A 115,747-nucleotide genomic window follows, 5' to 3' on the forward strand; every position below is an offset into this window, starting at 1 on the left:
ATAAGGGAAAAATAATTATTTTCTTTTTTTTGAAGTGTTCCCTTAATCTGAAAACAAACTACTGCATTTAAACGATAAGGGAAAAATAATTATTTATAATTCAATTCAAATATTAAAATTGAATTATCAGCCTTACGTAAATAAATATAACTATTATCCTGTAAAAGAAAATAAAATAAATTAAGATCTAGAACTTGGGTCACACATCTTTCTAATCTACACTAATAATTAAATTATCTACCTAATATGTATCCATATTCAGAAAAATAATAATAATAATAATTAAGTTATGGTTGGAAGAAATAAATTTTGTGTTTCTGTTTTTAATGAATTTTTATTTCATTCACATGTTTAAATTTACTTAATGTAATGATGTGCATGTAATAATAATATCCTTTTACTTACATCGTAAGATAGCATTGTGTTAATGCATAGTTTGATATATAATTCGGCGTCAGGTTGGATTATACATTGGCATTTTCTAGAAAATATGACTGTGTAAATTTTTATGATATCGACATATTTTTCTCCATTCAAAAACATTAAAAAAAATAACATTGTATTTTTCAATAAGTTCAACCTTTTTCTTCAAAAAAAGTTATTTCATTATATCTTCTCCTCTAACCTCTATTAAAATAAAATACATCTTTACAAAATAAATTAGAAAATTCTAATTAATATCTCTTAATGCATACTTAAGCTTCTTATGGTTGTGGAACAACAGTCCAAAGAGAGAGAAATAGAGAAGGAGATATGAAAAAGAAATATATTGTGTTCATATAGTTTACAAGAAGATTGCAAAGGCTCTTATGTATACGCAAGCTTCCATGTGTTCAACTCACATGAGCAATATAAAATTAAGTATAACTTCAACACTTCTTCTCAAGATTGGTTGTAAGTATTAATGACAAATATTTTGGACATCAAGTAAAAAAATTGTATAATTGGCAAAGTTTTAATAAACAAATCTAACAAGCTAATGCTAAAGTCCAACTAGTAGAAGTTTGATCCTTCCTACGTATAGATTACCATAAATGAAATGATAATATATTTCTATGTACTTTGTGCGTTAATGGAAATGATAGGATTTGATGCAATGTGTTTTATAACTTGATTATCACAAATAATATGGGCAAGATTTGATAGGTAGTTTGAAACCAAACTCATAAAGTAATAATGGAATATAAATAATTTTATTAGTTGTTGAAGCTAGTTTTCTATATTTTACCTTAACTAAAGATCTCGAGATAATTGTTTATTTCTGTTACTTTTCATAAAGTATTCAAAGTTACTAGACTTAATTCTTGGCAACAAAAAAATTATTTAATATAAATGATTATTCATATAGGAGACCATGCATGATCAATAAGGAAGATTCCTCATTTTAATTTTTTTTAAATAAACGTATTTCATTAATGTAATCAAAGTAATATCTCATAGGTAAAGGACCAGAACTTTAAAGAAAATAAAGTTATAATTTAAATGCAAAAACGAATAATAGAATTAGGGTTTACATTCCTTACACAATAATTTAGAATGTCCAACAGGGCTATAGGAATGTCCATTCTAAAAGTCAAATGATAATTAAAAAAAATAAATAAATAAGTATTATAAGACAATCTTTACTAGAACTTGAAGAGAGTCTGGGTGGTGAGTTACACTACTTCAGTATAATCACATATACGAGAAACTGAAGATTAGTAAAAATTAAAAAAAATAACTAATGGAACTCTTACTTTAATTAAATACATTTAACATAAAGATGTTTGTTTCTTACATACCGATATGAATTTTTTAAAAATAACTTATGAAAACTTATATTCATACCACTTTTTATTTTCGCACATAAGAGAACAAGTGACGACAATTTTCTTTTCTTAATTGCTTACTAGTACCCCTGGGGGTCCATAGGGATGCCTCCCTACTCTTGAATCAAATATCATATTTTAACAATTAACCAGTCATACCCATACATCATCAGGTAATGGCCACCAAATATTCTATCGCCTCGATACCCAGTTTAGTATGAGGGTGAATAACATCTCTCAAACCTTTTTTGGTATGAGACTTTCCAGTCCCATCCAACTGAGGTAACGTTTAGGTAGGGTTTCCTATATATTGGGCTCGTCCACCCTTTTTCTGAGTACCCAGTAAGTCTTTCACATAAAGATTTTCATCAAACAAAACAACCAATAAACGCATACCAATATCTCATATTATATTTACGGATCAATTATACGACATTTATACCGACGATATAGCTTATCATAACAAAGGATTAAGTAATCAGATAACTGAATAAACCAGATAAATCAATAAGACAATTAAAATTATAAATTAAGAACATGCACAATACGATAACAAGCAAGTAGGACAGTACAGAAAAATAAACAAAAAATCAGGATAATTGTGAACTAACCAGTTCCGACTCCACTAGTGACCTGTAATTATTTTTAAGATTTTTTAAATTTTTATAAAAATATAAAATTATACATTGTTAAGCCTAAATTTACTATAACGGAAAATAGGGTGAAGGATCATTACTCCGAGCAGTGTTTCGAGACGTCGTGCTGTCTACCACGCCTCCTAATGAGTACCAGGTTTCCTGAATTTTTCTTACAAAATCTAAAATATTTATCATGTACCTAAAAATACTCCAAAAATTTAAAATCGATGTCCAAAACACTTTTCAGCTAATTTTGGGGTTCCAGCACGGCGGCGCCGCCATGCTCCAGCGTCAGATTCGCTTCCCACGGTGGCAGTTCGCCTCAGTCTAGCCAGTTTTTGCTGATTTTGGCCGATTTTGGCTAGTTTTATATGTATCTCTGCAGAAAAATACGTTAGGAGCATTGGTTGGCCAAAAACTTACAAAAAAGTCGAACATACCGGTGGGGGGTGTCCGGGTGTGGTGGCTCCGCTGGTCTTCCTCTGCGGCTGAGGTTCCTTCTTCAGCTAACCTGCACAAAAAAAGACAGTGAACACAATGATTAGAAAATTGCGTAAAACAAGAAGCGGGAAGAGGCTCATCATATGGATTTTTAGATTTTGGCATTGGCCGCTTAGCCACGATTTGCTAGCGATTTTTGGCTCACCCGTTGTCCCTCTTGCTTTGATTTGGCCACATGGATGCTCGGAATCAAATTTTGAGTGGGTATGGAGAAATTTTACATTTTCTGGCAGTCGGCGGTGGCTCCGGTGCGACGGCGGTCGACGGTCGGCCTCCTTCTTCGGTGCCTGAATCTTCTTCTCCAGCTGGGGCTCACGGCTGGAGTTTGGCTTCCCCTGTGACGCAAGGTATTTATACTCATTCTGCGTCGATCTGGGCCATTCATCGCGATTGATCTTGTCCGTCTAATCGCGCATAAGTAAGAAACGAATGTAGACCGTTTATCGTGATTGATATTGTCCATCTGATTGCGCATAAGAAAGGAACGAAAATGAGTTGTTCACGTGCGTAGGATTGAACCTGGACCGTCGGATCGTGGGGCACACGAATCACCCATGTGGCCTCCTACATGGTGCCGACGTTAGTGTGTTTTGACACATAGTATGCTTCGGTTCATCGGGACTACTAACTGGGCCATCCCACGTGGCCAAATTTTTTATTTTTGCACTTTGAACCTCTGTTTCTAATTTTTCTTTTAAAAACACCGTTCGAACTTAATTTTTCACCCTTTTTTTCAAAATTATTTTTAATCTCGTCCTTAATTCATTTTTTCTCAAAATCTCAATTAAAAAAATAAAATAAAATAAATAATTATTTTAATAAAATATTTTAATGAGAAAAAATTATTCTGGACCACTTTTCAAGTCCGGATATTACAACTCTTCTCTCCTTAAAAAACTTTAGTCCCTCAAATTGGTCACTCTCTCACTCAGTCGAACAACTAGGGGTACTAGGCCCTGAAGCTAGATTCCAGTTCCCAAGTGGCCTCTTCCTGTGTATGATTTTGCCAAAGCACCTTGACGAAGGAAATTTATCGGTTGTAAAATACTCTAATCTTCCGGTCTACAATGCCTATCGACAACTATTCATAAGATATATCCTCTTTGAATGAAAAAGGGCTTGTGGGACAGGATGTGTGAAGGGTCCGAGTTGTACTTACATAGCATAGATACGTGGAAAACACTATGAATCCTAGATAGCTTTGAATGTAATGCCAATCTGTAGGTGGTCGTACTAATTCGGTCTAAGATCTCAAATGACCCGATGAACCGGAAATTTAATTTTTCCCTCTTGCCAAACATATTGATTTTCTTAAAAGGAGTGACCTTAAGAAATACTCGATCACTTTTTTCAAAGAGTTCGAGTTGTACTTGCATAGCATAGATACGTGGAACACACTATGAATCCTAGATAGCTCTGAATGTAGTGTCAATCTGTAGGTGGTCGTACTAATTCGGTCTAAGATCTCAAATGGCCCGATGAACTGGGAATTTAATTTTTTTCTCTTGCCAAACATATTGATTCTCTTAAAAGGAGTGACCTTAAGAAATACTCGATCACTTTTTTCAAATTTTAAATCCCTCCTTGGGGTGTATGCATAACTCTTTTGCTTGCTCTAATATGTCAGGATATTCTTCTTGATCTTAACTACCTTGACTGTAGTTTCCTCCACAAGATCTAGGTCGAATAATTTTCTATCACCCATCTCTTCCCAACAGATCGGTGACCTGCAGGGGCAACCATACAATACCTCGTACGAAACCATATCAATAATTGCCTGGTAGCTGTTATTGTAGGCGAACTCTATCAAAGGTAGATGATCATCTAATAGCTCCCAAAGTCTAGAACACAAGCTCTGAGCATATCCTCCAGTGTGTGAATTATCTTATCTGATTGTCCATTAGTTTGAGGGTGGAATACGATACTAAGGGACAATTTCATTCTCATGGGTTGCTAAAAACTAGACCAAAATTGAGAAGTAAACATGGGGTCTCTATCGAATACAACTGTCATTGGAACTCCATATAACTTGACTATTTCTCGGATATACATTCTTGCTAACTTGTCCAAGAAGTCGGTCATCTTGTAGTCAATAAGTGAGAAGACTTGGTGAGTTGGTCGATAATTACCCAAATGACATCATGTCCTAAGCTTGTCTTAGGCAACCCTGTCACGAAATCTATTGTGATATGTTTCCACTTCTACTCTAGGATTGGTAATGGCTGAAGTAGCCCGCCTGAGTGTTGATGCTCTGCCTTAACCTGTTGATATACTAGATACTTGGAGACAAAGTCGGCTAATAATTTTTTCATCCTGCTCCACCAAAATTGGGGGTCGCGTATTTTGATACATTTTAGTACTTATAGGATGCATGATGAACTTTTAGCTATGAGCCTCTGTTATGATGTCCATTTTCAGTTCACTGTCATCTAGAATACACACTTTATCCTGAAATCTGAGTAACCCATCGATAGAGACTCAAAATTCTGAATTTACTCTATATTTTGCATCATTCTTGATAGCTGCTGAAATCGGTGGATTGAGCTTCCTTTATTCTCTGTATCAATTCGGGTTAAATAATCAAGTGAGCTAAGTATGTAACTCTCTTCAAGTCTTGAAAATCGTATTTGTTGTGCAGCCCCTATTACTCTGCATTCAGAAACTATTAGGTAAACTAACATATCTGTATTTTTTCTGCTGAGTGCGTTAACTACCAGATTACCCTTACCCAAGTGATATAAAATGTTGCAATCGTAGTCCTTGAAGAGCTCTATCTAACGCTTCTGATGCGTGTTGAGATCCTTATGAGTGAATATGTGTTTCAAGCTCTTATGGTCGGTATAAATCTCAAAATTCTTTCCATACAGCTAATGGCTCTAGGTTTTCAAGATGTGGATAATAACGACAAGTTTTAAGTCGTGAATGAGGTAGTTTTTCTCATGACAAGCTATAAACTGTATATCCACTTGTCCCACGTAGTAAAACCAACACGGGTGCAGTAGTCAACCGCTTCTTAAGTTCTGTAAAACTTCTTTCGCAATACTTATTTCACTTAAACTTAACGTTCTTCTTTGTGAGCGGGGTCAAATGAGTGGTTAAGATAGAAAATATTTCCACAAACCTGTGGTAATAACCTGTCATTCTCAGAAAGCTACGAATCTTCTTGACCGAGGTCAATTTCTCCCAACCAAGCACTGCCTCAACTTTTTAAAAGTTCATTGATACTCCATTCCTTGATATGATGTGCCCTATGAAGGTAGTCTACTCGAGTCAGAACTAAACTTACTCAATTTTGCATACAATATTTTTTTCCTGAGAACCTGCAAAACCTGAGTCAGGTAGCTAGTGTGTTCCTCTCTACTTTTTGAATAAACCAGGATATCATCGATAAACACAATGACAAATTGATTCAGGAATTGTCTGAAAATCATATTCATTAAGTCCATAAAAATAGCTAGTGCATTGATTAGTCCAAATGACATTACCAGGAACTCATAGTGTCCATATCTGGTTCTGAAGGCTATCTTGGGAATGTCCTCTGCCATAATTTTTACCTGATGGTAACCCGAACGCAAGTCTATTTTAGAGAAGACCTAAACACAATGCAACTGGTCGAAAAGGTCATCGATTCTAGGAAGAGGGTACTTGTTCTTAATTGTGAATACATAATCTTAATGTCTCATCTCCTTTCCTTATAAATATGATCCCAACACCTCAAAGGGACACACTATGTCAAATGAAATCACTATCCTGCAATTCATTGATCTGTTTCTTCAGCTCTTCTATCTCGATATGACTCATGCAGTAAGGGGCAACCAAGATAGGCTGGGTGCCAGGCTGAAGATCTATGGTGAACTCAACTTCTCTGTCCACCAGCAGTTTAGGTAGTTCATCATGAAACGCATCCAGAAAGTTTCAGACTAGTGGAATCTCTTGAATGCAAATTTTTTTCTTAGGTTTGCCTAATGTAGAAAAAACAACCGAGTTAAAGTACCTTATAATAAGGAAATTGCCATGAGGGAATAATATTTAAAATTTTTATTAACTTTTAAATGACTCTCCATTAGGAGGGTTGAATACAAGTTTCTTATGGAAATAATCTACAGTGGTGTGATACGCCACTAACCAGTTCATTTTTAGGATTACATCAAAGTCTCTCGTGTCAATCTCTATCAGGTCCACACTCAATTTTCTATATGCTATGTTTATGATACAAGCTTTGTATATAACCTCCCTCAGTAGTGTCCTACTCCCAAGGGTAGATACAAATAATACAGAATCAAGTTTTTCAGGTAATACATTCAAGTTTGGTATAAAGCATATGAGACAAATGAATATGAAGCACCAGTATCAATCAAAACATGTACAAGGTGATTATAGATAGTGTACGTATATTATATCATGTTGAAGTCGGCTTCAGCATCCTACTGAATAAGGTTATAAGCTCTACCCTAGATAAGAAGTTTGACCTGGTTCTGGTTTTGCGGGCACTCTTTCGTGTAGTGTTGGGCACTCCCATATATGTGTCGGGTATTGTTAAGGCGATAGTAGAGTCGGTCCCCATGATCCTTGCTTCAGTGCTAGCAAGTCCTATCATGTCCCGTTACCGGAGCCTAATGAGGAGCCTTAGTCACTGGACTAGGTCTCTTGTTCTGCTGAACCGGTGCAGTGAGTGCTGGTCTGTGGTATAAAATCGGGGGTCTTGGATTCCCCACTGCTAGAGAAAAAATGCAGAGGTTCCTCTCCACTAGTTGTGCCTTGGCTAGAATGACTAAGTACTAAGCTTAAATACGTACAGCTGCTGTCTAATATCAAAACGGGAACACCACTCGAACTTTCTTGCCTTCCTGCATTCATCCATTATACTCTTAGTGGAATACCGGGCCAACTCTAGGAACCTTCGGGCAAACTCCAACACTATAATATCTAGGTCCGAAAAAAAGGCCTAAGATATTTTTTATTATTAAAATTATTTTATTAAAATAAATTATATAATTTTATTTCTTTTTATTTAATTAAAATTTTAAGAAAAAATGAATAAGGATGAGATCGAAAATAATTTTAGGAAAAATGGGTGAAAATTTGAAAGAAAAATTAGAAATAGGAGGTTAAAGTGAAAAAAAAAGTTTAGCCACGTAGTACTGCCCAGTCAAAAGCCTCGACGAACCACAGCACACCGCGTGGCAAGAAATTCTAACGTCGACATCACGCAGGAGGCCACGTGGGTGATCTGGGTGCCTTATGATTGGACGACCTAAGATCAATCTCGCGCGCGTGGACGTCCTAGATTCGTTTCCTCATTAGGTGCGATCAGATAGTCAAGATCAATCACGATGAACGGTCCAGATTTATTTTCTCTTTAGGTACGATTAGACAGACAAGATTGATCCCAATTAACGGCCCAGATCAATACGGGATGAATATAAATACTTCACGCCACACGGGAGCTCAAACCCTATCCACCAACCCTCGCTGGAGAAGAAGAACCAGATGTTGGAGAAGGAGGCTGATCGCCGACCGCTGTTCATCAGCGCACTAGAGCCATCACCGGCCGCCAAAAAAGGTAAAAAAAAGTCCCCCTACCTGCTCGAAATTTGATTCCAAACATCTCTGTGGCCAAATCAGAAGAAGAAAGACAGTGGGTGAGTCAGAAACTGCGGGTAAAGCCTAGCAAAGCTGTACAGCCAAAATTCTAAAATACATTCGATGAGCCCTTTTTCGCTTCCTTTTTTTGTCATTGTGTTCACCGTCCTTTTCTGCGTAGGTTAGCTGAAGGAAGAATCTCAGCTGTGAAGGAGGACCAGTGGAGCCGCTAGATTCGGAGGTTTCCCTCCTCCCGATAGGTTTGAATTTTGTAATTTTTTCGACCAACCGATGCCCCCTCATGTATTTTTCTACAAGGATACATGCAAAACAGACCAAAACTGGTCAGGCCGAGGTGAACCAACTGTCATGGAAGGTAGAGCCGGCATTGGAGCATGGCAGTGGAGCCGTGCCGGAACCCTAAAATTTATCGGAATGAATTTTGAACACTGATTTTAGATTTTTGAGGTATTTTTATGTATGTGACGAATGTTTTTGATTTCACAAAAAAAATTCAGGAAATCCAGTACCAGTTAAGAGGTGTAGTAAATAGCTCGACGTCTCAAAACATTAATTTAGGTAAGAATCCCTAACCTTATCCTTCGTTATGATAAATTAGGACTTAACGATGTATAATTTTGTATTTTTGTGAAAAATTAAAAAATCCTAAAAATAATTGTAGGTTACTAGTGGAGGCAGAACCGGTTAGTTCACAATTATCTCGATTTCTTATTTATTTTTCTGTATTGTCATACTTTCTTGATTTTCATATAGTACATGTTCTTAATTTATAGTTTAATGGTCTTATAAACTTATATGGTTATTTTGGTTATATACCGTCAGCATGAGTGTAGTTTAATTGATATGTGAATGTGATATGAGATATTGATATCCGTTTATTTGTTGTTTGTTGATAAAAATCTGTATGTGAAAGACTTGCTGGTCACCTAGGGAAAAGGCGGACGAGCCCAGTACATAGGGAACTCTATCGTGAACGTTACTTCAGTTGGACAGGACTGAGAAGTCCCTTACAAAAAAGATTTGAGAGATATAGTTCACCTTCATACCGACGAAGTATCGAGGCAATGAAACGTTTGGTGCCTATTACCGAACGGTGTATGGAGATGGTCGGTCAATTGTAAAATTGGATATTGTGTTTATGAATAGGGGGGATATCCCTATAGACCCCCAGGGATACTAGTAAGCAGGTAAGAAAGAAAAGTTATTTCTTCTTATTTTTTTATGCATGAAAGTGAAAAGTGGTATGGATATGGGTCTTTATAGGTTGTTTTGAAAACTTTGTTATAGTTAGTATCAAACAAACATCTTCAAGTTTAAAGGTATTTAAATAAAGCTAGGGCTCAATTAGTTATTTTTCTGATTTTTACCAATCTTCGGATTTTTATATCTATTATTAATGTGATATTCTTACTGTGTTAGTGTAGCTCACCCTTTCATTAACTATTTCAGATCAAGGGGACCAATATGCAGGTCCCGATCAGTAAGAGAGTTATGAGTAGTTCACTATCCAGACTTCCTTTAAGTACTAATAAAAGTTGTCCTAGGATGCTTAATTATTCGCTCTTCGTTTTATTTCTTTAATTACCGTTTGTCTTTTAGAATGAACATTCTTGTATCCTTATTGGGCATTCAAAATTATTGTGTAAGGAATGTAAACTCTAACTCTATTAATCACATCTGTAATTAATTTTATGAATTTATTTTTATTTAAGTTTTAGGCCTTTACAGACACAGTCATATCACCCTGGACTAAGTGTGCAAACTCTATTTCCTTCAAATACTAGAGGTGCTTTGGGAGGTACTCTGCATTAGAGGCCATAAGAAACTATTCTAAAGTTACTGGAACGGGCAATGTGGCCTACTTAAGCTGCCACCAACAACCTGCTTTTCCCACAAGCATGTAGGTGGCAAGTACAATTTTTTGTTCGGGAACCACCTCAAAAGTCGCGAATGCCTCCTCTGTCTCAACTAACTAATACTCGGCCTCTTCAAAAGAGGATGCCCCTGTAAAGGTAAATGAGTTTAATCTTTTGTACCTTTCAATATAGTCTGGATCTATCATGGGTGAAACTAGGTCTTGTGGAAGAGGGACTAGATTGTGTTGGGGAGGAACCGAGTGGTCCTGTGGTGGTGCCGGATGATACGGTGGAGACACCAGATTGTACTGTGGCAGTGCTGGATGATGCGGTGGAGGCACCAGATTATACTATAGCGGTGCCAAATGGTACGGTGGAGGAGCAAGGTTGTACCAAGGTAGCTCTGGATCTTCCCGCTGTAAGGGTGGCTCAAACTGTGGCAGCGGGTCAGAGTCAGACAACTCCATCCTTTCCTCCCGGGCCTGCTGGGCAGAGATGAGTCTCTCTATTATCTCAAAGAAATGGTCAACATTCTCTCGAAGCGAACTATCCCGGGCTATTCGGTTTAGTAAGGGCCTTCCTCTCCTCATATCTTTGTACCTGCATTTCATAAGGAATAGTTGAGTGATAGATCATATTTGGTATTTTTTAAGTCTTTGTGTACGGAATGATTTTAAGAAACACGGCTCTGATACCAATTGTAAAGGCTCAGAACCTTAAAGAAAGTGAAGTTATAATTTAAATGTAGAAGCGAATAATAGAGTTAGGGTTTATATTCCTTACACAATAATTTAAAATATATAATAGGACTACGTGAATGTCCATTCTAAAAGTCAAACTGTAATTAAAAAAAATAAATAAATAAGCATCGTATGACAAACTTCACTAGCACTTGAATGGAGTCTAGGTGATGAACTGCTCAACTTTTTTGTTGATCGGGATCTAGATGCTAGTTTTCTTGATCTGAAATAGTTAATAAAATGGTGAGCAACACTAGTCTAGTAAAAATATCACACTAATTACATATACAGAAAACTGAAGATTGTTAAAAATCAGAAAAATAACTAATAGAGTCATTACTTTAATTAAATACATTCAACATAAAGATGTTTATTTGATACATATTATTACGAGTTTTTCAAAAATAACCTATGAAGACTTATATCCATACCACTTTTTATTTTCACACATAAGAGAATAAGTGACAATAATTTTCCTTTCTTACTTGCTTATGGGTACCCCTAGGGGTCCATAGGTATGTCCCAAACTTGTGAATTTAATATCTAATTTTAACAATTAACTGGCCGTTCCTATACTTTATTCGATAATGGGTGCCAAACATTCCATTGTCTCGATACTCCGTTCGGTATGAGAGTGAACCATATCTCTCAAACCTTTTCGGTATGGGACTTTCCAGCCTCGTCCAACTGAGGTGACGTTTAAGGTATGGTTCTCTATATGTAGGGCCCGTCTGCCCTTTTCCTAGATACCCAGTAAGTCTTTCATATAAAGATTCCCATCAAGGAAAACAACCAAAAAACGCATACCAATATATTATATTATATTTACATATTAATTAAACTATATTTATGCATATTATATAGCTTATCATAACTGGGGATCGAGTAAGTAGATAACCAAGTAAACCAGATAAATCGATAAAACCATTGAGACTATAAATTAAAAATATGCACAATATGATAACAAGTAAGTAGGATAGTACAGGAAAATAAATAGGAAATCAGAACAATTGTGAACTAACGGTTCCGGCTCCACTAGTGACCTATAATTATTGTTAGAGTTTTCTAACTTTTCACAAAACGCAAAATTATACATTGTTAAACCTCAATTTACCGTATCGGAGAATAGAGTGAGAGATCCTTACCCAGATTGGTGTTTTGAGACGTCGCACTGTCTAGTACGCCTCCTAATGGGTACCGGGTTTCCTGAATTTTTTTTTGCAGAATTCAAAATACTCGTCACATACCTAAAAATACTCTAAAAATAAAAAATCAGTGTCTAAAATTCTTTCCGGCCAATTTTAGGATTCTGGCATGGCGCCACCGCCGTGCTTCAGTACTGGCTCCGTCGATCCTCCATCGCGGTCGATTTTAGCTAATTTTACACATATCCTTACGAAACAATACATTAGGGGGCCTTGATTAGCCAAAAAATTATAAAAAACTGAACCTACTTACAGGGGGGTCTCCAGGTGCGGCGGCTCCATCGATCCTTCATCGCGGCTGGGTTCCTTCTTCAACTAACCTACACAAAAAAGGACTGTGAACAAATAATCAAAAAATTGCATGAAACCAGAAGTGGGAAGGGCCTCATCGGAGGAATTTTTGAGTTTTGACAGCGGCAACTCCGTTTGGCTTTGCCCGTAGTTTTTGGCTCACCCACCGTCTCATTTACTCCGATTTGGCTACAATGATGCTCAAAATTGAATTCCGAGCGGGTAAGGGAAAATTTTATCTTTTTTAGCAGTTGGCGGTGGCTCCGGTGCGGCGGCAGTCAGCGGTCGGTGGTCTGCCTCCTTCTCCGGCGGGGGCTAGCAGCTAGGGTTTGAGTTCCCCTGCGACGCGAGGTATTTAACCCATCCTGTGTTTATTTGAGCCGTTTATCGTGATTGATCTCATTCGTCTGATCGCACCTAAAGAGAAAATGAATCTTGATCGTTCATCACGGTTGATCTTGTCCGTCCGATCGCGCCTAAGAAAGGAACAAATCTGAACAGTTCACGCGCGTGGTATCGAACCTGGGTCATCGAATCACCAGACACGTGGATCACCCGCGTGGCCTCCCATGTGGCGCCGACGTCAGCGTGTTTTAACACGTGATGTGCTCTTGTTCATCGGGGTTGCTGATTGAGCCATCCCAAATGGTCAAATTTTTTCTTTTTCCACTTTAACCCCCTGTTTCTGAATTTTCTTTCAAAAGCATCATCCGAACTCAAATTTTCATCCATTTTTTCCAAAATTATTTTTAATCTTGTCTTTAATTCATTTTTTTCTCAAAATCTTAATTAAATAAAAAGAAAATAAATTAAATAATTATTTTAAAAAATAATTTAATAAGAAAAAATTATCCCATACCGTTTTTCGGGTTCGGATATTACATATCATAAGCGGGGATAAGGTCTCCCATACATGAAAACTAAGGTAAGAGCAGACATCTTAGCAATTCGGTGTCTCACTGCGTTTTCTTGTCTTCGATCCAGTTAATGGAAAATGGTTTTAGATTTAAGATCTTCTTGCAATCCTTTATGATAAACTCAAACTCGGATTATTCAGTTCTCGGGAGGTGATAGTGGTTGTTACATTATGGGCGTCTATCTCTAATATATCAAGTTCGGTGATGTTTGATGATATATACACTTTGACATCCCAATAGCTTAGCTAGATACGGTGATCGACAACATAGTATCCTCCTAGATAGAACCTTTGTTATCGTCTCTTTTGAGTCACAAAAAACAGACTCGTAGCTTGCCTTTGAGTCAGAGTCATAGATTGACTCATCCATATTATATTTTCAGGTGCCAGCTTCTAGAGCTTGCCACCTTGCAGAGCTGGTTTACAATTGGTTGTAACTTACATTGCATCTAACTTTGACCTCTTTCACCTGTCTCTGGTTATTTAAAAACTTTTTCATTAAGCAGATGGACAACTAATCGGCAAATAGTTTTCCGTTCTAAGTGAATTTATTACGCTCCAGCCAAATGCGCCATAAGTCGCATAAGATCTCTTATATCACCTACTTTGGTTGGTTTTTGGCTTGAAACTCCAACTATTTGGCCGAATCACAAGTCTAATTGGTTTGCAATTCGATACATAATTGATTTTCTTTAGATAATTTATGATTTCATTTATGTGGATATATGGTATGTTAAATTTGACACTCTATTTTTTTTTATTTTAAGTATAGTGAAAGAGAAAAATCAAATGTAAGAGGTTGGAATTATGCCAACTTCAATGCTTAAGTGAATGAAAGAAAAAAAAATCAAATAAAGTTAAATATACGCTACATGCTTAAATGCATATATGGATTAAGAGTAGTGTTCTCTTCAAAAATTTATAATACATATTGAAGAAACACATAAAATTAAGTAACGAATCTTCAAATATAATTGAACTTTAGTAGTTTTCCTATTTTAATGTGAAATAAACATAAAAGATAAATTTTAATTAAAATTTTAAATTATGTGTCAGACTTAATTATCTCTAATTTAAAGAGATAAGTCCAACAAGAAAAATCCAATTAAACTTAATCCAAAAAGCAGAAATCTTCACCCGAGGTGGATATAACAAAATGACAAAATTTAAACCGAAGTAATTAAGACAACCGCAATGTTTTGCATAATTAAAAAACTATATATAGCCTTGATTAATGGGTTAAAGAAAGAGAGGCTATGGTGGATATGATTGGCGATAATTCTCAGGTTAATTATAAGATTGTGAGTTGACTCCCAAATGTACAACAGTCAGCAAGTTAAGAGAGAAGAAAGAACTTTTATGGCAAGGATAAATTAATTATATATATGTGTGTGTGTGTGTGTGTGTGTGTGTGTATAATAATATGAATGAATGAGAGAAAATCCAAAATTCATTCACAAGATGAAGATACCATCCACAATTCCACATGGGTCTATCCACATCGCTTTTTGTTATGAGTTTGGACCCTTTGATCCATTTCCATCAAGTTTGCAGACAACTCAGAATCTAGTAATGCCAACAAAAGAAACCTTGATAAAATAACAAAAGAGAAGTAACAAAAATGGCAACTTTGACCCAGAATCTTCAAACCAAACCCCAATTCATAATCGTAATTAATTAAAAATTCACATGTAATTGCATAGGAAACTATTAATTAATGGGAATAAATTAATTAACCCTGGTCGTCAATGGTGTTGTCCCTGCTGCTGTTGCTGTAGTAGCTGCAAAGCACCTTGCACTTGACCAGGTTGCCATAGACGTAGAACCCAGGTGCCACCATGATCCGAACCACGGTTGGGACCAGCTTTCTGGCTCTGTCTCCGCCCATATCCTCCATGTAAACTGAATCAAATCTCACCCCCTTATCTACCCTGAATATTGACAGGCCAGGGTGCAGGGAGTTAGCCAAAAGGTGAACCAACCAGACACTTTTTGAAGCACCAAAAAATGCTTGTAACAATGGCTCGGGCCAAGCTCTGTTCCATCCCAACATGTTCACAATCTCACTCATTTTCCTATCGCAAAACTTACTGAACTCCTCGCTAAAATGCCTTGTCCCCTTATTCAAAACCTCCTCCCATGTCAGCCCCTGCAACTCCAAGAACGATGCATAGTTTCCTTCACAGCGTTCCACGGGATTCAGTATCTGGTTTGCGGAATTCTTTTGGAACCCGATTGACTCAAAATCTTCAAAAAAAGCTTTATTCAACAGAGCCTCCAGATACAAAAGTAAGCTTTTTGGGTGCTTCGTGAAAGAAATCTTCACATCATAAGGTTGAAGAAGAAGAGATATTCTCTCAAACACTTTCCCACCCAAGTTTCTTAACTGCATAGTTAATGACTTGCTTAACATCCTTATTGAGGATCTAGCTTCTGATACGCAAACCAAGAATACTTCGATCACCTTTTCGTTAAACGCACCGTTTTGGACTTTCATCCCGTATGATCTATAGGGAGAGTTACTGCTACATTCCTCGAGTCCAGACTTGAGACTATGACAATAAATTTCAAGCTTGTTAAGCTTCTTCTCAAGTTCGGCCATGGAGTATTTTAGCCTTGAAGCTTCCAGCAAAGCCTCGTCTCTCTTTCTTGTCGCCTGAATAAGCTTCTGGGAAAGCTCAGCAACGGCAATCTTCCATTGCTCCTCTCTGGGTGCTAATTCGTTTGTCGCTTTAGGGCTTCTCCTTGTTAAAGAATGGAAGATGGAGCGGAAGATGCCGTTGGGGCTAGAAATGAAGGAGGTTTTGCCGACAGCGCCGTTGTCAAGAGGGACAACAGAGATTTTGTCGCGATGAGAGTTCGGTCTGCACTTGTTGCAAGACACAGAGCCGCCGTCGACAAAACTATTGTCGTCGCAGGATTCATGGCGTTTCTTGCTGTTGGGTTTACCTTTTTTCTCGTGGAGAGGGGTTAAACGGTGCGTTGGAGTCACTCCCATATCCAAACTCCCGGGGGTTGTTCTGCTTTTACTCCATTCTTCACTGCAACCATCTCCTTCTCTTTCACATTCTTGAATCTAGATTCAAATTAACCAATAACCCACTAGAAATTAATCAAATTAAACCTTATTTTTTCATTAAAAAAAATGAAAAATGCACAAGCAGAGAGATTATAAATGGTTGAGAGAATAGAAATTATACTCACTGGGGTGAAACGGGGAGATTGGTGGGCGGGATGAGGGAGAGATTTGGAGGAGGAAGGAGAAGACGAAGATGCAGGTGGCATGGTTGTTGACGAGTCTGCTATAACATTTATGTCGAGAGGTGGTTTTTACTCGTATACATATACATATAATCTTGTTGGGAGGTGGTTTTTGAATTTACTTCGACTGATGGCAGATACATTTACACATATACTTATACACATATACATATATAGACACATATAATATATGTATACGTGGGCGTTTTTCAGTTTTGTTATCCTCTGAGAGTGTGTAGTGTGGAGTTTCAATCAGTTATCTTTTCTAAGGTTGTATTCTCGTCGTCTTGTAATTATGGCGGTAAAGAGAGGATCAGAGGCTCGGTAAATTAAAAAAAAAAAAAAAGGGTTTACACGCGCTGTGAGGCGAAAAGAACGGACAGCGCGTTTGACGGCTAGATATTTGTGCATGAAATTTTAATTAAAAATTTTTACGGTTACAAAATTTTATCTTCAATTCAGTAATTAATTATTTTTCCAGATTGTATATTATAATTTTAGAATCTTACTGTAATTACTTTAATTTATATTCGTATTATAAATCACTTTATTAGGAAAAAAAAAATGACTGATGTGAGTATATTTAATATTTTTTTAATAAATATATTACTTATTAAAATTATTTAATATGTAAAAATCATAATTAAATCGAGTTTTATTGTAATTTTAAGTTTATAATTATAAATTTATATTTACACCTATCAATAAAAGTATCATAAAATACCTAAAAATAAAAATAAATTAAATATGAAATCAACTTAAATTTATAATATCATTTTATATTAATTTATTTCACAATTACACACTTAATTTTAAGTTATAGAAATAGACCTCAACATTATGATAGTTTTGCCACAATTTTTTCTATATTCAGATTAAATTATTTTCTAATTCAATAGAAAAAATCATCCACCCCAAAATTAATAAGAGATTTGGGAAGCAATTTATTTATAATCCCTATCCTAAATTTTACCCATTTAATTATTTTAACCTAATATTCCACCAAATAGTAAATATTTATTTATACAACTCCAATAATAAATTAAGTAAATTCTTGTCAACCGTACCAATGTATGACCACATTTTGCACATCGTATAACATGCAAATTAGTACCAATTTCGAAAAGGAAAGCAAATTTTACAAAAGCATAAATAAATTTACTGGCAAATAAAATTGTTACTCCACTATTTGATAGAATTAAAAATATATAAGATTTTATAAGTTCTTAGAAAATAATTAAATAATATGTTTGATTAAGATGTAGTAAGGCAAACAAATTCAAGGTTTTGGTATAATTACAAATGAGCCCCGAGCTATATAAAAAAAATAAAAAATATTTGCTAATTAAGTCTAAGTTCGTAATTAGCATTAAATAATATTTTAATATGTATTAGCTGATAGTTATGTGATATCAAAAATACAGAATAACAAAAAAAAAAAAAAAAACAAAGAAAGACTCTACATGAGAAAGGACAAGAAATTAAAATTATGGTTTTGAACTAATATGATAAATTACAAAAATACAGTAAGGATATAAGTACAATACAATATACGCAGAAAAACATTGTGTTTCTTAAAACCAAAAAAAAAAAAAATTACAGTGGTAAAATGAAGACATAACTAAGTCAAACACAAACATATATATATGTGTGTGTTTGACTTATAAGCTTCATATGTATTGTAAATAATTAGTAAATATGCTGAATTATAAATTTGAAAAAATGATAAATTAAATCTAGAAGAAAATTTAAAAAATAATAAAATAGACTTTATATCTATTATACGATATCGATAGTTAAAACTTTTACATTCTACTTAAATATTATAAATTTATTATTTAATGAGTATATTATGAACTGTCAGTGATGACTAATTTATAATGTTTACTTTATTAGAACTAATAATTTAATTTGCTGATACGTCAATGAAATTATGTTGATAAAATCAAACGAATTTATTATCTTTTAGTATAATTAGATTTTTTTAATTAAAATATTAAACTAAAAAAATACGATAACTTAAAAAAAAAAAAAAAAAAAAAAAGACACGTGAAACAAGAATTTTATAATGGTTACCATTTACATGTTAAATATAAAAAAATGAAAACATAATTACATTAATTTTCATTTAAATTAAATTAATTCACTTGTACACAATATTACCCCGAAGTTTTTACCAAGAATTAAAAGAATGAAACTTGGTATAAATTGGGTAGGCATTTAATTACGTAAAGGAGGTGGGTGATGCAGAATCAAGTTGTATTTACCATCATATACTAATTATAGAGGTAAACTAACGAAGCAATTATTTCCAAACCAGAGATATCATCATTTATACGATACAGCGTCGGATGCAATCTTTTCACCTATAAATAAATCAATGCGCAGTAAGTTTCACTTCATTAAGGAAAATTAAAATACTTACTTACATATATATATGTGTGTGTGTGTAGTTTGCGAGTGCCATGCGTATATGAGTTTCTTAGCAAAACCCACAAAATGTTGATTAAGCATCTAATGTCATAAAAGGACGGATTGCCAAAATCAATTTTTCCTATTCTGAAAATTTGTGGTTTACATATTAAAGATATAAAATAATATTGAATTGTACTTGGGTTTATATATATACATATTTTGGGTTATGGACAATAAGGATATATGTATACGTAGTTTACCAGCAGCTGAGTTTTTCATTTACGTCCACCATTTTATGACGTTTCATTTTCATATTAAAACTAGGCAGCTACTATGAGAAAATATCATCTTTCATTTCATGTGGCATGACCGATTAATAATATCGTTATCAATAAAACGTTGAAGTTATAAATTTTGAATCTAATTTGTGAAAGAGTTATTTCATTTAATAAAATTTATAGATTGGCTGTCGGGTGGGACAAAATACGAGAATATTTTTCTACTCCCTCTGAGTAAAAGGTGAGCATAAAGGAGAGTGTCGAAAAAATAATAATAATTCTTTTTTCTATTGTTATCTCATTCTTTTTTCTATTGTAGCACCCGGAAAGGAGGGAAAAAAAAAAAAAAAAAAAAAAAAGGGAAGGCCACGTCAGCAGCCACGTCAGCAAGCCCGGTCAGCACCCGGCCAACCAGGGCCTGCCACGTGGCAAGACCGCGTCACTCCAAAAGGAGCCACGTTGGCGATCTGCGTGGGTGCGATCCGACGGCCCAGATCAATCACGCGATCGGACGGCCCAGATTCAATCGCACGGACGGCCCAGATTCAATCAAAAACGAACGGCCCAGATTAAAACAAAATGAACGGCTGTGATCAAAAGGCAAGGGGTTATAAATAGAACCCCCACACCAGACCACAAACCCTAGCCGCCAGCCGCTCGTCGGAGAAGACGAACCAGAGGCCGACCGCCGCCACCCGCCGCCACTCGCCGCCGCACCGGGGAAATTTTCGACCGCCGATCGAGGTAAATTTCATACCCCCGACTCGTTTTTCCCCACTGATTCCTCCTATGGCCAAATCGAAGCCGAAATCCCGGCCAAACGGCCGGAATACGCGGCCGAAGCCCAGCGGCGCCGCCGCGCCCCCTCTCGGTTTTTGCCTCCGACGAGGCCCTTCCCGGCCTCCGTTCGATGCAATTTTTATATCACCGTGATCACCATTCTTTTCTCTACAGGTTGACCGGAGCCGAATCACCAAAACACGAACCTCGCCGGAGAGCCGCTGCACCCGAGAGCGCCACCGCCGGTAAGCTCCGTTTTTCCGTGATTTTTTGGCCCCCCGAGGGCCCTAGGGTTGTTTTCTGACAAGGACCAATGCGAGCGTGGCCGAAAACGGCCGAAAACAGCCAACCCGAGGCGACTCGCCGCCGCCAGCGGCGGCGCCGTCGCCGGAGCACGGCGGAGCCGCCGTGCCGGAGTTGCGATTTGGGCCGAAGGAGGCCCTGGGCCTAATTTGGATTTTTTTTGGAACACGTGCAGGTACTGTTAGTGTGTTTCAGTTTCCTGGGAAAAATTCAGGGAAAATTAGGGACAGCCTGCAGGCGCACTGTGAATCGTATTCGGATCCCGAAAACAAGTAAGGACCCCTCACCTTATTTCCTATCACGGTATTAAAGTTCAAAATGATAAAACGGTATTTCTTGAATTAACGCATGTGTGAAATTGCTTAAGGTTGCTAATGGAGCCCGAGTCCAGTGTGATTTATGATTTACTGTTATTTGGCCTGTTTTACAGCATTAAATGCATTATGAGGCTTGATGTGTTCATTTTATAGTTTCGAGTGCATATATTACTGTTTTATTTATTTATGGGTTGAAAGACTGAAGAACTGATACTGTATGTTGTCTGTTTGGCATGAATTACGATTTGCTTTCTTAAATGTGAATTGATGATGCTTATTGAGGAAAAGGAAAATGAAAGATTGTGTAGACTGATAATTGGATTATGGGGTTAGCCTGACTAGATATCCTGGGAGATGGTGGACGGACCGGGTCCGTAGGGAACCCTACCGGGATTGTGGTCTCACATGCCGGACGGGGTATGGAGATCTTATGGTTTTGGCGCCCATACCGGACGGGGTATGGGGACGGCCCGTTTCACCCTCATACCGGACGGGGTATTGAGGTTCAGGGTTTTGGCGCCCATACCGGACGGGGTATGGGGACGGCCCGTTTCACCCTCATACCGGACGGGGTATTGAGGTTCATGGTTTTGGCGCCCATACCGGACGGGGTATGGGGACGGCCCGTTTCACCCTCATACCGGACGGGGTATTGAGGTTCATGGTTTTGGCGCCCATACCGGACGGGGTATGGGGACGGCCCTGGAAACTGATTATGAATGTTAAAGGTTAACGGGTAGCGGAACCCCTATGGACCCCCACGGATACTAGTAGGCTGGTAAAAGTTTTATCATAAATAAAAAGGATATGTTGTACAATGATTGAATTACAAGAGGCGTGATAAGTGTTATGTTTTACAGCTTATATTATCCCATGATTATGATAATGTTATTATTTTTCTTATATTGTTTTCATAAATTCCACCGAGGTAAGTGGATGGTAAAGGTTTTCATGTTAATAAACGAGTTTATTGTAAATTATGCTCCATTGGTCTTTTTGTGTTTTCTACCCACCTTTACCTCCGTGACGGTGAGATATCGTGATGTTCTTACTGGGCTAGTGTAGCTCACTCCTTATTTAACCATTTCAGATCAGGAAGACATGGTTCCCGAGCCCGTTCCGCAGGAAGACGACGAAGGGGATGCCTAGAGACTCTGTAGTCATACTCATAGTTTTATTTTCGAGTTTCTCTCTTAGTTAGTTTAATCTTTTATATTTTAAGTACGTTTTTAGTTTTTCGTGTAAGGGATGTTAACTGAAATTTTGATCTCGCTTCCGCATTCGATATATTTAAATACTCATTTCTTTCTAATATTTCCGGGGCCGTTACAGTTGGTATCAGAGCCGCATTTCCTCGGACCCATCCCTTACACAATAATGCCTTAGAGTAATACTCACCGATATATCGTTACTCAATCATTCCTTGTGAAAACGAGTACACGGGAATGAGGAGAGGAAGGCCCCCACTAAACCAAGCGGCCCAAGATAATTCGCTTCGGGAGGATTTAGACAGACTATTTGAGATGGTGGAGGCTCTCGTAGCTGCCCAGCAAAGGCAAGAGGAGAGAAGGGAGTTACCCGGACCTCCTCCGCTAGCGCAGGTTGAGCCCCCGCTACAGCAGGCTGATCCCGAGCCACCCCGGCAGGAGCCTGTTCCTCCACAGTACCACCCGGCGCCACAGCCGCGGTACGACCCTGTACCACAGCCACGGTACCAGCAGGCGCCGCCACAGCATATTCCAGTGCCCCCACCCCATCAGCAGGCGCCACCACAGGGTCCCCCAGTTCACCCTCAGCCGGCCCCAGTTCCTTTACCTCGGGACCCCGCTCCCTCCTTGATCGACCCCGGCTTCATAGAGAGGTTGTCTACAGGGCATGTGCCGTGGAGATAGCAGATAGAAAATTGAGGGTAGACCTGATAGGGTTAGACACAGGGGATTTTGATGTAATCCTAGGAATGGATTGGCTGGCGGCGTATCACGCCACCATAGACTGCTTTAATAAAAAGATTGTATTTAATCCTCCCAACGAGGAGCCATTTACAAGTTAATAAAATTATTCGGTACTGATTCTCCCTAATGACAAACTCTTTTCTTCTTAATTCCCAGTGCGTTGATATTGTATTTTCCCTAACTAGGTAAACCCAAGAAGGAAGTTTGTATCCAAGAGATTCCAGTAGTCCGAGACTTTCCAGACGTATTTCCGGATGAACTGCCCGGTCTACCAGGGGACAGAGAGGTCGAGTTCACCATAGACTTACAGCCAGGAACCCAACCCATCTCGGTAGCTCCTTACCGAATGAGCCGCATCGAAATGGAAGAGCTAAGGAAACAAGTCACTGAGCTACAAAACAGTGGCTTCATTAGACACAGCATTTCCCCATGGGGTGCCGGGGTTACTTTTGCAAAGAAAGGAGATGGAACGTTGAGACTGTGTATTGATTATAGAAGGATAAACAAGGTAACAATTAAAAACAAGTACCCTCTCCCCCGGATTGATGACCTTTTCGATCAGTTGCAGGGTGCACAGGTCTTTTCTAAAATAGATCTACGATCAGGTTACCATCAGGTGAAAGTGAGAGCTGAAGACATCCCCAAGACGGCATTCCGAACCAGGTACGGACACTATGAGTTCCTGGTTATGCCGTTTGGGCTAACCAACGCCCCGGCCATCTTTATGGATCTAATGAACAGAATCTTCAGAGAGTTTCTGGATAAATTTGTCATCGTGTTCATCGATGATATCTTAGTCTACTCAAAAAGTAGAGAAGAACATGCTCATCATCTTGCCCAAGTCCTCCAGGTACTCAGGGAAAAGAAGTTGTATGCAAAGTTGAGCAAGTGTGGATTTTGGCTCGAGCAAACCGCCTTCCTAGGACATGTTATATCGAAGGAAGGGGTGTCGGTGAACCCCGAAAAGGTTGAAGCGGTACTTGGTTGGGAAAGGCTGACAACAGTTAAGGAAATTCGCAGTTTCCTAGGGATGGCGGGTTATTACCGCCGGTTTGTCGAAGGGTTCTCCAGTCTAGCGGCCCCTCTAACCCGACTCACAAAGAAGAATGCAAAGTTTGATTGGAATGAGAACTGCGAAAGGAGTTTTTTTTCGAATTGAAGAAGCGACTGACTACTGCACCCGTGCTGACTCTACCGAGTGGATCAGGAGGGTATACAGTTTATAGTGATGCCTCCTATCTGGGCCTGGGTTGTGTCCTGATGCAGCATGGAAAGGTTATAGCATATGGGTCTAGACAGCTAAAGAATCATGAGAAGAACTATCCTACCCATGACTTGGAGCTTGCCGCAATCATACACGCCTTAAAAAAAAAAAAAAAAAAAAAAAAAAAAAAAAATCTGGCGCCATTATTTGTATGGAGAGACCTTTCAGATCTACACCGATCATAAGAGTTTGAAGCACATCTTCACTCAGAAGGATCTCAACATGCGTCAGAGAAGGTGGATGGAACTCCTCAAGGACTATGATTGTGACATCCTATACCATCCAGGTAAGGGCAACGTAGTAGCCGATGCCCTCAGTAGGAAGAGTGCAGGCACCCTAGCCCATCTGATGGTTTCGGAATGCAGGTCCATTGGGGCACGCAGCAGGTTCGACTGCAAGATCTGAAGAGGGCCACATGTTTGAGCCACCTAGCAGTCCAACCCGAGTTAATCCAAAGAATAAAGGAAGCCCAGTCAATCGACCCCGCCCTAGTAAACCGCAAGAAGGATGCAGAACAGGGAGTGAACTCAGAATTTCAGATTTCTGCCGACGGATTGATTCGTTTCAAGGACAGAATGTGTGTCCCAGACGACAATGAATTAAAAAGAGACATCATGACAGAGTCCCATAGTTCAAGATTCGCCATGCATCCAGGAAGTACAAAAATGTACCAAACTATGCGACCCCGATTCTGGTGGAATGGGATGAAGAGAGATATAGCCGACTTCGTATCTAAGTGCTTGGTATGTCAGCAGGTCAAAGCAGAACATCAACGCCCAGGGGGGTTGCTTCAGCCTTTACCGATTCCAGAATGGAAGTGGGAACACATCACCATGGACTTCGTATCGGGACTACCCAAGGCACGATCGGGACACGATGCCATATGGGTAATTGTTGACCGACTCACTAAGTCTTCCCACTTCCTGGCCATCAGAATGACTGATTCGTTGGACAAGTTGGCAAGAATGTATGTCCGGGAAATAGTCAGACTGCATGGGGTCCCAGTAACAGTGGTATCCGACAGGGATCCCAGATTCACTTCTCGGTTTTGGAATAGTTTCCAGCAAGCTATGGGAACAAAGCTGTCCCTCAGTACTGCCTTCCACCCCCAAACCGATGGACAATCAGAGAGGACAATCCGTACGCTGGAGGATATGCTCCGAGCTTGTGTCCTTGACTCCGGAGGCCATTGGGACGACCACCTACCCCTGATAGAGTTTGCCTACAACAACAGTTACCAAGCAAGCATCGGCATGGCCCCATACGAGGCGCTATACGGGCGTCCGTGCAGGTCACCGATTTGTTGGGAGGAAGTGGGCGATAGAAGATTGTTTGGCCCGGATTTGGTGGAAGAAACCACGTCCAAGATAGTTAAGATCAAGAAGAACATCCAGACAGCTCAGAGTAGGCAAAAGAGCTATGCTGATACCCGGAGGAGAGACCTGGCCTTTGAGAAAGGTGACCGTGTGTTTCTTAAAGTCACCCCCTTCAAGGGAATTAGTAGGTTCGACAGAAAGGGAAAATTAAACCCCAGATACATTGGACCCTTTGAAATCTTAGACAAGATTGGTACCACTGCCTACAGACTTGCACTGCCCCCTGAGCTCTCCCGGGTTCACAATGTGTTTCATGTATCTATGCTGCGCAAGTACAATCCGGACCCTTCTCATGTCGTGGCTCATGAACCGCTTTCACTCCGAGAGGACTTGTCTTATGAAGAAGAACCGGTCAGTATCACGGACCGAGAAAGCAGAATACTCCGTAACCGGGAAATATCATTTGTAAAAGTCTTGTGGCAGAACCACACGCCTAGGGAGGCGACTTGGGAGCTGGAATCAGAATTTAGGGCCCAATATCCTCATCTATTTGATCAAGAGTAATGAGGCAAATTTGGGGACCAAATTTCTTTATGGGAGGGAGAGTTGTAGCACCCGGAAAGGAGGGAAAAAAAAAAAAAAAAAAAAAGGAAGGCCACGTCAGCAGCCACATCAGCAAGCCCGGTCAGCACCCGGCCAACCAGGGCCTGCCACGTGGCAAGACCGCGTCACTCCAAAAGGAGCCACGTTGGCGATCCGCGTGGGTGCGATCCGACGGCCCAGATCAATCACGCGATCGGACGGCCCAGATTCAATCGCACGGACGGCCCAGATTCAATCAAAAACGAACGGCCCAGATTAAAACAAAATGAACGGCTGTGATCAAAAGGCAAGGGGTTATAAATAGAACCCCCACACCAGACCACAAACCCTAGCCGCCAGCCGCTCGCCGGAGAAGACGAACCAGAGGCCGACCGCCGCCACCCGCCGCCACTCGCCGCCGCACCGGGGAAATTTTCGACCGCCGATCGAGGTAAATTTCATACCCCCGACTCGTTTTTCCCCACTGATTCCTCCTATGGCCAAATCGAAGCCGAAATCCTGGCCAAACGGCCGGAATACGCGGCCGAAGCCCAGCGGCGCCGCCGCGCCCCCTCTCGGTTTTTGCCTCCGACGAGGCCCTTCCCGGCCTCCGTTCGATGCAATTTTTATATCACCGTGATCACCATTCTTTTCTCTACAGGTTGACCGGAGCCGAATCACCAAAACACGAACCTCGCCGGAGAGCCGCTGCACCCGAGAGCGCCGCCGCCGGTAAGCTCCGTTTTTCCGTGATTTTTTGGCCCCCCGAGGGCCCTAGGGTTGTTTTCTGACAAGGACCAATGCGAGCGTGGCCGAATTCGGCCGAAAACAGCCAACCCGAGGCGACTCGCCGCCGCCAGCGGCGGCGCCGTCGCCGAAGCACGGCGGAGCCGCCGTGCCGGAGTTGCGATTTGGGCCGAAGGAGGCCCTGGGCCTAATTTGGATTTTTTTTTGGAACACGTGCAGGTACTGTTAGTGTGTTTCAGTTTCCTGGGAAAAATTCAGGAAAAATTAGGGACAGCCTGCAGGCGCACTGTGAATCGTATTCGGATCCCGAAAACAAGTAAGGACCCCTCACCTTATTTCCTATCACGGTATTAAAGTTCAAAATGATAAAACGGTATTTCTTGAATTAACGCATGTGTGAAATTGCTTAAGGTTGCTAATGGAGCCCGAGTCCAGTGTGATTTATGATTTACTGTTATTTGGCCTGTTTTACAGCATTAAATGCATTATGAGGCTTGATGTGTTCATTTTATAGTTTCGAGTGCATATATTACTGTTTTATTTATTTATGGGTTGAAAGACTGAAGAACTGATACTGTATGTTGTCTGTTTGGCATGAATTACGATTTGCTTTCTTAAATGTGAATTGATGATGCTTATTGAGGAAAAGGAAAATGAAAGATTGTGTAGACTGATAATTGGATTATGGGGTTAGCCTGACTAGATATCCTGGGAGATGGTGGACGGACCGGGTCCGTAGGGAACCCTACCGGGATTGTGGTCTCACATGCCGGACGGGGTATGGAGATCTTATGGTTTTGGCGCCCATACCGGACGGGGTATGGGGACGGCCCGTTTCACCCTCATACCGGACGGGGTATTGAGGTTCAGGGTTTTGGCGCCCATACCGGACGGGGTATGGGGACGGCCCGTTTCACCCTCATACCGGACGGGGTATTGAGGTTCATGGTTTTGGCGCCCATACCGGACGGGGTATGGGGACGGCCCGTTTCACCCTCATACCGGACGGGGTATTGAGGTTCATGGTTTTGGCGCCCATACCGGACGGGGTATGGGGACGGCCCTGGAAACTGATTATGAATGTTAAAGGTTAACGGGTAGCGGAACCCCTATGGACCCCCACGGATACTAGTAGGCTGGTAAAAGTTTTATCATAAATAAAAAGGATATGTTGTACAATGATTGAATTACAAGAGGCGTGATAAGTGTTATGTTTTACAGCTTATATTATCCCATGATTATGATAATGTTATTATTTTTCTTATATTGTTTTCATAAATTCCACCGAGGTAAGTGGATGGTAAAGGTTTTCATGTTAATAAACGAGTTTATTGTAAATTATGCTCCATTGGTCTTTTTGTGTTTTCTACCCACCTTTACCTCCGTGACGGTGAGATATCGTGATGTTCTTACTGGGCTAGTGTAGCTCACTCCTTATTTAACCATTTCAGATCAGGAAGACATGGTTCCCGAGCCCGTTCCGCAGGAGGACGACGAAGGGGATGCCTAGAGACTCTGTAGTCATACTCATAGTTTTATTTTCGAGTTTCTCTCTTAGTTAGTTTAATCTTTTATATTTTAAGTACGTTTTTAGTTTTTCGTGTAAGGGATGTTAACTGAAATTTTGATCTCGCTTCCGCATTCGATATATTTAAATACTCATTTCTTTCTAATATTTCCGGGGCCGTTACAATATATACATATTTTGGGTTATGGACAATAAGGATATATGTATACGTAGTTTACCAGCAGCTGAGTTTTTCATTTACGTCCACCATTTTATGACGTTTCATTTTCATATTAAAACTAGGCAGCTACTATGAGAAAATATCATCTTTCATTTCATGTGGCATGACCGATTAATAATATCGTTATCAATAAAACGTTGAAGTTATAAATTTTGAATCTAATTTGTGAAAGAGTTATTTCATTTAATAAAATTTATAGATTGGCTGTCGGGTGGGACAAAATACGAGAATATTTTTCTACTCCCTCTGAGTAAAAGGTGAGCATAAAGGAGAGTGTCGAAAAAATAATAATAATTCTTTTTTCTATTGTTATCTCATTATCATATTTAATTATAATATTTCAGTTACAGTTAATAATAACTGCAAAGTGAGTATGTATTACGTATTTTGTTTTTTGTAAGGAAAATATTTATATCTATACATACTTAATATGAAGAAGAAGTTTATTATTTTTAATTATACTATTGTCAGTAACAATTAGTTATGCTTGCAAAGTGAGTATCGGATGAGTTTGCACGTTTATATACTTGTCCTGAAAATAAAACATTTCGATTTGTACATGCCTGATATTTAGAATGAGTTTAAATCTAATTAAGTGTGAAAATAATTATTCATATAATCTAACAAAATTGAAATAAATAATTAATAAAAATAAATAAATTAGTACTTATATAATATAACTTGATTAAATGTAACCATTTATATTGTTTGATATAATATGTTGTAGTAACTGAAAAAAAAAAAAAAAAAAAAAAAAGGTGGGGGAAACTACGTCGTTTTGAGGAAGCAAGTGAGATATAAATAGGGGACGAGAAAGAAAAGAAAGAAGGAAGAGAAGAAAAAAAAAAGAAAGAAAAGAGAAAAACAGAGAAGGAAGAGAGCGAGAAGGAGAAAAGAAGAGAGAAAAGAAGGTTCGAGAAAGAAAGAGAGGGGAGTCGGAGCGGAGAGGAGCGAGAAGGGAGAGAGAAGAAGACCGAGGACGGTGACAGTGCGATCGGCGAGAGGAAGGAAGATGGAAATGGGAGGTACGGTAAGGTTTAAGTTTCATGTGTGGAGTTGAGATTTGAATGCTGATGAGAAATCTGGTTTTGTTAGAGATATAGTGTATATTTGTGAGTGCATATGGAGGTGGCGGTATACGGAGGAGGTCGTGGAGGGAGTGAGTGTGCAGTGTGAGTGAGGTTTGTGAGAGAGAACAAGTTCGTGTGAGCACCGCGGGAGGAGAGAGAAGGAGGAAGGCGGTGTGAGTGAGGTCCGAGCAAGAGGGAGGGATGCGTTGTGAGCAAAGTCCGTGATAGAGAAGGATTGCAGTGTGAGTGAGGTTCGTGAGGGAGAGGAGTGTGATTGTTGGGGCATTATGAGAGATAGTAGATTTGGGTGAGCACCGAAGAGGAGAGAGAAGGAGTAGGTGGGTTGAGTGAAGTCTGTGATATAGTGAGTGTGCGGTGTGAGTGAAGTCTATGATGGAGAGGGAATGCGGTGTGAGTGAGGTCCGTGAGGGAGAGAAGTGTGGTTGTTGAGATTTGTGAGAGAGAGCAGATTTGTGTGAGTATGCCTGGAGGAGACTAAGGAAGGAGAGAGAAGGAGGAACGCAGTGTGAGTAGGAACACTTAGAGTATGTCGCAGGAAAAGGAGAACGAGGAGCTGTGGGAAAATGGAATTAGTGTAAGAAGAAGAAAGGAAAACGTGGTTGGGAGTAGAGGTATGCTGGAAAATTAGAGAGTAGGAAAGGAAGACTTGTAGAGTGTGTATGGTGGGAATTACATATAGGTTGCTGTAAATTAGTAGTTGACAAGGGGAATTTGCGGTTGTGTACTTGTTAAGTGTTACTGAGTACCCTATAGGGGGACGCTGATATTGGTGGTCACGACTGGAGGGAGTAGGTTGGTCACCGATAGTGGTGTTAGTCAGGAGATCCCGACGGACAGGGGGCTGGATCGCCGATATTGATGACGGGAGAGAATGATAACTGTGTGTGTGTATGGCCCGTTAGGGGTCGAGAGGTAGATAATGGTCGTCGATGTTGGTGACGGGAGAGAATGATAACTGTGGGTGTGTGTGGCCCATTGGGGATCGAGAGGTAGATGATGGTCGCCGATGTTGGTGACGAGAGAGAATGATAATGGTGTGCGTGTGTGGCCTGTTAGGGGTCAAGAGGTGGATGATGGTCGCCAATTTTGGTGATGGGTGACAATGTTGGTACGCTTGGGGTGGCGTTAGGGGACGATCACCCTTGATAGGTATGATCGTTAAGATACCGGGATAAGCTTTAGTTCTGAGTAGCCTCATGGTGATAGTAAGATAGGGCTTAGGTTGAGTAATGAAGTACTTGTAGAAATATGAGGTTTTATATTGTTGCATCTCATACCTGTAACTTAATTTTTACTGTACTGAATTATATGAACTCATTTTTTATTATTCACAGATGATGTAGGAACGGAGTTCAGATCGAAGTTGCTGGTGTCCGAACCTAGTGTATAGAGCGACAGGATAAAAATTTTCTTTTTCTTTTGGCAGAATTGAGTGTGTAAAAATTGATAGTAGTGTAGATAGTGTATACGGTTGTACGTTATGCGATGTCTCATGTATGATTGTAGGTTTATCTTGGCTTTAGAATAAAAGATCGTGATAATATTTTTATGTGCATGACTGATTTGATCATGAAATTATTTTGTTTTAACTACTCCATTAGAAAAAAAAAAACAACGGAGCGTTACATATGTTAAATGTAATTTTTTCATACAAATATTTTTTTTACCCATACCTACCTTGTAGTCTTTTGTTCTTTACTTATTTATCCACATCTAATGGAATGGATAAGTACGAATTAGGGAGTAACCCATCTTATTGGCAAATTCCTAATAATCATATTTTTATTAACTTTGAAATTTTGTTTTTACGATGACAAAAATTGTTAAAAAATTATGCGTTTGAAGTATAAATTTGCTTTGAAAAAACTATTAGAATTAACAGATTTTTTATACAAAATGTAAACCTGATATAAGTTAAAAATAACTTATTAAACACACACCTTAATAAAGGTGATGTTACATTTTTAATTAATAATTTATTAGAAATTTAAATTAACGTGTTATATCTGTTAGAAAATATGATAAAATAATATCTCTAATAGTCGTATTAATTATTTAATTATGAAAATGATTTTATCTCATAATTACTTGATGCAATGGAACAGTCGAATTTTCTAGCTAAATAATGCAACACCATGGAAAGTATTTGGTCCCATGAAGACTCTTGAGAAAATAATAAATTTGCTGCAACCTACCAAGTCCAATCACACATTCTCCATCAATCAAACGAAAATCTCTTTGTCTAACTAGCTTGCACGCTTAATGTATACATACATATATATATACACACACACACATGTATCGACCATGTTGAATACGTTTCATGTTTATCAGAATTTTCTTTGTCGTATTAATTATGGATTACTTATGGGTCTTTCTAGACTTGATACGTAATTATAATGGGAAATAAGTGTGCTCAATTCTTTATCCAATTGAAGTGGAAAGCAAGTAGTGAAAATTGATATAAAAGAGAATGAATCAAACTGATATATATATATATATATATATATATGAGTGTTGGAAAGAAGCAAAGCCACATTAACTGGCAATTCCAATTTCTCACTGAGTGAAAGAAACAGGCAACGACCACATTTATTCCATTAGAGTTACAGATAAAAAAATTGGTTATGATAAATCTTGACCCACCACCACCCAACTCAGTATCCAAACAGAGGACTTGCAGGCGACCGAGATAGAAGAATTGTTAGCATGTGAAGTTAATAAATGCGACAATTAATATGGGCGCTGTTTGGTACAGAGTGGTCCTTTATCCTCCTCTTGTTTTATTTATTTATTCTGGTTTTTCAAATCGCTGACTTGTGTTTTGTGGGGTTAATGTGATTCTGGGATCATGTGCGGTTGTCGTGTCTGCACAGTTGATCTGCCAGGTTCTGGAAAGAAGAAAGAGAAGAAGACGATGACATTGAAGCAGCATAGGCGGTCATGCTGATGCGCGTGCTCGTTTCTTGCTCACTCTTTCTGTCCTCTCTACATTCACAATCATTTCCTCAAGTCAATACAATCAGCTATAAAACATTTCATGTTTGTTTATATTTGATTCAAAATATTTAAAACATTTCATGTTTGTTTATATCTGTCATCTTAACAGATAAACCAAAATTTATCGTCAGTCATGGTAAATTGCATATGAATTTCATTTGTTTCTTGAACATTGATATTTTTTCATAAATTGAATTTTAAATTTATTTTATGAAATTATACGTACATAAAAGATTATCAAATTAATTAAACTCGACTAGAAGTGATCTGACACATTTAATGATATATTAAGTCTTAATGCATTAAATTAAAATGTGAATTTTTTTTATATGTAGAAACTAAATTTATAATTTTAAATTTTATAATTGGTCAAATTAGAAATATAAAAAATTTACAGATAATGTTTGTATATAAGTAAACGATTATGATCCCCAAATTACACGTAAAAATTTTTCTATTATGATATCTCATCATTAGAAATAGAAAGAGTGTGAGAATTCAAAAGGTTACGCACTAATAATAGAGTTTAGGGTTTTTATTCTTTACACAAGAATTTAGAATGCTCAATAAAACTACGAGAATATCCATTCTAAAAGAACGAACAAAAATTAAAGAAATAAATAAAAAGGTAAATAACTGAATATTTTAGAATGACCTTCACTACCTTTTGAAGGGAGTGCAAGTAGTGAATATTCACAACTTTCTTGTTGATCGAGATATGAATATTGTTCCTCTTGATATAAAATAATTAATAAAATGGTGAGCTACATTAGCTCAGCAAGAATATCACACTACTCATAATACAGAAATTGAATCTTGGTAAAAATTATTAAAAACAACTAATGTAATTCTTGATTTAAGTAACTTTATTTATCATAAATAAAACTATTTATTGCATATATTTACCGTTGCAAGATTTTTAAAATTAACTTATAGAGACAATAATTCAAATAACATTTCAATCTCATTTTCAAGTGAGTAATAATAATTATTTTTCCTTTTTATTTGTCTGCTGGTATCTCTAGGGTCCCATAAGGATGTCATACTACGCGTGAATTAATATCTAACATTGTCAACTAATCAGCTGTTCTCATACCCTGTCCGATTTGAGCGCAAAAAATATCATCATTCAATATTCCGTTTGGTATGAAAGTGAATCAGATCGTTCTCATATCCCGTCTGATATGAAAGTGAATCAGACTGTTCTCATATCACGTCCGGTATGAGTACCAAAAATATCATTTCTCGATAACCCGTCCGGTATGAGGCAACGTTCACGATATGATTTTCTATGTACCCGGTCCGTCCACATTCTTTTAGAATATCAAATAAGGCTACCATTCATTAATTCACATGACCAAACAATTTTTCGTTGCATATTAATCTCCAATTTTATAAATCAACTGTAAATCACGCAAGACATGCAATATATATATATATATATATATATATCAAGGAAGCACAATTGAATCAATTAACTATTCTACTATATCATCATGTATTTAAAGTTGTAAATTCAATAACCAGTTATGCAAGACAATAAACAAATGATTAATCGGTTTCGCCTCCATTAGTAACCTATAATTATTCTCAAAGTTTTCTAAATTATACAAAATACAATTTTGTCGATTATTAAGCTTCAATTTCATAATAGAGAATAAGGTAATGGATTCTTACCCGAATTAGTGTACGAAATACCAAACTTTCTACTGCGCCTACCGGTGGTCCCCAGGTTTCTTGAATTTTTCTGTGGAGATTAAAACACACTTTAGATACCTAAAAATACCCCCCAAAATCTAAAATTGATGTTAAAAAACCTTTTTCGGCCAATTTCAGAATTCTGACACGGCGGCACCGCCATGCTCTGGCGACGCACCACTGGCGCAGCGGCAGTTTGCCTCAGCCTGGCCATTTTCGGTGAATTTTGGCCAATTTAATACCCTTCCCTATAAGAAAATACGTTAAGGGGTCTCGGTTGGCCAAAAAAGTTAAAAAATGGAAACCTACTGGTGGTGAAATTTTTGGTGCGACGGCTTTGCTGACTCACTTTCGTGGCTGGGTATTTTTCTTCGGTCAACCTGTAGAAAACAGAATAGTGAATACAATAGTAAAAAAATCGCACGAAACAGGAAGCGAGAAGAGACTCATGGGAGACGGTTACGAGTTTTGCATGCAACGGTGCCGCCGAATTTTGCTCGTAAATTTCAGCTCATCCACTATTCTTTTTACTCTGATTTGGCCATAGGGGTGCTCAGAATCAAATTCCCAGTTGATAGAATTTTTTTTACCTTTTTTAGCAATCGGAGGTGGCTTTGGCGCAGTGGCTAGCATTGGTCGACTCTCTTTTTCGGTGACTGATTCTTTTTCTCTGGCGAAAAACTAGTGGCTAGGGTTTGGATTCGATGTGATGTAAAATATTCATATCTATCTCGCGTTAATCTGGCTACTCATTGTGATTTGATCTCGACCATCCGATCGCGTTTAAAAAGAGAACGAATCTGGACAATTCATCGCGTTTAATTGCGATTGTCCGATCATACCTGAGGATGGAATGGATCCGGACCGTTCACGCACATAGAAATGCTTAACATGCTATTATTAAAAAAATTAGAAAAATAAATTTCTTATCTTCCAAATTTATGCATTGACCAAATTCAGTAAGATTCGACCTACCATCACGATTTTAACTGGAGTGACATCTGGGAATGACTTAGATTTAGGCCTAGACTCCACTGGATTTAGATTCGAGGGCATGGCGGCCTAAGTAAACGTGGGCCGACAGAATATGCAAGTAGGAATATGGGTAAAAGAATTCATGTCCCCTTTGGTTCTCAGCAAAGAAATCTTTTACCCATTTCATCAAAATCCAAAATCCGAACTGGAAAGCATACACAGAAAATTCCTGGTAAATTACACACACGCCTATAAATCATACTTTTCGTCTTACTTGTCGTTGCTTAATTTCCTCTTGTTCCGTTTCCTTGTCTACTAGAGCGCAGATCCGGAGCTGTGAATGGCGTGGAACGTTTTCAAATTCTGCACGGCGCTTCGTGCCTTGGGCTCGATTATGATCGTCTTTGTGATTGGCATAATTGGACTCACGTATTATGCTGTTGTGGTAGCCAATTACTGTCCCCTTCTGTTGCATGGAGGTCTTGATTCTTTCGTTGCTCTTTCGGTCTTGTTCTTTTTCCATTTTCTGGTACTCTTCTTTGGAACTCTTCATTTTTTTCTTCGAGAATTCATTTTGGTTATGTTTATTTGCACCCATTTCACTCGAGAGAGAAAAAATATCACAAAAAAGAGAAAGATGCAAATGAGTCTTTAGGGTTATGGGGACATAATATCACGAGTTCAGCTGTTGCTTGGTCTTGCACTAAAAGAAAGAGGAGGTCATGCTGCACTTATTCTAAAAATCGTACAACTAAGGAGTTTTATAATTGAAAATTTTGTTCTAATTACGGGAATTTTAGGAGTAAGTTAATATTATCAGTCTCGTCCTTGCTTTGGATGTCGGGAGACCCGCATGGTTCTTCCTGAACTTCAAAGTTTTCCGGCACTCATTTACTCAGGGAGATGATGAACAAGTTGATTACTCCATATTAATCTAAATGAAGGAATGAAGTTTACTTTAATTTTCCAATGAACTAGCTTTAGAGTGGGTTTCTTTGTTTTCTTGCTTATTTTTTGTTGAGACATTGCGTATAATGAATTAGCTAGTTCAAAGTTGGAATACATATGTTCTTTTAAACTTAAACAGAAAAGCAAGGGGATGGTAGTAATTCTGACAGATTATGGAAATGCATTGATGTTGAATTTCAATAGGTTGACTTGATTTTGTAGTTGGTGATGCTACTATGGAGCTACTTTTCTGTTGTTGTAACGGATCCTGGTGGTGTTCCACCAAATTGGAAGCCTGAATTGGACAGTGAGAAAGGTGACACAGATCAATTAGTGAGTGCAGGATATGGTGACACGGATGGAAGTCCAAATCAAAATGCACGATTCTGTCGGAAGTGCAACGTGTTCAGACCACCTAGATGCCATCACTGCTCTATTTGTGGGTTTCTCATGCATACATTTTTTTTAAATCTTTTTCTTGGAAGTAAAATCTTTATTGGAAATTATATTCAAATTAAATCAGCATTGTTGTGCTCCTTCAGGTGGAAGATGCATATTGAAAATGGACCATCACTGCGTGTGGGTTGTCAACTGTGTTGGTGCATTGAACTACAAGTTTTTTCTCCTGTTCTTGGTACATACCCATATGTTAAATCTTGCAGCATGCATGCGCATATTCAATCCCACCTGGATCAGAGATGATCCACTATCGTAAGAATAGAGGTTGATTGTTTTATAATATGAATTTATGACTTTACTTCCTAAAAATTTGTTAACTTTTTAATTGGCTTTATGTTGAAATCTATGATGTTGCATTTTATCTAAGGCCAATAAGCTATTTGCTACCAGGATATTTATGTTATGTAGGGGGAGAGGATTAGAAATCTTACACTGTACGCCCTTCAGAATAATTATTCTGAGTTAATTGTTTGGGTGATCAATTCTATTGATGTGTGAAAATATAACTTCTAATTTTATTCTTCTTAGCATAGTGCACCCAGTCACATGCTAGCAAGATGTTAGCTTTAGCACATATACAAGATCATAAACAGATGCACTTGCTATACATTAATGGACAGACTTTGCCTAGGGGCCTAATTACGAGCAACAGACAGGCGAATAATAAGTAAGGGTTGAAGCACCTAGAGATTAAATTGACGGCCACATGGTCTGATACCATATGGTGTTAATTGGTTAAGCAACTATTGTTCTAGAAGGTTAAGATTACAGGAAATAATCAAAATCTTTTACTAGTGCGTTGTTTATTTTCACTTGATTAGTTTGTTAGTGGTGTTGTTTCTCATCATTAAGCATTAATTCTAAACCTAAGCTGTTGAGAGTTTTCATTGTTTATTATTTAACTTGGACTATTTGTTGTTATGTAACTGGGGAATTTTCATTGTTCATCACTGGAATAGTTTGTTTACAGTGGTGTATTTCATCATTACGGATTCATTTTTAACCTTCATTGAGGAGAGTTTTCAATGTTTATTTCTAAAATCTGAACCTTAGGTAGTTTTTTATTATTTCATTGGAGGGTTTTCATGGTTTATTACTAGAATAATTTGTTCCTAATGGTGTTTCTCATCATTAAGCATTCATTTTAAACCTAGGCCCTTGAGGGTTTCATTGTTTATTATTTAAATTCTGAACCTTGGATATGATAAATTTCATCTTTGGGCAATGCATTTGACTAGGAGCTGTGAATTCTTCCTTCATAGTTGAGGTATTGCTGTCCTTTGCCTGATGTATTTGTCATTACATGAAAATGAAGCTAGTTTTATGAGGATTGGCTGATACAATTAAAGCACTGGAGTTGTAGATAATGTGACCAAGGAGATTCATTCTGATTAACTATAGAGAAGATACACCTTTTAAGGTGGAGCTTTTTGTTGATTAGATTCTTTACCTAACTTGGATGGAATTTCCTATTTAGCAATCATAAATGAAAAGAGAAGCGGACATAAAATTCAGGAAGTTCTAGACTATTTAGCCTACCTTATGCTGTTAGCACATGTTTGAAACCCGTACTACTTGACCAGTTAGAAGGAATAGATTCTCTGCACTAAAAGACCAAATCATATCATAAATGTGCCGAATATTTTATTCTTCATCAATTTCTTTGCAAGTACTTCCCATTACAGTACTATTAATATGACCATATTCTATGAATTGGTTGAAATAATTATGTCACTCACCTTCCATATCTAATGATTATTATCTATGTGCTTTATCTAGAAACTTATATGCCCCTAGGCAGAGCTTCTTCTTTCCTTGTGATTCTTATGTTTCTCCAGGTAGATTGAACTACTAAAATAATTATCATTTTGGTTGCATGTTTTCTAACAATTGCATCTATTTCTTAACCTCATTAAAACTGAATAAAAGTGAATGACATGGCTGGGTTGTTGGATCTTTTGTAAGAGAAGAACTGAGTAATTTTGCTTCTCAACTTCCATGCAGTTTTACACATTTCTAGAGACAACTCTCGTCACTTTATCTCTACTGCCCGTTTTTGCTCCTTTTTTCTCTGATGGCGAGATAACTGGAAGTATAGGGGCCCTTATAACCACTTTTATAACTTTTGGTAAGTTGTAGAAATATGTATCTGCATGCGTACACATTTTTATATCTACATTCTGAATCTGGTCTTTTTTCTTCCTACTATTTTTAAACTCATAACTTTGTTCTGCTGATCTAGTTCAGTTTTGAACTTAGCATTTGCGTTGAGTGTTTTGGGATTTCTGATTATGCATATGGTATTGGTGGCAGCCAACACAACAACTATTGAGGTAATTGTCTTTTGCTATTTACTGTTCCTCTTGATGCTTCTCCAACAGTTTTTTTTATTGCTGATTTTTCTTGTTTTCAGACATATGAAAAGAAAACAACTCCTAAATGGCGTTATGACATTGGTAGGAAGAAAAATTTTGAGCAGGTTATTTCCTCCATTCCCTCTTTAATATCTTCTGCTGTATTATTTCTGGGTGATTTGAGATAAGTAATTTCTGTTACAGTTTTCCTTGCCATGCAAACTAAAATTTCATAGAACAAAAAGCAATAAAGAGTTAAAACACATCTCTGCCATTTGGCGTGGAGGAGGTCATGATTTAGAAACACATTCACTTTTTTGAAAACCAGGTTTGGCTTTGCCAAAGATCATGTTGGTATTGTTTGGTCAACTTGAGGTCCTAAACCTGATATCTAGGTGATTTTTTTTGCTGATCTTCAAATTGCTTTTCCAGCATGATTAAGTTTATTAAGACTTCCTACTTTCAGTTTTGACTTTAACAAGGGATATTTGTTGATCATGTCCTTTGGTGAAATTCCAACCAACTTAGGAAATGAATCGTATTTCTTTAATTAACCTGCATGAAAGCTTTTAGTATGAAACTGGGTTGAGATGATGAGATGGCCGGCCGGGCTGCAGTTGCTCCTAGTAAAATGAAGTTCATTCTTTCAATTTGTACGCCGCACATGCTTAGACCCTCTTGAATCCTGATCCAACAACTATACATTCAGGGAAACTTAACCTCAGGTCATGCAAAAAATGGTACATGAATTATCATGTACCATGCTACTACAATAAACTATCCATATACATTAACTGATGCCGGATCTTTTTGCGTATTCAACTATGGATATCGAAGACTATATTTCCCTTTTCATCATAATATATGTAGAATTTGTTAGTTCCCATATATGCAGTTACTTTGTTTAGTAATCCTCCATGGACAATGAAAATTTAATGATAGGTTATTATTATTTGGTGGTAATCAGGTGTTGGGGATAGATAAGAGATACTGGTTCATCCCTGCATACTCAGAAGATGATTTGAAGCACATGTCTGTGCTTCAGGGGTTGGAATATCCAACGAGACCAGAGTTGGATCCATTCCAGCAGTTGTAACCACAGATAGAGAAATTAGTATTGGATTACTGTTTGTCCAAATTCAGGAGTTTCATATTTAATGCATGTGAATCCTTGATTAAATGAGGAGCATTAGGGATTTTTTTAGAACAAAATTTAGAAATTTAATGTATTAATGAGGTTTAAATATACTGAAATTGTTTGTGAACTTAGAATTTGATAAATAATATGAACTAATTACTTTGTAAACTAAATTACTGTTAGTTATAACTTTTCAATTCATTAAATTCAAAGTACACTTTGAAAGTAATGTTAATACAAAGGTATCAATTAAATAAATCTAAATTAGCTGCACAACCTGAAGTTAAATAAGTATTTAAAATTTACATTTTACAGTAATCAATTAATTAAATTTGAATTAATTTTACAGCTAATAGAATGTTACTTTTTGAGGAAGCAATCTCCTTTTGAAAAAATAAATACAATTAATAATTTTTTTTTTTTTTTTTTTTGTGTTCTGAATTTCTATTTATCTCATAAAAATATTTTTCTATATAACATCTATATATGCTTTTATTACTCTAGCAAAATATATATATATATATATATATATTTCTGAGAAAGAGCCCAACAAGAGAATTTATTAAAGCCTTATCATCACAAAATAAAAGAAAAGGTATATTATGTTAGTGTAAATAGATTAATGGAAGTCTAATTTCATGCAATTCATAGATATAGCTTAAAGAGGATATGATTAATTGCATAATAAATTATTAATATAACAGGAATGCATCATTAATGTTTTATAGTAAATAAAATTAATAATTATCATAAAATGTTACATAAATATATGACATGAAATCATGGGGTCAGATAATATTTTATTTATTATATTCATTTAATTTTTTTATTTAAAATAATATTTTTATTAAATTTAAATAATAATTTAATATTACCGTTTATTATATTTATATAATATAACGAATATAATTACAATTATGTCTATTATAAAATATTAATTAATTGCGTTCCCTTCATTTTATTATTATGTTTATAATTACATAAATATAATAATAAAATGTATGTTTTAAGTGCAAAATTAAAGGACAAATTTTGTGTTCTTAATATAATATTAAATTATTATATAGGATATTATATTAAACTGTTATAAATAATTTAGCCTAAAAAATTATTATGAATAATTTATGGGATGTTTTATTATTAAAATTTTAAAAGTTTTATAGAGAAACTAATTTGCCAGAATAAAGAGGAAACTATGTCTAGATGATTCAATCAACCGACTAGACGGTTAATTACAAGTTATAACAAACGGACTTCTTGTTTAAGACAATGAAAATGAACTGACGTTTCCGAAACTGTTACAAAAAAGACCCAGTGATGTGGTGACACGTGTGAGAAAGTGGTTGGGCCACGTTTCCATGGCGTCCTTTATATACTTCTGAAATCCCCATAATGAGCCTTTCATGCTCTTCTTTTTCTCTTTCTTTTAACTCCGCGTTCAAATTAGAGAGCTCTTTTGCGGGTTGCAGTAAGGGTTTGTGATCTTTTCAGATCATTCAGTTTTATCAAATTTCAGAGGTGCTATCTCTCGCTCTATCTATGTGCTTTTGTTTGATGACGTCTATTTTTTATTTTTTTCCCTCAAGATTTTCCGTTGATCGATGAATTGGTTCTATCTATGTGCTTTTGTTTGATGACGTCTATTTTTCATTTTCTTCCCCTCAAGATTTTCCTTTGATCGATGAATTGGCTCTATCTATGTGCTTTGTTTGATGACGTCTATTTTTCATTTTTTCCCCTCAAGATTTTCCGTTGATCGATGAATTGGCTCTATCTATGTGCTTTTGTTTGATGGCGTCTATATTTCATCTTTCCCCCTCAAGATTTTCCGTTGATCAATGAATTGAAGAAAGATCTAGATTATCGTTTTTAAGCTTGTAAACCATGGATCTTTAAGTTGATAAGTAGGGTTTGTCTTCGAACGAGCTGTTTGTATGATGATGTATATCGTGATTATTAATCCTTTGCATGATTAAATCATTTAATTTTTTTTAAAAAAAAGCCGAGAAAATTGTATATAGTTCCCGTAGTTCACGGTGTTCTTTTTTTTTTTCCGTATAGTTATCTTCTCTTTTTTTTTTAATGTTTAGGAAATTCTCGCTTCAAATTTTTATTTTTCTTTCAAGGTGGAGACAAGATTCTATCTTGATTATGTAATCCTGCAGGGGGCAGTTTTAGAATTTTTAATATCACGTGGATTAATGTTTTAGTTGATTTAATATTCTTATGTAATTCCATCTACTTCAGATTGCAATAATTGCAGTTGTATTGATGCTTTTATTGGTTGATGAGAAACGTGAGATATGGGATCTGCCCTTCGTTCTCCTTTCTTGCTCCCAAGACTTGAACTTTCTTGTTTCAGATTATAGAACTTGATTTATCTATCTTTTGGAGTGACATCTATAGCATAATGGCAGCATTCCTGATTTTTTATAGCCAATTTAGATTCTAGAGACAGAGAAGTTAAAAAAATTCATGCATTACCCTGTTGTTCTTTATCAAATTAGGGGATTTTTCCTTTTATCAATAGGTGAATGTTAGATAATTTTCTTCTGATTCATCTAAAGTTCAAATGAATCTTTTCCTCAAGAATCTGAAATAACTTTGTGTATCTCTGTGCGATTATTATTCCCTTTTTCTTTGAGATCTTGGTGTGATTGATCGTGGTAGGATTTGAGTGGCGGTCTTTTATTACACTGCTTTATCTTCTTTGTGAAGTTATAATATGATTAGTTATAGTAGGTTTTTTTTCTGGATTTTACTGTTGTGCCCTTAACTTCAGATGTCATATTCCTTTTTACATCAATCATTAAATATAACCATTCAACTATATTAACAGGAGCTAGTTGCATTAAATATAATCATTTAACTGTATCTAACAGATCTATTGGTGAATGATATTTCAAAAAAGATCTATTGGTGAATGAATATTTGGATGCTGTGCTCTCATGGATATGTCAGGAGCCTTAGACATAAAACCTGACTCGAGTGTGTTGTGTGTTGTGAAGAAGAAAGTAGGGTCGATAGGATGAAGAATAGAGGAAGAATAGAGATGCAGAAGGAGAGAAGAAATGAGAGAATAGGGTGAGGAAATTCACCGATGATTTGAAAATTTCTCATTAGATTTTTGATACATGTTCCTGATATACATACTAGTACATCCTTATTTCTGCCACTAGCTGCTGACGGCTCAGTACAATAATAGATTTCCATAGGGTGAGGAAATTCACCGATGATTCAATAATTTCTCATTAGATTTTTGATAATGGTTCCTGATATACATACTAGTATTTCCTTATTTCTATCACTAGCTGCTGACGGCTCAGTACAATAATAGAAAGGAAATCCATAACAAACTAACAGAACTGCAATGCCAAATGCAATAGTAGAAAGGAAATCCACAACAAACTAACAGGATTGCAATAACCAGAAAGAAAATACTACCAGCTGTGTCAAGTACACCTAACCTGTCAGTCTGTCAATTCAGTTAGCCATTTCAGCCTTAGCTTTCGTTTAGTCAATCAATAGTCGTTTGCTGTTATTTTCCTTTTTTTTTTAATGCACGTCACCTTCACCTTGCCCTAAGTTAGTCCTTACTCCTCCACCCCCCCTTGTGAAACTTCCTTGTCCTCAAGGAAGAACTCAGGAAGTTGATGGGTAGGATATGTCTTATCTTCTCAGGTGGAGTCTTCTGTGGGCATTCCCTTTCAATGGACGAAAACCTACTTAATAGTTCTTTCCTTGTTGAAAATCCTCTCTTGCAGCACCTGAAGTGGTTCAATTATAATTCTCCTTTGCTGATTTGTTTTTGACACCTGGATGATTCCTTTTGAGTTTTAACATGTGAAAGATCGGGTAAATGCGAGTAGCTTTCAGGCAACTTAAGTTTGTATGCTGCAAGGCCAGTTTTCTGTTCAACTGTGGAGGGCCCAAAGAATTTGGCAGCTAGCTTCAAATGCTTGCATTGAGCCACAGAATTCTGCTTATAGGGCTGCTTCAAACTCTCACTTGGTTCTATTCTTATCAGCAAACTGTTTAACCGGGTTATGGGCCTCTAAAGCTATTGCCTTAACAACCTACTCATCATCTGCCGCTCACCCATAAATTACTCCAATTACGTTGACAGTGTGTCTATCTCTAGGGTGTCCATACAATTAGGAGAATGAAAACCTGTAGAGTGAAAAGGACTTATTTCAAGGCTAGGATGGTGGGTGTACTGCCTTTCAGCCAAACTAAGCCATTTTCTTCATTGTTTTGGGTTCCTATGAGTCATGCATCTCAAGTAAGTTTCCTGACATTGATTTACTCTTTCTGTTTGGTCACCCGTTTTTGTATGGTAAGCAGAGCTCAAATGTAGGATGCTCCCCATCAGCTTCATGATCTCTTGTCAAAAAAGACTAGTAAATATTGCCAGTATTGGTTACTGTGATCTTAAGAGTGTGTAATTTGTGCACATTATGCACAAAGACTTGAGCTACCTCGAGGGCGGTATCAATGAAGTGGTCATATTTGCTGAATCTGTCAACCACCACCAAAAAAAGTTTCCTTATTCGCTGACCTCGGTAGTTGCTCAAGAAAGTTAATCAGAATATGCTTTCAAACTTGTTCGGAAAAGGGTAGAGGCTGTAGTAATCCAGGTAGTGGCACTTTTCTGTTTTGCAGCACTGACATGTGTCACGACAACATGTATATCCCACTACATCCTCCTTTGTGCCAGGCCAAAAGAAGTGCTGCTTCATTATCTGGTTTATGTTGCCCTTATTCCCAAATGGCTGCCTAGAACAGAATCATGACAAGCTTGAATGATTTTATGCCACATTTCTGGTTGTCTTCCTACTAAGATTTATGCCCTTGTAATGCAGGATTTCTCTTGTTAACTGATAAGGAAGTTTGATATTTTGTTGATCATCAGTTATTGGACCAATGCTGAGAGTTTTAAATCCCCTTTGTAACTATTTTCCACCTCCAATGACCAAATAGGTTCTACCGTTATCATAACAGTATTGATCTCTCCACCAGCAGCCTGCTCAACTTAATCAGTTCTAGAAATTGCTTTATGTTCTCTTATTGATAATGCATTTCCCAACTTAGTGTCCGCTCCTGTTTTTTATCGGATTGTATAGTCCAACCCAAGTAGCTTCACCTTATCCTGGGCTGTCTGTATGGTTTGATAGACCTCTGTCATAAGGTCCTTGAGGTTTTTGGTGAAAACTGCACGTTGCTTCTTCCAGCTGCTGCAATCATTGGTGGTCAGTCATGGCAGCCTTTCCTGTGGTCCTCACTATCACTATTCGGATGTCACTAGACTATATATCTATTTAATTGTAATATTTGTTGCCTTATTTGTCAATATTATTGCTGTAAATAGTTAGTTTATTTATAGGCATAGGTAGAGCTAAAATAGTTGATTTAGTAAATTAAGCATAATCAACTTAATTAGAGGCATGTATTCAGAAAATCCTTTTCTATTTAATAGAGAAAATACTCCCAAAAAGGGGCATTCAGTGCAAACAACACAGTAGTCAGTGAAGAGGAAGAAAAATAGGGTCGATAAAATGAAGAATAGAGGTGCAGAAGGACAGAACAAATGAGAGACTAGGATGAGATGTACTGATGATTCAGTGGTTTCTCATTAGATTTTCGATAAATTTTATTGATCTGTACTGTAGCTGTACATCCCTATTTTATTGATTCATTCTGTACCATTACATCCCTAATTCTACCACTAGCTACTGATGACTTATTGCAATAACAGAAAGGAAATCCACAACAAACTAATAGAATTGTAATGCCAGCTGGCAGAATAAAAATACTAGTAGCTGTTTCAAATATGTTTCCCCATTTAGCCTTAGCTCTCGTCCAATAAACCAACAGTGGTTTGCTGGTATTTTTCCCATTTTCTTTCTGTGTGCCACCTTGCTCTTGCCCTAACTCAGTCCGTACAGGATACTGTTGATCTGATGGTACTAAATATAATCTTTTAACTGTATTTAACAGAATTATGCTATGAATGAGTATTATGATACCATGTCCTTGGGCGTGCTGTAGTTGAATCTTTTTCTTTTGGTATTTTGTGTTTTCCTTTTAGAAGTGATAACCTTCAATAGATAAATAAATGTATGTATTTTTCCTCTTTGTCTCTCTCTCTCTCAAAAAAAAGGGCAAATATCTGTGCGATGGGGGAACTATGTTTGCAGTTTATATGCATAGAAAATGCTTGATGATGTTTTTTACTTGGAGGGCGCGGATGTTAGGGGTACTAATGTGAGAGTTTCTTTTTCAGTATCTTGCTGCCTTAGTGGTAGGCTACTTCCCTGTGTATGATAAATAAGTTGCACGTTAGCCCATAATGCATATTCACATTCTTCTGGTTGTCCTTATTCATATTTTCTTCCGCATCCATATCTAGTGTTTTTGGTAATATTCTGTTTTATATGGTTAACACAAGTTTATGTTGAGATGGACTTCATTTTTTTTTTCAAAGGTTAGAGATCCCAGAAAATGCAGAGAAGAAGGGGTGGCAGGGATCCATTTTTTTATTTTCATGACCCTTTTGCTGTTTTTGGGGGAATTGGTTGCTTTGTTGGCATTGGGGGCTCTAGGGATCCCAGAGTTTGTTGTCTAGTTTTTTGGGGGGAAGGGATCCATTTGATGACACTTCCTTCAGAAACCTTTTTGGAGACATGCATGAATCAAGCTTCTTCGGTCTAAGTGGTAGTCTTTTGCCGATTGACTTTCTTTTTATCATTATCTTCTTGTTCCTTCTCATCATCAGAGTCAAGTTCTTCAATAATTTGCCCGGTCGATCTTTTTTATGGTAGCTGGCCCTTAGATTGATTTTAGAGTAGATGCATCAAGCAAGTCGTCAATCACGGAAACAGGAAATTTGACTTTGGCTGTAATGGCGTTCAATTTTCTGTAATCAATAGAAAAATGCCACGAGCCATCTTTCTTTTAACCAACAGTACAGGAGATGTGAACAGATCATGGCTTGGCTAAATTATTGAATCGTCTAGTATCTTCTTGACTTGCTGTTCTATCTCCATATTTTGGAAACGAGGGTACTTGTAGGGCCTTAAGTTGATTAGTGAAGTTCCCATTTCCGAAGGAATAGAATGATCAAATGCTCGAGCCGAGGGTAAACCAGTGGGCTTTGCAAATGCATCTTCTAAACAGTCAGAACTCTGGAAATTTCTTTCATCTCCAGTCTGTCAGCTTTCTAGTTCTGATCTTCTGATTTTTTAACCCTTGATGCTAAGTCACTCTCAGCCACCCAGACATAGAAGATCGCTCCAGTGTTGGTGTGTCTAACTTTCACCAATAACTTATTCAATGTCCCTGGTGTTAGTTGTTGCAATTTTTTCCTTTTTCTTAAACTCCTTGCAGAGTCAGCTCTTTTCCTTCTTACTTTAAAATTGACCAGAGAATGCAAAAAGTCAAAAACCATAAGGCTGCATTGCTTCATCTAGTCTATGCCTAAAATAATGTGGTAACAACCTAGCCAATCTTAGTAGCTGTGTCAAATAAGCCTGACCTGTCCTTTCGCTAATTCGGTTGCCCATTTTAGCCTTAGCTCTCCTCCAATAAGCCAACAATGGTTTGCTGGTATTTTTCCCATTTTCTTACTGCGTGCCACCTTGCCCTTGCCCACTCTGTCCTTACAGGATTCTGTAAGTATGATTGGTATTAATACAATCTTTTAACTGTATTTAACAGAATCTTGCGATGAATGAGTATAATGAAACTATGTCTTCAGGGGTACCGTAGTTTGGTATTTTCTATTTTCCTTTTGCAAGTGCTAAATTTCTATAAATAAGTAAATGTATGTATTTTTCCTTTTTCTCTCTCTCAGAAAAAGGGCAAATATCTGTGCATGGGAACTATGTTTGCAATTTATATGCATAGAAAATGCTTGATGATGTTTTTTTACTTGGGCACGCAATGTTAGGGGTACAAATGTGAGAGTGTTTCTTTAAGCATCTTGCTTCCTTAGTGATAGGCTACTTGTGTATGATAAATAAGTTGCACATTGGCCCAGAATACATATTCACATTTTTCTGCTTGAGTTTATTCATATCTTCTTCCATATCCATGTCTAGTGTTTTTGGTAATATTCTGTTTTATATGGTTGACTTTTATGTTGAGATGGACTTCAATGTTTTTCAAAGGTTAGAGATCCCAGAAAATGCAGGGAAGAGGGGGTGGCGGGGATCCTTTCTTTGATTTTCATGACCCTTTTGCTGGTTTTGGGCCCATTGGTGGCTTTGGTGGCGTTGGTGGCGTTGGTGGCTCTAGGGCTCCCAGGAGTTTTTTGTCTAGTTTTTTTGGGGGAAGGGATCCATTTGAAGACACTTTCTTCAGAAACCCTTTTGGAGACATGCATGAGTCAAGCTTCTTCAGTCTAGGCGGTAGTCCTTTTGCCAATATGCACCAGCCTGCATTCATTGAGCATCAGCCTTTAGAGCCAGAAAGATCAAGGGGCCCAATTATTGAAGAATTGAACTCTGATGATGAAAAGGAACAAGAAGGTAGTGATAAAAAAGGAAATCCTAGGAAACATGGTAGATCAAGCAGCAGTCCTTATGTTGAGGATCCAGATGAAGGTAAATCTGCTCTCATCCTTGTACTTCTTTACTTGGCATCTTTTTCACATATTCTTTGGGTCTTACCCATGCATTTTATCTTAAGCTGCCGCGCGGAGGAGTAGACATTTGCAGCATGGAAGTGGCAATAACAGGTTCAATGAGATGCAGTCACATCCTCAAGCCCATAACTTTATTTTTCAGAGCTCCACAATTACTCGTGGGGGTGCTAATGGTGCTTATTATACTTCCTCTAAAATGAGGAGGACTGGGAGTGATGGAGTAAGTGATATTAAAGGGTAAAGGGCACTTGGTTTTTTCTTATGGTGGATCTGTGTCTTATGCTGTCTTTGTCGTGGAATAGATGACATTTGAAGAAAGCAAAGAGGCTGATACCACCACTAGGCAGGCAACTCATAGGATTTCTAAGAGCCTGCATAACAAGGTACATCATAAGTTCCTTTTGTTTAAGTGACATAACATGTTTCGTTCTCTTTATCAGTTATGAATCCATAATTCAGGGGGTCTAGAGAATTCTCCTCATGAGATATATGTTTGTAGGGCCATTCAATTTCGCGCAAGCTCAATTCAGATGGTAGGGTGGACTCAATGCAGACCTTGCACAATTTAAATGAAGGTATGCAGACATTTTACATCTGCTATCCAGTCTTATGATGTTTTAATGATCATTGACTGAGAAGTGTGTTCATGGACGAATTTTTATAGATGAGCTAACTGGTTTTGAAGAAGCTTGGAGTGGAAATGCCAGGAAGCATCTTCCTGGTTGGTCTGGCAGTTTTACTACTCTTGATGGAATGGGTAAGATTCTGCTGCTAGCTGATTTAAGACCTATTAGTGTTTGGTTTGAGATACCAAGTTTGTCTGTCAAGAAATAATCTATTTTTGGTCTAATTAAGGAATGCTTCAAAGAAATCAATATTTTTTTTTTAAATAAAAGAAAAGAAGATGTATTAATGTGAGGTGCTAAGGGAGCACCACCCATTTACAAAACTTCAAAGAAATCAATATTGAACCAACTATGGACGATGATACAACATAGAAACTGAGTAATTGTTTGTTTTCCACCCATTCTCAGGAACTTTGCATGTAGCTTACAAAAATAATACTGGGTGATTATGCTTCACTTCTATTATTTTGAGTTAAAAAAGGGCAACTAAATAAATGACTATCATGAAAGTTCCTTTTTCGCAAAAACTGTTTTTGGGATATTCAATTGCAGCTGGTGCTTTTCCTTTGCTATACAGCTCAAAACCTTCTATTTTATTAGCTGTTATATACATGTGAAGGTTTTTTTTTTTTTTGAAGTAATATATACATGTGAAGGATTGAAGTTGGTATTCTTGTCTACATCACTCTGTAAAGTAACTTCCTCTTGGATTCTATTATTAGTTCCAAAAAAGCATTAAAGAAGGAATTGACTGGACTATCGTCAGTTATTGGTGTCCCTATTGGTATTAATGCAGTTATTAATTATATTTAAGATAATAGGGCGGGGGATAAATTGGGAATTTTGCCTGAAAAGATGCACTATACTCGAAACCTAGTTATAGTGGGAGTACAAAGAAGGGATGGTGCTCACATCATGTCGATATGGTTGATTTGATTATGATATGAAATATATTATTTCAGTACAGCAATATGTGCGATGAGAATTATTTACAAAGAAGGTATTATTTGATTTGATTTTTTCAGGTGTGGGTGGTAGCAGACAGAACGGGCAGGCAAGTGGGGGAGGTTGGGCACTTCCCTTCCCTGGACATTCACAGCAAACAAGGAAGATGAAGCCAGAGAAATGAGGCTTCCTTGCCAAGCTTGGTTATTATCAAGGCACAGCTGGAGATGTGCTAGTTGTAAGGATCTTGTGTTGGAATACCACCTCATTGGTGGCAGTTGATCTGTCTTTACAGAAGTGTACTTGCAGGGTTGTTAGTTACTAGCTGGGTGTAAGCCAAGTGCTTTGACCAATTTTTACTCTAAAATCAACTTATTATGTAAAAATATAGTGGGGATTGGCAAGCCTTTGGGTTGATTTGTTGAATTCCTCTAAATTTATAGTTAGTAACAATAGTTTCTGTGTCTGTTCCGTTCCAGTTGGTTCAAAGGTCTCAGTAATACGGATCACAATTATTTGGGTCTGTCTGACAACTGGATATGCATATTCAATTGAATGAGTCTTAAGGAAGCTCTTCCTTTACCCTAGATGGCCGTTGGAGTTGGCGAATTTTGTGGTGGGGGAGTGTAGTAGTTGCTGTTCTTGGTGGATGCTTGTATGGTGGCCTCGTCGAATCTCGAAATAAGGTACATAATATACTCGTGTACTTGGAAGTTAAAACATAATCAAGTATCAGATACTGTCATTAATGTCATGCATGCCTTTACTGCGTTAGGAATGTGGAATACGCAAGCCACTAGAACATAAACATAAGAGTATAATGGGAAATTTACCATTTTTCTATCATGGTTTCTTACGTTGAGAAACAAATTTCTACTTTCGTAATTATAACACACCTTGTCGTTTACCCCCAAATTTAATATAAAAATCTCACTTTTTGCAGTTTGGTTTAATTAGAGTTGAATTCTTATGTTTTACTTTTTTAATGTGACAGTTCAGTGTTGTGATTTGATGTTTATTGTTTTACTGCGAAGCTTGATTTCAGTCTGCATTTATTATGTAGAGGATGTGATTTGAGAAGAAATTTTTTGGGAGTACTGAAAATAGTATGAATATTACTTTTTTAAATTAGTTTTTTTTTTTTAAATAAAAATAAAAAAAATAAATGTTTTTAATTAATAAAAAATTTAATAAGACAATTAATGTATATTTTTAATCAATTAAAAATTAAATTTTATATTTTATATTTAAAAATTAATAGATTGGAACAGCTAATTGCACATTTCTTTCTTAAATGTCACACAACCAAAATGATAGAGTAGAACATTACTATTTTCTATTGAGAAATGGTTTTCCTATCTAATTGCACAACAAACACAACATACAGATTGGGAACTCTTGTAGAAAAACCTTTAACTGTTTGCATCAGTCACAATTGACGCGCGCTACAATTGGAGAAATAAAACAAGAAATGAGGATCATGTACTCAACATCGATGCGTTCTTTTCTCTTCTGTCATAAGCAATCACCATAGAGCGAAATCTATCCCTTCTGTCCAACATGCGAATCCATGGAAGAATCTCGAAAACAAGGAGATGAGGATGGAAGATTAGCTGTGATGCAGCAACCAAAATAGAAGAAAAACTAGTAGCGGTCATGCTAATAGATCCCCATAGAGTCCTTGTTAGTGCTTAAACAACAAAAATATTAGATTTAATCCCCTTAAAGTGGAGGCCAAAGCACTCCTACTTACAACACATGAATTTTGATTATTTGAAGTTGAGACTTTACATCGATTCTTTTCCTCTCAAGGACCGAAATCTCTAATTGAAGCATTGACAACAACTTTATGGAGATTTAAGCTGAGGGTTTTATACTTTTAATATCTCATTCAATTTGACATGATAAATTCGTTTATTTTTTTTTTAGATCAAATATTTTTATAATTTTGTTGGTTTTTTTTTTTTTTTTTTTGAATTGACTTGTATTTTCAGTAATTTTTAATTTATAGTATCCATTATCTATTTTTTTTTTATAAAAAAATAAATAAATATCTGAAAATAATTACGATTAAGTCAATCTAGGAGAGATAAAACTTAAATTTTCCTTTACTTTTTCAAATGTTTATTTGCAGAATACTTTTACTTTTATTAAAAACGAGTATCTAAAAAGAGTAGAATATGTTTGATTTTATTAAAAATCAAAATATGGATTTCTTTGGGGGGGGGGGGGGGGGAGACATTCCCCCATCTAACCTCTCTCTCATTCACTTTCATCTCAAATCATTGAAAATATTTTCTTCCGTTTCTATTTTCTGGATGATACTTTGCGGTGCACTTAATTTCATTTCAACCTTGAAAGCTATTTTTTAAATTAATTTTTTCGTTCAGCAAGAAGCATATTTGAATCCATTTGAACCTAATTGAATTTTAATTTTAGAAAATGGAGATCGAATTGGGAATTTGGACTCTTTCGAGAAAATGCGTTGAATAAGAAAGTGACACGTGTCAGCTACGGTACTGCCCCTTCTGCTCCTGATTTTCGTTACAGGAGAAATCCAAGGTATAGAGAACAAATTTTAACCCCAAAACGAATTGAAGCCACCAGATTTTTCGTTTTTGTTTCTTTTCTTTTTCCTGTTTAGGGTTCCATCTTTTTAAAAATCCGAAAGGGAAAATGGCGGCAATCAGGACCACCACAAACATGATTCTCAAAGAAATCTTCCATCACCCGCAACTCCTCTCCTCCTCCGCCTCCTCATCAGTATCGGTCCATAACTTGCTACCTTGTTTATCTCGGAACTTCGGATTCGTGCGCCACCATCCGATCAGCTTCAGCTCAATTCGGTGCGCCGCCGCTTCCGATTCTGGCGGCGATAAGAAGGTGTCATCTCGTCTCTCTCAAGTCCAGCAGCTCTTGCAGGAAGCTGAAGAGCGTGCAAGCTTGGCTGGGGATGAGCCTACTCCTAAGATCACCCTAGGTACTGCAAGTTCCTTCGCTTGCTATAAGGTTTACCGAGAGAATGTACCGAACGAGAATAGGGAAACAAGTGATTTCAATTATTTATCTTCTTTACTTGCGTTATTCTGGTGCCTGTACGTAGTTTTTTTATAAAAAAAAAAAAAAAAATTAAATTAAATTAAATGCAGCTGCCTAGTGCATGACAAAGTGTTCCTAGTGCAACATCTTATTAACACTTTCTTGGACGGTTACTGTTTGATTAGTGGGAAATGTCAGGGGAGTAAGGAAATCAAGAGCGTAGCTTGCCTTCTGGATAACTAATCACCAAGAGAAATATGGATTTTCTTAAAAGAAGAAATAAAAGGCATTTGCCAGTCTACTAGATAATAGTGCTAAACTTTTGTCAATACCATATCTTTGTTTCTGGTATGGCACCGGAACAGTGATTAACCCTTCTTGAGCTATTGGTGATATGGAGGCAAACCAGTGGACAACTTAGATCTTTGTTCCTGTTGTTTTGCTGTAAAGAAATTGGTTAATTGAGGTCCTATGATTTGAGTTTATCAGGTTCGGCTGCAAGTCAGAAACTTATCACTGAGTTTTAACTCCGAAGTCTCTATTGAATGAACATAAACAGCATAAAAAGCCATATGCTATTGAAATTTGAGGAGTAAAAGAAAAGTTCATATTTCATTCTCTTACAAAGTCCTTAGGTTACACCATATTAATAACTTAATCCATCTTCCTACATGTGTAGGTTACGAGCTTGGGTTTTTAAGAAAAATTATGAAATAAAATAATTTCAATTCTTGCCATTTGATTTAATTTCAATCAATTACTATTTTCTGTTCTTTTTCTTAGTTACTAGCATATCCTTAACATAAAGAATGAGGTTATGAGTTCTATGTTTGAATCAGTTCTCTAGTTTTAGTCTTAATTAATTAGAGATCTGTCTAAAAGGCATTCAAGCTAGGAGATTTAAAAATCCATCTTCAAAGTTCAAGTTGGTAGTGGGAACAAGAATTCATCTCCAAGAAATTCAATCTAGGAATGAAGTAATATAAGCATGAATTATGATCTGAGTCTGCGCATGTCAAGGCTATGCTATTAATTAACCGGAATAGTAGGACGTGAATTGAATGAGAATTGAACCAAACAAATTTATTAAAGAGAAAAGGATGAGACAAGAGGGTAAAGGACATGTTACCCGGACCTGTTTATCAGTTTAATTTGGGGTGGGTGAGCATATCATAGTTCCCAAGATAGCTCAACCTCCTGATTGTACCAAATTTTTTGAATTGGTTTTTTGTACTAGTTTTTTCGGGTTCATTTGATTCTAAATCCAAATCTCTAAAATTAGGGACCAAAATCAGGAAGAGTAGTTATAGGGTTAAGTTGGTAGAGTAGGATTCGAAAGATAGTGAGAAGAAAAATGCAGGAAATAAGGAGCAAAAAATTTACATTTTAACAAGCTTGTTTCAAAATTGAGATTAGTTATAGGTAAAATGAAAGGGCTAGGTGTCCAAGTGAAGAGCATGGGTCCACAACAAAATTTTCTTTCTTGGAACTTAAAAGACATTGATTATCTCCTCTAAACACCTGTTATTACATTCACTCAGTTCTTTAGGAATTTGTAATAAGAGTCTTGATATTCTTATTTTAGCTGTAAAAATGATTTGAATCCTAAATCTCTTCTCATAGAAAAAGAACAAGAACCAATAAAACAAAATGGATCCCTGAACAACTTATTATCCAAGCTATGAACCTGATGGTGGATTTATTCAGACTTTAAATCAAAGTACGTATCAATTAAGCCCACCACCTTTGGACCTAAATTTAGCATCTACTATATTTCGTACCTGTACCTCCTACCACATTCCTAATGTACTGCATTTTCTGTATCTATGGAGCATCCTAAGGAAGTTGGGGTAGACCTCTTCTTCTTATCTGTACAGTGAAATATTTTCCTGGGTATAGTTTTGTATATCTCTGGAATGTAATGCATGCATCTTCAATGATATATAGAATGTTATCGTGGAAAAGACATTAAAATTTTAAATTATCCTATGGATTTGGTTACATCCAGATCATGTTACTTTGAACTTTGCAAGAAGTGGTGGGCCTGGAGGTCAAAACGTCAACAAAGGTATGCTCTCATCTTCGTTTTTTATTGGTGACGCTCTTTCATACACCCATTTCTTATACCCTCGTCCCTGACTCCTATAACTTATTATGGATTATATCTCTAATTGATTTACAGTAAACACTAAAGTGGATATGCGCTTCAATGTCAAAAATGCATTTTGGCTAAGTGACAGGATCAGAGAGAGGATTATGCAAATGGTTTGTTATTATCTTTTCCCGTTCATATATTAAAAAGGAATTTGTTGCAATTTAGATTGTTATTTCAGAAGACAGATCAGGTTTTTAGTGTCACAATCTAAATACAATCAACTGGATTTACTGCAAAATATTTAGGAATCCCAAGATTAACAAAGGATTTGGCTTCTTTATATAATGATAAACATGTGTGTTTGATAACTCTCAGAAAACTAGAGATTGTTGCACAGAATGTGAATAAGGTTACAATGAAATGCAAGTCATATTGGATGAAAGTTACTCTGAACTGATATTAATGGATGTACCACAGGATAGTTGTAAGCTTGACATCTTATCCTCTCTTCCTACATGTTATTAGAATTTGGTTGGAAGTTTTGATGCTACTTTGTAGAATTGGTTGTAAGCACGTAAGAATCTGAACAAGAGAGTCTTGCAATGTTAGATTAAAGAATAATATCTGCTCTATATATTGTGAGATCTCATATATAAAATCTTAAAGCAGTTGATGTCTGTTTATTAACAGGAAAAGAATCGAATCAACAAGGATGGTGAGCTTGTGATTTCTTCAACAAAAACTAGGACACAGAAGTTAGTTTCTACCTCTTTTATCCTTGGCGATTTGTTTGTATGTTTGCAATGCAATTAATTAGATTATAACGTTCTTCCTTAGGGGCAACATCGAAGATGCTCTTGGAAAATTACAGGTATTGGCAGTAGACTGATTGAATCTGAAACCATTCACAACCCTTTGGTCTAATTTATCCATCAGATAGTGAAGTAATTAAAACTTTCAAGCTCTTCGATTATGTAACATGATTTAACATTTCCTTTTCAAGGCGACTATAAACTGAGATCATAAATATATTTTCTTCATTCTAAATAAACTGAACAGGCAATTATTGATGCTGCTGCGTATGTCCCACCTCCTCCTTCGGAAGAGCAGAAAAAGAAAATTGCCAAAATGTAAGAACTTTTTAGTGTCTGCATTTGTCGACAGAAAACAAAAATTCCATCATCTCTTGATGCCTAGTGCTCTTCATTTGGTTTTTTATTCTTGCAGTTTAGCTGAAGTTTATTATTTTTGTTGTTGATACTTCTTGTACTTAAGTCTTCAAGGATTGTAAAAGTATGTGGATTGACGGTTAGAGTTGTTTCCATGTCGAAGGGCTGCTATCGGAGAGCAAAAGCGCCTTAAAAGCAAAAAGGCTTTGTCAGATAAAAAGGCATTTAGGAGAAGTCGGGACAGTTGGGACTAGTTTACTACTATATCCTAAGGTTCATATTTTTGGAGATAATCACTCAAGTAATTGTACTGAAACTTATTATTTACTCATGTTCTGCTGATTTTCTCCCTTTTTTGTAGGAAGTAACGAAAGCAAATGGTTCAGATATTATGAACACAAAGTCACCTGTACTGATGGTCCTAAAAACCTGGAGGGGGAGTAGAAATGGCAGGAACTCAAGGGCACTTTACCTGTCTTCCCCACTGAGATTTAATGAAATATCAGACAGAAGTTGATGTGTAAATTCATTATCAAATGTTGTAACTCATATAAATTATATGCAAGATTAAAGTTTTGATATGTAACTCCCCTTATCAAACTTAGATCCACTTTTAACCTGCTTGCAAATCATTTTTGTTGATATTGTCTTGTGTGTCGCAGTCATATGGCGTGATGAATTAGTCCTCGAAAAGCCAGCACCCAGATTGTGAGGTTATTTTACCTTTTTCACTAACATGTTTTATTGGATGAAGTGATTGAATTGATTAGATGACCAACGGATATTAAGGGTTTCATTCGACTATTGAACCGCAAAAAATGCCTTCTGATTGATTGACCAACCAACCAGGTAAATACATAATTCTAATACATCAATTTTGTCTGTAAATTTATGTACAATTCTGATTCATCTAGAAGAAAAATAAAATAATTTAGTTATCCAAGCTATTAGCCAAAAAAAAAAAAACTTCTACAAGAAATAATTTCCTCCGATACCGTAAAAAGGATTTACTTTCTGATAACATGTTCTTCTCCAGATCGTTGATCAACATGCTTGATCCATCGCCTCTCACCATTTCGTGAGCTCGGATTTGGGCCACCGGTTGCTACATGAGCGATGTCCAGTCCCTTTCCTACAGGAAGATATACAGACCGGACAAGCCGGCGTGATCCAACCATATCATCATCATCATCATCATCAATAATGCTTCTCCATCTGAAACCAGCTCCACTTTTAATAAGATTTGCGTTCTTGCAGACAAGGACTGCACCTCTGTTGCTGAGTTTTGCCAGCCTCAACACCCTGGAGAAGTCCCTTCGTGCGCAATCCACCACCAAGAAATCTATCCCTGTAATCCCCTCCATTACTTGTTCAGCCTCCCCAACAACCACCTCCGGCGAGATTCCAGCAGTCTCTGTCATTGCCTGAATGTATTCAGACCGTGATCGTTCATCAGGAACTATACACACATGTCTCCCTTCTGTGTGACGGCTGGCAACCTCCAGGCCTACGCTGGTTGCTATAACTCCGCCCTGTGACCATGCCTCGACTATGAACTTAGCGTTCCAGCCTGCAGCCATGGCTGAGACTAGCTCTGCGACACCAGATTCTTGGTAAAGCTGACACTGCAGGTATCAAGAAAGTAATAATCTTTTCATTAGAGCTGAAAACGTATGAAAGAAATAGGAAAAGGGCATGTGGGATTGGGAGCTTACCGATTTAACAGTGTCAATATAAGCCTTTGATGCAGTCTCTGGAGACCAAACAAGCTTCATTTTTTTTTTTTTTTTCTCTTGATGTTTTTTCTGTTCGAATTGGTTTTGTAGTTGTGGTGGAGAAGCAAAAAGTGCTGGTACGCAAAGAGCAAAATGGGGTTTTTATTAGAGACAGAGACAAAAAAGTGGGCGCCCTATAAACAATCTTTGTTGAACCGTTGACATTGCAATATCCAACGTGGATCAGTGGATTTGGATTACGAATCAATGGATTGGTGAAGTAGTATTCTGGTTCTTACAGGTAATTGACGTGTACAGAATCTATTCTTCTCTCTCTTTCTTTTTTTTGGTTTCTAATCTCTTAAATGCCGATATATATAGGTTATTATTATATAAAAGTAATAATTTCTCTATTAAAATACCAATATTAACCAAACCGTCCTTAATTCCTTTTATTTCTCGTGCTTAATTGATTAGGCTGGTTGACTTACTGGGTAAGATATTGGGTTAAGATAGGAACATCGACACAGCTACACCTTAAAAAAAAACCCCAATAAAGAAAAACTATTAACAGGCTGGTTCATAAGAATATTGCATTGAATATTCATTCACACATTTTGCCTTTCACTTGGCAAAAGCAAATAAATATAACAAAACTTGAACAACAAGTTGGTATGGTCAAAGTATATAATCCATTTTAGGGTGTGAAAGGGAATGTTTGGTATTTTTAAGTATTTCATCTTTAACTCATTAAGACACCCCCCCCCCCCCCCCCCCCCCCCAAAAAAAAAGGTGAATAAGTTTTAGTATTGGTTAATTTGTTTTACACAAAATCATGATTCTTCATCACTTGAGTTATTATTGGTTAGAATATAATACATAATATTGACTGTCTTTTAATCAACAGTAAAAATTAATTACCTAATGTTGTGATTTCACATAATCATATTATTACACTACATTTAATAATTCAGAATTACCAACTAACCATATACGCGGTTGATTTCCTTTTTATATGCTCAGTGATTACCATCTATAATGATTATTTCCAGACCCGAAATATTAAACAGATGCTTTGTATGTGCGTATATAATAATAATATACATATGTATGTATATGTGTAACGAAAGTGGAAATATTAATGATGATAGGCAGGTTATGGGTAGAGTGGGGAGGATATGGTGCCAACATTTTTCAAGTGTTTGAAGTTGAAGCGGAACTTTTCTGATTTTTCTAGAAAGCATTGACTTATTCAAAGATTTGTAAAATACCTTTTTCTCAGGTTTCTGCAATTCAATCATGATCTACAACACTCCTTTTCACCTTTCAAGTTAACCGAACACTCTTCCATCTTTAATCTGCTGCAAGTTAAAGAGAAAAGAAAGAAAACTTTAACACAACTGTATGCATGTGATTTTTATTACTTTTAATTCTTATAAGTTAAAATCTCCATGAGATTTTTATTTAAGGAAAAAAAAAAAAAAACCAAACAAGAGTAATAAAGCTAAGATCATGATTTAATTTTTTTTTCATTTAATTTATACAATTTTAATTTTTATGTTAGTATTTATTCATAATTTAAAATGTTTAAATTATTGCTAAGAACATGCAGTTGAATAATATACTGCTTCTAAAATAGCATTTATTAATAACTTAAAATCAAGTCTCATCATCCATCTTATACAAAAGAAAAAAAGAGAAGTTTTAAAAGTTATTATCATCACTACTTTAAAATTAAATTTTTTTTTAAAAAAAAAAATTGATTCTCTCTTTTCAAGGTAGAGATTGAATTTTTATTGTTGGTAAATTTAAAATTGAATTGTCTTTACTTACATAAATAAATATTATCTCAGTTAAAATAATCAATAATATATATTTTATAAATTAATTTTTTTATTTTTTATTTAAAGATTACAAACTCAAATTTTATTGTTTATAAATTTACTAATTTACTATTTATATTAAAGAGAAAAAAAAAACATCATATTTACTATTTTTTATGTAATGAAAGTATATTTAATTTTTATTTAATACAAAATATATATATTATGTTGACAAAAGAATTGTATCTTTGTAATAAAAAAATTTAAGGCTTATCAATTTAATTTATAGTTTCGAAACAAATTATGGCCAATCAAAATGGAAAAAATGAAACAGAGAATTCCCCAAGGTCAAACTTCTTTAAAGTCACGCGGTCCGTATGAAGGTACGAATCGAAAGCAACAGGCAGTCGATTTTTCAGCGGTCGCCTACAATCTGATGTCAGCATTATCTCCCCTTCAATCCCATTGGCTGATTTGGTTGCCACGTCTTTCGCTGACTATTCTTCTGCTGACGTGGACATAGCTTGTGCGGACAGATCACCGACTTTGCCCCTCTTAACTTTAACTTTTTCGTTTTTTCCTTTTTTTTTTTTTTTTTTTTTTGTTTTTTGGTCATGCAATTGTTTTATTTATTTTATTTTTAAGAATAAATTGGTTTTATATTTGGACGGGAGATGGTCAAAATAATATTATATTCCACCAAGTTTATGTTTGCAATTATATAATATGTATTTTTTAAATATTAAATTCTTAAATGTCTGTTTGTTAATTTTTTAACCATAATTTTAAAACTTCATTATCACACAACCATCTATGTGTTAATTAAATTTAAATTGTTATTAATCTATTTTAAATTAGATCATGCTACAAATTAATACCCACTCTATGAATGGAGCTAATTGAATACTCATAAACTAAGAAAGAAAAAGAAAAGCAAAGTCTTTGTTAGTTGGAATTGGAATTATATGTTTTTAAAATTTTTAAATTGACACACAAATGCATATATTTGGATAAGATTTTTAATTTTCTAGTCTTCTTTTTTTTTTTTTTACAAGTAGTTTGTAATTTATTGTGTTAGTAGTGTTTTCTAAAACGAGATTCTTATAATATGTGATAAATATTTAATATAAATAATTAATTGTTTAATATGATCAGTTAAAATTTTTAATTTAAATTGAAACTGAAAATAATAATTAAATATGATTAATTTCTATAATTGGATTAATTTTTTATTTTGTATCGACGAGCTTAATTTCTATTACCATACATGATCGAGTTTTGGTGTCGATTGACTTGATATAATATGTACATGTATGTATTTATATTCATAATAATTAATTAAGGGTAAGTTCTATAAGCACATCTATAGTTTGACGCCGTGCCAACAAATAATTTATTGGTGGTACGGAATTAGTAGTAGCATCCGGGGAACCCAATACCAAAAACTTTGTGAATATTGCCTTACAATTTCTTATTTTTATAATAAATAAATAAGTCATTTAGTCCTAAATTGATTCCTATTTTAAATTTTGATTAAATTAATCTTTATATTTTTAAATTTTTTTAAATTTAATCAATTATTTTATTTTTTATTAATAATATTAAGATTGATATCACGTATTAAATTTAGTGACACACGACACATTTTTATCCGATATGTATAAGTAAATATTATATTAGATGTCACATGATATCTGATATTATATAGCAAAAAAAATTAATATAGATTGGTACAAATCGATATGCATATTTTAATAAAAAGACCTATGTAGGCCCTAAATTCATCTTCTCGCTTCATGTCTTCTCACTCAGCTTCATTCTTCATCATTCATTTGCCTCCTCCCATCTTTATCTTTTTGGTTGAGTTGTCTCGTCCCCTCACTTCCTCTCACTTATCCGTATGTTGTGAAGCTTTTTTGAGGAGCTCACTACTCCATCTTCGAGCTAATATGATGATGGAGTGGTGAGCTCCTCAAAGAAATTTCACAACATACGGGCAAGTGAGAGGAAATGAAGAGAAGATGCAACTCGATGCAGAAGATAAAAATGAGAGGAGGCAACCAAACGATGAAGAAAGAAGTTAAGTGAAATAAGTTGAGGAGAGAAAATTAATTCAGAGTTTATATAAGATGATTTTTTTTTTATTTTTTTAATACATAAACCGTTTGAATCAGTAAATATTAATTTTGTTCGCATTATATTAAATATTACGTGACATCTGACATATTATTCGCATGCATATAAACGAAAAAGAGTATATCATATATTGTCATATTTGATGGATAATACTATTTTTAATGTTATTAATAGAAAATCAAACGAATGAATTAAATTAAATTTTTTTTAAAGTATAAGGATAAATTTACTCAAAAAATTAAGTAAAGACTAATTTTAAAAAAATATATTAAAAAATCTCTTACCATTTATTATTTTTATAATAAATAAACAAGCCACTTATAAGTTAATAATATAAATATAAAGTTGTCTTGGTTCCTGTCGGCCACCCTATAACTTTTTTTTTTTTTTTTTAATTGGCATGCCATAACATTGACATAAAAATATTTTTTTTTCAAAGTGAGAAATGACAATATAACTTCCTACGTACGTATATTTATAAATTATCTGTTAATGTTAATGTAAGTATACTGAATTTATATTATAAATTTAATAACATTTCAAGTTGGCCGCCAAATTTGTACACAACTCATTACTGTCATGATCTCCACTATAAATCTCGCCTGCCAAATAAAAAGATTAAAAGAAAGAGATATATTTATTAAATGTAAATTTCCCACAGAATTTTTTCAAAAAGCTATTGGGGCTGCGTTTAATGAATGAAATATTGACTTTACAAAATTTAAATCATCCAAGTAACTGCAAATTTTAATTAGAAGAAAGAAAAAAAAAAAAAAAAAAAAAAACATTGCGAGAGTGAGAGAAAGAATCATATCAGATGTGACATTTCGTACGTCATCATTAGCTAATCAAATTAGATTTCAAGGCAAAATAATAATAATAAAAAAAAGAAAAAGAAAATTGTTATTCTATCAAAAACAAAACAAATTCTGTTGTTGAATTAATTAATTATGATGTACGTATGTGTGTGTGTGTGTATATATATATATATATATATATATATGTACTTACATGTCAATTCAATTAATGGAAATTTTGAATTTTAGTTTGAATAACATCTAATTTCTTTTTTCTTGATTGAAAATTTTGTTGGTCAGAAGAGTAATTCCAATAACCCACTTTACCATGAAAGTAGGATGCATGAATTCTCTGTTAGTAATTTTAATATATGTACATAGTCTTACTTCTCTTTTTCTTGAATTCTCTTAAAATATTCATTTTCAGAGTTTGTGAATTTTCCATTTTACTATTTTATTCAAACAAAATTCGTGGTAATTTACCAGAAGCTTTGTATTAACCCACCATAAAATGGTTTGAAGGAACCCACTTCCCTTGGCCCAATTATAATGGCAGCCCATTTCTTCTTGGTCTAATTCCTCTGCTACTAACTGCAATTTCTTTCAAGACCTTCATCCAACGTATTCTAATCTCTCTGATCGACACACACCCTAAATCTTCTGTTCTGACAATGCACGTGGCACCACCAAGTCCCTCCAAATCACACGTGTCATCCGCCCAACTCCTCCTTCCCACCAAACCACCGCCTTCTTCAACCTCAATCACTCCGCAGAGCTCCCAGCCACCAGCATCGACCAAGGGAAAACACACAAAAAATGCACCGTATAAAGCTTTGTAAATACTTTCCAAAACCCATTGCCTACAGCTACCAGACCGTCCACCATCAAACCCATCTCGAAAATGTCGCCTCAATGGCGTCGCTCCTAAAATCTCGCTCGGTGATCCGGTTCAGTGGCCCGGACACGGTCAAATTCCTTCAGGGTCTGTTGACCAACGATGTACGTAGATTTAGTGAACCATTGGGTGGGCAGAACTCCTCTCTGCCCACACCCAACTTGCCCTCTGTGTCTGCTTCTCCCATCTATGCTGCTTTGTTGACTCCTCAAGGTAGGTTTCTGTATGATTTGTTCTTATATAGACCCTCAAGACCCGAGGAGAAGCTTGACCGGACTGGCTCCGGACCCGGACCGGATTCAGGTTTATCTGGGTCTGTTGAATTGTTCGCGGATGTGGATACTTCAGTTTTTGATGAGTTATTGGCGACTTTCAAGAGGTGGGTTTCTTTGTTGAGGTTTAAAGCTTTTATCTTTTGTTTGTTTTGTTGGAAAAAGTACATTCTTTGAAATGTTATTTTCATGTATTGGATTGCGAATTCAGTTGGCAGAGGTACTGCCATAGTTATAATTAGGAGATTCATTCTTACTATGATAGTTGCATGCTACTCTTAGTTTATTCTTTATAAGGTTGTTTTAGTTTTAACTTGTTTATTGGCTTTCTGTTGATTGGTATTTGTTGTTAAATTGTGAAGATGGACCTTAAATGAATATAGATTTCTATTTTAGGTAATTTAGGATATGGTTGCCTTTCCATTATTCATACAATTGCTGACAAGTTGGAATTTGCCCTTTGTACCGCAAGCTCCGCTTTCCAATATGTTAGGATACTGTCTTTTGCTTCATGGTTGTTCCCAAATCCAGGCATTTTGATGGTTGCTAGTAACTCAATTTGCTTATTCTGGCATCTAATATGGCACTTTTGAGCTGAGGTGATTCCATGTTTGCCATCAAAAGTTTCAGTTAGGTTGTTAAGCTTCGAGGAGTCCATGTCTCTGCCAATGCAGGGTAGAAAAATTTCGCTAATGGGCAGTTGTCTTTTGACACCTTCTTGTCCTGGACTTTATCTTATTTCAGTCTTGAAATATTACCTGAACCCAAAACTTTTCTTCAATATTTGTCTGCAGAATCAAGCAGCATCAGAGACATATAATATCCCTATTGGCAATAGGGAATGCTTACAGTTTTTGACACGATGTTTGGAAAATGATAGCTATTATAGTTTGAAAATAATAAAACTCGTTCTCTCAGTGTTTTCTACAAAGTTGTTTCCATTATACTTTTGACTAATAATACGTAGATATCACCATATATGTTTATCTACAAACACATATTAGGAACTGATATAATGGAATAAGTTGCTGGTGGGGATGCTGCTTAAAACTTGTCATGGTAACTCAGTAAGCTATTGGTTAGCTGTTTTGTTCATCGTGTAGAAACTGCATAGCCTTTTCCAAAGTATGATTTAAGGTATTTGTTCAATCTCTTTGTTTGTTCATTGGCTCTCTAATTTTTGTTATGCACTTTATGTACTGAATTGGCCTGCTCTATGTGGCTTGTCTTTTTCATCGTATTTAAGCTTCAACTTTCATCAATTGCCTTTTCCTTCATCTTTCTACTTCAGATATCGCCTGAGGTCCAAGGTTGATATTGAGAATGTTGCAGAAGACTTCTCCTGCTGGCAGCGTTACGGTAAGAATATTTCTGAAAAGTCTTCATTTGTCGAAGAACCAGAGGCCACAGCTGTTGGCTGGGGTGGTGGTGTTGATCATTCTGGTATGGCCACTGCACGAGGTAATAATCATGGATGGCAGTGGTTTAAGGACCCCAGATTGGATTTTCTTGGTTACAGGGGAATTTTTCCGTCTAATACAACTCGTAAGTCATTTGAAGTTTGTTTCCTTCTAAGAAGTATATATTGTTTACAGTTTTAATTCATTTTAATTGTCTTACAAACATGCCATAGGTCATCCTTCCTTATAATAAATAAGCTAAAATTTCTCACTCTTTTCTGTCTGTTGCAGCACCTTTAGTTGAGTCTGACAAAGAAACAGATGAACATAACTTTCTCTTGTGGAGATTGGAGCTAGGAATTGCAGAAGGCTCCAGCGAAATTCCAAAAGGTATATATTGTTGATAACTTAATGTACTTGCTGGTTTTTTTTCATATCTTGTGCATTTTTGTATTTGTGATGAAGAAATAATTCCACCTTTTTCTTTCCAACCATGAAATCACAAACCTTCATTTTCGTATTTTTGTTTTGTTTGTTTGACCTCTTAATTTGAAGTAACAAAATAACAATGCCGTGTAGGTGAGGCGATTCCACTTGAGTACAATCTTGCAGGCCTAAATGCAATAAGCTTTGACAAAGGATGCTATGTGGGTCAAGAGCTTGTAGCTCGCACACACCACAGAGGGGTCATTCGCAAACGTTTACTACCTTTAAGGTTTCTAGGTGGTAATGGAAAAAGTAGTCTTCCCTCAAATCTGCTCCTAATTTGAAGTATTTTCTGAAGGCTAATAAAATTTCTTTTGATGTTCCAGAGGTGGATCAAAAAGTTGCTCCTGGGTCAGAAGTGATTGAATCTGCAACAGGGAAGAAGGCGGGGACTGTGATAACCGCAGTTGGCAGCCGTGGGCTGGGTTTGCTGAGGTTGGAGGAAGCCTTCAAAGGCTCAGGTTCATTGAAGAGCATACAAGGAGAAGAAGATGTGAAGGTGGAGGCCATTAGACCAGCATGGTGGCCTGCTGATTGGTTTCCAGAGTATCAACAGCATACCGTGGTTTTGTAGTGTTATTTTTAGGAGAAAGGGCCCCCCATCAAATCATTTGGTGCCTCGTGGTTCGCACCCTCCTTGCCAGATGCCCTTATTTGAAAATTGTTTACACTCTTCTTAATGAGAAACACTCCTCAATGACTCTTAACACAAAAGAATAAAAAGCTCCTCAACTAAGTTCGATTTCTTTGATTCTGTTTAGTTGGTAGCAAACGAAATATGTGATTGTACTCTTTGGGCTAGCTACGTAAGAAGTGATGCTAGAATTATCAGTTAAGACATAGAAAGGATATATATTATTAGCAAATGAGTTGTCAAAATGCCAAGTTTCTTTTCTTCCGGCCGGAATGACACTGCGCCAGTCTATCAGGGGAAGAGATGTTATTACATGCAAGCTTATCGACCAGCTCCAATTGACAGGAATTCGTGATCTTTCAACATACCTGGTCGGGCCTTGTAAAATTACACGTGCAAACAGTTTCAAATCAAGACATTGCTTTCCAAGGCCATCTCATTGGAAACATACAAGAAAAACGAAATAAATGATGAGCAAGGGTATTAAGAATTGGCACTCATCTCCTGAATCACAGACTCAAATGTTGGCCTATTGCCAGGGAGTTCGTGGGTACAAGCCAGTGCAATTTTTGCCAGCTTAGCTGCTTCCAATTCGGAGAATTCTCCTCTGAGGTTCTCATCAATAAAACCTTCATATCTGCAAGATTCAGCTGCCAATCGCATTGAGTTGCTAAGTATGATCTTTCCATAGATAATTTGGAGAATAATCACTCCAAATGCAAAAATGTCAGTCTTCTCCGTAAATCGACCAGTGGTAATATACTCCGGAGCTAGATATCCCATGGCTGCACTCGTCTTTAGTGCAGAGAAGACAATGTCGTCAGCAAGAAGCTTGTGAATGCCAGAGTCTGCAATCAATGGTCTAAACTGGTGATCAATGAGAATCTTCTCGGTGGATATGTTTCGGTGGACAATGGTTGGTTTATTGGCTTCGCTCCGGTGCAGATATTCCATCCCTGGTAGGGCAAAAACAATGTTATTCATGACATTGACTGTAAAAGTTAAAACCTTTAACTTCCATCATTTAATATTTTATTCAGTAGAAAGCTGTATAGAAATAGATATAGAATAAGAAACCAGACCTTTTGCAACGCCATTTATGATGGATAACCTTTTAGACCAGTCAAGAACCTTGGTGCTTCCATATTCAACGTCAAGATATTTTGAAAGGGTTCCATTAGCAGCAAAGTCATAGAGGAGAAAACATTCACCTCTCCCTCTTGAGCAACAGAAACCCCGCAGCCTAACAAGATTTTCATGTTTGAGTGAGGTTAACAAGTTCAAGCCTTTCACAAACTCAGATTCCTCATTCTTACAGCTGGTTATATTGATACTTCTGATAGCTACAACAGAACCATCTCTTAGAATTCCTTTGTAGACAGATGAGAAATTGCTTCTTCCCAACAAATTAATCTCAGAAAAGCATTGAGTGGCCGATTCAATCTCTTCCAAGCTGAATCTGAACTTATTATGATGCTCCTGAAAGAAACCAGAGTCCCATCCATTAGCATACTCAAGAGATACAAGTGGTGAGGTCCCGCTCCTGCTCAACTCCTTGGCGTGATCAGTACTTAGCTGCCCATCGGAACATTCAGATGTATTTCCAATCTTTTGTTTCTGCAGGCGGTATCGGAAAAAGGCTACCAATCCCGCAATAACTAGTGTGGCAGTCACAGTAATAACCCCAGCAACGACAATAATTCGTGGCAATTTTGATGATTTTGGGCAATGGGTATGGTTGCAGTGTTCCTCAAAATCCGTAGGCTTAGAGATGTCTTTTGGATCAGTTTTGTTTATCTTTGATCTGAAAGGCTCCAGTTGGTTGATATTGAGATCATCATAAGCGGTGCAGGCTCTCAAAGAAGGAAAGTCAATTCCACATAAACCAGGATTGTTTTCGGACAAGAATCCATCATTTAATTTCTTTAAACCTTAATATTATGGAGAAAAAAATCAGTCCCAAGAATAATATGTCGAAAATGAAACTTGTAGAAAACAAACAAGAAGGAGAGTGAGAGAAGTTACCAGAGGGAACAATTCCGGAAAGACTATTATTTCGGACATCCACCACTTCTAGCTGAGGAATGGTTGCTAGTGTAGCAGGAATAATCCCGGATAAACCATTAAAACCCAAGTCAAGCCTTCTTAACATCCCCAAATTCCCTAATCTTTCAGGAATTTTACCAGTTAAACTGTTATGCTGCACAGCAAAGACGCTTAGCTTCTTCAAGGATCCGATTTGCATAGGTATATTTCCTGTTAGCTGGTTACAACACAGCTCCAGAACTACAAGACAGAATCTTCCAATGAGCTGAATCTAAAGTGACATTTCTTCACTCGCGATTTGAAACAAACAAGAACACCTAATTACTCTAAAACAAGAGAAGATAAACTAACCTTGTAAACTAGCCATGTCACCAATCTCAGGAGGAACATTCCCAGACAAATTATTCACATTGAGATAAAGATCAGACAACTCTGATAGCTGCGAAATCTCCTTAGGGATCTCCCCAGACAATGAATTATAATGCAAGTACAAGCCAGACAAGCACTTGAGCTCCGCCACAGCAGGGGACAACTTACCCGAAAGACCCTTTCCCTGCAACGATATGTTAGCAACTTTACGGTGCTCATTGCAGGCAACACCTTCGAATGAGCCACTGCATGGGTCGCCATCACTGCTCCATGACGTGAGGAGCTTGTTTTGCGGGTCTAAAGAACCTTTTAGCTCTATTAAAGCTCTTAACTCGGCATTTCCACAAACAGGTCGTAAGGTGGAAACTGAGAGGAAAAGAAAGATAAAGAGAGAGAAATAAGATATACCCATGTTTGTTCTGGACTGAAAATTCTTCTTCTCTTCTGGGATTTGGCTATATCTTTACTTGATTCTCTGTGTATCTCTCTAAAATTGTTGCTCTTGGCGAGAAAAGCAGGGGAGCGAATAGTGAAAACAAGTCCATGAAATCCTCCGAATAACAACCGTTTGCAAGAGAAACTGAAAGGAGAGAAGACGAGTGTAATGGTTTTTCAAAGTGGAAACCAGAAAAGTAAGAATAACGAAGACTTTTTAGGCGCCCTACAGACTCGTCCACACTTGGTAGCGTGACAACTGGCTGTGATGTCTCTTGTTAATGGAGAGGGAAGTCTTGACCGTTGGATTTGATGGGTGGGTCCAATTTGATATGATTGACTTGTCGATCGGATTCTGATCTACCCATGATCAAGGAAAACAGTCATAAGTTGGTGTTTATGCACCAAAAGTTTTGTTCAAATAAAATTGATTCTTGGTGTTTATGCATTTGGGAGTAATTTGAAAGAGCACTGGAATGCAGTAAATAAAAGATGGATGTGATTGAAATTTGTGTTTATGGTAGACAGTTGGTGGTGGTGAAAAATGGAAACAGCTATTAAAGGTCACATGGCTGGTTGACTTCACAAAGCTCTCATTTCATTTCTCATTTCCTCCTCTTTTTCTACTTTTCTTTCCTTCATAATTCCATTAACTATAAAAGAATGATATTTCTCTCATTGCATAAAATTATACCAATATATATGAGAATGTGATTTTTAATCAACCTGTGAGTTAGAAAGTTATAATATTATTAAATGTGTCTTTATTAGTATGAATGTATTAAATAATTTTTAAAATAATAATATAAAATAACTACATAGAGCATATTGAAAAGAGAAAGCAATTTTGATGGTAGCTCTCTCTCAACTAATTATAGAGAAAATTGAAATTACTTAATGATCAAATTTTAATATAAACATGAGTTTAGTCAATTTTTTTAATATTTATTTTTTAAAAAAAAAAACTAAGTGGGTAAAATTTATAAGACATAATTGAAATTCACAATAATAATAATAAAAAAAAAATGTCTCATCAAACCTCAATTATGGTATAAAAGAAAGTAGTTTGCCAACCTAACATTTTATACCAATAGTTTAAAAGAAACCAAAATTACCAAACTTTATAGCACTAACATATATAGTGCATTAAATTATATTTTTAAAATGGCGAATAAATATTTATTTATTTATTTTTTTGGTAAAAGTAAAAAAGAAAAGATAGTGAGCATAATGAGGATAGAAAATGATGCAGCAAATTTGAAATGTCGCCACCATTCTCGATCGCATATACCAATATGGTTTATTTTAATATTGTTTATATGTAGGTAGAAAATATAGTATTTATGTTATATATAAACCCCTTTTTTATTTATTTATTGTCTATTAAAATTTTGCATGAGAGGGTGGCTTTTTCTTCTCTTTAATTCGTTCTAGAAATGTTATTGTGTTGATAATCAACCATGGGCATCTAGAACCTAACTAGGCAAAATTTGAATGACCCTTCATCTTAAATTTTAAATTAGGACAAAACATTTTATTTTTTAAAAAAAAAAAAATTGAGATAGTTTACAAGAATTTATTTTATTTTTAAAAATTTTAAAAAAATTGAAAACAGCAGAAAATAACTCTTTTATTATTTAAGTTTTTCTCTTTTTTGGTCTTTTTACATTTTCATTTTATTTTATTTTATATTGAATCTTTACATTTTTTGAAATTATTTATAAACAAATACTCTTATTTAATATTATTAAACACTATATATCTTGTCACAAGACGTTAACTTATCATATAAATTTTTTCATATTATAATAAAAAGATTGAGGAAATGTCTCAAACATGAAGGACAATAGTCTAATTAATACACGGGTGGTCCTTTAGTCGTCATAGTACATCCCTACTTCTACAAAAGCGGATATTGGAAGTTTAAATAAATATATATTTTTAAAAAATTATTGTATAATAAGTTATTGTGCCTCACTTTTCCTTCAAACGGAGAAAAGACACCCAAGATTTTTCTTCAGTTCATACTATATTTAGATGAAAGAATACAACATAATTAAATATTTTTTACTAATTTTCATTCGGTTAGATGAAAATTTATATTTTTTTTTAAAGTCAAATATAAATGTTTTAAGTTAAATATTGTAACACTTATTTTGTTTTTTTTTTTTTAATTTCTCAATTTTTAATTACCTAAACTAAAAATTCATTAAATTTAAAAGTCCTGAACTTAAATGAAAATAAATTCATAAAATTAAATGCGAAAGCGATTAATAAAATTATTGTTTATGTTTCTTACACAATAATTTAAAATGCTCAATAGGATTAAGAGAATGTTCATTTTGAAAGACAAACAGTAATTAAAGAATAAAAAATAAATAAATACAAAAGTATTATAAGACAACCTTTACTAGCACTTGAAGGGAGTCCGGTAGTGAACTACTCACAACCCTCTTACTGATCGGAATCTGCATTCAAGTCATCTTAATCTGAAATTATTAATAAAATAGTGAGCTATACTAACTCAGTAAGAATATCACACTAATCACAAATACAGAAAACTAAAAATTAATAAATAAATAAAAATAAATAATGAAGTCCTTACTTTATTTAAATATATTTAAATTTGAAGACATTTGTTTGATACTCACCGTAATGAGTTTTCCAAAAACAATATATGAAAATTCATATCCATACCACTTTTCACTTTTACACATAAGAGGACAAGAGACAATATATTTCCTTTCTTACCTGCTTACTAGTACCATTGGTGTTCTATAGGGATGTCCTCCCTACTCATAAATCTAATATTCAATTTTACAATTAACAAGTCATCCCCATACCCTATTCGGTAATGGATGTCAAATATTTCATTGCTTCAATACCTCGTCCGATATGAGGGTGAACTATATCTATCAAACATTTTCAGTAAGGGACTTTTCAGCCCCGTCACGGTAGAGTTCCCTATGTACCTGGTCCGTCTTCCCTTTCTCTAAGTAACTAGTAAGTATTTCACGTATAAATTTTCGTCAACAAACAACTAATAAACGCATACTAATATCTCATATCATATTCATAGATCAATTAAATTATATTCATACTGATAGTATATAACTAAAATAACCAGATAAGTTAATAAAACCATTAAACTATAAATTAAAAACATGCACTATACGAAAATCAAGTAAGTAGAACAGTATAGAAAAATAAACAGGAAATCAAGACAATTGTAAACTAATTAGTTCCGGCTCCACTATTAACATGTAATTATTTTTAGAGTTTTTTAATTTTACATAAAAATATGAAATTATACATCGTTAAATCTTAATTTACCGTAACAAACAATAAGGTGAGAGATCCTTATCCGGATCGGTATTTTAAGACATCGAGTTGTCTATTACGTCTCCTAACGAGTACCGGGTTCCCTGAAATTTTATACAGAATTCAAAACACTCGTTACGTACCTAAAAATAACCCAAAAATCTAAAATCAGTGTCCAAAATCATTTCCGACCAATTTTGAGGTTTTGACACGGTGGCTGCACCGTGCTTCGATGCTGATTTTTGGCGCCTACGGCGGCGGTTCGCCTTGGCCTATCCGATTTTGTATGTATCTCTGCAGAAAAACATGTTATGAGAATTTGGTTGGCCAAAAAATTACAAAAATTGAACCTACCAGCAGGGAAGGACCTCCGAGTGCGGCGGCTCCGCTGGTCCTCATTCACGATTGAGATTTTTTTTTTTTTTCCGGTTAACATGCACTGAAAAGGACGGTAAACACAATGATCAGAAAATCGCATGAAACGAGAAGCGGGAAGGGGTTCATCAGAAGTATTTTAGGGGTTTGGCCGCGATGGTTTAGTTGGATTTTACTCGCAGTTTTCGACTCACTTGCCATCATTCTTGCTTTGATTTGGCCATATGGGTGCTCAGAATTCGATTCCGAGCAGGTATGGAGAATTTTTAACTTTTTTTGCGACCGGTAGTGGCTTCGGTGCAGCGGCGGTAGGCCTCCTTCTCCGACGTCTGGTTCTTCTTCTCCGATAGGGGATGGCGGCTAGAGTTTGGGCTCCCGTGTGACACGAAGTATTTATACCAATCATGCGTTGATTTGGACTGTCTATCACGGTCAATCTCATCTGTTCGATCGCGTTTAAGGAAGAAACGAATTTGTACTGTTCATCGCGATTGATCTCGACTGTTCGATTGTGCCTAAGGGAGAAACAAATCCGGACTGTCCATGTGCGTGGGATCGATCTTGGGCTGTCCGATTGCAAGACACACAGATCGTTTGTGTAGCCTCGCACATGTCACCGTTATCAGCGTGTCTTGTTATGCGGTGTGCTCTAGTTCGTCAAACTGGTGACTGGGCAGTCTTGTGGCCGAACTTTCTCTTTTTACATTTTGACTCCTTATTTCCATTTTTTTAAAAAAATATTTTTCGAACTCAAATTTTCACATATTTTTCTTAAAATTATTTTCAATCTCAATCCCTAATTCATTTTATCTTAAAATTTTACTTAAATAAAAATAAAATAAAATAATTATTTATTTTAAGTTAATAATTAAATAAATAAAAAATTATTTCAGAAGTATTATATTAAATTTGAAGGCCCTTACATTTAGCTTGCTTGACTTCTCCCTAAACTCCATTTGCAGCATCTATATAAGGCCAGGACTTCTCCACAATCCGGGGTTGCACCAAGTTTTTTCATTATTACACTTGATTAAAAGCTTTTCTTCTTAAAAAACAAAAAGAAGTGAGAAATTATGTTCTGCAAATGGTATACATTAATTAATGGGAAGATAATGTGAGATCAGCAAGTAGCCGCTATATAAAGTAACTTCTCTTGTGGAAAACCTTAATTGACTAGAAACTAGATGATTTCCATATCAAGGAAAAAGAATCAACATGAGAAGATAAAACCCCTTTGACAGTCCAAAAAAGTTCTCCAAGATGATTAATCTCTTCCTAAATAATCCAACTTTCCTTTAAAGCAAAGACACTTCTTACCAACAAGAAAACAGCTTCACAACCAGCCCAATTGCCATGACTTTACCAACTGGCGCAAGCTAGAACTCACCAGCAAAATCATCACCCACAAATATTCTCTGAACCGGTTTGCCATTTCCATAATCAATCTTAAAAGCACAGCAGTAGCCCAAGAAAACATTAGCATTAATAAGGCTGCCCAAGTCAACTTTCAACCTTAATTGGTGCCAAGGGTCAGTATCTGCTAGCAATGTTTCTGGTATAATATCTAAAGAGTTAAGAAAAAAAAAAACAAGCAAAAGAGTGCTTCTTGTTCTGAGCACCATTAATACCCATGAGACTAGATATAACACCTGTAAATATCAAAGAGCATGTGCATAATACCGCTGAAAGATTTTCACACCCCACAAAAGATCCCCATGATTAAATAGTAAATGGAGCATTATTGGAAACCAGAGATCTTAAATCAATAATACCCAAGTTTAACAAGTAGTCTATTCTCAGTGCGCCAAAAACTCTTCCCTGAAACAGCAATTTCATTGAGAAGCTCCGTTGAAGACTACTAGAAAATCTAAAGCCATCACAATATCTAAAGGCTTTTGGCTATGTACCATAAGATCTTCTATTCCTCTTGTCGCTGATTCCATAAGATTAATATAACAATGCTCAAGAGATTAAAGTAATAAATCGATAATTCCACAGCATTCTCTCAATCTGTGCCTGGAAATCATAAAAAAAGCATGAAGATGGATACAATATTTTGAGCATGAAATTAATAATAGAATTAAAGATCTGGGCACCTAATCAGAACAACAATGAATTCAAATCATATTAGTTTCTGTTTAAACTTCTCAGCTGGAACAATAATAATCAGGCAAATACAGCAAGTAGCCTCCATACACTTTACAAACACACAATTACCAGAAGCAACAAACAATAATATAGCATCTCTAATAACAAAAGTTAGCATTACTTCAGCAATACCAAATCCATCACAGCAAAACCCAAACAAGCCCTAACCCCCGATTGCCTCTAAAATATAAAGAGGAAAGGAAAAGAAAACAATCGAACCTGACTTCCAAAGAAGCAAAACCAAAATAATAACAAAAGGACAAATGTTTAACCATCTCATTTGGCGACCATCCTGGCAATGAAATCCTCGTAGCGGATCTTGCCGTCTGGCCCGACATCCACCTCCCGGATCCATTCATCGAACTCCTTGGGCTCCAGCTTCTCGCCGATGCTGGTGAGGATGTGCCGCAGATCGGCGACGGCGACGAAGCCCGTGTTGTCCTTATCGAGGACCTTGAAGGCGTCTCGAAGCTGACGATCAAATGGTTCGGCTTTCATGTGCTTCGCCATTAGATCGAGGAACCGAGGAAAGTCAAACGGCGCCGTGAGCTTCTCATCGGCGACGATAGACTTGAGTTGGGCCTGGGTCGGGTTGCCCCCAAGTGACCGCATTAGGATCCCGAGCTCGGAAGGGGCGATCTTGCCATCATTGTCTGTGTCGAAGAGATTGAATGCCTCTCTCATGGAGGATACTTGATCATCGCTCAGATCCTTTCCCATCTTCTCCGGGTTCGTATTCGAATTCGGGTCTGATATCTGTCGATAAAACCTGCCTTCTCTGGTGGAAATGGGGTGGTTCGCTTTGCCGTGTCTTGGATTTTGATTTTTGAAGGGAGTTCACGTTGAAACGATGTCGTTAAGAGTTTGTGGCTTTTACAACGCAGCGGCTTTTTTTTTTGTGTGGATAATACGGCGTCGTTTGAGGTAGCAAAATTGACATTTGACGATCCATCATTCTGTCCGTGGACCGTGCTGATGTTGGGTCCTTGGAAAGTGGGATTTGAATCAGTGGATAGACTCACTGAGAAGAGAGGCCTGCCATGAGTTTCCTTTTTTATTTTCTTTAAATAAACTTAATTTTGATCAACAAATTTAAACTTTAAAAGCCCAAGTATAAAGCACTTAGTTAAATAAAATCATAAATACTAACTAATTACTCATATTAAAAAGATTGAGCATCTAGTTGAAAAAAATAAAATAAAATAAATATTTCAAATAAAAATTTGAGCATGTAAAATGGAGCAAAAAGAAAAGTTTAAGTATCTTTAAAAACATTGTAAAAAATAAAATAAAATGAAAAAAAAGCAATAACTGTTATTTTTTCATAACATTTTCAATTGAGCCAAAAATATGATAATATTTTCTTGTGAGTTTTATATTAAAATTAATTAGTAAAATTTAGTTTGAATAATTAAAAGGTTTAGGTTTTTAAAAATATAAAGTCTTAATTTGAGACAATAAAAGAAAGTACATGGTATTTTTGTATAATTTACTTATATATACATATATATATATTTATATAACATGAGGGCTTTTTATTTTACTTTCAAATGATTAGGTGTAATAGTATTATACATGTAAATTGTCGTTGACGGGCCCATATTCCATATCCCTTTTTATTTTTTTTAAAGTTCTCTATTTATTCTAATCACTAACAATCACTATTTTTTTCGTCTAAAATTTTTAAATTTTAATGCAATTATTAACACTAATTAATTAAGTACTCAGTTTTATTGAATAAAGTATTATAAATTAACTATATTATAAAATAAAAAATTCTTAATTTTCAGTAATATTGAAATTCTTAAGCATAATTTCTACTTTGGGTCTCCTTCCTTTGGACCGGGTCTGTCTTTGAAGCCCACAGAAGTTTAAGGAATCGAAAATAAGGCCCAAAGCTAACATCTTAAACGCGCCGTTTCACCTGGGAAAACTAGGGTTCTGCAACTGAAACCTCCTCTCTCGTTCCTATATAATCCCCAACCTTAAAATTAGGGTTCTTTCACCGGAAGTTTCCAAAGTAGTGTTGGCACGCACCCGCATCTCCATCGCCAGCCGCCATGGGTCGCATGCACAGTCGAGGGTTAGTCCCTCTCTCGTTCTATGGTTTTCTCGCCTCTCCAACCCTTCTGTTATAACTTGTTAATTTTCTGTTTTCGTTTTTTTTTTCAGCAAGGGTATTTCCGCCTCTGCATTGCCCTACAAGCGAACTCCACCCAGCTGGCTTAAGACATCTGCTCAAGATGTAATTATCTAAAACAATCGGACGACGCTTTTATCTCTCTTTTCGTTCACTATATTTTACATGCATTAAAATCCTTTGGGCTGATTTAGGTGGAAGACAGTATTTGCAAGTTTGCAAAGAAGGGCCTGACCCCATCACAGATCGGTGTCATCCTTCGTGATTCTCACGGTATCGCTCAGGTCAAGAGCGTAACCGGAAGCAAGATCCTCCGCATTCTCAAAGCTCAAGGTACATCTTAATCTGTATATATGCTACATGCATTTATGTCCGCTGTTTTAGAGGTTTAGTTTTTAATTTCGCTAGTAAATTTATTTAACTACATTGGTTATTGAATCACGGTTTTGTTTTTGGTGGCCGGTTATATTCAGGGCTTGCACCGGAGATTCCAGAGGATCTTTACCATTTGATTAAGAAGGCTGTAGCTATTAGGAAGCATTTGGAGAGGAACAGAAAGGACAAAGATTCCAAGTTCAGGTTGATTCTCGTAGAGAGCAGGATTCACCGTCTTGCTCGCTACTACAAGAAGGCTAAGAAGCTTCCTCCTGTCTGGAAATAGTGAGTTTACTTTTCCAATGTTAAGTTAATTTCTAAGAGTTAGATATTGAATGAATTGTCATTTGATGTGGGTTGATAATTAATAGTGGAAGTTCCAGATAATTGCAATTATTGTTTGTTGAATTTGTAAGCAACTATGATTTTGCATTTTTTTGCTTATATGTTTAGGCTTTTGGGAACTAGTTCTTGCTAGGGTACTATGACTATAATTTAGTAATGGAATTTGATGCTTTGATTGCTTTCTTATTAGACTTGAAAGTTTGCTGTGATGTCCTTGTAGAAGAAGCATTTACCAGATGAAATCTTTGTAGTTTTGTCCTGTCAACTGGATGGTGATCATGAGATAGCATCTTTTGCATTTTGTCCCCTGACTTCATAATGAAAAAAATGGAATGATAACCTTAGTTTAGCTATAACTAGGTGTAATCTTTCTAGTTTTGTGCTTTAGCCGAGTGGTAATTTAGGTGTTGATTGTAGTTATATGAATGTGTGTGCTAACGGTTTAGTGTGAATTGTTTCTGGTATTGAAGTCAGGGGATTCGTTTTCAACATTCAGAATAGCTTAATGTTCTTTTTTCCATTATTTTGTACCTCTAAAGGTTTATTTTTCCTCCAGATGTATATCTTTAGATTAGGAGTCGTGGCGAATACCTTTTTGATCTCACTAAAAATGAAACTGAGTCCTTTCCCCAGAGGAAGGAACGAAAATGAGTACATGCTTCTGTTGTTCATTTTTCTAGCATTGCTTTAGTATAGAAAAAGTTCGGTGCAACTCGAGCCAACATGGTTTCCAACCAAGTTGGAAGCAGGGAAGGGCTGAAAGACAGACATTATTCATAGGAGTCCAGAGCTCTTCTTTTACATACTTCATTGAAGCCAAAGTTAAAGTATGAATGCACCAAATTGAAGCCAAGAAAGGAACTTGTGGAGTAACATGACATGGTTGTTGACTAGTGAATCATTATAATGGAATGACGAGAAATAGAGAGTTCTGTATGTCATGTGGAATTTGGTCCACTTACTGTCGTATGTCTGTTGAGTGGTACAAGTTTGCTGGGTTCACGAGCATCTGATGTTGGTATTCCATTTATCAGCATAAAAAGAAAGAAAAGTTTGTCTATTGGTCTCTCTACTGATATGCTTTTATCTGGGTTTTTGTTGAATAATGATACTTGTGAATAAATCATCTAGATTTTCCTTGAAACGCATGAAAAATATACCCTATTTATGGATTAGGAGCGTCTCCTTGTTCATCTAATACTCTCTGCATGCTTGTTTGAATTTCTTACATGTCAGACACACTCTTGTTTGTTCTGTGCATCAGAGGTTGATGTACATTACTGTTGGTTTGGGATTGAGTTGAATTAGTTGTCTAACTAAATTGCTGGTTCCTCCCATGCAGCGAGTCAACAACAGCAAGCACTCTGGTCGCATAGTCAAATTCTCATTACTGGAAGTTTAGGATGCTGCATAATTGTTAGATAACCAAGCGGCTAGTTTTGTGGCATGTGAAGGCTGAGGGAAAAACGTTTTTGTTTCAAGTTACCTTTTTTTTCAATTATTTTTAGGATGCAATTTACTTCTGATTACCTACCTAGCTTTTCTTTAATGTCGCCAGTAACTTATGGGAATGATTTATACGTTACATTGCCATATGATGTTGTGTCCATGCTATGCGCAGTTTGAAATAATTTTTCTTCAGATTTTTTTTTCTTTGGGTGCCATAACCAAGCCACAGAAAAGTAGAAACTAAGAAACAAAAAATTGAGCTAATCAGTGGTGATTATGCTTTGTTCCTTCATGTTTCTCCGAAATTCTTCTCTTTCTTTCTCTCACGCTATGGTTCTTCCTGTTTCACGGAGGTTATGAATTCCCCTCTTTCTTGACCTGAGGAAAGGAATGATTGTTTTATAAATAGCCTTTGGCTTTTTGTTCATCAAATTTTTATCATAATGGGGAACGTAGGGAAAAAAGGTAAATTATTTATGTAAAATTCATGTTTGATAAAAATGTTAAAAGTGGTCTAATCACGTGCATAAAGTTTAGATTTAGGCTAGCCCTTGCATGTGTATGGTTACTGTTCTCTTGCCATTTAGTGGGTTCATCTCTAACAACGCAGTATACAAATGGTATCGGTGGTATGTTTAGCACCTCATCAATACATGATTTGAGTCATCAAATTTTTAGTGGTGTTATTTTTACACGGCAGGCATGAATTATTTTTTATCAAGGTGGAATAGAAATGAGTAATGGAAGGATCTATGTGAAAAAAGATGGAGACATTAATTTTAAAAATCCTTTGCATAATATCTTGGTATAATTCAATGTTGGGGGAAACTACGAGGAATCAAACATGATAATTACGTTCAAAAGTGGCAGACCTACTATTAGATGGGTTATGTTTTCAAGGTTATGACATATATCGATGGCTAAGTGCAGTCATAAATCTGAGCATAATACCATGAAGTAAGCCCTAAATGTTAATAGGACAATACGTATGTTTCGAAATGTGAAGTGTAATTTCAACCTTACCTTTTTAACTATAACACAAACTTCTATTAACTTTAACTAGCATAATTAAACGTTTTTCTTATTTTGTTTGGTTAAGTAAAATAAAATTATATATATATATATAATACCTATTTTGTGGCTTTTATTGTAGTTTAGCTTACAATATCTTAAAGTACCTATGTATAATATAATAGCGTAAAAGAATAATAAATAATATAAGTACGTAATAATTGTTCATCATATAAAATTTGTGAATTTTAAGTTTTTAATATATAAATTTTAACGTCAATTAAGATATTTGTTTGTCTCGTCAATAAAATTTATTAAAATCATAATTATTTAAATATTAAGATCTCGCATACGCACATGTAAAACTAATTTTTTTAAAAAAATTTACAAAGAATGTAAATGATTATAAATACGTTTTAATTAACTAAGATTTGTAATCAGGATTCTCATGAAGAAGAATGAGATATTATAGTAATTAGAGATATACAATAATCGGTTAAAATTAAAATTGAATAAATTAATTTGACTGAAGCAATTTATTAATCAATCAATTGGTTTATTTTGTTTTAATTGGTTTCGAATATGTCACCAATCAATTTTTGTTTGTTGGTTTTATATTTTGAATTTAAAAATTGAATGGAAAAAATTCAGACAATTTATTTTTTTTTAAAAAATTGAATATTAACGTGTATACATTTAGTTTTATATATATTTAATTTTTACTTTAAAATTAAACCGACAGAGTCTAATATATTTAATTTATTTTTTAAACATGGAAAAAAATGTAACTGACAGATCGCAGATCCTTAATAATGATTTTTCCACTATCATTTTTCATTTTTTTTTTAAAAAACTGGTAATTAAGTGGAAAAAATCACATGTTTCACAATTAAAATAATAATTAAACATTATTTCAATTTGTTATTTCTTACAGCCTCGGCAACATCGCATTTCGCATTTAACTTTCGGTGAGTGGTAAAAGAAAAAACTACTACCGTAAAAAATACCAACTTCTCCTGCTCAACCCAATCCCTAGAATTTTTTTGCTTCCTTCTTTTCATCTCCTAAGCCTCCCAACTGCAGGGCTGAATAAAATTTTATTTCCTTCTCTCTGTTATCAGAGCCGGAAGTATCCTCTCTTCACTGCTCATTTCCACACCCGATCTCACCTTCATCTGCTTCCCCAAGGAAAAGCCCTATAAATCCTTCTCCTCCTACCTATCGTCGTCTTCATTCTCTTGTTGTTCAACCGGTAGCCGCTTCACTCTCTCCCCAAACGAGAAAACCGGTATCAGCTCTTACTTTTCCTTCTTATTTCCTCCCTCGCTGCCAACGCCGCTCTCCGTATCACGACGATCTCCTCTTCGTCTCGAGCTTGTCGTCGCTCGCGTTGGATCTAGATTAGGAAGGCTGCTTCGGAGGTAAATACTCAGCTCTTCTTTTCCATGACTGCGAAACCTCTGATTTTGCAAACAAAGAATCACTTCTATTTTTGCCTGTTTCGTTTTTTTTTTTAATTCGTTTTATTATTTCAAATTAATAGATTTTGATAGAATTCGCATTCTAATCTGGTATGTTTTGGGCATATTGGTATCTAAAGCTGACGTGCGGTTGACATAGCGGTTCGGTCACTTCTGTTAACCACGTGTTATTTGGAAAATTAAGAAATGAGAATAAAGAGAATGGAGGTACAGCTTTTGGTTGTCGATAGAAAAGATTGTTGATCATCAATCTTAATCGGATGTGGAAGAATATACATCGGCAATGAAAGGCGTCTTCTCGGCGCCCGGAGATTACATCTACTTCAAGTCTCAGGTCCCTCTCCACAAGATCCCTGTGCGTTTATCTCTTTACCTCCTCTTTTTCTTTGTAAATTCTCTTTATTTATTTTTTATCATGTTTTGTCTGTCTTGGTTCTTTTTCTCTTCCTTAACTATTATATACTTGCAATTTTGCATTTTTTTTTGTTTATTGATGTTGGAGACAGCTCTTTTGCTTTCATAATGTTTTTCGGTGTTTGATATGTTTCGTTATTGGACTTCTGCAAATATTTGATCTGCTTTTGTGTTTTATATTTGACTGATTTTGGACTCTACTCCTTAACTTACTCTCGTTACTGTGTTTTTCTTAGTTTTAGTTAGCATTTCTTTCTATAACAAGAGTTATTTTGTTTTTAAAACTTCTCTAGCTACCTTATGTAGCTGGCTATCATTTGATCCAGTTTGAAATGCGAATACCGTAACGGGAGACTGCCCTTTGCTTTTGGTTATCTTAGGCTTCTGGCCAGGGGTCATCATGGATTTTGTGGGCTCAATTCTCATAGATCATCTTAATGGTGATTAGCTTGAAGTGATGGTGGAAATACTTTCTAGTTTTATTAATTATAGTATCAGATTCTTTATAGACATTCATATTTTCCCTTATCGTTAACTGATTATTTTTTTAACTTTGGACTTTGGAACTGGGTTCATCATGGGCTGCAGCAGCTGCATGTGAATTCTATTTTAGTTTGTCTTTTGAACTTGATTATTGATGTTGATATTATAGATTCTCTTTACCAAGAACTTTTGTCATATCATCTTTTATCTTTCAGTGCCGCCCTAGTCATTGGCAAAATACTCTGTCCAGTAATTGGATTTTTCAGTTCACTTAAATCTCTGCTATAGAATTGTTGAGGAAAGTACACTGCAATTTTTTTTGACAGTTTTAAAAATCAAAAAGCATTATTAGTATAACAGAAAAGGTGTTACCAAAGTTTCCAAAATTTGATGCATCATCAGATCATTAGTATAACAGAGAAGGTGTTATCAAAGTTTCCAAAATTTGTTTTGGTTTATTTCCATTGCTAAGTTGATGCCATTTCTTGAAGCACAAAATTGAACTTCTTTTTACAGAAAAAAAAAATATTATATGGGAAAAGGGGAATGCAAGAAAGGAAGAGTAGATATCCTCCAAAAAGAAAATAAAAAGAAATAGAAAAGGAGAGAAACCAACAAAATTCAATAAAGGATGGGCAAACAATCTCTACGTAAATAGACAAAGAATAATATTTGAAGTGTCCATTGGCCTTGGCTCAGAGAGATACCACAATAGATAACCTACCCCAAGGAAATCAGAAATGGAGAAAATTGATCTATAAAAATCTTGGCATTCCTCTCCAAACTAAATCATCCACAACATAGCAATGGGAGCCCCATCCAACAGATGCTTTCGTGCCAAGACCATGGAGCAGAGTGAAGAAACCCGTTAAAATGAGAAAGAGAAACCCAAGAAACTCCAAAATATTAAATAAACAGATCCAAGTTCTCGAGATTATGAGACTCAATAGCCTTGCGAAACATTGCACACACCCCTGGGACTAGGCATCATTCAACCAACAAGCTTGTAGCAAATAATTAGTGTTTAGCCTACGCAAAATTGGAGTTCAAAGAAAAAAAATACTTAACTTCCGGGGAGAGAGAACTTCCAAAACCAAATGGTAAAAACATCATTGTGCATAGAAGATTTATGAGTTGAGAAGACAAAGAAGGACTTATGGGTAAAAATGGTCAAGGATTCGAAAGACCAAACTCTACTATCAGGACTCAAATAAAATGACAACGCAATTGGGGTGCTGAATGAAAGAAATCATATCAACAGCTTTATGGAAATTGATTAGGACAAGCATAGCATTGATTTCTGGAAAAGAATATATTTCATGAGTAAGTCCAACTGAGTAATAAAAAAAGAGGAGACCAGATGGCTCTAGGACAAATTGTATAATAGGGTAATATTTTATTTGTGGTTTTCTAATTTAAATGAGTTTAAAGCTTTTATTAACTTATGATGAGTCCTCCATGGAACTTAGATGTTTTCCTTCTGTAACAGATTGGCACAAAGCAGTGGAGATACTATGATTTTGGTCCAAAAGTTGTTCCTCCACTCATTTGTCTCCCTGGAACAGCAGGGACAGCAGATGTCTACTACAAGCAGATAATGTCATTGTCCATGAAGGTATAAAGTGGGGTTTGCTTTGGTTTGTTTTATTGATGTATATATTGTGTACATAATACTTATTCTTTATGTTTCTCCTTTTTGGCTTTTAGAAGAAATCATTGGGAAGCTGACATTTTGGCATCAATGTTTTATGGTCGAATCTTTTCTGGGAAGCTGTAGTTGGTTACACATTTGATAAATATGATCTTCATAGTATGGGTTTGATAGGACACCTCTCTTTCTATCTTCATGAATAAAGGAGATTTTTTCTAGGTTATTAATCTGTCCATCTCTGTTCATGCATTTCTTTCCTAAATATTGCTTTGTCGATCATTTCTTTGACAATTCATAGGTACCTCAAGGTGTAGGTATGTTTCCGAAATTTCGGCACCCTATTTTGTGCACAATACAAGCAAAAACTGTGAGCCCAGTTGTTGTTTTGTATAGATATTTTCATATAGAATCAGAACTGGGTCCTAAGTCTTTAAACCCAACTCCAGCTTTAGCACCAAAAACTACAAAGAACAATGTTGCAATTTTTTGGGATTTGGATAACAAGCCTCCAAGTTCATTTTCTCCTTATGATGCTGCTGTTAAGCTCAAAAGAGCTTCATCTTCGTTTGGGGTTGTAAGGCACATGGTTGCCTATGCTAATCCTCAGACTTTTAGTTATGTGCCGCAAGTTGTTAGGGAGCAAAGAAAAGATAGAAGACTATTGAATCAATTGGAAAATAATGGTGTGATTAAGCCAGTTGAACCATACTTGTGTCGCATTTGTGGGAGGAGATTTTATACAAATGAGAAATTTATAAATCATTTTAAGCAAATTCATGAGCGAGAACACCAGAAGAGGATGAATCAAATAGAATCTGCAAGAGGGAAGCGGAGGGTGCAGTTGGTGGCCAAGTATTCAATGAAGATGGAGAAGTATAAGAATGTATCGAGGGACATTCTGACTCCCAAAGTTGGTTATTGTTTAGGGGATGAATTGAAAAGGGCAGGGTTCTGGATTAGAACCGTTTCTGCTAAGCCACAGGCGGCAGATGTTGCATTAAGGGATCACATGGCGGATGTGATGGACAAGAGGAGAGCAGACTGCTTGGTGCTTGTGTCTGATGATTCAGATTTTGTGGGTGTTCTAAAAGAGGCCAAGTTGAGGTGTGTGAAGACAGTTGTTGTGGGGGATGTCAATGATGGGGCTTTAAAAAGGATTGCAGATACTGCATTTTCTTGGAGAGAAATCCTGATGGGAAAGGCTCAGAAGGAGGCAGTTTCAGTTGTTGGGCGCTGGAAGGATCGTGATGTTTTGAAAAGGCTGGAGTGGAAATACAATCCAGAAGTGGAGAAAAAAGTGCATTGTTTAGATAATGAATTTGATGATGATAATGAGGATCAAAATCTTAGTGGTATTTTTAATGGGGCCAATGCTGATCATGGACAAACGGAGGATGTTGGTGCTTGGTGGGAGTTGGATTCTGATGCCTGATTTCACTTCTTCCAATGTTTGAGCTGAGCTGTAAAAGCAGAGTTATTATTCCTACTGGTGAGCAAAAATAGTTTTGACTTCCTGTTGTTTATTTGTGGAGTTGCAATAATCATAATTGAAGAAATCTTTCGTCTTTGTTGAAAGAACTTGCAATTGATCAACATTCTCTTATACATTTTTTATAGAGAAATGATTTGTGGCAATTGACAGAAACAATTAGTGAGTTTACTTGAGGTGGAGCGTTTGGCTATACTATCATATAAATCTATAATTGCATTTTCTAAAGACATGCACATGTAAAACTATTCTTTTCCCTTATAGGATCACGTCCATATTGTGAAGATCATATTTTATGTGTAATATTACTCTTTTCCCTATAGATTCAGGTCCATCCTGTGAAGATCATATTTGTCAAATATTGTTTTGCTTGTGTTACATGCCTTAGAATTCTTATAATTTGTGCATAAATAAATATTTCCTTTTTTATGTTAATATTATAAAGAAGGAAGTTTTTACCTGCTAGGCTAGCATTTTTCACACATCTTTTAACACGAACCAGCCTAAGCATAAAGTTACCGAATGAAACCAACTACGGCATGATAGGAACCCATTTGGCACAAAAATAATCAAAACAATATATTTAAGAATAAGCTGAGAAATTAACTATTTTGAATTAGATTAAGATATTCAAAGGTAATGTACAATTTTAGTTTTGCAGTTTGACCTTATTTCAATTTAAACCTTGTAGTTTTTTAATGACAATTTATTTACTATGATATGGTTTTTTGTTATTTTATATAAAACTGATAGTTTAAAGGATAAGTGCACACATTTGTACTTCTAAACACGAGCATCTAAAAGTTCAAAATTAAAGGAATAAAAAATGGAAGAACAACAGAAAAACAATAAGATAATAGCTTATAAAATTAATTAGTTTATGTAAATGTCAAAAAACCAAACCACCAGTATGAATTTTCGCAAAAAGTAAAAAATTTGAAAATTCTAATAATCTACAAGAGAGTGAAATTGTAACTTGTGCAATAATTAAATATGACAGAATTTTACCCCTTTATAATCACTGACCCCTTTTGCTTCTCCATACACACTATATATAAAATAGTTTTTCTTGGTTTCTCCAGCTATTTGCATCAAGCAATAAACAGGTTTTTTAACAGTGAAATGAATTCCTGTTTCTACAAGTCGACTTATGCTGATTTCTGGTTAACTTTTTAGTTCATTTTCAACAAGGATACTGTATTTGTGGTGTTGATTGATTGTTTTTTGTCTAACAACTCCCAAAATGTATAAATTAATTGGAAATTTTTTTGAAGTTTTTTCTTTCTCAGCGAGCTTACTGTGTGTACCTCTCAGTGATTCTTTTTTTAAAAAATATACCTCTGAGTGACATGGTTTTAAGATTTTAGAAGCTTGCAAGAATATAGGTGTGGGAAAACCAGGATGCATGTTTTTAGTCTTAGCTGCCCCTGTTTTGCAAATTTTAATTTGTTGTTGGTCCTGATATAGACTACTTTTCTGTTGGTGCTTCTTTCTCTACTGCTGTCTCCACTCTCATTAGTGGAAGGCACTCCCACCCTTTAAGTTTTCACATTGCTTTCTTCTAGGTTCCATAATATAGTGCTTGGAAAATTTTCAGGGTTACCGGGTGATTTCTGTTGATATTCCGCGTGTTTGGAACCATCATGAGTGGATTCAAGCATTTGAAAAGTTCCTGGATGCTATTGATGTTCATCACGTAAGATCTCATTCATTTAATTATATGTTATCTTTCCCTATTGTGATTCTCCTAAGACTTTCTTTACTCTTGATCGTTTTTTCACATTGACTATTTAGTTTCATTGCATTTTTTGATAAACAAGTCGTTTACATTGAACTTTCAAATACTTCCATGTTGGTACTAAATTAACATACCTGTTAGACTGGAAAAAATCATATCTGTTACACTGGACAAAATTTTGATATTTCTTGTTACAATAGGTTCCAAAAAATGCTAAAAGGTCATGAATTTGAAAGTTTTTTGGTAGTTCAAAGACATGATTGTAATAACAAAATTAGGACTAAGTTGTAATAAGAGCTCTACTTATGGCATTAAAATAGTAATAGCCTTGTACTTTATTTTATTTCTCTAGACTATGTAGCTTTTCTGGTAGCTGATCACAGGATTTCACAGGCTGGGTTCAGGTATTCACCTGAGGACATAAGGAGAGAACGAAAACTACTCTCTGGGCATCTAATGATTTACTGGTGATTAATTATGATAACTTTAAATTGGGTCATTATGTATGCTTGAAGTTCACTGAGAGCAGACATAGAGCCAAAACTTTCAGGAGTTTATGGTGTTTGTATTGGCTTCTTTTGGTTGCTTTAAGTCAAACGTGACTTGCTTGTGAAGAACTTTAAGCTCATGGTGCTTTAAGCTTGAAGAATGTTTTGATACTTTTTTCAATGTCTTACAAACTTATAAGAGCTATAAGTGCTTAGAAGATGAGGAGCTTTGAACTGAAATCTTGTAAAAGGTTAAAAAAGGGCAATTAGTTAAACCCTTTCTATTGGAAAAAAAGGTTTATCTTTCAGTTAAAAATTAGCTAAGTATATTTTATGTCAAAAATACTCAAAAATAATTTCAAATAAATTTTACCAGCATAAAAGCGGAAATTATTTATCACTAAAATTTTATTGTTTTGAGATACTGAAAATTTTTGTATGACATCACGTTTGTTATAAAAAATGGTTAATGTTATTAAATGAGAGGTAGTGCTAGGGTTGTAATTTATTATTTTGATAAGGGTCATAGAAATTGAAAATAATGGTCAAATGGGCTAAAATAACTTTGCTTAAAGCTTTTCAGAAAGTGTTGGTCTTAGGAACTTTTTTTCTTGGGCTAAAAGCTCCTGAGGATTTAGCAATTTTTATGGTTATCCAAACGCTATATGACTTTCCTTTGGCCGAAATGGGCGTAAGCATTTTCGATCATCAAAAAGCCAATACATTATAATTCTATGATAGCATCAGCCTTGCATTCATGCTGTTGATGGTTCTTTTTATTATTATTTTTTTTGGGGGGGGGGGGGGGGGGTGTTTCAGGTTTAATACTCTATGGCCTATGTGACTTCCCTATTATCCGCTTACAGTTTAATTTATATCACATCTATGTCAAAGAATTCAGGAACTCTTGATTAAATGCTGCAGCCATTTTTATTAGATACAATCAGCTTCAGGTAGTTTCTTGTTCCTGATATGGATCTGTAAGACTTCTTATACTCATGTTGGTCTAGGAAAATCATTATATTTGTTTTGCAAGTCTATATTCTTTGAAAAATAATTTATTTTTCAATTTGTCCTCAAATATTCAATATTAAAATTAAGGATGAAGTTTCTGTCTGGAGCTGGCTATAAAAGGAAAAGATGGTGTAAACATTTCTTTCTGGGATGCAATCTAACATTTAAGCACGAATGCCTTATTGTAGATAGATCTCTAAGTCATGCAATAATGTGTTGGCATAGATATATGATCTTCTAAATTCAGATGTTTAAGCTGGCTTTCTTTTCTACCAATGAAATGTTCAACCTGGCTTTTGCAGCTGTTGCTTTTTGTTAAAAAGTGTTTCATCCTCTGAACTGATTAAGATACTTCTAACAGATACATCTTTATGGTACATCCCTTGGAGGATTCCTTGCACAGCTCTTTGCTCTGCGTCGACCAAGACGGGTCAGATCATTGGTTTTATCTAATACATATTTGGACACACGCACTTTTGCTGCTGCCATGCCATGGGCTCCCGTGTATGCTGTCATCTTTCTTGCTAATGCTCATTAATGACGTACTGTGAATGGCCAATTGTTGCAATTTTCAGATCTTGCTTTTGCCTATGATTGTATTTTCTCTTTGTCTAAAAGGAGTATGATTCTTTCTGAAACCAGTTCGAAAGCCTTTAATTGTAGTTAATTCTAGATATGGATATTAAAGGTCATTGTGAGTTTTGAGAGGAAATGTTTCAGCTGCTACACCTGTTTGAATATAATCTCTCATTTGCAGCTATTAGCATTTGCCAGTTTCAAGAATTTCTTTTGTGTTTTTGCTCTATAAATTCATAACATCCTCAAGAAACTAACTTGTTCCCACTGGAATGTGTTACACAGTGTTAGTTGGACGCCCTCTTTTTTGCTGAAACGATATGTCTTCACTGGAATTCGTGATGGCCCACATGAACCTTTTATTGCTGATTCTGTTGACTTTGTTGTTTCTCAGGTAAATTCCTAAAACTAATGTATCAAACATTATACTAATTTATTATGCTGCATTGCAATTTTCTGGATAATAATAGAACGAATTATATAATTTTTATTTCAAAAAATAATGATAATAATAATACAATGAATTACATCGCTAAGTGACAACAGTTTTAGGCAACAACTGATATTAGGGCCATATAAGTGACTCACACTGTGATTTATTTAAAATTTAAACATCCATTAACATGGTTGAAAATTTTGGTAATTTCTGAAAGCTAACCAAATTATTGAGTCATTATATATTTATTTGACCTGGTTCTGAGGTCAGTTTGATTGATGGGGTTCATTGACCTTCCTTTTTTATTTTGACATTCCCATATGTTTTCCGGCTTACTGCTATCTATTATTCTTTATGGAAAAAGCAAGGAAAACAAGCACATTTCTTTTTCATGGACCATTACGTTTCTTATATCCCAGTCATTCTCTGATTGTTGTTATTTGGAATATGAAGCTATGGCTTCAGTTGATCTTTTTGTTCAATTATCACTTCAGGTTGAAACACTTTCGAGAGAAGATTTAGCCTCCAGGCTGAGTTTGACAGTTGATGCGGCTTCTGTTGGACCTCTTCTACTTTCAGATTCATTTATCACTATAATGGATGTAAGTTTTTCTGATACTTATTGACGTGTGATTAAGAATTTATCCACAATGAAAAGTTTTTGTTAATGAAGGGGAGGTAAAAAGACTAACATGAGGTTTTTTCTGTAGTTTTCTGTCACGTAGTCTTGCTGGAAGTCTCTAGTGTAAAAATGAATGGTAGACAGGTCTTATGATTCCCACCCCTCTGCTCACACCTTTCTTTTTACTGTTTGTAACATTTAGAATTGGTTTTTCAGCAAGTTTTTCATTAGGCATGCCAACAATTTGCTTTAATCTCTGGAAAATGAAAAATAACATCTGAGGTTAATGTTTCCGTTTCTCTTAGAATGGGAAAGTTAGTATTTGTGGAAAATGCAAATTTGTTCTATTGGAAGTTAACCATGATTAAGATTTGTATGAAGCTGCATTCTATTTATTTATTGGTGTTTCTGTTTCGTGAATACTGACAAAATTGGTAGATTTAATTCCCCATTTATTACCTGATAGGACAGTTAACTGCTTCAGTTAATTGCGTTGGATCTACAAATTCTTAGATTGACTTTCACATCTGTTCTTCCAAAAATCTTGCAAAAATTTTGTTGATTCAAGTATTTACTCCATGCACATGATGCCATGGACTTAAACGTTTTCTTTTACAAAAATGTAACAGTGGAATTTGAATACCTTAATAACCGAGTAAATTACAAGATATACACAGTTTTTTGGTTTTTCAAGATGTTATGAAACTATTAGCATTAATAGAACATGATTTCATATGTCTGCTTGATTCAGAATGTTTTGTAGCATTTGCTTTATTTGATGGCTGATCCTTTAAATAATTTACATCAATCAGATGTTCCTGTTCTCCCAGCTAATCTACTGTAGGTGGCCAATTTATCTTTTAGCTTTGGTAATGAATATGTGAAGTTTTGCTTATGCCTCTACTAATTTTCTTGACATGGTTGCGTACTCTTCCTACTCAGACAAATGACTACTGTGCAATTCCTCAACAGCTCAAAGATCAACTTAGTGAGAGGTATCCTGGGGCGAGGCGGGCTTACTTGAAAACTGGAGGAGATTTTCCATTTCTTTCACGTCCGGATGAAGTCAACTTGCATCTTCAGGTAAATAGGATGGGATATTTCACTGAAATAGATGGGAATTCATGGCTGTAGCCCTAGTTTTAATTTTTTGGTTTTAAAGAAGATTTCCTTCAATGTGGCAGCTACACCTGAGACGTGTTGGTGTAGAAGCCCGTCCAGACTTAGTACGTGGAATCTCCAAGGATGGTGGTGGTGGAAGTCCTAGTGAAAAGAGTGATGAAAAAGGGGATCGAAACGATCCCGGCAAGGATATTGGGGAAAGTTCTGAAAGTCCATCAGCAGGTCAGTTATCTCCAGCTCCAGAAAGTTCAGGATCTAATAGTTTAGGCGACCAGTTCCTTAGCAACACACAGTATTGCCTCGTTGATCCCAGAGATAAAATCCTTCCATTTCTTGGTTCTCTGTTTAACAATCACCATGTGGTAGCTACGGGTATCATCTTGCAATTTGTATGGGAGGTTTTGGTCTCTTACTTGCTTCCTTTTTATGCGGAGTCCTTGTACATTACACTTTAAACAGTTGGAAATCCAGACAATTGGTGTAAAAATGAAACAGTCGTGCCAAGTTTGTTTGTGTAAGCTTTATACGGGCAGTTGCTGCAGTTGGAGTCTATCCACATGTTGACATGCTTTCTGTAATTTCTTTAGATTGATGATGTACCGTTCGTTTACAGATTCAACTTGATTGCGAGTCCCAAGGTTTGTAATTTGAGCCTATGATCAATTTCTGCACTGTAAGCCACGTTTCAACCAGGCATAAATTAGGAATAATCTAAAGCATGGGGTTCTCTGGATGAATTTGGAGTTCTTTCTCTGGTTTCTCTCTATTCCTCTCTTTTCTCTCTGAATACATGCCGTCTCTCCCTTGCTGCCCTTTGAATCTTGTTAGGCTGTATTAGGAACAAATTGGAAATTTGTACAAAATTTCTTTGGTAATTGACGTATCTAAACTAGGTGATTACGAAAGTCATACAAAAAATTTACATTGAGATTTAAGATATTTATAACAATGTAGCTTAAATTTTTGTAAAATTTAAAATATATTATTTTAATTATATAAATTCGAAAGAATTCATTTATTTTGTAGTTAAAATAGATACTAATAAAAATCTTAAACAATTCGAGCTTAGCATGGACAGAACTACACTTTTTTTAAGTATTTGGGGGCCTTGTAATTGTCTGTGGTTTCCTTCGGATTCTTTAAGCTACGTAGAAGGTTAGGAAGCAGGATAACGTTATGATTCCTCGGTCATTTGGCCTCCCAGGCTGTAAATGAGAACAAAATTAAAAGAAAAATTCAACATTACCCGTTCTGAATCTCAGTAGTGCCTCCCAAGAATCATAACATTACCCAATAAGGAAAATTCTCAAGTCTTTTAGATTCTAATTTTAATTACTTTAGTTTTAATGATCCAGATTTTTCTCTACCGAGATTTATGGAGGCAACATGCCTGTGAGACATGGTATCACACTCCCCCTGAAATCAATCTTCTGGGCAGGTACTTTTCTTCCAATCTTCTATTCACTGTTCCTCAGGCTAGAAAGCTAAAGATCTCCGTAACAAAGGTTTTCCCTGATAAAATAACAAAAAATTATAATAAAGCTCCAGGAAAGAGCACCAGCAACCACTTATTTAGCATTAGCATCGTCAGGGGCAGGAGGAAATAGGAATCCATATATAGCTGCATCTAACATACAAGTAAACCCAATTTTCATCTAGTTAAGTATCACAAACAAAAACCAAAGAGAACTAGGAAATCCCCAGAAAGATAAACAGCATTGGAAGTAAGCAAAATGTGTAGGCAACGAATAACTTGGAAGATTTGTCCACGAGAGGGAGAAATTAGGAGCGTAAGAAAAACAACCAAAAGTTGTATGTAAAGCATTAGCACGACAAAATCAAGTTCAGCTTAGTTTAAGAAGCCATGAATCTGATTCATCCAACTAAAATAAGAACATTTGCAGTAAATGCTAACTTATTTTGTCTGGGATGTTATTGAAAAAGGAGAAGTATCCAGCAAATCAGAATGTCTGTAATCTATCAGCCATAGACTGTACAACGCTCAAACTACGAAAAGAAAAACTACGGAGATGTGGAAAAACAATGAAGATGCTCCTAGCTCCTGTTGATATAAACTGGTTATGGTATGCCCTGCAAATAAGTAGCCATAACAGGCAAGCCAAAGCACGGCAGAACAAAGTTGTTCATCTTCCAAGAAAATTATCAAGCCATTGATGAAGCCAAAGAGAAAATATAGGGAAGGGGGATATAAATAAAAGGACCAAAATTAGTCTACCCCCGAACAAGCCGCAGAAAAATTCACCATGAAACCTTCTTATTTGACCCCGAATAAAAACCAAGGTACCATCTCACGAACTTCTTCAGCCCCATCTCTAAATCAGTCGTGGGCTTATAGCCAAGCTCTCTCTGCGCCAAACTAATATTTGCATGCGTAAACTCCACATCCCCATTTCTTGGCAACGGCAATACCTTCTTCTTAGCCTTCACCTTCAAAAGCTTCTCCAATATGCTCACAAGCCTACTTACGGGAACCGGTGATGTATTCCCCAAATTGAAAATCCTTAATTGAGTGGGTCCCCTCTTCTTCCCTCCACTCCCTGTACTCTTCTTTGCCGTGTCCAAAGCACCCAAACAACCATTCACGACATCATCAATGTAGGTAAAATCTCTAGCCACACTCCCCTTATCAGGTGACTCAAAAATGTTGATCGTTTTCCCCTTGAGAATATCTCTTGTGAAGAAGAAATACGCCATATCAGGCCGCCCCCACGGTCCATAAACGGTGAAAAACCGCAACCCAGTGATAGATAATCCGTAGATATGATTGTAAGTATGAGCAATCTCCTCGCCCGCCTTCTTCGTAGCGGCATACAGGCTAGCGGGTTGGTCAGTTCGATCCTTCTCCGAAAAGGGCACCTTAGAATTGAGTCCGTAAACGGAACTGGAAGAGGCCCACACGATTGCCGGTTGTGGATTCGCTGATTTGCAGACTTCAAGCAAATTAACAAACCCGGCAATGTTGCTGTGAACATAAGAACCCGGATTCTGCATCGCGTAACGGACGCCAGCCTGCGCAGCGAGGTGCATTACGTGTGTGAACAATACTACATCGAAAAGCTTCCGTAGCAGAGCCTGATCGTTAATATCCCCTTCCACCACAAAAACGCCGGCCTTTTCAAGGACGGTCTGACGAGCCCTCTTCAGATTTGGGTCGTAGTAGTGATTGAAATTATCGAGCCCTAGAACCCCATCGCCTCGACGCTTAAGAGCAATAGAGACGTGGGTACCCACGAAGCCGGCGGCTCCAGTGACGAGGACGGTGAGGCCAGAGCGAGAGCGGGGACGGGCAGATTTCCGCACCTGCTTTTCCCAATGAGAACCGCCCCACGAGGAGGCCGGGAAAGAAGAAGAGGAGTCATTAGTGAGATGGCGGCGAGAGGGGGAAGAGGGAGGAGGGGATAAGAGGATGAAGATGAGGAGAAGAGCCAAGAACAGAAAGGACCAGATAGTGAGTTTAGAGACAGAGGATAAATGCGGACGGAAGAAGCGGTGGTTAATTAAAGATACTGGTTTCTCCGTTTTGTACTTGCCAGGCGTAGAGGGTAGACTATCAAGGTGTGACATTGTGGTTCTGCCAAAAAAAAAATAATGACGGAAATCAAGAAGCCTCTGTTCCTTTTTAAGTTTATGGATCGATTACGTTCAATTGTGGGTTAGGGTTAGGGTTTTAGGCAGAATAGGGGTAAGTTCAGGGTAGAGAGAAAGAGTGAAGAAAAGAGAAACGTAAGAGGGGTTTATAAGGTTTGAGTAGGGACAGAGAACCAGAGTGTTGCGATTTTGGTGTTGTATTATGGAGAAGACGAAAATACCATAACAAGTTAAATAAAGAAGAGAGAGAGGTATAAGGTGTGGACTCTGAACTGGGTTTTGACCTATCCTGTGAACCTGTTAACCTTTTGATCTTGGATTGATTTCTTCATCTTGATCCTCTCCTTTGGTTTTTTTGTTGGTGATTTTTTCAATCTCAGCTGCAGATGAGTAATATACTTCTTCAAGTATTTAAATGTTTTTAAACATGGGAAGAGAGATTCATTGTTTGGTTGGTCTATCAATCCATTAAAATTGAGTTAAATACAAAAGATATTAAATTATATTGAAGTGGAAACAAATAAACGAATATTTTTTTTTGATTGAACAATTTTGTTTTAGTTCAAGATTACCTTAAATTGATCATTGGTTCGATAGACTTTCTTTTTTAGATTACCATTTATATTCTATTCTTATTAAATTAGTTTTTTAAGATATAAAAATTATATGATAACTTGGTTGGTATAAATAATAAAATCCTGATTAAAAATATGTAAATGGGGGGGGGGGGGGGGGGGGGGGGAATTAGAAGGTGAGATGCAAATCAAAACTTGGAAAGAAGGCCAAATTGATGGGAGGAAAAAAGGTATCTTGTTTTCTAATTTAAGTAACCAAAACAACATCATCAAGGGTCAAACATACACTCACCTTCTCCACACCATGCCACCATTTTCTTTCTACATTTCATTTACTCAATTCTCATTCTCCTTAATTAAAAACAACTCTCTTAATATTCATGTTATTACATTTTCTATTTTAAATTATATAAAATTTATATCCGGGGCCACCTAGGTGAGGTAATGGAAAATGCAACTATAATGCTTGATTGAGGATAAATTATCCGTGTATAAATTTATTCCGTAAATAAATAGTGATATAATGCAAAAGATTTAGTTATATTTTTAGTTCATATTAATAGTTAATAACAATGATAATAAAAACAACGATAATAGAAATATGTAATTCCGACACTAAATCCAAAATGACCTTATCATATATTTGGATTTGGAAGATAGTTTTTTTTTTCTTCTTTTTTTCTCTTTTCTAGCAAAAACAAAAAATAAAATAGATTAGAAAAATTAATCTTTTAAGTAAATTTTATCAAATTATTAATACAAAATTTAGATTTCATACTATTTAATACCCATTACATAGAATTAATTTTCTAATTTAATTAAAAAAAAAACATTTCATTAATTAGTTTGTTCATTAAATAAAAATAAAAATAATTATATTATGAGGTTTATCCTTCCTGTGAGACTCGTTCTCTCTTGTGTGTTCCTCTTCTCCCTTTGGATATTATTGTTTACCTTCTGCTGTCAAGTTTATGCTATTTCGCCTTCTTTTTCTGATCTTTTCTCTCTCTACTTCTTAGCTCACGAACAGGGTCTTTACACCGATTCGAATGTTGCAGCAACAAAGAAAATTAACATGCAGCAAGTTCAATTAACAATTCATGAAAATCAACATGCATAAGAAATTTTAAAGCAAGGGATGGGCCAAAATGTAGATAATCGCATGGAGCTACTGCAAATTAATGCAAAACCCCATTATTGAGGAACCATTGTTGTTATTAAAAAAAAAAAAAAAACATCTACATCTGGGAGCTCTCCATGATTAGTAAGGTCTCAACTCATAAAATTATTTATGTTAAAACAATTCAACAAGTCCTTGGTGAAATTTAGAAAGCAACTAAAGGAGTTTCCTTTATGCCTTTAGGCCAAAACTCATTCATTTGTTCCTTCGAACTAGAAACAAATATAAGAAGGGTAAGTAGTAGAGAGGCTTGGAACGCTAGAGGTGTCATTATTATTCTTTAAGATTAACCACCTGTAATATCCCGAACTCTAATATCGGTGGGTACGAACGTTAACACAATATTTTCAACTAGTGACACAAATAAATATTAAATATGCAGCGGAACTATACTTTAATACATATTTTTTGTGACTAGATAATTATTTATTTACACATAATTGAAACATCTGAATTAATTTATAAATATAAAATATAAACTAATAAGGTTTTCTTAGTCATTTTCCTTTGATCTTTAACTTCCTCTGACTTGGATGGAGGTAAATTAGGGTGAGTTTTACGAACTTAGTAAGAAAAAAAAAAGACTCTATAACGGAAACTTACGTACATATATTCGCGCAATATATAAAATATAATAATATTATAATAAAAAAATATCAAATAAAATATCACAATCAAAATACACAACAAAATAAATCATCACACAAAACATATTCTAATCCTCACTCTATAACCTAATTATTGTTCTTATTTTAAATCACACTTACACTTGAAATATCACAATACACTCAGAATATCACATCTAAGATTTCATCACGCGAAACCGTTTATATCATCATCGAGGAGAGGCAAAATAGATTCTCCAATTACATGGATAACACACACACAAAATCTTACATTGGCCACAACAGTTACGTTTACTAGGTGATCCACTCACGAACACCTGCCTATGTCTGGAATTGGTTTCAAACTCTATTCATGTGTAGGTTTACCATAACTGCTGAACTTCAGCCACACACACATACTCCCCTCCTTGATTTAGACTAAACGAGTAAGTATGCAGGGTCTTTGCACTTTATAATCTTTTCAAATTTCTCTCGTTTTTAATTTATTTATTTCATTCATAAGATCTTATTTTTTATGCATAATTAAATACAAACACACACACACACACACATAATACACGATATCATCACACACATAAAAGTCATATATTTCAAATCACTTTTTGAATCATCCTGTATTATATCACACAGTAAGCACAAGATACTCAGATTTCTCACGCAATTGTATTAGATCATACAGCAAGTACAATGCTTCGTATATCTGCACTGGATCACACAACAAGTATAGTGTACCTAAATTCCACATGTACATACACTAGTTATACATTTCACACGCATAACATGTGTACACACATATTAATACATACACATATATTATAATACAGACATGTACCCTCACTGTATGTCTCATACATAATATATATTTTTATTCACACACACACACACACGATCTTTATCAATACATACACACATTCATACTTAAATATGTATACACAATCATAACACACCATACGTAACTATTCACATGTCTGTTCTTATCAGTTCTGTTCTCATCAATTAATATCTATACAAAACATATACATACACAATTTATACAAATTTATAGTTTTCAAAATTATTCATAATTTAATTTATGTGTTTTTAATTATAAACGAGAAAAATTATCCAAATGGTATTCAAATTTTTGAAAGAACCATAGATTGAGTTAGAAAGAATTCCCAAAGCTTTCATAATCACACAATAAGTAAGAATTATGTATTTTTCGTATGGAGATTGTAACATCCCGAACCCCAATATCGGTGGATACGGACATTAACACAACATGTCCAACTAGTGGAACATATAAATATTAAATGTGCAGTAGAACTATACTTTAATACACATCTCTTGTGACAGAATAATTATTCGTTTACAAATAATTGAGACATCTAAATTAATTTAAAATATTAAAATAAAAACTAATAAAGTTTTTCTTTACCATCTTCTAATGATCTTGAACTTGTTCTTCATCTCCTTTGACCTAAATAGAGTGAATTGGGGTGAGCTTCACGAGTTCAGTAAGAAAAAAGATCCTATAACGGAGACTTACGTATATACATTCACGCAATATGTAAAATATAATAATATTTATAATAAAAAAATCAAATAAAACATCTCAATTAAAATACACAACAAAACAAATCATCACACGAAACACATTCTAATCATAATTTTTTAAACCTAATTCTTATTCTCCTTTCAAATCACACTCACACTCAAAATATCACTATACACTCGAAATCACATCTAATGTTTCATTGCGCGATGCTGTTTATATCGTCATTGAGGAAAGGCAAAATGGATCCTCCAATCGCAAGGATAACTCATATACACAAATCTCACAATGACCACAACAAGTACGTTTACTAGGTGATCCACACTCACAAACACCTATCTACATTTGGATTAGGTTTCAAACTCTATCTATGTGCAGGTTCACCATACTTGTTGAACTTCAGCCACACATGTACCCTCCCTTCCTCGATTCAGACTAAACGAGTAGGTATCTAGGGTCCTTACATTTACACTCTTTTCAAATGTCTTTCATTCTTAGTTCACTCATTTCATACCTAAAATCTCAATTCTACGCATAATAAAATACAAATATACAGACAATACACGATATTGTCATGTACATCAGAACCATACATTTCCCAACACTTTCTGAGTCATCTTGTACCTGATCACATAACAAGCACAAGATACTCAGATTCTTCGCGCAACTATACTAGATCATACAATAAGTATAGTGCATCGTATATCTGCACTAGTTCACACAACAAGTGCAGTGTACCCAAATTCCACACGCACACACTAGTTATATATTTCACATGTATAACATATATACACACATATATATTACAATGCAGACATGTATCTTCACTATATGTCTTAAACAGAATGTGTATTTATATTCACACATACACACACAATTTCTATAGATACATACGCACATATTCATACTTAAACACATACACACAATTACACACAATATATCATATACATATTTATTTACGTATTTGCTCTTATCAGTTCTGTTCTTATCAATTCTTATCTCATTCATCGTATATTTATATATATATATATATACACACATGCATAACAACGTATATATATACACTATATAAACACAAACAAATATAAATTAGACATACTTAAACACATGTACGCATTACACACAACATATCATATACATATTTATTTACGTATTTGCACTTATCAGTTCTGTTCTTATCAATTCTTATCTCATTCATTGTATATTTTTATATATATACACAAATGCATAACAACATATATATATACACTATATAAATACAAATAAATATAAATTAGACATACTAATTATATATATTATATTACACATATATTTAAATATTCATACATAATGCACTATATATATACACATTTATATAAACGTACAATTTATGTTTCTATATGGAATATACATAATTCTTACCTATAGTATGATAATAAAAGCTTTGAAAATCCTTTCTACCTTAGTCTACGGTCCTCTCGAAAATTCAAACACCGTTTGGGTAGTTTTTCTTGTTTATAATAGAAAAAACATACATTAAATTATAATAATTTTGAAAACTATATTATGCGAAATTAGGAATGAATTTTACCTTCGAACATGCGATCTCGGTCGCTAGCGCCACCACGCGTCATTATACGCATGTGACCGAAAATGTTAAGCGCTGATGATCGAATCAGCGCGCGTTGTCACGTTTGGTGCACCAACATCATATTTGGTTGCCACTCCTCCATTTTTCTTAATTAATTTTTTTTTTCTTTTCTTTTTCATTCCTCTTCCCTGTGGCCTTACCCTCTTTTTTTTTTTTTCTTCTTATTCTTCTTCTCTCCCTTTTTTTTCATTTCTTCTTTTTCTTTCTTTTCCTTCCTTTTTCTGCTTTTTCTCTTTCTCCCTCTTTACCCGACATGATTATTCTCTCTCTTCTTCTCCTTCTTTTTTTTTTGCCTTTTTTATTTTCTTTCTTCTTTTTCCCTGCGACTGCTTCCTCTCTCCACTGCCGCATGCGCCATGGACGTCGTGCCTCATTTCTTTTCAGTCGCGCAATGCGGCGAGACTCTTCTCTCTCAGTCGTCGATGCTGCTCGACCCTCTCTCAGTCGCATCTCTCCCTTCTCGATCTCTCATCTATTTCTTTCTTTTTTTGTTATTTAATTATATATATATTTACCACTTGGATATTACATATATATATTTGTCACCGCTTGGATGTTACAGAGATATAATATTATGCTTATAAATTATATCATCCGAATCTCTCAATGAATGAAATTAATTTCTTGAAAACTCTTTTTTGGCTTAGAATTTTAGGGTTGCCTTTGGGTCTCTTTAGCAAATTCAATGTTCTGGTCGTAGCTAGCAAAATAGGAAAGATCTTTGATATTGAATTTGCCGGCAATGGACACACCTGGGTTGACTATTTACAGGTTAAAATCTCAATTAGGATCGATGAACATGGTCTCTTTCTGGCAAAGCCCTCAAACTCTCAGAACTTGGTCTTTTTCTGGCTAAGATTAGATCATGAGATGAAATGTTGTAACCGGGGCTGAATTATTAAGCCTCCCTTAGGATTGCGACTTAAACCTTATGGTGTATAACTCAAAATAGATGTAAACTACTCTTTGAAAGATCCATAGAAAGGTGATCACACATCAAATATTGAAAAGTTAATTCATTTATTAAAGGTACCACTGGTACACTATCAAGGATTTCTTGTTTATGATCATCATGATCATACCTTGGGATTAGACGAAGGTAGTACTGAAGGCAAGGAGTCAAGGTCTATTAAAGTGGCAGGAGAGACTTAAGAGCAAGACAGGCACGATTGAACCCACTACTACAAAAACCAAAACACATTCCACTAACTCAGCCGATAAGACAACAATTAATGAAAATCCTACCCATGATAGCACTCTTAATTGCTCATTATCGTTAGCTGGCCATCGCAAAGTCAGACCAAAATAAAAAAGAAGATGTCACTCAAGATCCTCAAGATCACAGCCCATCAAACTCAACCATGTTAGTACTGATACTAACCCACTTAGGCATATGCAGCCCGTGAGCCTAGAGTACATTGAAGTCCAAAGAATCCTCAAAAAGTAGGTGGGCCATTATAACAATATTCCAACTAAATTAACAGGTCTTTCCATTTTTGAGTAAGCTATGCCAACCTTACAAGAATTATCCCAAAGTAATTTACTTGGGGTTTATTGGTAAAAGACTCACTTTGAGCAATAAAAAAGCTAAAATGACGAATAGACAAACAAGACAAGACATAGGATTTGCCACGATTTTTCATGGATAAATTTGTACTCAAGAGGCACAACTCTATCATCTAAAGGAAATATATTCTGATCACTTTCCTCTTCTATTATGTCTCAAAGGCAACAAGCCTCTTCACAAACAACCAATCCGTTTTAAAGAAGTTTGGCTCAGAAATGGTACTTGCTGGAAGGTTGTGGAAGATGCATGGAAAACTGAAGTCCAAGGTTCAAAAGCCTATATCTGTCTACAAAAATTAAACAAATTAAAAATAAATGCCACTTCGAAAACATATAGAGCAAACTTGAAGACATTAAGATACAATAAGATGAACCCACTAGACATGATCTTGAAACATAAGTTGCTCTACAATTGGAATATCTTGAAATGCTTAAGTGGGAAATGACTTTATAAAAAAAAAAAAAAAAAAAAAAAAATGGTTGGGGGAAGAAGATAGAAATACTAGATTTTTTTTGGTACAACAACAATTTTTAAAAGGAGGAGGAATGTTAGATCTCTTCTTAAAGATGATCAAGGAAACATACTTATTGACCAAAGAGATATTACTCAACAATTAAAAAACTAGAATTCCACCATGTTTAAAACTTGTAACCCCTCCTTCCTTCAACCTTCAAGATATATTCCCTACAATAATCTCAGCAGAAGAAAACTCGAGCAATATCAAAATTCATGTGTACCAAAAGTCAATAAGCTCAATTTCTACTCATTCGTTACCAATATCAAAAATTAAAACTCTCCACCAATTCTTATGGCTTTTGATTTCATCCGCTATCATATTTTATAACACAAAAAAGAAAAATCAACATGATACAAGACAAGATGGTGGGAGCTGACGCGACTCCTGACTTCTGCCCCTTGCCTATCCAATGTAAAATAACTAATATAAACTTAATTAATTATATACAGAGGAACAGGTGGGCCATACATATCATTTAATTTACAATCCTTTAATACCCATTTGAGTTTATAATTTTTTTTTTTTACCAGCTGCGTTATAACTCTTTAATTACGAATAATAACTTAAATCTTTCAGAATTATGAAAAGATATAAATTTTTTAAGGTTGTTTGAGAATTTAATGCTGTTAATATAGTTTAATTATTGTTGATCCTGAAGTTACTATCTAACGTTTTGAATTAACTAAATTAATTTGTTGCTGTAATCTATAAACTTCCAAGAATAATTTATTCTGAATCACAGACTGGCCAAGTAACATCTAGGGAATATTTGTTTATATTTATTTGATATGGTATATAAATAATACGATTATATGTGTGTATATATATATATATGTATTTTATTAAAAAGGAAACCCAAAAGGTGCTGAATATATAATTTTCATTATTAATTAATTTACACACTTATTAATAATAACTAAATATGTTTCAAAGAACACATGTACATCCCCAACAAAAAACAAAAGAGGAAAGAAAAATATATAGTAAAATTTAGAAGAAAGTCTGGTTCTGTAGCACAGCTGGGATGGGTTTTTGTATTTTTCTTAACTGAAGTTGCTAGATGTTTTTATATTGTTATAGAACACATGTAAATTAATAGAAATTATAGATGTAATTGGTTATATTTAAATTTATTTTTAAAAAAATTATAAAGACATAAATCTTTTAAATTTTGGCAATTGACGATTAAAGATTCTTATTTATAGGAGTGCGCCATTAGGCATGTAGCCCCAGTTGTTATCTGGTTGTACCCTTTTGTTTTGTTCAAGTGAGACCCATGAAGAAGACAGCTTCTCCTCTTGTTCTCTTCACCATTGTCTTCATCACTGTCTTGTTTCTTTATGCAGCTTCATGGATTCCTGTGAACAAGCCAGGCTTCTTTAATTGCTCATGGTGCATTTCCAAGAATCGGATCTATGCCAAGCAAGCTTCTGTCTCTGGCCAACGGAAGGCTCACTTGACCCTCACCCCTAAACATCCACTAGACCCACTTACCATAAAAGAAATCAACAGGGTCCGAACCATCCTCTCAACCTACCCACCTTTCTTCTCTTCTTCTCCACCAATTCACTCCTTAGCTCTTGACGAACCCGACAAGTCTCAGGTGCTCACATGGAAAAAAGGCCATCCTCTTCCACCCAGAAAAGCTGCTGTTATTGCCCTCATGGGCTCCAAGTCTTATATCCTCACAGTGGACTTGGATCTCGGCCGAGTTACAAACCACACAATCAATCCCACTTCGGGTTACCCACTCGTCACTATGGATGAAGTTTTGGCAGCAGCGCAAGTGCCGCTCTCTTATGCAGAGTTCAACAAGTCCATTATCGCACGGGGCGTCTCCTTCTCTGACTTGAGGTGCATCACCCCGTCGCCTGGCTGGTTTGGGCCCGCCGAGGAAGGAAGACGAGTCATCAAAGTCCAGTGCTTCTCTACCAAAGGCTCCCCCAACTTCTATATGAGCCCCATCGAAGGACTCGTCGTCACTGTTGACCTTGACAAGAAAAAAGTTGTGAAGTTTTCCGATACAGGGCGAAGAATCCCAATTCCGAGGAGCACCCATACCGACTACCGATACAAGGGCCAAACATACCCGCCAGAAATGAACCCGCTGAACCCAATATCAATTGAGGAGCCGAATGGTCCGAGCTTCAAAGTGGAAGATGGGCACATGGTGACATGGGCCAACTGGGTTTTCCACCTAAAGGCCGACCAGCGAGCGGGGTTGGTTATATCACGGGCTATGGTTCGAGACTCGGAGAGCGGTGAGCTTCGGAGTGTGATGTACAAAGGGTTCGCTTCGGAATTATATGTTCCTTACATGGACCCAGATGAGGCATGGTATTTCAAAACGTACATGGATGCTGGCGAGTTTGGGTTAGGTTCATGCGCCATGGAATTGGTACCCCTCAATGACTGTCCTAAATATTCTTATTATATGGACGGCGTTTTCTCCACACCAGATGGCGAGCCATTTGTTCAGCCTAACGTTATTTGTCTGTTCGAGAGGTACGCCGGCGACGTTAGCTGGCGACATTCCGAGAGTCCCATTGGCCAATTACAGGTACGTAATATTAATTTTTTTAATGTATAATTTGGTCGTATATCAGCAATTCGTTAAATGATGTGACTTATAAATCTTATTTAATTAATAAAAAATTCATAACTTGTTGGATTCATTGACTCTCAACCTAACTACATAGTTCTTGAATGAACTATGAGCAGATTAGGGAATCAAGAGCAAAGGTGACATTGGTGGCTCGAATGGTTGCATCGGTAGGAAACTACGATTACATTTTCGACTGGGAATTTCAAACAGATGGGTTGATTCGTGTTAAGGTCAGTTCTAATCAAAATCAAATATACAGTAAAAGAAACATATAACAATATTTTAAAATTGAATGGCAGGTAGGACTATCGGGAATGCTAATGGTGAAAGGGAGTCCTCATGAAAAAACTACAGAAGAAATAGAGAAGGCGACAGGGCAATTGGTGTCTGAAAACGTGATCGGTGTGGTTCACGATCATTTCATCACTTATCACTTGGACATGGATATCGATGGGGTTAATAACTCATTTGTGAAAGTTAATTTGGTGAAGGAGGAGACTTTGCCCGGCCAATCTCCCAGAAAGAGCTTCTTGAAAGTTGAGCGTCATGTTGCTAAAACAGAAAAGGAAGCACAAGTGAAGCTCAGCCTCTATAAACCCCAAGAATTTCATCTCGTAAATCCTTCAAAACAATCTAGATTAGGAAACCCAACTGGCTACAAAATCGTCCCTGCTGCCACTGCCGCTAGCTTGCTTGATCACGATGATCCCCCACAACTCAGAAGTGCTTTCACTAATAATCAGGTCTATATACATATATACATATATTATCTGGGTGTTTTGGTGTATAAATCTTAAAGTCTACAACTAAATTATTGTTGAAAGTAGATATGGGTGACAATATACAACCGAAGTGAACAATGGGCGGGAGGGCTTATGGCATACCAGAGCCAAGGGGATGATACACTTGAAGTTTGGTCTGAAAGGTAATTTTGATGTTTGATTGTATTAATTACCTATATATATATATATGTGTTTAATTTGATAATTAACAGGAACCGGGCAATAGAGAACAAGGATATTGTCTTGTGGTATACGTTGGGATTTCATCACATACCATGCCAAGAGGATTTTCCAGTCATGCCAACTGTGACATCAAGCTTTGATCTAAAGCCAGTCAATTTCTTCGAAAGAAATCCAATACTCCATACTGCCCCATTTTTTTGAACACGATGTATCTATCTGCAGCTCGTCTGCCTCTGCGAACTAAACATGACCAAGTATTAACCACTACTTAACCACTGCAACTTGATTTAAGTTGTACTTCTATATACATTTTCGTTTGAAGATTATTTATATTATATTATGATTGATATATGTATATTAAGTAATTGATAAATATATATTGTTAATATATCTTGAATTTTGGTGATATTTATGTATATTTTGAGAATAATTTATTTGTATTTTTTTTATATTTATGCTAAGAAATATTTAATATATATCCTATAAAATTTGTATTTGTGAAGAACTTGCTAGTTTATCTATAAATAGGTTACTTATTGATGATGTACTCTCATATTACATAGTGGAATTCTTTTTTACTGGTTTTATCTGTGGATATAAACACACTGCCGAACCACGTAAAATATTTATGTTCTTTTCTTTATACTTTTACTTTAGTGTGATTTTGCATGCTTTAGGAATTAATTTTCCTCAACAGGTGATATCAGAGCTCAGGTTTGAGTTGGGTTAGAGAGAGAGAGAATGTACAGATCTACAGATCATATCAGACAGAGGAAACAGAGACGACAATCACTGTGGGGGGCGGATAAGCTCAAATCCGCATGAGGAGTGGCGGTTTTTTAAAGAAGAAGAAATGGTCTCGCGTGTGACTTGGAACCAGAAGATCCGTAGGCAGCGACGGCTGGGTGTCCAGAAGCTCGACGGATCTGCAAAGAGGAAAAAGGAGCCGCAGACAGTTCCGGTTTCGACTAGAAACAAAAAAAGAGATTAGATCTGATTGCAGCTACAGCTGTGCGCGACAGACGGACGGAGAGAAGCCAAAAGAAGCCATTTATGCGTGAAACCGGGGTCGAAGAAGGAAAACGCACGTCGGAGAAGATGAACCAACGCGGCGGCACCCGGTTCGCTTGAGGCTTGTTTTGTAGTGTTTTCGGTGCTTTTTCACTAGATCCGTGTCGGATTCGTCGATTCGCATGTTTCTGTGCTTTTTTAGTGTTTTTCAGAGATGGCAAGAGACGGCCAGTGGCCGCACGTGTGACAGCGTGTGGAGGAGCGCGTGATGGCACGTGGAGGAGCGTGGAGGTGTGTGAAGGCCGTGCTGTGTTTCGGTGGTTGCGTTTGGTGGTTTTCTGTGCAGTAGTGACTCCTTGTGAGTGATTTTTGCTTTTTGACAATGTTTTTTTTCTCTAGTTAGTTTTTTGGTGCACAGTTTAGGGATTCGAGATGACATCCATAAAGTATAAGATAGAAAAGTTTGATGGTGGTACGAGTTTCAGTCTATAAAATATTATAATGAGATCGTCCCTAGTATTATAAAGTTTGTGAGGGACAATTGAAGAAAGATATCTTGAAGGTATGAGAGAGTTGGAAAAGGAAAGTATGTAGGATAGAGACTTATGTGCGATTTTTATGAGTGCTAATGACAATGTTCTGCGAGAGATTACTGAAGAAATTTCAACTTTAGCTGTGTAGAAGAAATTAAAAAATTTGTATTCAATAAAATCGTTGACGAACCGCCTTTATCTAAAGAAAAGACTGTACAATTTCAGAATGAGTAAAGGTACGCCCATTAAACAACACCTTGATGAGTTTAATTCTTTAATTATGGACATGAATAACATAGATATTAAGATTAAAAATGAAGATCATACATTAATTATTTTGTATTCATTATAATCTTTTTATGAGACTTTTGTTAATACTCTACTGTATGAAAAAACTAGTATTTCACTAGATGATGTTAGCAATGCACTAAAATTGAAAGAATTATAAAGGAAATTTATTGAGTATAAAACAGAAGAGGAAGATTTGGTAAGCAGGGGAAGGACACAGAGAAGTGACAAATCAAAATCTAGAGGTAAAAAGGGAAACTGTTTTGAGTGTTGGGAGAATGGTGACTTTAGGAGAGATTGTTCTATACTGAAGAGAGAAAAAGAGCAGGAGAGCTATGCTAATATAATCGACATGGATAATTTTGATGATAGTGATAACAACAGTATTGAGGTAGTTCTATATGTGAATTCGGATCATAGAAAGAACTCATGGATTCTTGATTCTGGTGCTATATTCCACATGTGTTCATATAGACATTGGTTTACTACTTACAAGCAGATGAGTGGTACCGTGTATATGGGAGATGATAGTTCGTTATCTGTAGCTGGGATTGGTAATATCATATTAAGAATGCTTGATGGTATCATTAGGACTATTGAGTATTGGATGTTCCTCAGATGAAGAGGAATCTGATTTTTTTTTCTACATTGACGACTCAGGGTTATAAATATCATATAGAGAATAATACTCTTAAAGTGTGAAAAGACTTCGAGGTATTCATGGAAAACAATTTAGAATCTAGATTGTATGTTTTTCAAGAAAATATAGTTTTAGGGGAAGCTACTGTAGCATCAGGGAGCAGTAATCAGAATCAGTTGCGGTATCTACGTTTGGGTCATATGAGTGATAAGGGGTTATTTGTTTTGAGCATGCAAAGTTTGTTGAATTGTTATAAAGAATGAGTTTTAAGTTTTTGTGAATACTGTGTGTTTGGCAAACTGATCAGAATAAAGTTCTACAAAAAGGCAGTGCACAAGACTAGAGGTAAGTTGGATCATGTTCATTTTAACTTATGGGGTCCATACAGAGTTTCCTCTAAGAGTGGTGCCAGGTATTTTATGACATTGACTGATGATTACTCTAGAAATCTATGAGTATATTTTCTAAAATTCAAGGAATAGACATTTTCAACATTTGTCAGATGGAAGACCATGATCGATAAGCAGATAGAGAGGAAAATCAAATATCATAGGACTAACAATGGGTTAGAATTTTGCAATCATGAGTTTGATGATTTCTGTAGTACGGAAGGTATAGTGAGACACCATGTGACGCCCAAACAATTGGGCATTTTTGTTATTATATTATTAATTTTATTTATTAAGTTAAAAAAAAAAGCGCCACGTCAGCAGCCACGTCAGCGGCCCAATCAGCAGCCCTGGCCAACCAGGACCTGCCGCGTGGCAAGACCACGTAGACCCGAGGACGGGCCACGTGGGCGATCCGCGTGCGTGCGATCGGACGCCCTCAGCTAGCGGGAAGTTCTCGACCTTCAGCCCCGCTCCGCAGGCCAGCGCCTACCATGCCGGTCCAACCCAGCAAGAGACCCAGGCCTGCCGCTCAGGGCCCTCCTCAGGCTATGGGGGCAGCTCGTGAGAAGATCTGCCAGTACTGCGGCAGGGATCATGGGGACCGACCCTGCTACCGCCTCAACAACACCTGTCGCATATGCGGCAGTGCCCAGCACTATGCGAGGGAGTGTCCTAGGAACCAGAATCAAGGGAGGCCTCCAATCCAGGGCAGAGTTTACAACCTTACCCAGAAGGATGCCGATGCAGACCCGGACGTGGTACATGGTATGTATACTATCTCTGGCCACATTGCTCATATTTTGTTTGATACTGGTGCATCACATTCTTTTATTTCACATGTTCTTGCTTCCAAAATTTGTGTACCACCTGATAGACTTGATTCATTATTGTTTGTATCTACCGCTGGGGGGGAGACATTACTAGGAGAGGTTGTCTACAGGGCATGTGCCGTGGAGATAGCAGATAGGAAATTGAGGGTAGACCTGATAGGGTTAGACACAGGGGATTTTGATGTAATCCTAGGAATGGATTGGCTGGCGGCGTATCACGCCACCATAGACTGCTTTAATAAAAAGATTGTATTTAATCCTCCCAACGAGGAGCCATTTACAAGTTAATAAAATTATTCGGTACTGATTCTCCCTAATGACAAATTCTTTTCTTCTTAATTCCCAGTGCGTTGATATTGTATTTTCCCTAACTAGGTAAACCCAAGAAGGAAGTTTGTATCCAAGAGATTCCAGTAGTCCGAGACTTTCCAGACGTATTTCCGGATGAACTGCCCGGTCTACCAGGGGACAGAGAGGTCGAGTTTACCATAGACTTACAGCCAGGAACCCAACCCATCTCGGTAGCTCCTTACCGAATGAGCCGCATCGAGATGGAAGAGCTAAGGAAACAAATCACTGAGCTACAAAACAGTGGCTTCATTAGACACAGCATTTCCCCATGGGGTGCCGGGGTTACTTTTGCAAAGAAAGGAGATGGAACGTTGAGACTGTGTATTGATTATAGAAGGATAAACAAGGTAACAATTAAAAACAAGTACCCTCTCCCCCGGATTGATGACCTTTTCGATCAGTTGCGGGGTGCACAGGTCTTTTCTAAAATAGATCTACGATCAGGTTACCATCAGGTAAAAGTGAGAGTAGAAGACATCCCCAAGACGGCATTCCGAACCAGGTACGGACACTATGAGTTCCTGGTTATGCCGTTTGGGCTAACCAACGCCCCGGCCATCTTTATGGATCTAATGAACAGAATCTTCAGAGAGTTCTTGGATAAATTTGTCATCGTGTTCATCGATGATATCTTAGTCTACTCAAAAAGTAGAGAAGAACATGCTCATCATCTTGCCCAAGTCCTCCAGGTACTCAGGGAAAAGAAGTTGTATGCAAAGTTGAGCAAGTGTGGATTTTGGCTCGAGCAAACCGCCTTCCTAGGACATGTTATATCGAAGGAAGGGGTGTCGGTGAACCCCGAAAAGGTTGAAGCGGTACTTGGTTGGAAAAGGCTGACAACAGTTAAGGAAATTCGCAGTTTCCTAGGGATGGCGGGTTATTACCGCCGGTTTGTCGAAGGGTTCTCCAGTCTAGCGGCCCCTCTAACCCGACTCACAAAGAAGAATGCAAAGTTTGATTGGAATGAGAACTGCGAAAGGAGTTTTTCAGAATTGAAGAAGCGACTGACTACTGCACCCGTGCTGGCTCTACCGAGTGGATCAGGAGGGTATACAGTTTATAGTGATGCCTCCTATCTGGGCCTGGGTTGTGTCCTGATGCAGCATGGAAAGGTTATAGCATATGGGTCTAGACAGCTAAAGAATCATGAGAAGAACTATCCTACCCATGATTTGGAGCTTGCCGCAATCATACACGCCTTGAAAATCTGGCGCCATTATTTGTATGGAGAGACCTTTCAGATCTACACCGATCATAAGAGCTTGAAGCACATCTTCACTCAGAAGGATCTCAACATGCGTCAGAGAAGGTGGATGGAACTCCTCAAGGACTATGATTGTGACATCCTATACCATCCAGGTAAGGGCAACGTAGTAGCCGATGCCCTCAGTAGGAAGAGTGCAGGCACCCTAGCCCATCTGATGGTTTCGGAATGCAGGTCCATTGGGGCTACGCAGCAGGTTCGACTGCAAGATCTGAAGAGGGCCACATGTTTGAGCCACCTAGCAGTCCAACCCGAGCTAATCCAAAGAATAAAGGAAGCCCAGTCAATCGACTCCGCCCTAGTAAACCGCAAGAAGGATGCAGAACAGGGAGTGAACTCAGAATTTCAGATCTCTGCCGACGGATTGATTCGTTTCAAGGACAGAATGTGTGTCCCAGACGACAATGAATTAAAAAGAGACATCATGACAGAGTCCCATAGTTCAAGGTTCGCCATGCATCCAGGAAGTACAAAAATGTACCAAACTATGCGACCCCGATTCTGGTGGAATGGGATGAAGAGAGATATAGCCGACTTTGTATCTAAGTGCTTGGTATGTCAGCAGGTCAAAGCAGAACATCAACGCCCAGGGGGGTTGCTTCAGCCTTTACCGATTCCAGAATGGAAGTGGGAACACATCACCATGGACTTCGTATCGGGACTACCCAAGGCACGATCGGGACACGATGCCATATGGGTAATTGTTGACCGACTCACTAAGTCTTCCCACTTCCTGGCCATCAGAATGACTAATTCGTTGGACAAGTTGGCAAGAATGTATGTCCGGGAAATAGTCAGACTGCATGGGGTCCCAGTAACAGTGGTATCCGACAGGGATCCCAGATTCACTTCTCGGTTTTGGAATAGTTTCCAGCAAGCTATGGGAACAAAGCTGTCCCTCAGTACTGCATTCCACCCCCAAACCGATGGACAATCAGAGAGGACAATCTGTACGCTGGAGGATATGCTCCGAGCTTGTGTCCTTGACTCCGGAGGCCATTGGGACGACCATCTACCCCTGATAGAGTTTGCCTACAACAACAGTTACCAAGCAAGCATCGGCATGGCCCCATACGAGGCGCTATACGGGCGTCCGTGCAGGTCACCGATTTGTTGGGAGGAAGTGGGCGATAGAAGATTGTTTGGCCCGGATTTAGTGGAAGAAACCACGTCCAAGATAGTTAAGATCAAGAAGAACATCCAGACAGCTCAGAGTAGGCAAAAGAGCTATGCTGATACCCGGAGGAGAGACCTGACCTTTGAGAAAGGTGACCGGGTGTTTCTTAAAGTCACCCCCTTCAAGGGAATTAGTAGGTTCGGTAGAAGGGGAAAATTAAACCCCAGATACATTGGACCCTTTGAAATCTTAGACAAGATTGGTACCACTGCCTACAGACTTGCACTGCCCCCTGAGCTCTCCCGGGTTCACAATGTGTTTCATGTATCTATGCTGCGCAAGTACAATCCGGACCCTTCTCATGTCGTGGCTCATGAACCGCTCTCACTCCGAGAGGACTTGTCTTATGAAGAAGTACCGGTCAGTATCACGGACCGAGAAAACAGAATACTCCGTAACCGGGAAATATCATTTGTAAAAGTCTTGTGGCAGAACCACACGCCTAGGGAGGCGACTTGGGAGCTGGAATCAGAATTTAGGGCCCAATATCCTCATCTGTTTGATCAAGAGTAATGAGGCAAATTTGGAGACCAAATTTCTTTATGGGGGGGAGAGTTGTAGCACCCGGAAAGGAGGAGGAAAAAAAAAAAAAAAAAAAAAAAAAAAAAAAGGGGGGGCCACGTCAGCAGCCACGTCAGCAGGCCCGGTCAGCAGTCCCGGCCAACCAGGGCCTGCCACGTGGCAAGATCGCGTCACTCCGAAAGGAGCCACGTTGGCGATCCGCGTGGGTGCGATCCAACGGCCCAGATCAATCACGCGATCGGACGGCCCAGATTCAAACGCACGGACGGCCCAGATTCAATCAAAAACGAACGGTCCAGATTAAAACGAAACGAACGGCTGTGATCAAAAGGCAAGGGGTTATAAATAGAACCCCCACACCAGACCAAAAACCCTAGCCGCCAGCCGCTCGCCGGAGAAGACGAACCAGAGGCCGACCGCCGCCACCCGCCGCCACTCGCCGCCGCACCGGGGAAATTTCCGACCGCCGATCGAGGTAAATTTCATACCCCCGACTCGTTTTTCCCCACTGATTCCTCCTATGGCCAAATCGAAGCCGAAATCCCGGCCAAACGGCCGGAATACGCGGCCGAAGCCCAGCGGCGCCGCCGCGCCCCCTCTCGGTTTTTGCCTCCGACGAGGCCCTTCCCGGCCTCCGTTCGATGCAATTTTTATATCACCGTGATCACCATTCTTTTCTCTACAGGTTGACCGAAGCCAAATCACCAAAACACGAACTTCGCCGGAGAGTCGCCGTACCCGAGAGCGCCGCCGCCGGTAAGCTCCGTTTTTCCGTGATTTTTTGGCCCCCCGAGGGCCCTAGGGTTGTTTTCTGACAAGGACCAATGCGAGTGTGGCCGAATTCGGCCAAAAACGGCTGAAAACAGTCAACCCGAGGCGACTCGCCGCCGCCAGCGGCGGCGCCGTCGCCGGAGCACGGCGGAGCCGCCGTGCCGGAGTTGCGATTTGGGCCGAAAGAGGCCCTGGGCCTAATTTGGATTTTTTTTTGGAACCCGTGCAGGTACTGTTAGCGTGTTTCAGTTCCCCGGGAAAAATTCAGGGGAAAATTAGGGACAGCCTGCAGGCGCACTGTGAATCGTATTCGGATCCCGAAAACAAGTAAGGACCCCTCACCCTATTTCCTATCACGGTATTAAAGTTCAAAATGATAAAACAGTATTTCTTGAATTAACGCATGTGTGAAATTGCTTAAGGTTGCTAATGGAGCCCGAGTCTAGTGTGATTGATGATTTACTGTTATTTGGCCTGTTTACAGCTTTAAATGCAAAATGAGGTTTGATGTGTTCATTTTACAGATTTGTGTGCATGTACTACGTTTTTATTAATTATGGGTTGAATGACTGAAAAAACTGATACTGTATGTTGTCTGTTTGGTATGAATTACGATTTGCTTGTTTAAATGTGAATTGATGATGCTGATTGAGGAAAAGGAAAAATGAAAGATTGTGTAGACTGATAATTGTATTATGGGGGTCAGCTTGACTAGATATCCTGGGAGATGGTGGACGGACCGGGTCCGTAGGGAACCCTACCGGGATTGTG

The 115,747-nt window shown here is 36.5% G+C and overlaps 12 protein-coding genes and 1 long non-coding RNA gene across 26 annotated transcripts; 8 read left to right on the forward strand and 5 right to left on the reverse strand.

The window, feature by feature from the left end:
• Positions 1–14,991: 14,991 nt before the first annotated feature.
• LOC110817603 (cyclin-dependent kinase-like protein) lies at positions 14,992–16,995 on the reverse strand. 3 transcript variants are annotated; one of them, XM_022046218.2, is made up of 2 exons: positions 16,764–16,995; positions 14,992–16,635 (listed from the first exon to the last, which is right to left on the reverse strand). In XM_022046218.2, the coding sequence occupies exons 1-2, from the start codon at positions 16,842–16,844 to the stop codon at positions 15,292–15,294; spliced, it is 1,425 nt and encodes a 474-aa protein (XP_021901910.1). In that variant the 5' UTR covers positions 16,845–16,995; the 3' UTR covers positions 14,992–15,291. The 3 variants fall into 3 exon arrangements, with proteins under 3 accessions (XP_021901910.1, XP_021901911.1, XP_021901913.1); XM_022046219.2 differs by having other exon boundaries at positions 14,992–16,661; positions 16,764–16,971; XM_022046221.2 differs by having other exon boundaries at positions 16,760–16,971.
• Positions 16,996–32,139: 15,144 nt separating this feature from the next.
• LOC148266228 (uncharacterized) lies at positions 32,140–32,689 on the forward strand. The gene is made up of 2 exons (XR_015818747.1): positions 32,140–32,365; positions 32,490–32,689. It is a non-coding gene; the product is annotated as an uncharacterized LOC148266228 (long non-coding RNA).
• Positions 32,690–35,361: 2,672 nt separating this feature from the next.
• On the forward strand, positions 35,362–40,358 carry LOC110817595 (DHHC-type zinc finger protein). 2 transcript variants are annotated; one of them, XM_088217591.1, is made up of 8 exons: positions 35,362–35,518; positions 35,606–35,815; positions 36,457–36,673; positions 36,777–36,868; positions 38,698–38,821; positions 38,941–39,026; positions 39,107–39,172; positions 40,015–40,358. In XM_088217591.1, exons 2-8 carry the CDS (start codon positions 35,627–35,629, stop codon positions 40,141–40,143), a joined length of 903 nt encoding a protein of 300 aa, XP_088073717.1. In that variant the 5' UTR covers positions 35,362–35,518; positions 35,606–35,626; the 3' UTR covers positions 40,144–40,358. The 2 variants fall into 2 exon arrangements, with proteins under 2 accessions (XP_088073717.1, XP_088073716.1); XM_088217590.1 differs by lacking the exon at positions 35,362–35,518 and having other exon boundaries at positions 35,541–35,815.
• A 1,207-nt stretch (positions 40,359–41,565) lies between these two features.
• LOC110817527 (glycine-rich protein) lies at positions 41,566–50,866 on the forward strand. Of its 2 annotated transcripts, none has more exons than XM_088217594.1 (7): positions 41,566–41,703; positions 46,670–48,788; positions 48,874–49,049; positions 49,132–49,212; positions 49,329–49,404; positions 49,494–49,586; positions 50,481–50,866. In XM_088217594.1, exons 2-7 carry the CDS (start codon positions 48,371–48,373, stop codon positions 50,582–50,584), a joined length of 948 nt encoding a protein of 315 aa, XP_088073720.1. In that variant the 5' UTR covers positions 41,566–41,703; positions 46,670–48,370; the 3' UTR covers positions 50,585–50,866. The 2 variants fall into 2 exon arrangements, with proteins under 2 accessions (XP_088073720.1, XP_088073719.1); XM_088217593.1 differs by having other exon boundaries at positions 41,570–41,703; positions 48,354–48,788.
• A 107-nt stretch (positions 50,867–50,973) lies between these two features.
• On the forward strand, positions 50,974–57,284 carry LOC110817528 (Class I peptide chain release factor). Of its 2 annotated transcripts, XM_022046114.2 has the most exons (9): positions 50,974–51,086; positions 52,840–53,380; positions 55,448–55,507; positions 55,622–55,704; positions 56,225–56,289; positions 56,372–56,405; positions 56,594–56,664; positions 56,867–56,976; positions 57,065–57,284. In XM_022046114.2, the coding sequence occupies exons 2-8, from the start codon at positions 53,077–53,079 to the stop codon at positions 56,955–56,957; spliced, it is 708 nt and encodes a 235-aa protein (XP_021901806.1). In that variant the 5' UTR covers positions 50,974–51,086; positions 52,840–53,076; the 3' UTR covers positions 56,958–56,976; positions 57,065–57,284. The 2 variants fall into 2 exon arrangements, with proteins under 2 accessions (XP_021901806.1, XP_088073721.1); XM_088217595.1 differs by lacking the exon at positions 57,065–57,284 and having other exon boundaries at positions 56,810–56,947.
• A 181-nt stretch (positions 57,285–57,465) lies between these two features.
• On the reverse strand, positions 57,466–58,554 carry LOC110817529 (uncharacterized). Its single transcript, XM_022046115.2, has 2 exons — positions 58,419–58,554; positions 57,466–58,328 (listed from the first exon to the last, which is right to left on the reverse strand). Exons 1-2 carry the CDS (start codon positions 58,476–58,478, stop codon positions 57,711–57,713), a joined length of 678 nt encoding a protein of 225 aa, XP_021901807.1. The 5' UTR covers positions 58,479–58,554; the 3' UTR covers positions 57,466–57,710.
• Positions 58,555–63,773: 5,219 nt separating this feature from the next.
• On the forward strand, positions 63,774–66,973 carry LOC110817541 (Glycine cleavage T-protein family). Of its 4 annotated transcripts, none has more exons than XM_022046131.2 (5): positions 63,774–64,448; positions 65,633–65,886; positions 66,033–66,131; positions 66,321–66,479; positions 66,554–66,973. In XM_022046131.2, exons 1-5 carry the CDS (start codon positions 63,991–63,993, stop codon positions 66,799–66,801), a joined length of 1,218 nt encoding a protein of 405 aa, XP_021901823.1. In that variant the 5' UTR covers positions 63,774–63,990; the 3' UTR covers positions 66,802–66,973. The 4 variants fall into 4 exon arrangements, with proteins under 4 accessions (XP_021901823.1, XP_021901824.1, XP_021901826.1 ...); XM_022046132.2 differs by having other exon boundaries at positions 63,775–64,448; positions 66,321–66,467; XM_022046134.2 differs by having other exon boundaries at positions 63,775–64,448; positions 66,321–66,464.
• Positions 66,974–67,059: 86 nt separating this feature from the next.
• On the reverse strand, positions 67,060–70,236 carry LOC110817540 (Leucine-rich repeat protein kinase family protein). The gene is made up of 4 exons (XM_022046130.2): positions 69,259–70,236; positions 68,887–69,147; positions 67,944–68,792; positions 67,060–67,817 (listed from the first exon to the last, which is right to left on the reverse strand). The coding sequence occupies exons 1-4, from the start codon at positions 69,686–69,688 to the stop codon at positions 67,345–67,347; spliced, it is 2,013 nt and encodes a 670-aa protein (XP_021901822.1). The 5' UTR covers positions 69,689–70,236; the 3' UTR covers positions 67,060–67,344.
• A 4,286-nt stretch (positions 70,237–74,522) lies between these two features.
• On the reverse strand, positions 74,523–76,390 carry LOC110817620 (putative calcium-binding protein CML13). The gene is made up of 2 exons (XM_022046242.2): positions 75,828–76,390; positions 74,523–75,423 (listed from the first exon to the last, which is right to left on the reverse strand). The coding sequence occupies exon 1, from the start codon at positions 76,273–76,275 to the stop codon at positions 75,832–75,834; it is 444 nt and encodes a 147-aa protein (XP_021901934.1). The 5' UTR covers positions 76,276–76,390; the 3' UTR covers positions 74,523–75,423; positions 75,828–75,831.
• Positions 76,391–77,479: 1,089 nt separating this feature from the next.
• Positions 77,480–80,056, forward strand: LOC110817614 (small ribosomal subunit protein uS15-like). Its single transcript, XM_022046235.2, has 5 exons — positions 77,480–77,638; positions 77,728–77,800; positions 77,890–78,028; positions 78,169–78,355; positions 79,758–80,056. The coding sequence occupies exons 1-5, from the start codon at positions 77,616–77,618 to the stop codon at positions 79,789–79,791; spliced, it is 456 nt and encodes a 151-aa protein (XP_021901927.1). The 5' UTR covers positions 77,480–77,615; the 3' UTR covers positions 79,792–80,056.
• A 1,800-nt stretch (positions 80,057–81,856) lies between these two features.
• LOC110817488 (alpha/beta-Hydrolases superfamily protein) lies at positions 81,857–93,126 on the forward strand. Of its 6 annotated transcripts, none has more exons than XM_022046039.2 (9): positions 81,885–82,296; positions 82,476–82,711; positions 84,743–84,868; positions 87,991–88,089; positions 89,995–90,137; positions 90,495–90,603; positions 91,140–91,247; positions 92,240–92,350; positions 92,452–93,126. In XM_022046039.2, exons 2-9 carry the CDS (start codon positions 82,640–82,642, stop codon positions 92,842–92,844), a joined length of 1,161 nt encoding a protein of 386 aa, XP_021901731.1. In that variant the 5' UTR covers positions 81,885–82,296; positions 82,476–82,639; the 3' UTR covers positions 92,845–93,126. The 6 variants fall into 6 exon arrangements, 3 of the variants coding, with proteins under 3 accessions (XP_021901731.1, XP_021901730.1, XP_021901729.1); XM_022046038.2 differs by having other exon boundaries at positions 81,886–82,296; positions 82,476–82,690; positions 92,210–92,350; XM_022046037.2 differs by having other exon boundaries at positions 81,888–82,296; positions 92,210–92,350.
• A 1,167-nt stretch (positions 93,127–94,293) lies between these two features.
• GAE5 (UDP-D-glucuronate 4-epimerase 5) lies at positions 94,294–96,381 on the reverse strand. The gene has a single exon (XM_022046212.2). The coding sequence runs from the start codon at positions 95,972–95,974 to the stop codon at positions 94,649–94,651; it is 1,326 nt and encodes a 441-aa protein (XP_021901904.2). The 5' UTR covers positions 95,975–96,381; the 3' UTR covers positions 94,294–94,648.
• Positions 96,382–104,840: 8,459 nt separating this feature from the next.
• Positions 104,841–107,605, forward strand: LOC110809513 (amine oxidase [copper-containing] gamma 1-like). Its single transcript, XM_022035376.2, is given in 6 exon segments — positions 104,841–106,187; positions 106,349–106,462; positions 106,532–106,975; positions 107,060–107,157; positions 107,227–107,389; positions 107,391–107,605. Coding segments are annotated over 6 exon segments (2,154 nt in total). The 5' UTR covers positions 104,841–104,903; the 3' UTR covers positions 107,442–107,605.
• Positions 107,606–115,747: the final 8,142 nt, after the last annotated feature.

This window comes from Carica papaya, chromosome 4, assembly GCF_054855325.1.
Source record: "Carica papaya isolate Zhongbai chromosome 4, ASM5485532v1, whole genome shotgun sequence".
NCBI classification, from domain to species: domain Eukaryota; kingdom Viridiplantae; phylum Streptophyta; class Magnoliopsida; order Brassicales; family Caricaceae; genus Carica; species Carica papaya.

Excerpts from the sequence above, each read along its gene's own strand:
- LOC110817603 (XM_022046218.2), bottom strand. The coding sequence starts at position 16,844 with ATGCCACCTGCATCTTCGTCTTCTCCTTCCTCCTCCAAATCTCTCCCT. Across the intron at positions 16,636-16,763 it reads AATCTCCCCGTTTCACCCCA|ATTCAAGAATGTGAAAGAGA; the intron begins GTGAGTATAATT and ends ATTTGAATCTAG.
- LOC110817595 (XM_088217591.1), top strand. The coding sequence starts at position 35,627 with ATGGCGTGGAACGTTTTCAAATTCTGCACGGCGCTTCGTGCCTTGGGC. Across the intron at positions 38,822-38,940 it reads AACCACTTTTATAACTTTTG|TTTTGAACTTAGCATTTGCG; the intron begins GTAAGTTGTAGA and ends GATCTAGTTCAG. Across the intron at positions 39,027-39,106 it reads CCAACACAACAACTATTGAG|ACATATGAAAAGAAAACAAC; the intron begins GTAATTGTCTTT and ends TCTTGTTTTCAG.
- LOC110817527 (XM_088217594.1), top strand. The coding sequence starts at position 48,371 with ATGCAGGGAAGAGGGGGTGGCGGGGATCCTTTCTTTGATTTTCATGAC. Across the intron at positions 49,405-49,493 it reads CTTGCACAATTTAAATGAAG|ATGAGCTAACTGGTTTTGAA; the intron begins GTATGCAGACAT and ends GAATTTTTATAG. Across the intron at positions 49,587-50,480 it reads TACTACTCTTGATGGAATGG|GTGTGGGTGGTAGCAGACAG; the intron begins GTAAGATTCTGC and ends TGATTTTTTCAG.
- LOC110817528 (XM_022046114.2), top strand. The coding sequence starts at position 53,077 with ATGGCGGCAATCAGGACCACCACAAACATGATTCTCAAAGAAATCTTC. Across the intron at positions 53,381-55,447 it reads TACTCCTAAGATCACCCTAG|ATCATGTTACTTTGAACTTT; the intron begins GTACTGCAAGTT and ends GGTTACATCCAG. Across the intron at positions 55,705-56,224 it reads GAGAGAGGATTATGCAAATG|GAAAAGAATCGAATCAACAA; the intron begins GTTTGTTATTAT and ends GTTTATTAACAG.
- LOC110817529 (XM_022046115.2), bottom strand. The coding sequence starts at position 58,478 with ATGAAGCTTGTTTGGTCTCCAGAGACTGCATCAAAGGCTTATATTGAC. Across the intron at positions 58,329-58,418 it reads ATATTGACACTGTTAAATCG|TGTCAGCTTTACCAAGAATC; the intron begins GTAAGCTCCCAA and ends TGATACCTGCAG.
- LOC110817541 (XM_022046131.2), top strand. The coding sequence starts at position 63,991 with ATGCACCGTATAAAGCTTTGTAAATACTTTCCAAAACCCATTGCCTAC. Across the intron at positions 66,132-66,320 it reads CTCCAGCGAAATTCCAAAAG|GTGAGGCGATTCCACTTGAG; the intron begins GTATATATTGTT and ends AATGCCGTGTAG. Across the intron at positions 66,480-66,553 it reads TCTAGGTGGTAATGGAAAAA|AGGTGGATCAAAAAGTTGCT; the intron begins GTAGTCTTCCCT and ends TTGATGTTCCAG.
- LOC110817540 (XM_022046130.2), bottom strand. The coding sequence starts at position 69,688 with ATGGGTATATCTTATTTCTCTCTCTTTATCTTTCTTTTCCTCTCAGTT. Across the intron at positions 69,148-69,258 it reads TGACATGGCTAGTTTACAAG|TTCTGGAGCTGTGTTGTAAC; the intron begins GTTAGTTTATCT and ends TCTGTCTTGTAG. Across the intron at positions 67,818-67,943 it reads CATAAATGGCGTTGCAAAAG|GGATGGAATATCTGCACCGG; the intron begins GTCTGGTTTCTT and ends TTGCCCTACCAG.
- LOC110817620 (XM_022046242.2), bottom strand. The coding sequence starts at position 76,275 with ATGGGAAAGGATCTGAGCGATGATCAAGTATCCTCCATGAGAGAGGCA.
- LOC110817614 (XM_022046235.2), top strand. The coding sequence starts at position 77,616 with ATGGGTCGCATGCACAGTCGAGG. Across the intron at positions 77,801-77,889 it reads TTAAGACATCTGCTCAAGAT|GTGGAAGACAGTATTTGCAA; the intron begins GTAATTATCTAA and ends GGGCTGATTTAG. Across the intron at positions 78,356-79,757 it reads CTTCCTCCTGTCTGGAAATA|CGAGTCAACAACAGCAAGCA; the intron begins GTGAGTTTACTT and ends CCTCCCATGCAG.
- LOC110817488 (XM_022046037.2), top strand. The coding sequence starts at position 82,640 with ATGAAAGGCGTCTTCTCGGCGCCCGGAGATTACATCTACTTCAAGTCT. Across the intron at positions 82,712-84,742 it reads TCCCTCTCCACAAGATCCCT|ATTGGCACAAAGCAGTGGAG; the intron begins GTGCGTTTATCT and ends CTTCTGTAACAG. Across the intron at positions 92,351-92,451 it reads AAGTCAACTTGCATCTTCAG|CTACACCTGAGACGTGTTGG; the intron begins GTAAATAGGATG and ends TCAATGTGGCAG.
- GAE5 (XM_022046212.2), bottom strand. The coding sequence starts at position 95,974 with ATGTCACACCTTGATAGTCTACCCTCTACGCCTGGCAAGTACAAAACG.